General features: G+C 49.1%; 2 protein-coding genes across 6 annotated transcripts in view; both read right to left on the bottom strand.

Moving 5' to 3' along the window:
- Nucleotides 1-9,002, bottom strand: part of ZNF609 (zinc finger protein 609) — a 125,145-nt gene extending 116,143 nt beyond the window's left edge. For all 3 annotated transcript variants that reach the window (XM_034784046.1, XM_034784048.1, XM_034784049.1), the window contains exon 1: nt 8,832-9,002. The gene's annotated coding sequence lies outside the window, so the exon portion shown is untranslated. The remainder of the gene's footprint in view (nt 1-8,831) is intronic.
- Nucleotides 9,003-48,139: 39,137 nt separating this feature from the next.
- On the bottom strand, nt 48,140-96,898 carry TRIP4 (thyroid hormone receptor interactor 4). 3 transcript variants are annotated; one of them, XM_034783317.1, is made up of 13 exons: nt 96,742-96,898; nt 92,608-92,774; nt 92,232-92,368; nt 86,615-86,845; nt 84,629-84,707; nt 82,055-82,184; nt 78,912-79,127; nt 77,516-77,642; nt 76,241-76,428; nt 74,997-75,121; nt 73,416-73,507; nt 54,589-54,691; nt 48,140-48,402 (listed from the first exon to the last, which is right to left on the bottom strand). In XM_034783317.1, the coding sequence occupies exons 1-13, from the start codon at nt 96,825-96,827 to the stop codon at nt 48,335-48,337; spliced, it is 1,749 nt and encodes a 582-aa protein (XP_034639208.1). In that variant the 5' UTR covers nt 96,828-96,898; the 3' UTR covers nt 48,140-48,334. The 3 variants fall into 3 exon arrangements, with proteins under 3 accessions (XP_034639208.1, XP_034639211.1, XP_034639210.1); XM_034783320.1 differs by lacking the exon at nt 54,589-54,691; XM_034783319.1 differs by lacking the exons at nt 48,140-48,402; nt 54,589-54,691 and adding an exon at nt 71,470-71,924.
- Nucleotides 96,899-129,279: the final 32,381 nt, after the last annotated feature.

The raw sequence follows: 129,279 nt of genomic DNA, 5'->3' as shown, positions 1-129,279 counted from the left end.
GGGGGGGGAGGAGGAGGGGGCCGTAATGCACCAAGCTGGGGGAAGAAACGAGGGAGGGGGGAAGCTTGGCTGCCGCAGGACCAAGCTTCTGCCTCCTGCCCCTGCAGGGGAGAGCGGTGGGTGGGTGGGCTGAGTGGGGCGGGGGGCCGAGACCCCCACCACCACTCTCCCCTGCAGGGGCAGGAGGCAGAAGCTTGGTCCTGCGGCAGCCAAGCTTCCCTCCTCCCCCGCTTCTTCCCCCAGCTTGATGCATTCCGGCCCCTCCACCCCTCCTCCTTCTCCTCTCACCGGGCAGGCAGCGTGCCACTCAAAACTGGCTTGTGTACCGTAGGTTGCCGACCCCTGCTCTAGCACTTCCATTTCCAAAATGCTGTTCAAACACTAACTGCTTACTGCCCGCAGATCACCCCACACTGGTAAATACTGTCATCAGTTTACAGCTAGGAAGACACGCACGCACAGAGGTTAAGTGACATGCCCTATGTCACATTGCAAGCCAGCATCAAAACCAGAACAGAAGTCTCTGGTCTGCTGGGCCCACGCCTAACCCAACCCAGACTGCCTCCAAAGCAACCCCAAACTGCATGCAGCTCACTGGCCCTAGCGTCAGGGGAGACACAAGAGATGGTCCACCCTTCACCTGGTGCAATGCAGTGTGGGATTTTGGGGAACCTCATCCTGGATGCTGCTGCAATACTGACCCTCTCCACTAACGCTGGCTCACTAGTATCCATGGCAATATGACTGGTCCTTTCCTGTTGTGATGTGACCTGTGCTTCCCATGTGCAGATACCCCAAGCCAACAAACAAGACACCGAGTGTCAGCTTAGCATTAAACAAGAGGGCCAAGGGCATGCCTGCAACCAAGGTCAGTAGGTACTGTATTAATAGCTCCCTTTTGCAGTGGGAGAGCCACACAGGCTAACCAGCAGTGTGAGCTAGAGGTGGATCCAGCAGACCTAGTACACAGGAGAGCTGTGATTTAACCCCATTCGGACAGTCACTAGTCTGTCACCCTGGAAAAGTCACTTCCCTTTTCAGGCCTCAGTTTTCCTGCCTGTCAAACAGAGATGAGCAATAGCTCTCAACCTCAGAGGGAGCTGAGAGGATTACTGAGGCCAGTCAGGAGCAAGTGGTCATAGACTGCAGGTGACCATACCTCTAGACAACATGGCCTCTGGCAGGGTACTGCCTCCTCATCTGGGAGAAATTTTACACTGGCCCAAATGTCCTGCAGTGAATGTTGCCAAACTTTTAAAGTCCCTGACAGTTTAACATAGTAAAGCACTTAAAGAGCAGCCCCGAGGTTCAAAGCCCCAAAGCTGCAATTAAGCTAAAACACAAACTTCCCCTGCCCCCACAACCCCCTGCAATGCCTCTAGGCCTTAGCTCAAACAAAGAAACCCCACAGAGAAGCCCAATGACCATGGACGAAAAGGTTTTCAGGGTGCAGAACTACTGAGCCAGTTTCCTTCTCACAGGTCTTGGTTCTTAAATCCAACACCTAACCCACACTATGGCTGTACTCTAAATATTGTGTCTGCACACCTGATGGCTAACACCTTGTCAGTCGTCATGGCAGCCCTAGCCAGAGCCTTGGCTGTTACAAGTACTCTGTTTTACCATGTAGACCAGTGTCCTCTTACCATGCCTGTCCTCTGTACCTCATTTGGCTCCAGAGAAATAATAAAAGGCCACATGAAGCCAGTGGGCACAAATGACAGTGCTGAAGCTGGCAATGTACTGGGAGAAAGAGCCCTTCTGTTTTTCCCTGCTCATCTAATGCCATCAAAATATCTGGACAAACAAATACTATAATTTAAGGATTCACATACTTTACAGCTCAACTTTGCCCTGGCTGGTATTGGAGCAGGGAGGGGATGAACTGGGTGTAACTGAATAGGCTCTTCTCACCTTTAATTTATGGGATTCTTCAGGCAAATAGCAAAATTACCATGAAAAACCAGCCTTGTCAGCTCCAGTTGCCTTGGCAAGATCTAGGGCTTGCTTCAAGCTGGCTGTGCTCTGAGATTCCAGTTCAGCTCCTGCTGCCTGAGGGAGAGGAGGGGGAAGGAAGACAGAAGGGGTGGGAGAGGTAGATCTGGGCAGTGATTATAATAGCTGCAGTAATTAGAGTGTTTCCAAGTGGCTAGTGGAGTTGTTCCCCAAGCAGATGACTCCAGCGGGGGAAGGGAGGGCCAAGGATAAAGCAAGCATGCCTCAGTGAGCACCACATTCAGGGAGAAAGCAGCTTGGAGTCAGCACTGGCGCTCACACCACCAACTGGTGGGAAGGGAAACATGACAGGGGAAGTTTGTTTCTAACTTCAAAAGCTCATCACCAAATTCAGGGAAAATAACTGGACTGATCAAAATGAGTCATGTGACCGGCAAAGCAATGGCTTCCAGCCACGATTCTGCTTTGATCCCAACATCCTGGAGTCAAGTAGCACAGGCCAGGTACAGTGCAGCGCAAAGAGCCCCAGACTGCCCTGGGAGTGACCTCTCCACTGCCCTGATGGCCTGCCCCTCCCAATAAGTCACACGATTGCCTGTCTGCCTGTCTTGCTTGCAGGCCTTTCAATCTAGCAGACACGCAGAATTCTAGGCCTCCTTAGGGAGACCACAAATGCGCGGCACTGGCAGCCTCAAATGCTTTAGCAGAAGAGGAAAATGTCTCTGATTCCAAAAATGAAGGGGCTGCCACTTCATCTATTAATGCCCTTAATTCCCTTCATTCAATAACCAATTAGTGCACCTTGGCTAAAGCTAGCAAGGGCTTCATCTGCAGGAGTAGAATGTATATTACCTGCACTCACTATCTCTCTTGCTGTCAAGCGTCAGCCCAGGAGCAGTTTGGGAGAGGCCAATCAGACTGCAAAGCGAGGTCTACGGACATGCAGGAACAAATCCGAGTGCAGGGAATACTAGACAACAAAACCCCTTCAGTGATTTTTTTAGGGAGGGATAATAAATAGGTGTATTTTATAGATTAATAAAGCACATTTGAAAAGCCATGATATACATCAGACCCTGGCTAATTCACACTAATGACCCATTGAAAATTACACAATTTTGTGAATTAGCAAGTACATAAAGGAATACAATAAAAAGCAAGAATAATGCATTGAAATGTACTTTGCTCATTTATTTTGTTAGCTGTAGTTCCGTTTTAATTACTTGTGGTGATACTGCAAATGCTAGGAAAGGTTCTATGTTAGGTTTGGCAAAAATAATGAAATCTTGCTAACAAGAAATCTCACTACAGCATTTGCTACTAAATCTTTGGGGAGAGACCAACAATTCTTGTGCAGATTAGCGAAGTTCTACTCTACAGCAGTATTCACAGCAGCACTATGTAATGCCCCATTTTCATTCATTTGAAAGTTCGCAAAGGACTGTTCTTGTAAGATTAAAACTGCCTATTCTTTTTGTCTCATCACAGAAATAAGATTCTGAGGTAGTTTTGCATAAAATCCTTCCATAGTCCTAAATTAACCAAGCAGGATAATATCTCATTTTTATAAACAAAAAAGATAAAACACATTACACACACTCATGCGGCACAGGTGGTCAGTTTTCAGTAAGAACCACTTCGCTGTGTGCACACAAAGACAAAATAACTAAATTACAAAAGCACTGTATAAAATGTATTAAAGTTTCCAGCCACTTAACAGCACAGATGTATTGGCCCAGATAGAAGTAATGTACACCAGTGGTTGTATTTAACATCTGATGTTGCAAAATCATTCCACATCTCTACCGTGCTGAGGGCAGGGAAGGCACAAAGAGAGTCCTTTGCAGGTTTTTTTCCCCAAATAAAAGAAGGAAATAAAATGCAAAAAACTTACCAATTTAAGACACAAAAGTCAAGATTCTCAGGCATGAACTTTGACTCATCCACAAATACTATTTTCAACTATTGCTTAGACTTGGGTGCAGAACATAATATACAGTACATGCATGCAGCTGAGTTAACTTTGCTTTTGGCAACTGAACTTCCTGGCTCCTTTGTGTTCAGATCTGAAACCTTAACACTGCTTTAGGTTTTGCAATGTGTACTCCTTTCTAGACATGCAAGCAGCATGATACTTAGATATCTACATTAAATGTGCATAAACATATCAGTAAAACAGGAAGGCTATACACTACAATGATGGCCTAATGGTAAAGGCACAAGAGTGGGAGCCAGGGCTCCTGACCCTACATGCAACTGTGAGAATAAGGGGAGAGCAGTAGATGGGAACTTGGCTGCATTTGTAGGAACAAGCTCTTAGGAGCTCTAAACTTGGAAATGGAGGAATGGATCAAAGGTTAGGAAAACATCGGTCCATATCTTCCAGTGAATCTTCCAAAGAGATGCCTGAAATCTCCCCTTGACCTGGGAGTTCCCATGTAATCTACAAATTTATAAAGGAAACACTGATCAGCCAAACTAGGGACAACAGCCACACACAGATTTTCTGTGTAAGGATTTCAGCAGAATACACTCCACTGCAGCCAAGCATTCACCTTGCTTTGCCCCAGGCCTCTGGCACCACTGCTCTGCAGGTCAGCCAAAGCGGGTGTTCTGTGTGTACAAGCAACTGCTCCCTGCGAAACCCTCACCAGCAGGCCTCACCTCCCTTTGTCTGAATAGGCATGTGATCTGCGCAGTGTAAACATGTGCCCACAATTTTCTCTGGGCAGGGCTGTTTCTAATGCCAGATAATCCAACCACAATGAGGACGGGGGCATAAAAGCCTTAAAGGAAGCAACTGTGCACACACTCCACGTGTTGCATCCCAGAAACAGTGCACCTGGAACCATAAATACCATCCTATTTACATAATACTCAGTAGCAGAGGGACAAAGAGACTTAATACAGTGTATTTAATATTCCTATTACACTTGTGCCCAGAGGCTCCAATCAGCATCAGAGACCCATTGTGCTAGGCACTGTGCAAACACACAAAGAGACATAGTCCCTGCCCTGAAGAATTTACAGAAATCTTGGCTCAAGTCTGCCAAAGTGCAAGGTCAAAAGAGACATAAATTGGCTCAGCTCTGTCTGGTTCCCTGATGAACATTTGCTCAGAAGCACAGTGGGCAGCCCAAAGCCAATGAACGCTGGGTGTATCACAGTTACACACGCCAACTGAACCCAAAACACACAACTACAGCCTCAGATCACCCCAGGAGACCTGTCTCCACTTACACATCACACCTGTATCACTCACCAATGAGTAACACAACAAACGACTCCACACCAGCCCAACAACAGAGCTCAGTTATTGCAGGGTTGCCCATAAGTATGTACTGCCTTAGTGGTAGGTTTTCAGGAGGGTGGGGGTATTAAAAGGGAAAATAGCACTGCAGCATGTAGGGAATTTTGTCAAAAGCAATTTGGACACTGCAAGCAAAGCTTGGGCCAAGCTGGGCCAAATTAAATTTGACCTATCTCAACAGCGTCCAGTTAAAATTTCCAGTGTACTGGTTGGATCACATACTCCAATATGTTGCTATCACCCCTCACCCTGAAGAGAGATGCACAGAGAGAGAATAAATCAGATTCTTAATGAACACAGGCCCTTACCTCTCAAAGTTCATTTATTGCATTCACTTTGTTGCCTGTTTGGTGGCTCTCACGCAGTGGGATTTCTTAGGCTAGACTACTGGCTGTTTATACTTCACTACTAGCTATTTCTGCCTATTCTTTCATTTAAAAAAATGTATTTTTAGGTAGATTAATGATGGAAGAGCAATAAATACATCAAAGACAGAGTGGGTTTCTCCCAGGAGCCAGGAAGTATAGGAAAATGAGTGCATCACACACACATCCAATATTCAGGCTGGGGGAAGCCTGAGGGGACCTGCTACCCCGTGATCCCACTAGAGGAGGAGCGGTCCCTTTTGCTATATTCACAACTGCTACTGCCCTTGTCTGGGACATTAATCCAAACAGCAGCACAGGTCCCATCCCATGACACCACCTGCAAAGAACAGTGTTTATTTCCTAAACGAATGGAAGAGCAATACGAAGGTGCACATGTGTAATATAGACATGTCTATGCATGCTCATATATATAGCATGTAAGACTGAATAAGGAGCAGTTCAAATAGCAGTCACATAAAGATGTGTCTCCAAGATGCAAACAAACAACAGAAAGTATCCAGCTTGGGATACTCCCGATGTGTCCTGGCTAAACTCCAGTTCAGGTCATTACAGCCTGCCTGCTGACTTCCTCTGGTGGTTTTAACTGATGCGGCATTCTTGTCCTAAACTGTTGGAAAGCAATGTTGTGCAATCCTAAACAGCTGTCGTTTCCCACCCCAGAGGTGGCAGTATTTCAAGGGTGTACATGGGTCACTTCCCACATCTTATACCCAACCACAGAGATTTGGGAGGCAAATGAATGTCTGAGGATGGAAGGGGGGAGAAAATGTTGAAACATCACTTTTATGAAAATGCTCTCATTCCAAAGCAGGTAACATTTTGCTTGTAAATCACACTATAAGAAAGCTAATCAATAAATAAGCGGATTGGATTTTCCAAGCAATGTGAGCCAACAAAGAGAACATGCAGAATAACCCTGTGCCAGAGTCACTGCACAGAGCATGGAAACAGGTTTACGTAAATACATCCAGACAGGCAAGACTACGGAAGGGAATCTCCTGTTCCCCACAGTGCTCTGTTCCCATTGCAGGGCTGGCCACACAATGGCCGGCTGTGCAGAGCAGATGATTCAGCACAGACACTGGCATCCTTACTCTTCTGGGGGGACGGAGGGGGGAGGGAATGTGCCCATGAGATGTTCATTGTCCCTTGCAAAAAAAAAATCTGTGTACAACCTCTCAACCAGTGGCAATGGCCTGCCTGGTACAGGGACAAAATGGCCTGCTGGGAGGCTCCCCAGACAGAGCAGAGCTAAGTCTCACAGACAAGACTTGAACCCGTGACCTTCCCTGTGTATACAATGGGCAGGCAAGAGAGAGCGGCTTTATCCCCTCTGCTTCACTCAGATAAAATCAGACCAATTACTGTGGGCTCCCAGCACAGCTAGTTTGTTCCTCACCACAGCCCAAACTGGTGTCACCCAGAGATATTTGCCATTTCTCCTGCAATCAAGGAATGAAAATAACCCCCTCTTGGGGAGCCGGCCCCAGAGCAGCCGAGATAAACCTTGCACGGGTTACATTCCAATCCCAACTCTTCCTCCGGCCAGGAACCATGCTCCCTTCGGGGCCCTGCCCCATTCCAGAAAAAGAGAGAAGACAACTGAAGTCAAACAGATTCACCCTCTCAGTCCAATTCTAGGCACCTACCACTCACAGCATTCCCCTGCCCCCATCCACATGGAGGCCATGCAGGGCAAGCTGATCCTGTGGCCCAGCAGGAGGGGGCAGGCTTCAGAACAACAGCACCAGGGCTCCAAGGATAGATAGTAGCACTTCTCTGAACAGCCAAGCAGTGATAGCAGAGGATCAAAAAACACAATCAAACCCGCCTTTAATTAAGGTGATCTGAGGTGCCTTGCCTAGGATTGTGACCCACAGATGCCACTGCCTCTGGCACCCATGAGAAACAGTGTTCGGAGAGGCAAGATTTCTTCCCACATTGACTGTTTGCATTTCAGTGAAGAGTCTGTTGGAGGATTTAATTCTCTGTGATCTGTGCTGAGAAAATCCCCCAGAAGGGCTCTGTCCTTTTCCCCTCAGTGAACCCAACACTGGGGACGTGAAACTGCTGTGGGCTGCTGCCTGTCTCTTTCTCACACACCCCTACAACACACACACACGGGTCAGATGTTCTTCCTCCTCATCAGGCACAGGCCCAAGGGGAGAGAAGGAAATCAGTCATCAGAAAGCACAGTGATCGAACCCACATTACAAATAAAGGAAATGGAGAAAGCCGCAGTGCTAGCACAATGCCTGGAGGTTAGGAAGGAGCCTGCCAGGAGGCAGCCTGGCACAGGACACCACAAACCTCCCCAAGGGACACTTCACTTGTTTCCCCAAGTTCTTAATTCCTGGCAGCGTGAGGATTGGAGTGAAGGACAGGGGTGAAGAAGGGAACACTAACTCCGCTGAGGCTTGAGTGCTGGGATTTGAGATCACTCTCCCAACCAATCTGCCATTTGTGTCTACCCTTTGCCCTCATCCCTTCCCCCTACCCGGTTCCCTTAAACCACCTGCTCCAGCACCCTCTCCGGCCCAAGCAACCACATGCCTAACACTTGGTGCTTAACATCCTATGCCCCATATCCAGCCAGGACACAGCACCCAGCCTCTATCTAAAGATCTGTCCTTGTCCCACCTCCCTGTTTGTCCTGGTCCTGCCCCCCACACCCTTCCCCACCTTACTAACCTTGCCCCACATCACCCGCTCCTGTAACCCCTCAGACCCTAGCACCCCATTACACCCCCTGCCCAGCACACCCCTGTGATCCCGCAGGCCCTGGTGCCCCCAGCCCAGCCACCAACACACTGAGCCCTACAAGCAACAACAGGCACAAGGGAAGAGAGATCCTAAGCTCCCTCTTACCCCCCCCCTCCGCTTCCAAGAGGGCATATTCCAGGGTGAGAGGAAAAGTCTCCCTCCCATCGTCTCACCGGGGGGTCATACTCCCGGACCGCCCCCCCCCCGACTCACCGGGGAAGGGGGGGGGTCACATTCCCGGGCCGCCCCCCCGACTCACCGGGGGGCGGGGGATCACACTCCCGGGCCGCCGCCGCCCCCCGCGACTCACTGTGGGGAGAGGGTCACACTCCGGGAGCCCCTCAACGGGGGGTGGGGGTCACACTCCGGGAGCCCCTCCCCCCGCCAGGCCCTGCGGCTGATCCCGGACTCACCCGGCTCCGGTCCCGTCCCGGGCGCTCCACTAAGTCTCTTCCATAGAGCCGCCGGGCTCCCAGCGCCGCCGGCTACGGGCCCGGGACCGCCGCCGCCATCCCGCCGCGCCGCGCTCAGTGCAGGCCGCTCCGCGCCTCCGGCCGGGGGCTCTCAGCGGCCGCCGCGCTCCGGGCTCGGCTCAGCGCGCACGGGGCGGGGGACCCGGAGCGCGGAGCCCGGATCCGGAGCCGCCGTGACTCACTGAGCCGGGCGGAGAGAAAACCCGGCGCGCGGAACCGCCGCCACCAGGCAAGGAAAACCCGGAGCCGGGATGCCCGGTGCACACAGACCGCCGGAGGCGCGGGGTCCAGCCCTAGTGCCCAGGCGGGGAGCACGGAGATAGAACTAGGACGAGGAGACCCAGAGGGGCAAACCCAGAACACTGACCCAGACCGGGATCCCCCTCAGAGATCGGGATCCCACAGGACAGGGCAGGGAAACCCAGAGCACATGGAGCCAGACCCTCAGAGAAAGGCAGAGGGACAAACCCTCTGACAAGCATGAACCTCAGCAGGAAGGGCACCAGAGCGTCCACACAGACATAGGGTCACCACTGCTGAGCTGGAAAGGGAAATCCAGACCAGGGGCGTAGCCACCAGTGGGCTGGCCCATGCACTTAGCATCCAGGCCCACCCTGGAGTGTCACTTGGACATTCAAATCCAGGTGGGAGTTATGCACCCGCCCTTCAGAAAGCTACACTCTGGCAGCTCTGCCTTGCCATTTTCTGAGCCACCCTATGCGCATGCCCGACTTGGCAGGTGAAGCCCTATGTCTGGGGGCACCAGGGCCAGGAAGAGGGCGTGGCATCAGGTGAGCTAGCACAGTCTGGCATTGCCTGTCCATCCGAAAATCATGGCCCACCCAAATTTCCACTCCTAGCTACGCCACTGATTCAGACCAAGCCAAAAAAAAAACGATAACAGGATGGGAAGGCTGGTCTGGTGGGAAAGGCAAGCCAAGAGACCCGTATTCAAGTCCCAATTTAGCCTCACAGTTCTTGTGTGATCTGGAGAAAGTTACTTAGGGCAGGTCTACACTAGCTTTTACTTCCATATAACTTAAGTCAATCAGGAGTGTGGAAAAGCCCCACCCTGAGTTACATAAATTACACCAACGTAAGCGCCTGTGTGGACAGTGCTATAATGGCAGGAGAGCATCAGAGCTACTCGGGGAGGTGGAGCAATCATGCTGACAGGAGAGATCTCTCCTGTTGACATACAGTGTCTGTATTAGCACCACTACAGCAGCACAGCTACATCGGCACAGCCAGGGCCGGTTCCAGCATTTCTGCCGCCCAAAGCAAAAAAACAAAAAAAAATCCGCGATCGGCGGCAGCAGTTTGGTGGCAGGTCCTTCGCTCCTAGAGGGAGTGAGGGACCTGCCGCCCCTGAATTGCCGCAGGTGCTGCCTCTCTCACTTGGCCGCCCCAAGCACCTGCTTGTTAAGCTGGTGCCTGGAGCCGGCCCTGGGCACAGCAGCACCGCTGTAATGATTCTAGTATAGACCTGCCCATAATCTACACTGTGCCTGCGTTCCCCATCCATAAAACAGGGATAACACTTCCTCCCTCCCCCCAAGTGGAGTGTAAAGCTAACATCCATTAACACTTGTGAGGCACTCTGAGACTACTGTTAGGAGGGCTGTAGTAGATAAATAGGTAAAGTGTGAGATGGAAATGTTAAGAGCAGATAAGCTAAAGACATAAACAACAAGAAGCTCTCCGAAGGAAATCAGCATCTCCAGTCCATTAGAATTTGTTGAAAGACTCAACAAAGCAGAGGATGCAGAAGAGCTAGTGGATCTTATTTGGACTTTCAAAAAGCTTCTGATAGAGTTCCTCAGAAAAGCTATTAAGGAAATTAAGTAGTCCTGGGGGAAGTGGTATAGTTCTGTCACAGATTGTAAACTGATTACAAGAGAGAACAAAGAAGAACAAAGCCATCTTTATGCAGGTGATTCACAAATCACTACTCAGGACCTGCCTCCCTTCATCCAAACCAAAATCATGGTCTGTCTCCTTCTCATAGCACAAGAACTAGGGGTCACCAAATGAAATTAATAGGCAGCAGGAATAAAACAAACAAAAGGAAGTACTTCTTCACACAACACACAGTCAACCTGTGGAACTCTTTGCTAGAGGATGTTATAAAGGCCAAGACTATAACAGGGTTCAAAAAAGAACTAAATAAATTCATGGAAGATAGGTGTATCAATAGCTATTAACCAGGATGGGCAGGGATGGTGTCCCTACTCTCTGTTTGCCAGAAGCTGAGAATGGGCGACAGGGAACGGATCACTTGAAGATTACCTGTTCTGTTCATTTCTTCTGGGGCACCTGGCATTGGCCACTGTACTGAGCTCGATGGGGAGGGATAGCTCAGTGGTTTGAGCATTGGCCTGCTAAACCCAGGGTTGTGAATTCAACCCTTAAGGGGTCCATTTAGGGAACTGGGGTAAAAAAAAAAAATCTGTCTGGGGATTTGTCCCGCTTTGAGCAGGGGGTTGGACTAGATGATCTCCTGAGGTAAAAATTTTGTGGGGGAGGGATAGCTCAGTGGTTTGAGCATTGGCCTGCTAAACCCAGGGGTGTGAGTTTAATCCTTGAGGGGGCCACTTAGGGATCTGGGGCAAAATCAGTACTTGGTCCTGCTAGTGAAGGCAGGGGGCTGAACTCAATGACCTTTCAAGGTCCCTTCTAGTTCCAGGAGATGAGATATCTCCATTAATTTATTTATTTTTTATTTATTTATGGACCTTTGGTCTGACCCAGTATGGCCGCTCTTGTTCTTATGTCTTTTCCACATGAATATCCAGTCACCCACTGAAACTTAACATGGCCAGAACCAATCTCCTGATCTTCCTCTAAACCCACCCATCCTCTGTGTCATCCACCATCCTCCATGTCACTCAGGCCTGTAGTCTTGGCTTCATCTTTGACTCATCCATTTCTTTTGACTCACGCATCCAGCCCATGTTTAAACCATGCTGCTGCTTCCAACGTATTATCGCCAAGATCCAACCTTTCCTCTGTGCCCATTCTGCCAAAATCCTTGGCCAAGCTCTTATCATCTTGGTTATTGCAGCTCCTTGTTCTAGACTCATCTAAATACTCCCAGTTCGCCCCCCTAACGTTCATTCTAAATGCTACCACCAAGGTCATCTTTCTGGTCCATCGCCTTGACTGTGTCATGCACTCTTCATGTTGTCTTCCAGTTTGGCCCTTGCTTTTGAAGCCCTTCACAATTTATCCCCAAAAAATTCAAACTGGAAATACAATGCACATTTTTAGCAGTGAGAGTAATTAAGCATTTGAGCAGATTATACATTATCTAGGAATGTTGTGGTGATGTAGTAAATTCTAGGAATGTAATCAATTTTCCATCACTTGAAATCTTTATATCAAATAATATATAAGATTTTTCATCCATAGATCTCAAAGCGCATAACAAAGGAAGTCAGTATCATTTTACCGATGGGGAAACTGAGGCACGGAGCATTGAAGTGACTTGTCCAAAGTACCTCAACAGCAGATCCAGGAATAACACCCAGGTCTCCTATGTCCAACTTCAATTCTCTAGTTACTAGGCCACATTGTCTCCCACAAAATTGGGAGTCTTTCTGAAACACATGCTCTAGTGGTCAGCACAGGAGTCCAGAGCAGGGTTGGATGAGGCCTGAGTGAGAGCAAGGCTGGAGCAGGACTAGGACCAGGGCATGGGCACGGGCAAGACCAGAGCAGGCGCAGGCTTGGGCCTAGGCCATCTGTTGCCACTATCAGGCTGGATAGAGTTCCAAAAGTAGAATTACATCAAGCAGAGTGAGCTACTCCTGTGAGGCTTAAATACCTGCCCTGAAAATCACCCCACCAGCTCTTGGCTTGTGGATTGGCTGTAGCCTAACACAGGCGTGACTCATCACCTTATACTCTGGCTGCCTCATGCAAGATGCCAGATTAGATGGTTATAATGATCCCTTCTGGCCTTAAAACCAGTTAATGTAATTTGATAGCATGTACTCACTTTCACTAATTTTCAGTTCTGCTCAACCCATCTCAAAATTATAAATATGGCAGAAATGTAACACATTTGGGAGGAATAGCTCAGTGGTTTGAGCATTGTCTACTAAACCCAGAGTTAGGAGCTCAATTCTTGAGGGAACCATTTAGGGATCTGGGGTGAAAATCTGTCTGGGGATTGGCCCTGCTTTAAGCAAGGGGTTAGACTAGATGACCTCCTGAGGTCCCTTCTAACCCTGATATTCTATGATACTGATGACACATGAAAAGACTTCCCCTATGTGAAAAAAACAGAAATGTTAGGTCTATTTTGATGAGAGAAGATAAATAAGTGACATTATAATTGCCTATAAAATAATAACTAGAGAAGGTAAACGGGGCACTTCCATTTATCTTTTGTCATAATACCAGAACTAAGATAAATTCAATGAAGTGAAGAGGAAAAAATTTAAGACTGTTAAGGGGAAAGACACTTTTACACAACACAATTAACCTGTGGAACTCACTGCCACAGTAAGGCAAAGAGCTTGGCAAGATCAAAAACAGATTAGACACTTATATGGCTAGTGAGAACATTCAAAGTCAGTTTGGATTGGATCAAACATTATAAGGGATATAAACCTTCCTGTTTCAGGCCTAAGCCAACAAGAGGCTGAAGGGGTTAGTAGCTTTTTCTCTATGAGTGTATTACGCATTACAAGGATTCTGACACCTTTCCCAGGAGCAGCTGGTATTGGGGATGCTGTCAGAGACCAGAACACCAGACTCCATGGACCCTCATCTGAACTAGTATGGACATTCCTATTACTTTAGCCACATACATAGAGTGAAAACTCCAATCATGGAGCCAGCATGATCATCACACAGCACAAGGGTGTAGCCTGCCCATGGATTGGGAATCCTGGCACCAGGAGAGAGGAAGTTCCAGAGCACAAAGTCCAGTGGCAGGCTCCCAAGCCACCTGCTGCACAGGGATATCAGAGTATCTGTGAGGCCCTCCTCAGCAGCATACAGCTGCCTCACCCCAGTATTTGCTTCCTCATGGATTACTATGATGCCGTGTCCACCCCCACCCAAGGCAGAGCAGGTTAAAATCCATCAATTAATGGATTTTATGATGCACCTGGAGGAGAGCCAAGGATCAATACAGCCTCATGAAAGAAGTTCATCTGGGTAGAGCACGTTGGGCCTGTATAAAGGGATGAAGCTGAGACCAGAAGGGGGCTACCAAAAGCCTAAAGGTGTGTAAAAGACTTGGGTGGAAAGGAAGGCAGGCAGGCAGGCTGGGAAAAAATTAAAATTCTTAGTTATGGGAAATGAAACTCTATCTGGATGGTTGTCTCTCCAGTTGTGGATTTGGAATTATACAATAAAGCAAAGGGAAGAGTAGGACTATCAAACATGACAACTAAGATTTATGAGTTTATAAATGACAAATGGGGTCAGCATTGCCAAATCTCTACTGACAGCTCTAGCAAGGCAAACACAGGTAGAGGGGGACTGGCCTTTCATATCTCTCTATCTGGAATTAAGAGATCTATGAAACTGTCTGGTTTTGTGCCCATTATGACAGCTGACTTGATGGGTATATTGTTGGCATTGACCTGCATAAGGAATATATGCCCAACTATGACTGCCATCCATGACTCTTTATCAGGTATAATGAGGATTAGAAAGGGCACCTCAGAAAGCAGGAAGGATTTAGTCAATGAAATATAGTAGTTAACTGCAGAGATAGTACAATTAGGTATACATATAGTAATGGCGTGGATTCTAGTGCATGTTGGGATACTGGGCAATGAAATGGCAGAAAAATCAGCAAAAATAAAAAGCTTTAAAAAATGAGGCAGTTGCTATAAAGATCCCACCAAGTAAATAGGACTTCAAAAGCTTGGATAAGAGAGAACATAAGATGGAATGGCAAGAACTATGGACCAAAGAGAACAAAGGACAAAGAGTCTATGAAATGTCTTACCCTTGAGGATAGTGGCACACTTAATAGAAGAAGTGAAATAACTCTATTTAGAGAGTTAACAGGTCACTGTGACCTGAATGGTAACTAGTATTTACTAAACAAGCACAAATATGGGTTGTGATATACATGCAAATCCAAGAAGCAGTTGAGCATCTGCTGTTGCAATGCAGAGAGAATTACAACACAGAAAGAAGGACTCTTTATGAAGAACTGAGACTACTCAAGGTGAAAGGACAGCATCTGAAAGGGTTGGTGAGGGCACCGGGGAAGTGGGGTAGCATTAAGAAAGCATTAGTGCATTTTTTGAAGGATACATGGCTGGGTGAGAGAATACAGATTATTATTTTTTTTTTATGTGATAAGTGTGGCAAATGGTGGTCATAGCCTAACATGCTGAGGCTGCTGCGCCATAAAATGACTGGCAAAGAAAGGAAGGAGCTGCAGGGGAAGTATCCTGCAATCACTCTCTGGGAGGAGGGAGGTTTGCTGGGGGTTACAGCATTTGAAAGGAGTCAAAGAAGTAAGGTAGTCTACAGTTAATCCATGGGAGGAAGGCTTTGGGGCCAGTAAACCCAGGGTGCAGAAGATAGAGAAAGGAAATAGGAATGACAATGAGTCCAGGGAAATAGCAAAGGCTCTAGGCGCAAGCAGTCCACAGCTGCTGGACACAGGGTCCTAGGCTGGAACCCGCAGTAATGGGCAGGCCCAGGTTCCCTACCAGCCACTGGGAAAGTGGCACAGGACCTGGACTTGGCCCAGAAAACTGTCTGGAACAGCATGTGGACAATGGATCCAGTGGGGCTCTGATACCCCAGAGGAGGAGGATTGTAGAGCAACCTGACTGGAGCACTGAGGGTCCTGGAGAGTGAAGGGGGACAGCCCGAAGGGGGTGTCAGGCCTGAAAGGAGCTAATCCCAGATGTGGCCACTAGGAGGTGCCCTCACAGGGGGTGAAGCCCCTTATGGGAACCTGTCAGAGGAGGATCCCAGCAGCAGGGCTGGCAGTTCCACTAGGCAACCCTAGGCAGTCACCTAGGGCAGCAGGATTTGGGGAGGCATCATTTTGCTGCCCTCGGCGGAAATTCGGCGGTGGGGTTCCTTCCGCACCAGGTCTTTGGCGGAAATTCGGCGGCGGGTTGGGCTCCTCCCCTCACCACAGACTGGGGGCTGCTGGAGTCCAGCTTGCTTCCATGTGGAATATGCAGAGTGGGGGAAGGAGACTCCTGGGGGCTGATTGGCAGAAAGGCCTGAGGAAGGGAAGGGGCGAGCCCTGAGAGTCCTACCCAAGGGTCTGCCCCGTGAGTGCCCCGCTTTGGGCGCTGGTTCCACTGTGGCTGGTAAAGCTGTGCACCTGGCCTGGCTCCCCAGGTGCTGTACTTGCGTGATCTCGTGCCAGTGGAGAGCTGGTGCCAGGCTTTGCCAGGCCTGGGGGAGAAGGGAGCACTGCGCACAGCCCACTTGTGCACCCCGGAGCGTGAGCCACTCACGGCCCTGCACAAGGGTGAAAACCTGGAGAGCGAATCCCTCCTGAAGTCAGAAGGCCTTTGTCCCAGGAAGGGCCTTACTCTGACCAGGCTGAAGAGCTGTGTATGGAGAGAGAACTGCAGTGCCAGGGTCAGGACTCAGCCGCCCAGCCAGGGAGAATCCCTGCAGCTCAGCACACAGGGCAGGGCAGGCGGCCTTTGAAGGGCTGCGGTATTCAGAGCCTAGCGCAGTGCAATCTGTACAAGGAAAGAGCCAGACTTGGAGACTGGAGTTTTACTCTGGGGATCTGGAGCTGCCAGCCTGAAGACAGACAGACACAAAACATGGCGCTGGGGTGGTCATATTAGGGGATCATGCTCTTCCTAGCTTGTATCAGCATAGCTCATTGCACACCCCAGGGGCTCCTTGCAGCCCTCCATTCCCCACAGACTCTCTATAAGCCACACTACCAGCCTCCTCTATTTCAGGGACTCCCTGCAGCTCTCCCCAATATCCCCACTGCCACACAGTGGATAGGGATAGCTCAGTGGTTTGAGCATTGGCCTGCTAAACCCACGTTTGTGAGTTCAATCCTTGAGGGGGGCCACTTAGGGATCTAGGGCAAAATCAGTACTTGGTCCTGCTAGTGAAGGCAGGGGGCTGGACTTGATGACCTTTCAGGGTCCCTTCCAGCACTATGAGATAATATATGGAGATATACCTGTGTGCTGCCCCATTCTCCCCTCCCATACCAGGGTCCCCTGTTCTCCCCACATACCAGCATCTCTGTGTACACCCCCATTCTTATTTCCACAGTCCTCTCCATGCCCCTCCAGTATCTTCCATTCTGCCCCTCATGGCAGGAGCTCTTTGTGCTATTTACCCCCGGCAGAGGCTCTATGCAAATCCTCATTACTCCCTTCCCCCCAGGAAGGAGGCTCTGTGTGCCCACCTTTCCCCTTCCCCCCATACCAGAGTCCCTCAATCTCCTCCCTCCACCATACTGGGAGTTCTTTGTCTCCCCCTTCTCACATACCAGGGCCCTCCATTCTCCCCTCACATTCCAGGGGCTGTGGGCACTCCCCCATTCCCTTTTCTCTCTCCCTGCCATTGCTCTTCTGTCTGTCTGGGAGGAAAGTCAGTCAGGGTGTCAATACGTTAAGCTAGTGGGAGGACAAGCATAGATGAGCAAGGATATTATGGTGAAGGTGTTAATGGTTCTTTGAGCTATAGCTAATCTAACATCTGTGGTTGCGCAGGGTCTCCGTTCCGCCTCCATTTCCCCCCTTTTAGTTTTCCGCTTTCCCCCCCAAATCAACCAAGTTCTGACCATTGATGCCTCAAACATTTCCTGAAATTTTGGAATTGATTGGATGCAGTGTCCAAAAGTTATCTCAGCACAGAGAGAGAAATGCTGTCAGAGAAACTCGGCGAACTAGGATTAGAGTCGTCTCTGAAGGGGAAGGAGGGCAATAATGGGATCTCTGATGATTCAGAGATGAGCAAATCAGAGATGAGCAAAGCATGCTGAACCCCCAGTTAGCACAGCTCTGCCCACCAGCTGAGAAGGACACCCCAGCACCTAACCTAGAACCACTTGCCTGCAGAGAGAGACGGGCAAAGCCAGAAGCAGACAATAAACTGGGACCCATTCACCTGCACAGAGAGGCATGAATTCTAGAAATCCAAAGCCTGCATTAGGATCCAGCCAGCTGGACAGAGAAGGAAACCCTGGAGCGTGATACTGGAATTGGAGCCTCCTGCTTCCATTTAAGAAAAGACAAACCAAACCCAGTAGTCATAGCTCAGTGCCAGAATCAGTCTCTGCCAGCCAACGCCTGGGAGAAGGTGCTCAGATACCAGGGTGATGCGCTAATCCAGAGATGCGACACATACAGAGCATATCCTAACTCAGGACCTCTGTGCCCCTTGGTTACTGCTGAGACATTTTCCCTCCCCTGCGTGAGGAAATGAGGCTGTTGAGCGGGGCTCACAGTGCTCATCATAAACAACAAGGAGTCTGGTGGCACCTTAAAGACTAACAGATTTATTTGGGCATAAGCTTTCGTGAGTAAAAACCTCACTTCTTCGGATGCATAGAGTGAAAGTTACAGATGTAGGCATTATATACTGACACATGGAGAGCAGGGAGTTACTTCGCAAGTGGAGAACCAGTGTTGACAGGGCCAATTCAATCAGGATGGATGTAAAAAGCAACAGAGGGTCCTGTGGCACCTTTGAGACTAACAGAAGTACTGGGAGCATAAGCTTTTGTGAGTAAGAACCTCACTTCTTCAGATGCAAGAGGATGGATGTAGTCCACTCCCAATAATAGATGAGGAGGTGTCAATTCCAGGAGAGGAAAAGCTGCTTCTGTAATGAGCCAGCCACTCCCAGTCCCTATTCAAGCCCAGATTAATGGTGTTGAATTTGCAAATGAATTTTAGTTCTGCTGTTTCTCTTTGAAGTCTGTTTCTGAAGTTTTTTTGTTCAATGATAGTGACTTTTAAATCTGTAATAGAATGACCAGGGAGATTGAAGTGTTCACTTACTGGCTTATGTATGTTACCATTCCTGATGTCCAATTTGTGTCCATTTATTCTTTTGCGGAGGGACTGTCCGGTTTGGCCAATGTACATGGCAGAGGGGCATTGCTGGCACATGATGGCATATATAACATTAGTAAATGTGCAGGTGAATGAGCCCTTGATGGTGTGGCTGATGTGGTTGGGTCCTCTCATGGTGTCACCAGAGTAGATATGGGGACAGAGTAGGCAAGAGGTTTGCTACAGGGATTGGTTCCTGGGTTGGTGTTTCTGTGGTGTGGTGTGTAGTTGCTGGTGAGTATTTGCTTCAGGTTGGGGGGTTGTCTGTAAGCAAGGACTGGCCTGCCTCCCAAGGTCTGTGAGAGTGAGGGATCATTTTCCAGGATAGGTTGAGAACATAAGAGTTCACAAAGCTGAAGCGTATACTGACATCAACACCACTGCTGCACATCTTTGATCCACTGAAGTGATCAGATTCTCCACAGACACTTCTGAAAGAGAGCTGGGAGCTGCATTGCTACAGGGACGTGGGGCTGAATGGCTGCTTGGGTATGGATGCTGCAAGAGTCTGAGGCAGAGAAAAGAGGAGGCATATGCAAGTGAATGCGAGACAGTAGGGCCTTGCATATGGCTATATAGAGTTTCATGACTTTCTCTATGGTCTAGCTTCCGGGATTGAAACTGACCATAAGCCACTGATTGCAATCATATGAAAAGACTTGAGGAAACAACACTTAAAACTTCAATTACTCTGAAAGCATGATATGGCCCTGGAGTTCCAGCCAAGGCCTCGCCTAGTAATTGCAGACACACTATCAAGAGTGATGACACACAACCGGATCCTCTGGAACAGTAATTCTCAACATGGGGTACGTATACTCCTGGGGGTATGCAGAGGTCTTCCAGGGGGTACATCAACTCATCTAGAGATTTGCCTAGTTTTACAACAGGCTACATGAAAAGCACCAGTGAAGTCTGTACAAACTAAAATTTCATACAGCCAATGACTTGTTTATACTGCTCTAGATACTATACACTGAAATATAAGTACAGTATTTATATTCCAATTGATTTATTTTATAATTCTGTGGTAAAAATGTAAGCATTTTTCAGTACCAGTGTACTGTGACACTTATTTATTTTTATGTCTGATTTTCTAAACAAGTATTTTTTAAGTGAGGTGTAACTTGGGGGCATGCAAGACAAATCAGACTCGTGAAATGGGTGCAGTAGTCTGGAAAGGTTGACAGCCACTGCTCTGGAACAAGCTGGAGAGAGAGGTAGCTAAGGAGTAAACCTTCCAGCAGTAACACAAAATAATGGATGGAGAGAACTACTCCTTACCTGCACATTTCTGGTATTTGCCTCTAAGAGCCAGGCTCTCAGGCCAGACTACACTTCCCATGACACCCTCCTCCAAGAAGGGAGACTGTGGTGCATCATGGGAGATGTAGTCTGACCAGAGAGCCTGGCCCATAGCGGAGAATGGGAGCGTGAAGCACGCGGCAGGGTTTCCAAATCAGAACAAAGTGGGTGGGGTGGGGTGTGGGGTTGGCAGAAAGTTTTTGATATTTGAATTTTAACTGAAAATTTTTTTTTTCAGGGGAAAAACTGTGCCATTTTCTGACCAGTTCTAACACTTAGCTCTAGTCAGCTGCAGACCCACACCTTTGTATTTTCTCCCATGTGCTGCCCCTCAGCCAGAGCCTATAAACAATGACCACCTGCAAACCCACCTCATTGCTCTCCTTCAGTCTCTCCTTTGACAAAAGGCCAACAAAAACCCTGACAATCACTTGGGAGCCAGAGTGCTAAGATCACGGCCCAATGTTGTCTCATTTCCTGGGGCTCCCCTGTCTGCCTGTCTCTGCTGTTACCTCTGGTCTTCCACTTCATCCCTGCTTGAAGGGCTTACAATTTGTCTTTTTATTAGGTGTTCCTAGGTGCTGCTGCAACACAAATATCCATAAACAATAACATCCCACTGCAGTGTAGAAGAGTCTTTCTATGTAACAGCCACGTACCTATGGGATTATCAGCTATGGAAAATAACCAAAGCATGACAAATAACTGATCATGGCAAAAAGATCAAGCAGAAGACATTTCCCACAGTTAAAGTACAGGCTGTTAGAATATAACAAGTTGGTCTCTGGCCAGAACAAGCCACCGTGAATGGAAAAAAAAAAAAGTCACCTCATTGACATTCAGCTATCACACAAAGTGGAAACATTTTAGGTGAATTGTAAACCTGTTAAAAAGCACCTGAGAAAGGAAATGAGCAGCTAGGAGTGAAGTGAGAGCAGATACACTGAAAGAACAAAAAACTTCCTGGATTGACTTGGTTTCAGACTGGGTGAAAGAGACTGGGCTGTTAAAGGGGGTGGCCATGTCTAAAAGCACTTTGCAGAAGACTGCTGTGCATCCAAGAAAGCTGAGTCCTGAGGATACTGTGGTGATATGTTCAATTGCTGGGTTCAACCAGGGCATTTAGGGGAAAAAATTGCAAAGGCTACAAAGAGTTAAAGCTTCAGCAAGAAATTTAAATGCTCTGAGCCCCACAGCCTGCAGGCCCCACTTTGCACCCAGAAAGTGTCAAGAAGCAGTTGCAGGCAGGCAGAGAATACAGCAGCCAGGTTAGATCACAGCAGCACCGTATCCGAGGTAGAAACCAAACTTGAACACCTTAATGGGACTAAGTCAGGCGGACCGGATGATCTTCATCCGAGAATATTGAAGGAATTGGCGCGAGAAATAGCAGGCCCCTTAGCGATAATTTTTAATGAATCTGTAAACTCGGGGGTTGTTCCGTTGGACTGGAGAATAGCTAATGTGGTTCCTATTTTCAAGAGAGGGAAAAAAAGTGACCCAGGTAACTACAGGCCTGTCAGTTTAACATCTGTAGTGTGCAAGGTCCTGGAGAAAATTCTGAAGGAGAAAGTAGTTGAGGACCTTGAGGTCAATGGCAATTGTGACAAATTACAACATGGTTTTACCAAAGGCAGATCGTGCCAAACCAATCTGATCTCCTTCTTTGAGAAAGTAACGGACTTATTAGATAAGGGAAATGCGGTGGACCTAATATACCTTGATTTCAGTAAAGCGTTTGATACTGTACCGCACGAGGAATTATTGGTTAAACTGGAAAAGATGGGGATCGATATGAAAATCCTGAGGTGGATAAGGAACTGGTTAATGAGGAGACTGCAGCGGGTCGTATTGAAGGGTGAACTGTCAGGTTGGAGGGAGGTCACCAGTGGAGTTCCTCAAGGTTCGGTTTTGGGACCCATTTTATTTAATCTATTTATTACTGACCTCGGAACTGATTGTAGGAGTGGGCTGATAAAGTTTGCGGATGACACAAAGCTGGGAGGTATTGCCAATTTGGAGGAGATCGGGATATTCTGCAGGGAGACTTGAATGACCTTGTGAATTGGAGTAACAGAAATAGGATGAAATTTAATAGTGAAAAGTGTAAGGTGATGCATTTAGGGATGACTAACAACAATTTTAGTTACAAGCTAGGGACGCATTGGTTAGAAGTAACGGAGGAGGAGAAAGACCTCGGGGTCCTTGTAGACCGCAGGATGACTATGAGTCGACAATGTGACGTGGCGGTGAAAAAAGCCAATGCGGTCTTGGGATGCATTAGGCGAAGTATATCTAGTAGGGATAAGGAGGTGCTGCTTCCGTTGTACAAGGCACTGGTGAGACCTCATTTGGAGTACTGTCTGCAATTCTGGTCTCCCATGTTTAAAAAAGATGAACTCAAACTGGAACGGGTACAGAGAAGGGCCACTAGGATGATCAGAGGAATGGAAAACCTGTCGTATGAAAGGAGACTCGAGGAGCTCGGGTTGTTTAGCCTGACCAAACGAAGGCTGAGGGGGGATATGATTGCTCTCTTTAAATATATCAGAGGGATAAATACCAGGGAGGGAGAGGAATTATTCCAGCTCAGTACTAACGTGGACACGAGAATGAATGGATATAAACTGGCCGTGGGGAAGTTTAGGCTTGAAATTAGACGAAGGTTTCTGACCGTCAGAGGGGTGAAATATTGGAACAGCCTTCCGAGGGAAACGGTGGGGGCAAAGGACCTGTCTGGTTTTAAGATTAAGCTAGATAAGTTTATGGAGGGAATGGTTTAATGGGATAACATGATTTTAGTCAAAGGAACAGCGTGCCATGGCAGATAAATAGTATAATGGCTAATGAGGGTCAGGCTGGAGAATCTTGCCTACGTGCTCGGGGTTTTACTGATCGCCATATTTGGGGTCGGGAAGGAATTTTCCTCTAGGGTAGATTGGCAGAGGCCCTGGAGGTTTTTCGCCTTCCTCCGCAGCATGGGGCAGAGATCGCTAGCTGGAGGATTCTCTGCTAATTGAAGTCTCTAAACCACAGGATTTGGGGACTTCAACAGCAGAGTCAAGGGAAAGGGTAGGGACGGCTTTGTGGCCTGCATCATGCGGGAGGTCAGACCTGATGATCATAATGGTCCCTTCTGACCTTAAAGTCTATGAGTCTATGAGTCTATCACTGCGGTGGGTATTTTAAGCGATTTCTTGTTGCCAGTGAAATTAGCATGAAACCTAACTCAGCCATGGTGGAAATACTATACAAAGTAGGCTGAGGGGGAGCTAGGCTGGGAACCCCAGCCCTTCAGTGCCAACATCCCCAGGCCCCTACTACTTGAGCTACATAGTTGATAGCAGTAACAGCAGGTCCTTTATCCCCTGTGTGGATCCCTAGGATACAGAGCAGCCCACCCCCAGCTCAGAGGGGTGAGACCTAGGGTACATCTACACTACAGCGGGGAGTCGATTTAAGATACGCAAATTCAGCTATGTGAATAGCGTAGCTGAATTCGACGTATTACAGCCGACTTACCCCGTTGTGAGGACGGCGGCAAAATCGACTTCTGCCGCTTTTTGTCGGCGGCGCTTACTACCACCTCCGCTGGTGGAGTTAGAGCGCCGATTCGGGGATCGATTGTCGCGTCCCGACGGGACGCGATAAATCGATCCCCGAGAGGTCGATTTCTACCCGCCGATTCAGGCGGGTAGTATAGACCAGGCCCTAGAGAAAGGAACCTAGTATCTGGATCAGGGTCTGTGTCCATTTGCAGCAAAGTAAAACATGATGACAGGAGGCTGCCAGGCAACTCTCCAAGACCACATTCTACAGGCCACTATCCTCTGATCCCACTGAGGAATACCAAAAGAAACTACACCATCTGCTCAAGAAATTCCCAGCTACAGTACGGGAACAAATCTACATGGACACACCCCCAGAACCCCGACCAGGGGTATTCTATCTGCTACCCAAGATCCATAAACCCGGAAACTCTGGACGCCCCATCATCTCAGGCATTGGCACTCTTACAGCAGGATTATCTGGTTATTTGGAATCTCTCCTCAGACCCTACGCTACCAGCACTCCCAGCTATCTTCGAGACACCACCGACTTCCTGAGGAAACTACAATGCATTGATGTTCTTCCTGAAAACACCATCCTGGCCACCATGGATGTAGAAGCACTTTATACCAATATTCCACATGAGGATGGACTACAAGCTGTCAGGAACAGTATCCCTGATGAGGCCACAGCAAGCCTGGTGGTGACGTTGTGCAGTCGATATGGTTTTATAAAAATATGATAAGTGAATATAATGTAACTGGAATATGCTTCATGCAAAAGGTCTCTTGTTAGGTATCATTACAAAGTTTATAATCTACTGAGTGTGATCATGCTATTTGTATAAATGTACCACTCTTGTATCTAAAACTAGAAATATGAAATATAACTCTGAGGGCCTATTGTCATTATGTAAAGGGTGGGCCATTAATGATGGTTTGGAATCTTGATGACTCCCATTAACCAGGACCATTGTCTGCAGATAGCTGTATTTACCTGTGAGTCTTCCTGTATATGTGTGTGCTGGCAAGTGAGTAATGAAGTCTTGCAGTGACATGTGATCATGTCACCTGAACTGGAATCCATCTTTAACCTGGTGCTTTTCCAGTGGCGGGGCAGGGGGTGGAAACCCAGAGGGACAAAGGGTTCCCGCCTTATGCAAAAGATATATAAAGGGGTGGAAGAGAACACAAAGGAGAGAGGAGCCATCATGAAGAATCCCCTAGCTATCACCTGAGCTGCAACAAGCGCTGTACCAGGGGAAAGAATTGTGCCCAGGCCTGGAAGGTGTCCAGTCTGAGAAAAAACTTACCGAAGCATCTCTGAGGGTGAGATTATCTGTATTCAGTTTGATTAGGCATAGATTTGCGCATTTTATTTTATTTTGCTTGGTGACTTACTTTGTTCTGTCTGTTACTACTTGGAACCACTTAAATCCTACTGTCTGTATTTAATAAAATCACTTTTTATTTAGTAACTTACTCAGAGTATGTATTAATACCTGGGGGAGCAAACAACTGTGCATATCTCTCTATCAGTGTTATAGAGGGCGAACAATTTATGAGTTTGCTCTGCATAAGCTTTATGCGGGTAAAACGGATTTATTTGGGTTTAGACCCCATTGGGAGTTGGGCATCTGAGTGCTAAAGACAAGCACACTACTGTGAGCTGTTTTCAGGTAAACTTGCAGCTTTGGGACAAGTGTGGTTCAGACCCTGGGTCTGTGTTGGAGCAGACGGGAGCGTCTGGCTCAGCAAGACAGGGTGCTGGAGTCCTGAGCTGGCAGGGAAAACAGAAGCAGGGGTAGTCTTTGCACATCAGGTGGCAGCTCCCAGAGGGGTTTCTGTGATCCAACCCGTCACAACTGGCAAAACCGGACAGTCCCTCCGCAAAAGAATAAATGGACACAAATCGGATATCAGGAATGGTAACATACAAAAGCCAGTAAGTGAACACTTCAACCTCCCTGGTCATTCTATTACAGATTTAAAAGTCACTATCATTGAACAAAAAAACTTCAGAAACAGACTTCAAAGAGAAACAACAGAACTAAAATTCATTTGCAAATTTAACACCATTAATCTGGGCTTGAATAGGGACTGGGAGTGACTGGCTCATTACAGAAGCAGCTTTTCCTCTCCTGGAATTGACACCTCCTCATCTATTATTGGGAGTGGATTACATCCACCCTGATCGAATTGGCCCTGTCAACACTGGTTCTCCACTTGTGAAGAAACTCCCTGCTCTCCATGTGTCAGTATATAATGCCTGCATCTGTAACTTTCACTCTATGCATCTGAAGAAGTGAGGTTTTTACCCACGAAAGCTTATGCCCAAATAAATCTGTTAGTCTTTAAGGTGCCACCAGACTCCTTGTTGTTTTTATAGATACAGATTAACACTGCTACCCCCTGATACTCTATGCCCATTTTGGTTATTTGTGAAGGAGTTTTCTTAGAGTTGTTTGAGCAGTACAGGGAGTGGGAATTTACCGACAATTCAACATGCCTGCAGTCTTTGAGTTTCTTTATCTTTGTGGCTCTGCAATGTTTGCTATTGCTTGACCTGGAGCCCTGGTCAATGCTACAAACATATGTCGGTATAATTGCATCCACACTCCTGAGTAGTGACAGAGGGCTTCTCCCATCAACCTAGCTACTGCCTGTCAGGGAGGTAGAGTACCTACACCCACGGGAAAAAGAAGAACAGGAGTACTTGTGGCACCTTAGAGACTAGACGCTCTCCCATCAGTGTAGATAGTGTCTTCACTAAACACTACAGCTTCGCCACTGCAGCGCTGGATGTCTAGGCAAGCCCTTAGAATCATGAGGCCCTGTGAGATCAATTTCCCCCTAAGTAGGTGATTTCAGTTGTTTGAAATTGACAACTGACCTTGTTTAGTTTCTCCTTGATGTTCTCAGCCACTCCACAAATTTCCCTGGTACTCTGTAGCGATGCTGCTCCAGGCTACTATCAGCAATGCCCACCTTCACTCCTGTGAGATGTTCTGGCGGTTGGGCCCTTGTGGGTGGAGGTACTTCAGGAGCTGAATGTACTCTGAGAGGCATCTGACAGTGTACATCTGGGGTGTCTCTGTGTCTGAAGGAATCTGCCAAACCCTGCCCATGCATCTGACTTGAAGAACCTAGCTCCTGCCTTCTCAGCAAACACATGCTTCCCAGTGGAAATGTTCCCTGCCTATGTTCTTGTTCAACTCCTTGGTGCCAGTACAGAGTTCCCACTACAGTTCCTGAGGAATGGGAGACCCAACTGACAGGCTTCCTTCTCCACATGGTGCTGTCTGCAGTCACGCCCTGCAGCTCCCCTACTATGTTCAAGGCATATGGAACATTTCTGGTGAGGAAACAGGCTCCGTGACCCCATCACTGAATCTGGTATGACACCAGGGGCTGCCTTTCTCCTGGGAACCCTTCTTCATGGGATTTGAGTTTACTTCCAGCATTGTTATTCTGACAACCCCCTATGGCAAACATCCTCTTGACTAGACTGTGTTTAAACCAGAGGTCTCAAACACGCAGCCCGTGGGGCTATTTTCTGTGGCCCGCGAGCCCCTTGCAGCCCCTCTGCCCTCCCCCAGTGTTTACCTAGAGCGGCTCTGGCCGGACGTGCACCAGGGGCAGGGCATGCTCCCTGCCTGCCCTGTCCTGCTCCAGGAAGAGTCTGGAACGTGGGGAAGGGGGGGCGGAGGGGCTGTGTGTTGCTGTTGCTTCAGGCACCACCCCCAGCAGCTCCCATTGGCCGGGAACGGGGACCCACGGCCAATGGGAGCTGCTGGGGGCAGTGCCTGAAGCAACAGCAACACACAGCCCCTCCGCCCCCCCTTCCCCACGTTCCAGACTCTTCCTGGAGCAGGACAGGGCAGGCAGGGAGCATGCCCTGCCCCTGGTGCACGTCCGGCCAGAGCCGCTCTAGGTAAACACTGGGGGAGGGCAGAGGGGCTGCAAGGGGCTCGCGGGCCACAGAAAATAGCCCCACGGGCTGCGTGTTTGAGACCTCTGGTTTAAACACAGTCTAGTCAAGAGGATGTTTGCCATAGGGGGTTGTCAGAATAACAATGCTGGAAGTAAACTCAAATCCCATGAAGAAGGGTTCCCAGGAGAAAGGCAGCCCCTGGTGTCATACCAGATTCAGTGATGGGGTCACGGAGCCTGTTTCCTCACCAGAAATGTTCCATATGCCTTNTGGAGCTGCTGGGGGCGCTGCCTGAAGCAACAGCCACACACAGCCCCTCCGCCCCCCCTTCCCTACGTTCCAGCCTCTTCCCGGAGCAGCACGGGGGCAGGGCAGGGGGGCAGGCAGGGAGCCTGCCCTGCTCCCGGGACGCACTGGGCCAGATCCTGCCTCCCAAACCTCTCCTGCAGCCGAATCCCCTGCCCTCAGCCCCCTGCCGCACCCTGACCCCCTGCTGTACCCCTCACTTCTCCTGCACCCCACACCCCAACTCCCTGCCCCTGCCACACCCCACACCCCTTCTGCACCCCCTGGGGGCAGGGAGGGGGCAGAGTTGGGGTGGGGATTTCAGGGAAGGGGTTGGAATGGGGGCAGGGAAGGGGTGGGAAGAGGCGGGGCAGGGCCTCATGGAAGGGGTGGAGTGGGGGCGGGGCCGAGAGTAGCGGGAAGGAGGTGTCAGTAATGCAGCCCTCGGGCCAATGCAGCCCTCATGTGGCCCTCCTGGTCATTTGAGTTTGAGACCCCTGGTTTAAACCCAAGACTATCTGCTTTCCTCATGGTGCTACCTACTGCCAGCTCTTGCTTCACTGTTTGCGTCGGTGACAGTCTGCCCTTGCTCAGGAAGGACTGGAGTTTGTTATCCCCTGGAGGATTTCAGACATAGACTTTTCGAGCTCTTTGCAGTTTCAACAGTGCTCCTTGTTCTCTGTCACGCGGCAGCAACTGGCGCATATTGTTATTAGCCATTCTTTCGTGTTTGCAGCTGTGTTTCTGAATACATCTCTTGAGGAATCCCCCTCTTCCAGCCATATTTAACAGCCCCCTGCTTGGTCTTCACATTTTTGCAAGGTTTACACATTTGTGCACAAGCCAGATTCTTTCTATGCTTGTGCCCCAGCTCCACTGATGCCTGACTTTGCTTGTGCTAAACAATCTGTTCCACCTTGCATTTAGCTGTGATGCTTGGAGTACTTTTCCCAGACCCAAAGAAGAGCTCTGCGTGGCTTGAAAGCGTCTCTCTCTAACCAACAGAAGTTCGTTCAATAACAGATATTATCTCACCCACCTTGCCTCTAATATCCTGGGACTAACACGGCTACAACAAGACTGCACATATGGCATTGTCTATCATTCACCTTTTGATTTTCTGTAAACTGTCCCCTTTCTTGTTTAACTCTGGTGTTTACAGCTGTGCGCAGGGCCATCCCTAGACATTGTGGTGCCCTACGCAGCCCTCCACTGGCCTCTGTGGGGGGGAGAGGGCTGCTCCCAAGGTCTGTGGGAGGCAGGAGCAGGCTTGGGGGGCAAGGGGGAAACCACCCCCCAGCACGAGCCAGAAGAGCGGAGCGGGTTGGGGCCTGGTCGCTCCACTTCCTGCTGCCCAGTGATTGCAGGGCAAACCTGAACCTGCACTCACGGGGCGGCGGGAAGTGGAGTGACCAGCCCCAGCCCACTTTGCTCTGCTCTCCTGGCTCCCAGCCCTGGGACTTGACGGGAAAGGGGGGGGAACCACCCCCCAGCACTCACCGGCAGCGCGTCTGGGAGCCAGCTGGGGCGGGTCACTCCACTTCTCGCCGCCCAGTGAGTGCAGGGAGCGCCTGATCCCTGCTGCAGTCCCCCAGGACATAGCTCAGGGGAAGGGGTGGAGTGGGGACAGGGCTGGGGCACAGCAGGGGCAGGGGCAGCTTTCCTGGCTGGCTGCTGGAGGCTGAAGCAGCATGCAGCTGTGTAGGGCACCAGGAAAGTTGGGGCAATTTGGTGCCCCAAATTTCCTGGCGCCCTACGCAGCTGCGTAGTTTGTGTATGGGTAAGGACGGCCCTGGCTGTGTGCTCTGGGCCTCTCTCTAGGGCCTTTACGCGTGTTTCTGTGTCATTATTTTGCTTGCTAAATGCCTGGTGCCTTCTCTGGGTCCCTGCATAGCCTTTTATAGGCCTCTGTATTGCTTCAGCCCAGAGCTGTTTGGCTTTTAAGGAAGGAGTCATTTAATATTCCAGAGTCACAAGTTATTTTTGTTCCTCCCCCACCCCCTTCTTTCTGGGTCCTTCTCTATGAAATGTCTTTCACAGGTACCATTCCTTTCTAAGGGCACAGTGATCCTCCAACCGCTCCATTACTCCTCAGAACAGCCTGCATTTCATACACCCATTGCTAACAGCTTTTGCCACCAAGCAAGCCCACTCTTTGGCTTCCCTTCCATGCCCCAGCCCTTAGGGCTTTCCTATAGAATTAGAGCAGCTCCTCCCAGCAACAGAGAAACCAAGAGCCAGTTGGCCCTCAGCCCCTTTCCCTCCCAGCCTCTGCTCCCCAACTGCCAGGGCACCTTCCCCAGGCCACGTTCCATCCCCTTTCCTGTTGAAGGAGGAATGCCTTGTGTTCCACCCATCCCCTAACGTGTTCTCCTTACAGCCTGGGTAGCTGCAGCGAGGATCAGCCTACGCTCGCTGTGAATGCCATTCTACATGCGACGCTGCATGGCACGCAGCAAAGGCACAGCTCTATCACCACAACACCCTCCCCCGGAGGCAGCTGCCCCAGCCGTGGAACCAGCAAGCTGGATGCTTGGGACAGGGCAACTCTGCACAGCTGCATGCTGACCCCAGGCAAATGCTAACTGGGGCCAGTAATATAACTTCCCTGGGAAAGTGGGGATAAAACACAGGGGCTCTTGCTTCCAAAGCACCTCTCTACCAGCAGCCAAAGGAGGAGCTCCTTGAACCTTTACATACACTAGATTCAGGGCCACAAGGGACCATTGTGATCATCTAGTCTGACCTCCTGTTTAACATGGGGCCACTGAACTTCCCCCAGATAATTCCCAGAACAGATCTTTTAGACAAACATCCAAGCCTCATTTAAAAATTGTCAGTGATGGAGAATTCATCATAACCCTTGATAAGTTGTGCCAATGGTTAGTTACTCCCACTGTTAAGAATGTACGCGTTATTTCCAGTCGGAATTTGTCTAGCTTCAGCTTCCACCCATTGGACTGTGTGATACTAGGAGAAGTGGCTGAGTATAGATGAGACTTAGCTAGCAAGTCCCACTGAATCACGACTGCTTTTCCAAGTCGAGATGTAGGCTAACATACAATAGTTAGTTACATTTAGCAGGTGGAGCTAATGCCTGCACATAGTTGAGTTTAGTTCAGCCTTAACTAGCTTGTATTAACTAAGCCTGACCTTTTCCCTAATCTAGAAAAAGCCTTAAATGACAACAGTAGAGGGCCCGTAACACATACATATATAGTTCAGAGTCCATCCAAGAGACTGACTGGGACACAACAGTCCCACTAACCAGTTTAGCTCCACTATTTCCAGTAGTGAATTCCAGCAGCTGGTGATACACTGATACAGCATTATTTCCTCTTAGCCATCCGGGGTGTTTTGACGAGCGCTTCCTTCTTTCGCTATCACAGCTCAGGGCGGACAGAGGCTGCCCCAGGGTATGTCTCAACTAGGAAGGAGGGTATTTGATTTTTCTTGTTAATCAGGTTACAAGGGTAGGTTTCTCCCTACCTGCTGATGGAATTATGCTTAGCTAGTCTGAATGCAGTTTAACACTAGAATCAATCCCCACCAGCTAACAGGCTTGTAAAATTAGATTAGATTAGGCCTTTCCAAAACAAAAATCCAAAAAGTCCATACACACACTGCCATACACCCACCCCTCCCCAGGTTAGACACCCCTGCTGGCCAGCTCTGCCTGAGGCATTGGCCTATAGAAATCCACCCTCTCTTACTCTTCTTTCTTTCTGAATGGGCAGGACCCAGTCTCAAGACCCAAAGCACAGGGCATTTTACTCCTGTACAAAGCAGGAGCCAGGCTGGCAGCACTTCGCACTCCCTCTGTGTGGGTGGAATGACAAGGTGCAGTCCATGCCCTCTCTATCCTGCTCCCCTTTCCCAGGCCTTGAATCCCCCAGCCCACAGGCAGGATCTGGGCTTGGAGGTTCAGGCATGAGGGGGACACGTGGAGCTTGAAATTGTCATAACATCCACAAAGAGGAGCCGACGGCCAGCTGCTCCCCAGCCCCTGATCACATGCTCATGATCTCCTCTAGCTCTCTGGGACATCTAGACCCAGGCTGAGATGGGTCCCTCCCATCATGGTTCTTGTTCCCTTAGGTAATGTCATTTCATATCTGGGAGATCCCTTATGTAGGTGCAGCTTATCTGAGTCCTCGTGCGGATCCTCGCTGACTCTCCTGGCCTCACTGCCATCACCTCCTTACTCTGCTCTGCTCCTTTTTCCATCACTGAAATGGGGCTGCAGAATCCATTAGTCCCCATCTTATCCACCTTCCAGGGCCCAACACAGGCTTATTCCCACTATGGGTGCATCTGTACTGCAATTAGACCCATGTCAGCAGACTCAGGCTCTGGCTAAGGGGCTGTTTAATTGCCCTCTCCCTTGCGGCTCCAACTGCAGCCAGAGCTCTGGGACCCTCCCACCTCGCAAGGTCCTAGAGCCTGGATTCCAGTTTGTCTTTCCCCCAGCCCCTCAGGGTGCTCCCTACTCCTTTCCCAGCAACCACTCCAGGCCTGGAGTCACTGCTCCCAGGTCTCCTACACCTGTTTCTTTGCTCTCTACAGCCTTCTCCAGGTGCTGCTGTCTGTCACCCCCAGGGATCTCACTACCCAAGCCCTTCCCTGAGTTATATGACCCCTTTTCCCCACCTGGGGAGGCAAGTTAATTACATAACAGGTGGGGCTGAGACCCATCCCCCTTAAAGGGCCAGCCACCCTGTGGCATTCCTGAGGATTCAGGCTTTGCCCAGGCTGATGTTACAAGTCCAGGCTGATGACAGGGCTTGCCCAGTCTCTCAGGGCAGGCTTTGCCTAAAATGATGTACTGATTATCTAGAGGAATAGAGCACCACAGAGCTACAGCCATAAATATCCTCCGCAGTACAAGTGCAGCACTATTACCCGGGGCATGAGTCATTGCAGCGCTCACCCAAACAACAGGGAAGGAGGTACAACAACATTAATGCAGGGCAAGCCATGCGGGGTCTAATTTATGTAAGACTGATGAAGTTCTTGAAAGGCAATAAATCTCCCCTGGATATAAAGTTGTTCTAAAGATAACATGCTGCTGAGGGTTAGCACGTTCTCCTCTGGCTTAAGGAGCTTTATTTATTGTATAATTGGACAGAACAATCTAATCAGAAATCAGCCCTATAAATCCTCGCCCAGATGAGAAAGGGTTGGTCTCCTTGGCCAGGGACTGCTCTGGATTAATACAAGGAGAGGTTTGGGTCCTGGGAATTCAGAATCCCCCCCATCTGTGCCTGAAGAGGGGGAACATATGCATGTGCACATGCACACTTCAGTGTATTGTTAATGGTTATTTAACGTCTATATTACAGTGGCACCCAGAGAATGGGGACCCATGGTGCTAGCAAAGACAGAGTATCCCTGCCCCAAGGAGCTGACTCCTAAGGAGCTGACAGTCCAGACTAGGATACAAGGTTTTTAATAAAATTAGCTAACGCTTGTGAAGATTCTAGCATAGACGGGACAAGTTGTATTTGAAAGTGTGTTAACTGATCGAGGGGAGCCTAGGTTCCCACCTGGGGGTGGGGCTCCCTACGCTGAACTGAAGTAGTATGATTATTTGTATCATGGTATGGCCGAGAAGCCCTAATCATGAACCAGAACCCCATTGTGCTAGGGACTGTATAAACCCAGACCGAAGGGCTGGGCCTTGCCCCAAAAGTGTATTATTTAGGTACAAGGTGATAACCTGTGTCTTTACTAGGGAACAGGTCAAGGTGATTTAACATGTTTAAACTCACCCTCACCTACCGTTGGCCACTGTCCCTACTCTATACAAACCCCAAAGAACGGTGCTCCTAGATCCTGCATCTGCTTCACTCCAACCCGGCTTGTGTCCAGAACACTCTGCACATACCAGTCAAGTGAAGTCTGTGAAAATCACTGCTGTGAAATGCAGGCAGTACAGCTAATTCACCGGATGTGCAGTGGAGAGAGATTAGTATCAGCATAGAGTGTTAGTGAAAATATGATGGCACCGATAGTACATTTATGGCTGCAGTTACATTAGCTTCATAGTTGCATCATCCCCCGACTTGCACCTAACAAAGGGTTTAAGGAAGATACACAGTACCAGGGCGCTAGCAACATTATTAAAGTGCAAGGGGGGAGAGTCTGTGCTGCATTTCTAAGGCTAATTCCCCACCGTGCCCTCCCTGGGCTGCTCTGGGGAAAGGGAATGCCGCCCCCCCACCCCGCTGTATTTTAAGAAAATGTTTGGGGTTTGAAGGAGTTCGGGCAGCCTCCTGGGCTTCCCTATGGGCCCCAGGACTGCTTTGAGTCTGCATAGCCCTGCATGATGCAGTGCTACTCCCAACATGCTAGCGCTTGGGAAGGAGTCCCCTGTGATCCCCAGGGCCTGTACCATAGCAATCTTCCCTCTGCTAGAGCCAGGGCTTTTATTGGCCCTCTGTCCTGTTCGGTCCTCTGACCTAGTAAAGGCGCCAGAGCTGGGGTGATGAACCCACTCACATGGGAACTTAATGTGTAAAGCGCTAAAGGAATACAAAGAACTGAGAGCCACTGCAAGACAATGGGAACGACCCTGCCGGGAGTTACACACGTTTGGAATGGTGTGGAAAAGCTGGTGTAACTTCACATTGTATTATTTGGGAAACAGACCATGTAATTAGCCTGCAGTGTGATGCATACATATAAGGGACAGAGTTAAGGTTGAACGTGCAACCTTAACTTTGGCATTTCTGTAACCTGAGCAGCCTCATAACTTCCTGCTATTAAATCATACATTATAATATATTCCAGTTTTTTTTTTTAAATCCATGTTAACCGCTGTATTTAAGGTCACATAATAGTTTCCATTTAACCTCCAATTTCCACCACTCATAACTTTTTGAAAGTTTCCCCTTTTGGTGTTAGTCATCCTGGCTTGGTCTCTGCTCCAAGGGGAATACATTGTTCAAGCAAAATGGTTCTGCTATTAGTGAATGTGAAGCGAGTCGGGTGAAAAAATACCCTTGATACTTTCCCTATTATAAAAATAATTCTTGCAACCTTTTTAAAATCTGTCCTGTCGCTGAGCATGATTTGGTGCTTCCTTGCTACAGAGGAAACTGACTTGACTTTCACTGTGGTATAAGCCCTTAAAAATCACATGTTGCCAACTCTCATGAGTCTCCTAATATGTGTTGTGTTTCTGAAAGCCCCAGCTCTTGGAGTCATGGGATTCCATGAGAATCATAACTTGCATGGGAAGGAAAAAGTAACTTTCTGGCTTTCATGGTTGCAGAGAAAAGCTTCAGTGTGTGAACTCTAAAGACCAAGACCCCATCATGTCAACGAAAAGCACCACAAACGTTTTACTGTTTACAATCTCATGGTTTTTAAGCCAACCTCATGAGCTTTGGCTGCTGGGGATAGGTCACACCTACGGTTGCCAACCCTCCAGGATTGGCCTGGAGTCCCCCAGAATTGGCATCCATCTCCCAGTGATTACTGAAAGCAGTCCGGGAGATTTTAATAGGATATTTTAAGAAAATTACATTACATCATGTTGGGGGGAAAAAAAATCTCCCAGAATAGCTTCAGTCTGAGTTGGCAACCCTACATCCCATACTCAGCATGCACAATTGAGGTTTTCTCACCAAGTTTGCAAAGTGAAGGATGTCATCACTGTTACAAGTCAAGTACATAGCGAAAGGTCCAACCAGCTACATTGCTGGTCCTGAGTAAGGCTAGCAGGGCAAAAGGCTCCTGCAGATCTTGTGCAGTGCAAAGGGGCTGCCCTGATGTGTTTGTATATCAAAGGAAGCCCAGGCACACAGGCCTATACATATACACGTCTTCCCTTTACCACCCCAAGGGAACCTGATGGGGAACCAGCAGCAAACAAGTATCCCCAGTACTCCGACAAAACAGGTGTGGGTGTGGGGAGGTAGGGGGGTGAAAGCCCCAGATCTTTCTCTGGGGATTGTAAAGAGCCAGAGCTGTGCCCGATTCAGCTGCTAAGAGGTAACTCGCTGCTGCCACCTGGCTGGGGCGTGCGCCACCTGGATTAATTCCCTGTTTGAGTGAGTCTCATGCAGAGGGAGCATAAACCAGGATCTCTGGATTGGCAGATTAAACACCCTTGGGGACACTCGCTGGCAGATGGATCTTGGCCCAGAAGGGGGCAGGACAGACAGAAGGACTGCATTTTCGAAGCTGGCCCTGTCTGATAACTGAGAAGGGCGATATCACCCCAGCAAACAATTCTACCTGGATATGCATCCGAAGAAGTGGGCTGTAGTCCACGAAAGCTTATGCTCTAATAAATTTGTTAGTCTCTAAGGTGCCACAAGTACTCCTGTTCTTTTTGCGGATACAGACTAACACGGCTGCTACTCTGAATTCTACCTGGAGAATTCCATGAGAGGCAGTGATGGGTGGTGGTTAGAACAGGGAGTCAGGACAGCTGGGGTCTATTTACAGCTTTGCTAGTGACTTGCTGGGTGACCTTGGACAAGTCACTTCAGCTACCCGTGACTCAGTTTCCCCATATGTAACATGGGATGATACCACTCACTCATCCCCCTGTGGGGAGCTGTGACAGTTGGGTCAGTGCTTTTTGATCCATGTGCCAAAGGCACTAGAGGAGGGCAAAGGGGAGGTACATCACCAATGAGTGCTGGTTGCTTTTGTCCAGTGATGCTATGAAGCGTCAAGTTTGGATAGTGCTGCATCCCAGGAGTCCACATGGTGTGTCACGTACACACTCGTTGGAGGGTGTCCCAGGGTCCCACTCGCCACAAAGGCACCTCCTCCTGGTTGCTCCAGGGATCGACTCCACTCATGTCCAACATGCCCTGCTGCTGCTCATTTGCACTCCCTGCTGCCTCTTTCTCTGCCACTCAGGGTGCTCTCTGCAGCTTGGCCCTCCTGCCAGGTCACCCTCATCCTCCCCGTACAGGATTGCAAAGTCCCACTGGATGTTGTCCTAGGCAGTCTGCTGCTCCACTGCCTGGTCTGCACCACTTCTGCACTGATTGGTAGGGGAAGCTGGGCCCGGCCACTACTCCAGGTTCCAGCCTAGGGACCCTACAACCAGCAGCCATGGTCTGCACTTTTCCAAACCTGGCTGCTGTTCCCCTGGCTACTCCTACTTCTCTTCTATCATGTTCTTTCCCACTATACTCCTTTGGGTATGCCCTTCCACCAGGGCCACAAGTCATCTCTCCGCCTCTCCCTTTCTACAGCTAGAGACTGGCTGCAGGCCTCCATGCTGCAGCCCCTTCTGCTTCCCTCTCCCTGGCTTTATTGTCGCCCCGCCTACTTCTTCTTAGCTGGGCTCCATCCCCGGGCAGCAGTTGCTTATCCAGACTCATTCCCCTCTAGTGTGGCCTATTGAGTTAACTGGTCCCCTTCCCAAGGCTGGTGTGTGGTGAACAGAGGATAAGGGGGCAGCACGCGCAGGCTCTGTTACAGCTAGGCCTCTGTTACAGTTGTGCTGGGGAACTCCCCCCAGAACAACACCTTTCTGCTCTGGTTTCTGAAAAGGGGGATTGTCGTGGGCTGGGGGCTTGATTTTTCTTCTCCCCCCCCCAACTTTTAAATGAAAACGGCTGTTTTCTGGTGGAAGTGGTTGTTCAGTCAGCGAGGCGTTTTCCCTCCACAGTTGCTGGGACTGGCTTTACTCTCTGGGCGCTGGCAACTGCTCCCTGGAGAGGAGCTGGCTTTGGTGGGTTGCTCCACCTCCAAATGGTCAAGGCCCTCTTGGCCTTCTCTGTCCCCTGTGCAGGTGAAGCAGCCAGCTCCAGCTGGTGCACTGCCCTGGGGCTAGCTGTTTGCAACCGCCTGTGCTTGGCATTAGCTAGTGCAACAGCCCCACGCCCCGCTCAGCTCAGTGCCTAGGGGGAATCTGGCTGGGCAGCAGGGGCTGAGCTGCTCAGGTCCAATCAGAACCAAATTCTGCCCAGCTCCCCAGCCTTTCCCTAGCCCTTTCTCCAGGACGTCACTGGCCTCGTGCTCTCGTGCAGGGCTAGTTCCTCCTCCCCTACCCAGCCTGTCCTCCCAATGCACCCCTCCCCTGTGCTGGTTCTTGGCTCAAGGGGAGCAAGCCAGGGGAGGATGGGTCCTAGCAGGGCAGGACTCAGACCAGGCACTGCCTCTTGTAACCCCGGGGTGGGATGGGGTGGATGTTACTGCTAAAATGATTAGCAGTGAAATAATTGACAGTCCATTCAGTTGTCATCATTAGGCCTCAGAGTTAACAAAATCAGTGTCCCATTGAGATGATTGGGAGCCAGTCGCACCTCTCAGAGTTACTGGGACAAATCCATCCCTGGTGTAATGCCAGTGGGTGTCTCGGATGAGTCTGAGGGGTGGGCTGCGCTGACCTGTGTGCAGACTTGCAGAGGCAATGCCGCATTGGGCCATGCTCGAAAGGTGCCTGCGAGTCAAAGCTGGAATATAATTTTGTTTCTTTTAATGAAATCTTAATTTCAGTAGCCACTTCTGGGCTTCCCCAGTGCTACATGCCAGCCAGCGCTAGTCCAGCTGCCCCCCCTCAACGCAGACAGCCGCTGGGCCATGCTGCCTGCTAGGAGCTCCTCTGCCAGCCCCCAGGGCCTGATGACTATATCTCAGATTGCATCCATCTCAATGTGACCAGTGCCTATGAGGAGAGGTGGATGGCACCACTGTCCCAGCTTGAGTCCAGCCCAGGAAAATAGGGACTGAAAGTTGTTTTCCTATGAGGACTTTTTGGCAGTCGAGATGAGATGAGTTGTTAGGTCCCTGCCAGGCTGGGCCTGCTCTAGTATTGCTAACCCCAAGCATTCAAAAATCTTCAGCTGGGACTTAAAAACCAGGCGATTTGTTTTTTAACGAATCAGTGCTGGGTTCTCGTTCTTTGCTGTCTGGTTTCTGAGCCTTCAGGTTGCACTTGGGTCACATTTTCAGCCTCTTCTCCACTACCAGCAGGAGCAGAAACTTGAAAGATGAGTTTCTCATGGCCACATGTGACGGCAGAAGCTGGGCCCCACGCTCCTGAGCCCTATGGTAAAATCACAACTGAGAGCATGTGAATTCGAGAGTGAAGAGCTCCCTGCCCAGGGCTGTCAGTTTGACACTAACTTCATAGTGAAGTGAAAAGAGAGAAATCTATGCCTGAGGGCTGTCCCACTCCTGGGGGCCGCACATGGTCATGGCTAAAGCCCCTCAGCTCTCACTAAAACATTATGCTGTTAGCCCTCACAGTTGCAAAAAAACCACTGAAAATGTGAATGACATGTGACTGACACAGCGACGCCTGCCTGAGTCTGCAGAAAGCCTGAACCAGTGGCTCCTGAAGGTGTGAGCCACCCCGCCACACACATCTCAGGAGAGTGTTAGCTCAGAAACATAAAAGCCACTTCTTAAAAATCAGCACTGCCCATTTCAGGGCAGATCATGTTCATTAATGTGTTGAGCCCACCACCCCACCGGCCTCCCATGCGCTGGCTGGATGAAATGCAAAGCCGGCCATGGCAAGTGTCCTGAAGAGGTTCCCAGGACAACGGAACATCGCATACAGGAGTGGGTCTGTCCTAGCACAGCAGAGCTGCACGCGCACTTGGGGTCTGTCTACACGGCAACTGGCAGTAAGCCTCCCAGCCCAAGTAGCCAGACTCGCACTAGCAGGGCTCACACTAGAGCATTAACAGCAGCAGCTCAGGCAGAGGCTCAGGCTAGTCCCCTGAGCTTAAGCCCACCTATCCGCTGGCTCCGAGCTTGGGTGGCTTGCCTGAGCCACGGCTGCTGCCACTAAGTGCACAGAGCTATTCTGAGTGTGCTAGTATGAGCGCCGCTCCCCAAGACTCTCTACGCAGCCTGGGAGGCTCGCTGGGGGACAGTCACGTGGCAGGAGCATGGGGCTGAGATGCCAAGTGTTCCTTCCCCCCATCCTCGGGGCCACTGGCCCAGCCCCCAAGCCATGTTTTTAATGGTCTATTTGGTACAGAACACATGGGCTATAATAGGACTTTCTCCCTGGACCGCCTCCCACCCTCCCCAGACTAAGCCCTTGGCTGTGCCAGCCAGTGCCCTGCCCCAGTCCCGTGCCCATCGCTGGGGCAGGCAGAGATCAGTGGCGCGATGACACTTCTGGCAGGGTGAGCAGAGGGTGGGAAGGGTGGCTCGGTTCTCGCTGGCAGGAGCAGGGGGAGCTGCTGCTGGGAAGGGAGCAGCCTGGCGGGCTTCTGCTCAAACCCAGGCCACAGGGAAAGGCAGCGTAGTGCCGGGCTGAAAACAATCACTAGCTGTCAGAGTGCGCAGTGGAGTGAGGTGACCTAGCGGGAGGGAAGGGGGGATCTCAGCAGGGCCAGCGAGATCAGAGCTGCCGAGTAAGCACCTGCAGCCGTGCGCGCAGCAGGAGTAATTTATAGGCTGATCTGCAAACCTCCCCTGCTCAGCTTGTTTTCTCCCAGAATGTGGTGGCAGCGGGGCTTGCTCGTGCTCTCACAGCAGCACTAGCGATAAAGGGTCCCTGAAGAGGTGGAGGGGAAAGCGAGTGCTGGGCCAGCAGCAAGGCACGGGTCAGACACAGCTGGGGGGGCTGTGCACTCCCTCTGCAGGCTCCCAGGCCAGGCTGGTCACCCTCCTGCTCCGTCAGTGGCTCCAGCCGCAGCCCTAGAAAGGCCCAGGGACAGGTCCTCCATGGCCCTGCATGCAGTGCCCATCTTGGGGGCGAGCCAGTCACTCACCAGGCTGCGCTCCATGCACCAGCGCCCTGGGGCAAAACCGGTCATTCTGACCCACCTCAGCCAGAGACATGCAAAGACCAAGAAAGAGAGAGAGAGAGAGAGAGAGAGAGAGAGATGCACACACAGGCAGACAGAGGCAGACACACACTTTTGGGGGCAGGCATAGAGACACACACACAGGCAGACACACATGGGGTGCAGCACTTGGGCAACCCAGTCCTCCCAGAACAAGCTGTTTGACTCCATCCTAAGGAGCATATTCCCAGATTCCAAGGCTGGAAGGGACTATTGTGTTCCCCGGTATAAGAGAGGCCAGAGAACTGCCCCACACCAATTCCTGGAGCATGTGGCAGCAGGCTTTCCCATCCTCACTGAGTCACCATCTCTCCCCTCCAGGTGGGATGTACTGTAAGACGCCCTTTGTGCATCTACCACATGACCTGGCCAAACCACCAGAGCTGCCTCTGTCTTCCAGAGGCTACAGTGTGCTGAGCTGTGCAATGCAGCCCAGTCAGTGGCAGAGCCTTTCCCCAGGGACTCCACCTTGCCATGGGATGGCTTGTGTGCGCTGAGGATTCTATGCAACTGGAGATATAACTCCTGGTAGGACCACGCAGGCCAGACAGGGTGCAGAGCAGGAGCCAGGCTAACAGCTGCCCCCACCAGGCTCCTGGCACGGTACTGAGTCAGGCTAACAACCTGGCCACACAAAAATGAACCCACCCAGAAGCAAGCCGAGCCTGTCATAGATCTGCAGACACTTGTGCATTCGGGGAAAAGTGACACACACTTGCTTGCAGGCAGGTAGAGCCACGCAGCCAGACCCAGAGAGGACAGAGACATGCTGATAGGCAGACTCACACGGACACCCCATACACACCCGGCTCTGCTGCAGTAGGTATCAGGTGAGATGTGCAGCCTCGCTGCTCTTCCCCTGCAGCTGTGTTGTTCTGCTCTCATACAGTTGCCTCCCTCGGAGCCGCGCTGCAGGCTGGAGCCCGGGGGTGACAGGGATGCCAATGGGAGCAGACGGCGCTGCCCATTCTCGCCGAGCCCTGCATAATTCTCTGCACTTAGGGGCGCTCCATGAGCTGGCTTCATTCACCGCTGTGAAGTGGAATCATCATCCTTGGCCTCTCCTCGGATTCATCTGCTCTCCACAGAGACCCGCCGGCTCCAGCCGGGATGTGGGTGCTTTGACTCAGAGCAGGCAGGTGGCACTCAGAGCGCCCTCTCCCTGGCAGATGGGCTGGACTGACAGGCTGTGATGCCAATGGCTTCAGCCTATACACTGAGCTGGGGCAGCAGCCCTGTGGAGAGGGCACTCCAGTGCAAGGCCCCGTTGGGCCAGGCCCCCTCAGCTGGCCGACACATGGCCTACAGATGTGTGTGTGTATGTGGCAATGCCCCTTTTCTTCATGTATGTTTTGCTAAACAGTGGGTGCCCCAGGCAAAACTGAGAAATGGAACAATGGACACCGTGGTGACAGGGTGCAGCGGGTCCCAGCACCCAAGGGGTTAACTCCACTGTCCTGCATCTGCAAAGGGCCCACTCAGTGCCCCAGAAACGTCAAGGAGATGAGCGCAGGGAGATTTTAAACATGCAGGCCGGGTAAGGGGGAGCAATCTGGGGGTGACGTTTGTGGTGCCAAGGCTCCATTCAAAGGCCTGCTAGATCTACGGGGCCCTCTCCAATGCACTTTCAATGCTGGCAAAGTGCAGGATGGCTAGCTGGGGGGCGTGGGGAGCAGCCAGAGGAGTGATAGCTGTGCAGGTTGGTGGACTGTGTGTCTGGTTCAAACAGAAGGCCCCTTCTCTGCTCTAGGAGTACTGCACAGCCCATGTGTGCTGATGCCCCAGGGGTGCAACCCCTGGGGGCTCAGTGCCAGCCCAATGGGACCGGCCTGCTCTCCCTTGAGGAGGGGACTCAAACATGGCCAGTCACCCAAGGGCTCCACACACACCATCGCCGAGTTCTCCAATTGTGAGCCCCAGCCCACACTCGCCACAGGACCACTGGGGGACAGCTGGGAAGGAAACAATTTCCCATCCTCTTGGGGCTCCTGAACGACCTGGCTTCTCGCCAGCCTTCCCCAAGGGGAGGAGCCCAGGCACAAGAAATCAGTGGCTCCCTGGTTATGTGGGGGAGACAAGGTGATTGGGATGATGCTCATAGCACCCAAGGGTTGCTGTAACCTCAGCCAGAGGGTTACTCAGTCTCTTTGGACTTTTATCCCTGCTGACCCCTGAGGCGGAGCAGGGCCCCCAGGGCAGGTGAGCCCCTCAGGAAAGCTCAGCAGCCTGATACAAACAAGATGTCCTTAGGCATCACACTCTTCCTCCTCCCCCCGCTCCAGGCACACACTGTGCTCTGATTGCCAGTACTTCAGCTTGCCAAAGTTTTGGAGCATTGCCTTCCCTGCTGCAGCCCCTTCTCACACCAGGGAGCCCTTCTCCCTCAGTCCAGTCTGTCCCTGGGGCTGGCAGTGTATTTTGTGCTGGCCATCCGCGGAGCCTGTAAGCTTTGGGGGAAAGATTGGCTCCTCTTCTACATCTTATTTAGCACCATGGCACAAGGCAGCACTTCAGCAGTGACTGCTAGCAGCCATGAGGCAATTTTGTTGAGGAGACGATGTGGTTTAGTGAGTAGGGCCCTGGCCTGGGTTCAACTCCTGGCTGTTGCATTAGCGTGCTGGGTGAGCCTGGGCAAGCCACTTTCCTGCTCTGTGCTTCAGTTTCCCCATTTGTAAAGCAGTTTGAAATCAATAGATGGAAAGCGCTAGAAGAGGAAGTGGTAGTGGACTGTGCCTCCCACGGTCTCACTTGCTCCAGGGAGTCAGTCTAGTGCCTTGAGTTAATTTCACCTCACAGGGGCTCCTTGATCTTCTTGTCCCAGGGGTCTTTCTTACAGGGGCTGGTGCCAGGCCCACGGCTTAGCAGAACCTGATATCTGCTCTCTCTCACTTTGGCTTCGTCTTTCTTTGCCAACACACCCAAAGGCCTTTTACCCCCAATCCACTCTCTAAAGCACTGGCTTGTAATGTCGAAGGCCAATGGGGTGAGGGACTGTGGCAGCAGGAAATGGGTACGCGCCAGCTCAGAGGGGTTGCATTGATTGCAATAGCACAGTAGCTGGTCAATAAAATAAGAACGGGCAAGCAGCCTATGCGGTCTTAGAAGGCTACCACCCAGCCTGGAGCTTGTCCCTTTGGCTATGAGATAACAGTGGAGCCCAGAGGCCAGACAGATATCTGGGCACCACTGGAATCCCAATAAGGAGTTAGAGGCAGCATGGTCACTCTAGTGGATAGGTCAGTGGACTGGGAGTCATGTGACCTACAGCCTACTTGAGCTCTGCTACTGATCTCTTGTGTGATCTTAGACACGTCACCTCCCATTTCTGGGCATTTTCCTCTCACCCTGTCTCTTGAGACTGTAAGCGTTTGAGGCCAGGGAGGGTCTGGCACAAGGAGTCGCTGAGCACAGCTGGGGTTGTCTAAATGCTAGAGCACCACAACTCCCACAACACCACCAGTAACAAGGAAGGCAAAGGCACTTTATTCAGTATAGGGTCTTTCACACAAACTGGAGCCAAGCTGACTTCAGACAAGATCATGTGCGGTGTAAAACATGGGGAAATGAATGACATCATGAATAAATTAACTTGTGGGAGGGACTTTGTGAGGGAGCGAGCGCTGCCTTGCAAGGCAGATTTGAAACAAGGGGGAGAGCCGCTAAGGCTCTGCGCTCAAGGAGACTGCTCTGGAGAGCAGCAGAGGAGAAGGCTCTTGCATGGCTGAGATTGGAGAAGGGATGGGGGAGTGGGGAGATGGCAGCCGGGGGAGTGGGTGCAGGAGGGAGATAAGGATAATTCAGTCCTGAAGATGGAAAGACCCTGATCTCCCAGTTAGCCAAGCTCCCTGGGGCAGTGGAGGGCTGTGACTAAGGCAAACAAATCCAGGAAGAGATCCAAGGAACGCTCTGTGTCCTGCGCTCTGATTTGTTCCACTGCCTCTGCCAGCTCCAGGCTGGGGGCACTCAGTGGGACAGAGCAGAAGCTGGTCCCAAGAGGTGTCTCACCTGGATCTCCCACGGCCCCAGGGGAGCTGAGAGAGAACAGGCTGCTGGCGGCACATGGCTCTGTACGTATGGGGAGATGGGGGGCCAGCATCCAACACACACTGAGAGGGGCCTTGGGAAGGAGAAGGGCTGGGAATCTTAGCTCCATTCCCCGAGTACCGTTCAGCCTTTGCAGTCATAGTGCCCAGCTCTGTTCTAACTTCCTGCACTGGGGCTGGATGGGGTGGCCTGGCATGCACATTACACGCCTAGACAAGGCTCACTTCCTTCAACACCGAAATTCAGCCACCGCTCAGGAGTCAGAACCTGGGGGCACTGGATGGGAGCGAGAGCCTAGGCTGCTTGCACGGAAGCACCATGAGCAGCACCGCATCCCCAGGCAGCGCCCCCAAACCTTGTGCCAGTTTTGGCTCCCTTTCTGCCCTCACCAAGGAGCTGGGGATGGGCAGGCAGGCTGTGCTGTGGGGGAACTTGCTGGCTGCCAGGTAACACTCAGTCGGCCACAGGCATGGTGCTAGTAGAGATTGTGTGAGAGGCTGGTGAAGTACAGATGGGACCAGGTGCTCGCCCAGTCAGGGGTGGGGAAATCAGGGCAGAGCACTGCCTCTTGGAGGAGTTTGCACAGTCCTGTAGGGCAATAGCGGGGCAGGGGCAGATCAGATCCTTGCTATGGGATGGCTGGGGGTGTAACTGGGCACATTAGCCAAATCCGCAGATCCAGAGAGTGGGTGAGCAGGGACCAGGCCAAGCCCGACACCCAACACAGCTGCAGCATCAACCCATGCTGGACATGCCCAAGGGATGGTTAAAAGGCCAGCACAGACTGAGGCCCAAGGCAAGGGCCCCATGCCCACCCTGGGCACAAGCTAGCCCCTGTCAGTGCCTTGGGGAGCCCAGAGCTTCACGGGGTGCAAACCGGCCTGTCCACACTGCACCCCAGTTCTGCAGCCCATGCCCATCACTACTCTAGTGCAGCTGGGGCCGCAGGCTGGAGGGTGGGCAGGCTCCCCTTGGTTTGTGAGACCCCTCGCTAGCCCACTGAGCCTTCCCCCACCCGAATGGGGCACTAGCCCCACTTTACAAACAGGAAAGCAGAGGCACCCAGAGACCACATGACCTGCCCAAGCTAGAGCCAGGGATAGGGGCCAGAGCCCTGCACAGCCAGCGGGGAGGCTATTTGACACCTTTAACGCTAGACTCAAGGACGCATAAATGGCAAGCACAGTGGGCAGCAGCATAAGCCAGAGCAGCAGCGGGGCCTGCTCTGCTGCTCCCCATGGAGTAATCCTGCTGCCCCGAATAGTCTCCCAAACTGCTTCACCAACGCCTGAGCTGCCCAGCAGGTCCTCCACTGGGGGCTGGTCTAGGTCTGTTCTGGCAGCACCACACCACCTGGTGATAGCTTTAGTAACCACATACACCCACAGAGCCAGCGCAGGGGGCTGCAGGGCCCCAGATCTCCTGCATCTGCCCCCAGAGCAGTCTGAATCTCAGCCAGCATAGGTGAGTCTCTCCTCCTTTCACAGCCCCATCAGCTGTCTATCCCCAATCACTACGGAGCAACTGCCTCTCAACGCCTCTGATCCCCTGCTCCGCCTCCAGCTCAGGTATCTGCAGTCACTGGAGATGTTTGGCTTAATCTTAGAGCGCAGATACTTTGGGGCACTTAGCAGGTGAGGTTTGGGCAGCACCCAGCAGACCGGGGCCCTGATTGGAGTGGAGGCAATAGCTGCCACCGGAGGAGAAACAGTTACCAAAAAGCAGTTAGCATGAGGGTGCAGGGCTGCCAGGTCAGGGGGCAGGGCCTGCGGCCAAAGTCCAGCTGGAGGGAATTTTACCAATAGGTGAGCGAGGCCAGGATGGGAAGGGGGAATTTTACAGGCTGGGCAAGACCAGCTGAGGAAGGAAGGGATTAACCCCCCCTTGTTTCTCCCTGTCCTAGGGAATGGCAGCTTCTCTTCAGTAACCTCAGAGCCAGCACCACCCTGGCTGAGATCTACATGTACTTGAATCCATATCGACCAGAGACAGAAGCTCAGAGACAGAGTGACACGCACGACACAAACCCAGCAAAGGACAAGCCAGGAGATGGCACCGAGGCCGAGGATGGCATTTGCGTGTCGCCTGAGCTAATTTCCTTCTAGCTGAGAATGCCTATGGCTCTGGCTGCTCACCTCTGGAATACTGAAGTGATGCGCTGGGCCTTCTGCTGAGAATGCTCCAAGTCCTCCTGGCTCCCAGTGTGTTGTGGTAATAGACAAACAGGGCAGCAGGGTCAGGGCAACTTAACCATTATCTGCATAATGAACTGAGAGCATCTAACCTTGGGGCTGTGGCGTGCCTCTCTGGGGATTTGCCGCTCTGCCCAGCATGGTGGTGCCAAGTGACATCGCTCCGGGTTAGCGCTGTCGTCGTTGGAATGTGGGGGAGGGGGCGGGGTGGGTTCGGCTGGGAATCAGTAACGCTTAGGCCGTGTCGAACTGGTGCCTGAAGCGACGCAGCACAGCAGGCACACAGCCCAGTGAGCACCAACGCACAGGCATGTCACTGCACAGAGACGCTGAATATGAAGGATTAAAGACAGGGGAAATCAATCTGATTCCTAACACAGGGGGTGGTTTTTTCCAAGTCACGCGCACAGCTACTGGATGGGAGCCAGCTCTCACGGGCAGGCAGCTGGTTGGAATAAAAACGGAGCACAGACTGAAGGCTGCCCAGCTGCTGAAGACGCCAAGAGCTGCTACTAACCGCTCAGGGAAGCAGCTTCGCAAATAAAGCTCTGAGCAAGAGGGGGTAGAGCATTGAGTTCACCTTTCCCCTCCCACCCCTCCTCCTCTGGCCTGCACTCTGCAGAGGCAGGGATGGGGCTCGGGGAGGGCGCTCAGCTCAGCTTTATGACATTCAGCCCCATCCTGCTTCGCTCCTTTTTGACCAGTACATCTCCTGCTATAACAGAGCACATTGCTTGCCAAGGCGGCTCCAGCAGGAACTGCTGCCAAAGCATCTCTGTGAGCAGCTGCAGCACAACTCCCGCGAGCCTGGTGCTGTGATGTGCCTGACCCGCTCTGGCCAACGGACCTGGAGTCACAATCTCTCTTCCCCTAGCTGCCCGGGGAGAGGATACTGACACCACCAGGGCTGAGCCAGCTCGGACCTGCTGGGCGACAAGGAGCTGCTGGCTGATGTTGGCCTGTTTCCGAATCCTCTGACCCAGTCTGGGGCATGCTTTGAGTGCCGTGTCCCAGCAGACGGAGCCAGATGCCAGCACTCCATTGAGCTTGCCATCAGACCAGCCTCTGCAGCCAAAGCACCAGAGGTCTTTTAAGACACAGGAAACTCCAAGCTGCCAGACTGGCTGGGCTCTGCGCACGTAGAGAGCGAGGCACAAAGCTCTCCTCCTTTAATGGCCTCAGAATACAATAGTCAGATATTTTAACAATGCTCAGTCCCCCTGGAAGCACCTGCCTTTCAAACCTTCCACCTCCACTCTGTCCCAAAGGCCCCAGGAAGAGCAGCTGGGCTGGGCTCCTGGTGGGTGGGGAGCTCAAACAATCGCCTTCTGCTTCATTAACCCCTTCTTTGCTCCCTGATGAATCTTTGAATCCAGTTTCCCTGTAGAGGGGGGAGAAAGGGGGAAAAAAAACCAACAAAACATCTCATCACTTTATTTTTAAGTGTCATTTGCAATGCAAATCAGCTGGAGGCAGCGAGGTCTCCTAGTTAGTGTGTTCCTGTCACATTCAATTATCCTGCTTCAGGAGCCAGGCATTTCTAAACTCATCCGTTCGCTCTGCAGGCGTGACACAGAGAGCGGGGAGGCACTGTGCACCACGCAGAAAAGAAATCCTGGGGGGGCTTCAGCAAAGAGGAGAGGAAATTAACATCCATTGCTCCCGCCGCTGCTGGGAGGAAAGAGATCGTTCTGCTCACTGGTGTGACATGACATGTTTTAAGGAAACACTCGTACACAGGTACCTTCTCCAAACACTGTGCAGGAGAGACATCCCTGCGCTGGCCCAGCGATCAGAGCAGGGCCCCTGATGAATGAGGGCAGTGACCTGAAGAAGCGGAGCAGAGCAGGCTGGAGCCCTGCATGACTGCCCTATTGCCATGTGGGAGAGGTCAGAGTTTGAAGCCTGCAGGGCTCCCAAGTGTAAAGCCCAGCCAAGGGGCCTTTCTGGGCTGCAGCCGGAATAGACTAATGGGAAGCACATCTCTAGCATCCCCCGCCTCCCTCCTGGGAGCAGAGGGGGCCAGCAACTGTGAACAAGCAGGCTCACAGCCAGCTGCACTCTGCTGGCAGCAGCAGGACCCAGAGCCAACACTGCCTTCCTTGGGCTTTGCTAGCAGACGGGCTGCGGCCCTGACAGAGGCTCTACCAAGATTCCCAGCCTGCCAGGCACAGTGCTTCCAGCTTCCCTTCCCCAGCACGGAGGCAAGGGCAGGCCATCAACAAACCTGATCCTGTAACTGAAGCACAAACTCTGTTCAGGTCAAGGGTTCATGCAGAGGCACTGGGAGGGAGCGAGCTGGAGCCCAGAGTGCAGGGGCCAATGTTTGCCTCTCTGGGTCATGCCCAGTCCCCTCTTTCTCCTTACTTTCACTCCATGTCTTCCCTGAACTGCATCCACTCTCTCCAAAGCAATGCATGTGGCACCTATCCCAAGGGCTGGTTTCTCTCCCGCCCTGGAGGCCCTTGTTTGGAGGTGAGGGGAAGTTGCCCACTGCAAATTCACAGTGATACACAAATGGGTCGAGATGTCATCACACACCACTGATAGCCCCGCGCAGGGCAGTGCTCTGAGACCCTTCTACGAACTGGGGGACCACCACCAGTTAGGATAATCCCATATGGTCTCAATCTCTGCCCTAGCCTTCTGGGGGTGGCGCACTCAGCTCCGTCCCCCGCCCACCACGCACCAGCGTGAGAGAAGCAGGGACCCTCCCAAGCTGCCGTGCTCACTCCAGAGAGGGCCATGGGGTTGCTGGCTCTACACATGTTCTTTGATCCCTGTCAGATTGATGGAGGATGCACGACATCACCCCAGCCTGAATGGCAATTGCTCTCTCGCTCCCCAGCACTGGCTGGCTCCTCTGAATGAGCATTGCTTCCCCCTGCTGAACAGCCAGCTTCAGCGCTGAGCAACAACAGCTCCACCGAACAATGCCATGGTGTCTACCCCAGGCCCCCTCCTCCCTGGTCCCAGGACTGCACCACCTCTTGCACTAACATTCATCTCAACTTGTGAAGTCACAACCCCCCCCCGCAGGGTTCTGCATGGTGGCGGGTCCCACCCTTTGCAAATACAGAGCTTGTCTTTGGCTTTTATAGCTGCTGTACACATCCTCCACTGCCATTTATATTCCTTAATCAATGTGCTGCAGAGCCCCTGACCATTGCTCCACAGACAGAACCATTCGTCAGGAGGAAGCAGCCTGCACTGATCTCAGCTCTGTTACAGCACAAGCTGACTTTAAACACGCTCATCCATAACCAGCAGTAACTTATTAGCTCCATGTGTGGGGTCAGCTCCCTCTGCCCCCAGACACAAGCTGCTGTCCCGGCAGAGCTCTGGCTGGCAGAACTGAGCATGCCTGCTGTGGTTCAGAGGCACAGCACAAAGGCGCAGGTGCTTGCAGCTACCTGTGGAGGGAGCTCTAAGCAGCATGGAGATGTCAGGCAGTTCTATCAGCCTGTCTGCGCGCAGCTCAGGGCTTCTGGCTAGGACAGCTGCTATTGAAGACTGGTAGATAAAGGGCAGTTACCTGGTCAAATAGCAACTGCAGACGTGAGCGCCCTTCAGAGCAAAGAAACAAACCCTGCCCTGGAGTGCAAGGAACACAAGAGGCAGAACTGCACGGGGAGAGGGGTCGGGGAACAGGCCAAGGAGCCAGAGCCGGCATGCACTCCACTCTCCGGGTTACTCCATCTCCCTTCTTGGGCTTAATCAAGGTACCATCCCAGGACACGTATGATACTGTTCCAGGGAACGAGAGCATGTCCACTGGGAAATGGGACCATACACAGCCAGTGTGTCTCCTGCTGGAAGAGCTGTGCCACTGCAGCTGAGCTACACCTCAGCAGTGGGGGCTCTCTAGGGCCGGGGCAGCTGCATGCATTTCCATGTGTTTAGCGATTAACATTTCAGGGCTAGCTCCAAAACACAGCAAGGGGTTTGTGCTGGAGTGGCTGGGGAAGTGCCCCTCGCCCCAGAGACAAACCCTGGGCCTGCCCAAGGAACATGGTGTCTTGGGCTAACTGGCCTACTAATTCCAGCGCCAAAGCAGCGAGAACCTACGTGCACATCTACCATGAGAGGGTTCTTGTTCACACCAGGCAGCTTTGCTCAGAACCTCCCACAGATAATGGGAGGAATCAAATCCCAGAGGCTTCCTCCTCCTGCCTCTCTCTCTCTCAGGTCCCCCTAAATCTCCCTGAAGTTGGCCTTCCCTCCTTTAGCCTAGGTTCTGGGCTAAGTCTGGCTGTCTGGCCAGTCCTCTGCTACAGTCTACACTCCAGCAGAAGCCTTCCGGGAATAGGGATGCACAGACTTTTCTGCAAAAAGGGATTTGCAAAAAGGTGTGAGCAGCTGATTGCAATAAGCAGCATGCAGGTCTCTTCTGCCAGGGTTTGCAGCAATCATGGGAGCCAGAAGCAAGGTAAAACCATGCTTGGGAAATCAGAGTGGCCATGGCCCGGGAGGATCTACTGCTGCAGGGAATCTGCACTGCCCTCATTCTCCTTCTGGTGACAGGCCACATCTAATAGAGCTGTCGCAGCCCTAGAGTCCCCTCTGGCTGAAAGGAAAGCGTGATTAGCCACCACACGTCTCAGCAGTTGTGAGCTCACAGTGGCCAGACTGCCTAGTAGCCCCGCATGTCAGACCAGCATGTTACAGAATGAGGGTTCCTCACAGAGGAAGAACAGCAGTGGAGCTACAAACTTAGTTACACGTTTCCATCTCATATGGCCACAAGCTCTGCCAAGCCTGGAACATCTTGGCTTCACATTTGGCACCAACTTCATCTACTAGTCTCAAGTGCAACTGCTTCTCCTTATCCCCGAAACAAGGCTGATAAGAAAGCACCCAGCTCTATCAGCTAGTTAAAAAATTGTCAGCCAATGGGTAACCTGGAACGAGGACAGAGATAAGCACAAGACAAAGGTGAATATCGAAGAACAGGCACCAGGAGTCCGGTTCTCTCAAAACTTGATCAAGTCATTAAATGCCCTTCTATCTCACATTCCAGAGTCCACAGAATGCCCCACATGCAACCAAAGCATCCTGGACTGCTGCGTTCTACTGGAATGATGGAACTGTCCGACCAATGGGGGAAGCTTGTGAGTGCTGGCGGCAGGACTAGGCTGGGCCTAGACTGTGGAACTCACTGCCACAAGAGCTAAGGATGAGCACAGGGCTCCTACACTCAAAGCTAAGAGAAAATGTATTTCTCCAACTCGGCTTTCCCTCAGTGAGTTTTGCCCATGCTGCCTGCCCAAGCACACACAAGCAATGGAGCTATTTCCCCTCCAATCTGGGGATGAAGAAAGAGATTGTTATTGCTATTTGTATCACCCCGGGAGGCGCTTGGACACCACAGTGATCAGGATCAGATCTCTACACGGATTAGATGGAGCCTTTCCTGCACAAACCCCATTTCTGTTTGATCAAACTAGGGCCTTGTTTCCCAACAATGGGACAAACAGACATTTGGGTCCCTGGCTGAGTGAGGTTTACAGGAGACCCTGTAGCAAGTCAGTGTGCTCAGGTGGGGATGCTAAAGTGACCCGTCCTCAGGGCCTTGTTATAAGGCTCATGAGGCATTATGCTTTTGAGGTTGACTGTATCTGATCTGAAGCGTGCCCCTATTATGACAGTGCATTACTGTGGTGAAAGCTCAAAGGTTCTCTGCTCCTTCCCCCACTTGTCATCAATATCGTCTGCCTGGCCGGGAATGGCTGTCTCCCCGCTGAAGGGGAATGTGAACCACTGCTGCTGCTCTGCTTTACCCTGATGACAGATCCTGTGCAGGAGGAGTCAGGGAAGGCAAAGCCAGCAGTGGGAGTGGGACACTCAGACACCCTCGAGCCCAGCCAGCATCCTTCCAGTCTGTTAAGCTGCTCCCTCTTCAAGCAGGAAACTGTTGCAACACAAAGGATGCGATGTGGCAGCCAGCATTTGTACACAGAGATGCAGTCAGCCCCTGCCCACACCGCACAGAGCACATCAGCATTCCACTCAGCCACGGCACCCTGCAGCCTCCTTGCCAGAGGTGGCTTGATGGAGGGAGGTGCGGGGAGTGCAGGCAGAGCATGAATCAGAGAGGGGAAGGGTTGGGCAGGGTCGGGGTCAGGCAGCTGATGCCAAAATAAATCACACTTGTAAGGATGTTCCAGCAACACAAAAAGCCCCCATTCCAAACAGCTCCTTTCACTCCCACACACACCCACCAGAACCGGAGTCGCCATACTGCGGTGGGCCCCAGGAACAAGTTCCCCTGTGGGTTCTGCGGTAGCGCTGGCTAGCCGCTGCTCAAGGAGCTAGAGCACTCACCTTCCCCATGAGGATGCTGGTGCGCGTAAAAGGAAATAACCCAAACAAAGCCACCTTGCCCCCTAGGCTCTGGAAACATACGGTGGGGGAGAATGATCCGCATACAGCCAATGAAAGACAGACTAAATCCACAGGGAGAGGAACGTTCCTCTCAATCAGTGGAGAGAGAAAAGACTCCAGACTGTACTTCAGGAGGAGGTTAACTAGTCCCTAGAAACGCTGCCGCTTCCGTCCCACCAGAGTCTAACCACCACACCCAGTGAAACACACTGCAAATTCAAAAGTAGACCTAGTGATCAGCTCAGTGAAACAAAGAGCAGAGACTTGTTTTGCTTATACTGATTTAAGCCTGTCAAATTAATTTTTCACGTCCCCTGGAACCATGTGTGGTCCCTTCCCAAGGCTGGGAAGCGGGGATGCTGTTAATAAGACCAGAGCTGACTGCAGAATCCCCAGCTGCTGCGCCCCTTTTCCATTCTCTTTACAGGGATGGGCAGTAAAACCAGCAGCTGTGGATGGTTGGTTGCTCATAAAAGGGACTTACAGCACTGGCAAGCACAGTGTGGACAGATGCTCTGCAGCGTCCCCCCACAGCTCTGCCAAAGCAGTTCCGCCTAGACCTGCAGCCCTCTTGCTATTTCACTCCTGGGTCTCCCATACTGATAGCCAGTCAAGCCAAACTGGGTGGCAATTTTGTAATGCAGACAAGTGTCTACTAGGGACTAGCCCAAGACCCATCTAAGCCATGTTCTCTTTTGATGGCAAGTTGAGACTCGAATCCAGGTCTGTGAAGGTGGAAGAGGAGTGCTATTACCCCTGTACCAGTGAGACACCACTCAGTTCATGCACATGGCTTGCATAGTGGGATGTGTAGGTTTGCTACTTGCCCTATTTGAAGGGATGTTTTTGGCTACAAAGGTTTATCATCTAATCAAACAACCTGGCATCCTCAGCCATGCTCTATGTGCTCGTGCCAAAAACAGATCAACTGTGATGAGTCTTAAGACTCTAGGAACCTTAGCAAGGGAGAGGGAGAAGTCATGTGTTTTCAAGGAAGCAACATCTGGGGATAAAAGAACTAAAGAGGAAGCTCCTACAGATGTGTTTGCATTATTAAACAAACACCTGTGGATCAACGCCTGTGAACAGCTACACAGAACGCAATCTGAGCTGGAGGACAAAAACTGGCAACACCCTGCCAGAAAGGGAGAGAGGAGTGTGTCTGTGGGGTGCCATGACTTACAGATTTTGTGTTTTCCTTTGATGGGAAACTTCACAATCATCTCCTGGGGATTAGTGCAGACATAGACAAACGGAGACCCAGACTCCTGGCTCAACTCCGGATACTGAAAAGCACAAACACAAACTGCCTTAGACAAACCGCAGTGGGTGTGAAAGCAGCTCTACATTCAAAAAGAGCACAGCAGGCAAGAACATTTGTGCAGCATGAGAAGGTAATTCAGAATTTAAGGGCTTGTCCACACACATTGGTTGCACCGACTTAAATAGATTTAAAAACCACACTAGGGGCAAACCCTGGGTGGCTCTGATATCAGCTGGGCTTGCATCTGATAATCACCAGCTTTAGCAGATAAGAGTTGAATCCATACACAAAGTTTAACCTGTTTAACTCAATTGCTTTTATCACAACTATTCAATCAGACCTGTTCTTGCTGTAGAATGGACCTATTTTGAGAACCTTCTGCTTCTGAGGGGTTGTTGAACCCATCAAATGACAAGACCCCTCTTCCAAGGAGTTTATTCTAACTCGGGGTATGTTTACATGGCAATACGAGGTGAGACTGCAGCATGTGTAGACATACATGAGTCAGCTTTGATCTAGATAGCCACGGTAGCATGGCTTAGCTGCTTCAGTCTATACCCACAGTCCATGCAGCCCACGTTGCTGCAGCTTCACTGCTACTGTTATTGGAGCCAGATAGATCAAAGCTAGCTTGGGTATGTCTACACATACTGCAGTCACCCCTCTGACTGCAGTGTATACATACCCTCAGACTAACATGACACTAGGAGTCAGTCTGCAGTTTAAAGAGGAGCCAGCACCCAAATGCAGTTGGGGAGGAGAACTGTTTTCTCCTTTTGAAATCCAGGCCATCTTCTGGAAGGAACTTGTGTAAAGCAACTTCAGTGCAATGAAAACATCTGGGGAATTTGTACAGGAAAAACAGTCAACAGAGCCCTTCTCTCGCTAATCAAAAAGGAAGGCTTCACCAAGAAAGGGAATCCACTGAAGCTCTGTCTGGACGCAGTCCAGTTGCACTGATGTTTAGAAGGTGAACTGCAAAGCTCTTGTAAAAAAAAAAAAAAAAAAAAAATTAGACTCTGTTTAAGATCCTAGATGAGTAAGAGAACATATACCAAACACACACACTGAGACATCTGCAGTTTCAAGTTGGTAGGATACAGTCTCAAGGGTTACCAATCCCCAGGCTTCAGGATTGAAAAGACTGAAAAGCCCATTACCAAGTATTTGTTTCATGTAGGTACTTACAGAGTGTGATAAAGTCACTCCTTAACTTTGTGTTTGTTAAACTAAATAGATTGAGCTCCTTGAATCCATCACTATAAGGCAGGTTTTCTAATCTTTTAATCATTTTCATGGCTCTTCTCTGAACCCCTTTCCAGTTTATCCACATCCTTCTTGAATTGTGGGCACCAGATCTGGACACAGGATTCCAGCAGCAGGCACATCAGTGCCAAATACAGGGATAAAATAACCTCTCTAATGCTAGACTGCTAGAGAAAGTATAGTCTGATAATGACACACACCTGGGCTTCCATAACTGGACATGTATGTGTGCACACACAGCATTCTAACAGTAATCAACACCCATCCTTAAACCTCACCTTGTGCGCTCTTCCCACTTCCCCCAGTAGGGCAGTGGGCTGTTATGGCAGCATGGAGGTTACAAAAGTCAAAGGCATGAGCCTACATACTTGACAATTCACTGGCTCAAGAGCTTTGGTTTTCCTTGCACTGACTCTGAAAAGGGCAGTGTTTTGCTGAAGAACTTTTTGCCAGCAGGAATTTTTGCAGGCATGAGAACTTAGGCAAAGCTTCCTTCTCATCTGATTGGTTCTTCCCCCCCCAGTGAGATTTCCCCCTGTGGAAATTCGGAGGTCTGCTTGCCTGTTCAGAAGCAGTTGTATCTGCCTTGTTCATTGTGCCGCCCTGTTCTCGGCCATGCTGATGTCCCATTAGTTGCACACTGTCAAGCTGGGCTATTAGTGTGCGTTCTGGATGGAAGAAGAGGTGCTCAGGCCACACCAGCGGGCGGCATGGTGTGAAGCAGCATATAGGAATGGTGTACAAGGCTTCCCGAGGCTGAATGCCATTCGGGAGAGTTGTGGATGAGGCATCAACAGAGCTTTATCAATCTGTGTACTGGGCTCAATTACTCCTTTGATTTATACCAACACAGTGTACAGACCTGAGGCTCTGAGAAAAGTGCCAATGCAGCCCCCAAGCTGTGCAAAGGTTGGGGGCACCCCACTGTGCACCAATTACATTTGTGATAGAACTAGTAAAGCTAATAAGTTACCTAAGTGAACTCTGATTCTTACTGGATGTTTTAGATTGCAACCAAATTAATGAGACCAGTCAGACTGGAGAAAGAGACACTAATGACTGAAATGTCAATTTAGAAATGCACTTGAGCATAATGGAGGAGGCTATTTGCTAAATCTGGTGGACCAAGGCATGCATGATCACCTACTCTACTGGATCACCAGCCCTAGGGACGTAAAAATCTTTGGAGCAGTTAACATTGACTAGCTGAAGCCCCCCCATTATTGCTATTTGAGCAAGCATGTTTTCCTCTCTCAATCTCTTGGGCTATCAGTAGCCTGACCTGGGGGCATGCAGTATAACTGATATATGTCTGTATTCTTCTGACTCGGCATTTGTACCAATTGGGTCATGACGTATGATGCTCTCTAGTCAGAACTTCTATCTCACCAGATACTATGGAATCTTGTGGGGGCAGCAGCACTCCCTCACTTCTATGACTTCATCTGACCTTCCTGAATAATTCAGATCCCAGTACTAGAGAATCCCTGATATTTATCCTCCCATGCTTCTGTCTCTTCTACCGCCAGGAATTCTAGCTCCCCTACTTTTTGCTTTTCAGCTTGTGCAGTCTGACAGAGATGCTGGCAGTAGAACACAAAGGCACAGTTTTCAGAAGTGCCTAAGTGAATTAGGAGCAAAAGTCTCATTTTTTTCGGAAGTGACTTAGGCACTTAGGAACTTAACTCCCTGACTTTCAATGGGACTGAGGTTTCTAAGTGCTAGTTACCCCTTTGCTTAGTTTTATGTAATTCCTTTATCTGACCCCTCCTGCTGCTTCACCTGGAATGTCTCTCCTCTCCACTACAAGTGGACTCAGACAAAGCTAATTGCAAACCCCAAACATGATCTAGAACTAGATGAGCACAGCGACTCGTACAGAAGCCAGGAATTCCTGGCTCATTCCACCCACACCAGAAAGATGCAAACCCCAGTCTAAACAAGAGCACTGGGGGGACCAGAGTTTGTTACTAGCAAGTGTGTAACTAGGAGGAATTAAGGAGATCCTTTTCTCCTGCTAAAGAAGCAGACAGAGCTTGAGGCTAAATGCAGCATCTCAGTACCAGCTGGAAGTCAGCTATCTAGTCAGCTCCACAGAAGGCGGGCTGCCTACAGCTCCCACACTCCCTACAGATTCAGAAGTTCTAACACACAGCAGGTGGCTATCAGCCACTCCACACAGCCAAAACAATCAGGATGCAGGATGGAATCCACCATACTGAATGTTTCCACCACTTTGCTATTGACCTCTCCCCAGCATGCTGAGTCCAGCAATGCTAAGAGGCCTGGGCAGACTTCCCAGCTCAGCCAGCCCACGGTAAAAGGAGTAGAGGGGCAGACAGGTCATCTGAGTTAGCAGGGAGACAAACCCACTACCTCTGACACTTAGGGCCCTGTTCCACGAGGGGTGTGGGGGGGCATTTTCATCCAGTCAAACTTAGCTAAGCGACAATTTTCTGCACTTTGTCTTAATTCAGGGGAGCAGTGGAAACCCTGAAAAAGGCCAGGAAGGGGAGGAACTGAGAGCAATAGCTGTAGCTAGGGGGATGCAGACTATCCCAGAGACGCTTGAACATAACACATTTGGCAGCAAACACTAGGTCAGATACTCTTGGCCTACTCTGCTCGCTCGTGCAGTTTAGCAGCATAAAGGAAGCAAAGACTGACTGCACCACTCAAGCTGGGATTCCCCTGGCACGAGAATCGCCAGCAGGCATAGATTGATGCCATTGACTCCTATGCCACTCTTCCTGTAGCCCACCTGAGGAGGCACAACTGGAGCACACTGCACTCCAGTTATTTTCAGCTGGAGGATGATCCCCAAGGGACTACTACTAACTGAGAGCCTTCAGAGTAGCCCCTCACAGCTCCCTCTCTTTGCTGCATCCAGCACAAACTGGACACAACAGACAACCTGACCCATTCAGATTTTTTCCCCATCTCCTTCTCATACTAGAATATTTGAATTTTCATATTATTTTACAGAGGGTATTACTGCTCCCTCATCCCATTTCTCCTTGTATTCCCCCACCCTCACTTCCCCACCTCTGGCTGATTACCCTTCCGGCTAAGGAGGGCTGGACACAGTTTCCTTGGAAGCCTGTAAATCGTTACCATGTCGTCAGCCTGAATGAGGCTCTCCCCACCCCCATCTCCAAGTCCCTGGCTCTAGAGTGCTGAGTTTGCCCATCTAAAAGGTGTCACAAACCAAGGAGGGCGGAACTGAAACAATCAAGGAAAGAAAAGTGCTAGGAGAACACAAATCACCAAGGCTGTGTCTACACTGCCACTTTCAGCGCTAAAATTTTAGTCGTTCCGGGGTGTGAAAAAACACACCCCTGAGCGACAAAAGTTTTAGTGCTGAAAAGTGCCAGTATAGACAGCGCCCCGTTCGGGGTGGTTATTTTTTTTTTAATCCCGTCCGCACTGCAACGTGAGACCTGAGAGAGACCTGGTATGGTCGAATCCTATCAGAAAACAAAGGCACAACCCATGATGAAGCAGCGGTTCTAGAGAACAAAGCAGGAAGCAAAACCTTTCCCAGGCAGTTTTACTAGTGACCTTTCAGGCTATTCTTTTGGTGTGACTAAGGTCTCCAGACAGGAAAGCAGAAGGAAATAAACAAATGCCCCAGAAAAGACCAAGGTATAAAATAATGTGTTAATAAGCCCAGTTCCTTTCCTGTCTTTGCCTCAAAAAAAGGCTGGCCTACAGAGCTCTGCAGTGCAGCCTGCCATCTTTAATATGGAGCTGTACAGGTCCCATGCCAATTGAATCAAGATGGAGAAAACTGCACGCTGGGACCTGTAGTCTCTGAGAGCAGCTGCCATCTGTTCTATCCCATGGATGTTAGGGGTGGTCCTCAGGCTCCTGGCAAGATGCCAAAGCAGTCAGTTTGAGTGCCCTGGTGTACCAGAGAAAGGTGGGCATGCAGAGGGTATAGGGGCTAATGATGGAAACAGCTGAATGGCATTGACAGCTTTCCTCATCAGGGCCCAGAATGGGAAACAAACCTAAACTTTGTCACCCACTGCTGATCCAGGCGGCCATCTTGATGTCTGGGCTTTATCTCCCCTCAGTGCTTCAAAATAAAAGAGGCTGTGCTGGAAAGCAAGGCTGTCTGGAAGGAATAAAGGCTAGCAGAGCCCATGTGCTGACATCAGAGCTGGGTTATTTCTCACCATGAAATCCAGTTCAAAAACATCTTGGCAGCGATTCAGCCCCTCGGAAAGAGCACAGGGCTGCTGTGGCAGGGCCTGTGTGTCAATAAATCAGCCATCTGTGGCAGGCAGAAACACCCCATACTCTGTGCTGCCTGCTCCAAGAGTTACAAGAAGCCACTTGGCTGTCCCCAAGTCAGGAGGCTGGGAAGCAAAGCATTCCCTGCAAGAGGAATGTAAGGGCTGAATGATGTGCTTGTGACAGAGGACAGCCGGGGGAAGTTTGGGAGCGTGCTTGGCCACCGGGCAACTTACTTCACCCAGTTTTCAGTGTGATTTGTGGGAAAGGCGGATCCACTCTTCTTTCATGCCTCATAAGCTTCATCGCTGTCAGACTAACATAACAGGTAATTAACTATACTAAACAGCCATTTTCTCCTCCTCTCCTGAGGGAAATTGCTCACCATCCAGCTAGAAAATGTTGCTGTAGCGGTTTCCAAAACAGAAAAAAAATAGTCAGCAGTTTCTGGCAAGCAGCATGGGAGCCGCAGCCAAACAGCGGCATTTATGCCAGCACTTGTAACCTGCTCTCCAACCCAGCACAAATGTGACCAACGGCTGAGAGGCAGCCCAGGGAACTAGAGACCAGTAAAATTACACCAATGCTTATCTAGACCCCTGGCTTTTTTGTACTCCAGAAGGCCAGGACTGGGGCAAAAACACACAGGCAGCAAGCAACAACTTCAGTACAGTCTAGTGCAGGGGTGGCCAACCTGTGGTTCCGGAGCCACATGCGGCTCTTCAGAAGTTAATATGCGTCTCCTTGTATAGGCACCGACTGCAGGGCTGGAGCTACAGGTGCCAACTTTCCAATGTACCAGGGGGGCTCACTGCTCAACCCCTAGCTCTGGCACAGGCCCTGTCCCAAGCCTGCTATGCCCTCGCTCCCCCCCACTCCCACCCAGAGCCTCCTGCACGCCATGAAACAGCTGATCGGGAGGGAGGGGGAGGCGCTGACCGGCAAGGCTAGGGGGAGCTGACGAGGAGCTGCTGATGTATTACTGTGGCTCTTTGGCAATGTACATTGGTAAATTCTGGCTCCTTCTCAGGCTCAGGTTGGCCACCCCTGCTCTAGTGGTTAGCATGGGAGATCCCAGATCTATTCCTAGCTGTGTCACTGTGCGACCTTCCCCACCTGTGAAACCCAGAGCCATTCGTCAGTGTTCATAAGCCACTTTGAGAGCATCTGATGAAAAACAGAGAAAGGCAAAAAGAAGAACAGGAGTACTTGTGGCACCTTAGAGACTAACAAATTTATTAGAGCATAAGCTTTCGTGGACTACAGCCCACTTCTTCGGATGCATATAGAATGGAACATATAATGAGGAGATATATATACACACATACAGAGAGCATAAACAGGTGGGAGTTGTCTTACCAACTCTGAGAGGCCAATTAATTAAGAGAAAAAAAACTTTTGAAGTGAGGATCAGCTTGGCTTCTGGGGGCCATTCCACGGAAGGGATCTGGACTTGGAAATGCCCAGTTTTAAAAGAGAAATGTTATCTGTGTGGGCAGTGTTCATCTGGTGTTGACTGTTACTTTTCAGGGCCTGGTTTCCACCATGCAACATAATGGTGCTATAACAACAACAGGGCAAACAGGAAACAAATGTTCCAATGATCTTCCATTTTTTGTGTGTCAATGTCCTTTTGTCAGATCAAGCTTCAACTTTAAAGCACCATTTTCAGAATAATCCTCTCTAACTCTGTTAGCTGCAGGGCCTGGAAGCAGGAGAAATGGCGCCAGATGCTTCTTATCCTAAACAACCCCTACATAGAATGTTAGAATTTTCAGATTATTCCTTGGGCAAATCATGCAGTCTAGCCAGGTTCCTGTTCCACGCACTGCATAGGAGTGTAACATCCTGTTCCTGGCCAGTCACAGTCTCCGTTACTTTTCTCTGGGATCTTGAAAATCCCCCGTCCTTGATTCTGTCTTCAGGAGGCTCGAGGGACGCTCTAGTCTGAAAAGCAAAGCTAAGAATGGCCTCCTGGGGTTCCGTTCTCATCTCAGTGGCTTCACGGAGGAAACATGCTGGAATTTACCAGTCAGAAGGCGTGTTTCTCTGACTGCAAGTGCTGCGAAGTCCGCCTGGCCTCAGAGAAATGCTGGAATTATTCTGGCTCATACCTAAGCACCAGTAATCAAGATTCTGTTGGCCAGACTGTCCCCTCAGCCACACCAAGATCTTCCACAGGGTTGCCCAGGTGTAACTGAAGGCAGAATTGGACCCAGCAGCTGGAACTCAATGAACCGTTCTGTTCATGGTGCCTGGGCCAGACATGGCACTGCGGGGCTTCTTCGGCTCAGAAAGTCAGCAGCCCTGGTGCTGAATACACATGGAGAGCAGGTCTGTCGGTGAGGATGGTGCCACTTTTAGTCACTTTCCATGACACCTTGGGCAAGATACTTTACCTCTCCTTGCCTCGATTTCCCACCAATAAAGTACTGGATTGAAGGAGCTAGGTGAGTGCAAACTGTTACACCTGAGATATTGGTTTCTCTCACAACACATTGGGGGATACTGGAACTTTGCATTTTCAGAGATGTTCTCTGCTCTGATTGCCATTTCATCTGTCACTATCTTCTCTAATTTCTCACTTCCCCAGAAAGTCTATTGATTGCGATGTGCAAAGAGCTTCCCTGATGGGTGGGCGGGGAGGCCAAACTTCAATGCCAAGTTTACTAGTCCAAAAACAAAGTATCCAGTATTCTTGCCAGAGATCTGGACTCTCATTGCTGATGCCCCATTTACCACCTTCTTGGGATCAAGAACCCAGATAACTGTCCAAAGCCACTGCATTAGCCCTATGGCTGAGAGGAAGGGAAGTGCTTCGGTGCAGTGCTGGGGCAGGCTGGGCTAGGAACAGCTAATCAGTGATATTCCACTCAGTTTGACAGGACTGGCAGAAGGAAAAGGAAGATTACAAAATAACAACAAAAGCTGCCAGCCAAACTTTAGTTTGAAAGCCTGTTCGGTCTAGACTGCAACGAGTGAGGAAGGAACAGCTCAGAACCACAGCTGCTAATGGTTATGGATTTGGCAATCATAATGTCTTTGTTAAAAAAAGTTAACTGCCTTACCACTGAGGTTACAAACCACAGCCTTGATGCATTGTTGCAGTCAACATTCTCCCTGCTGTTTTTGAGAGCTTACATCTGCTGCTGGTGGATCATGCACTGGCAAGCGGCACAGGCTCCTTTCATGGGGCTACACAAGGAACTTTGCTAGGCTGCCTTCATTCCCCCTTCTTCCCACAACTATGCCCCTCAGGTGTCGCTTTTTCCTCTGCCTGCTTGTGCAGTATTCCACTATTCCGGAGCACAATCAGATCCACAAGCAGGAGGGAGGATAGGCATGGGGTACTGCTGGATTCTCTCCAGGACGCCCTTTTCAAGTCAAGCACCACTACTTTCCTGAGGTGCTTTCTGCATCAGAGTTCCCAGCCCAGATCTGCATCACAGGCTGTAGCTTGGTTGTGCAAGGTGCAGGGGGAAGTAATTATGATTTAATAGGAATGGGGCTTCAAAAGGTAGATGAACATTTAAACTAGTTGAACGGCATTTGATTTTAAAATGCTGAACAGACCCACAGTGCTCTGTTCTCAGAAGGCTTGGAGGATTCAAGAGCACCAGACAACCTGGACTGTGAGCCGTCCTCTGCTTTCCCAACGCCCAGGCTCACCACTGCCAAGTGACTGAGTGCCACTGAAGCCTTCAGCAATTCTATTCCCTACCTGGAAAAATACCTGCCCGTGGTGAGCCAAGCAAGCTACATTTGGTTGGGTTCGACACATTTATTGGATGACTGATGACGAACAGGAGAAACTGGGTGGAATTGGAAAAACATTCACCAGTATAAAGGACGAAAGGCACATTTCACACATTTTCTTGTTCCATGCCATCCTCTCTTATGGCCAAACAAAAGGCGGGAGCAGGAAGAAAACAGAGGACTGGAATGGTGGGGAAAGAGTGCTTCCTTCAGCCTTAGCAACTCATGGCAGCATTGTGGGAGTGCTTCTGTCAGCAGAATAAAGTCCTTTATAAATGATTACTGAGGAATTAATTATTCAAATACCAAGAACCGCGTTAGCAAAGGGTTAAGGAAAAAAGTGATACAGCAGAGTCTAGCTAATGCCATAAACAATCCCACAAAGACCCTTGGCTAGAAATTAACAATTAATGTATCCACCCAACTCCGTGCTCTGGTAAACTTCATCACTCATTATCACTTTACCTACCCAGCCTTGGCTTTGCCCCCTAGCATTGCTCTGTAATGAAAGCAAATTGTTGGATGCATGCTCTTTGTTTTAGATATTGTTGATTAAATTATATCAGAGTTCCACCAATTCTCACAGTGGGATGTATATTGGTGGAATCCAGATATTTTTATAAATGGATTTGGAAAGATTGACCTGTTTGGGGGTATGAAATGTATTAATTACATGGTGATGAAGGCTTATGTAAGTATGTGCAGTCCTTGCCCATTTGTATTTGAACTATATTAACTGTGCTGAGTAACAGCTAAAATATTCTTCTCTCTCTCACACACACAATAATTTTTCACTTGTGGGTAATTCCCTAGCCTTTTAAATCTATGTCACTGAGCAGAGTTTACTTTTTGGATCCAGCCTTTAGCAGGACCTTGTAGCAAGCCAGCAGTGTTTGCCTGAAACAATCCAACTTCTCACCTGCTGCTCCAGCTGTGGAATGCTAAGAGGGCTCTAATCATAGAAGTGTAGGACTGGAAGGGACCTTGAGAGGTTATCTATGTGACAGTGTACCCCATAAGGCTTTATGGGGGGGTGCTTATAAATGTATGTATGACATAACTGGAATATGTTTTGTGCTGCCTGTGCCATGTAATATATCTCCGTAAAGGTTATGGTCTACTATATCTATTCATCCTATTTGTACATGTATATCATTTTCTACTTGAGGTTAAGAATATGGGCTGTATGCTGGCTTGGTTTCTAAGTAAGCTTTGTGAGGCATTTAGTCAGCTTCTTTAGGAAGGAATTCGCCAGGTTAAGTACCTGATCAGGAAACACTTGGGGACAATGCATCTTGGAATGCTCCAATCCACATAATAAGTCTTCCTGGAGACATGCAAGATACCATGTGAACAATGGCTTCGGCCTGTAAAGGCTGAGTCATGCAGGGACACGTGACTTGCCCAGGTGACTCCAGAACTCCATCTTGGAGCTGGACTTTGCATAGGAGGGAGGAGGGGGGTCTCCACCCACAAGAGAGAGTCTATTTAAACCTGTGGGAGACCCCTCCATTTTGTCTTCAGCTGGCTAAAGAAGGAACCTCTCCACCCCCCCAGGATACTTGAAGGAAACTGAAACAGAGGACAGTAACTACAGGGGTTGTGAGTGATTGCTGGACCCAGGCTAAAAGGAGATCAGCCTGTAAAAGGGAGCATTCTGGAACTGGTGAGGAACTTACCTGTATCTAGTTTGATTGGACATAGATTTGCGCATTTTATTTTGTTTTGCTTGGTGACTTACTTTGTTCTGTCTGTTACTACTTGGAACCACTTAAATCCTATTTTCTGTATTTAATAAAATCACTTTTTATTTAGTAACTTACTCAGAGTATGTATTAATACCTGGGGGAGCAAACAACTGTGCATCTCTCTCTATCAGTGTTATAGAGGGTGAACAATTTTTGAGTTTGCCCTGCATAAGCTTTATGCAGGGTAAAACGGATTTATTTGGGTTTAGACCCCATTGGGAGTTGGGCATCTGAGTGCTAAAGACAAGCACACTTCTGGGAGCTGTTTTCAGGTAAACTTGCAGCTTTGGGGCAAGTGATTCAGACCCTGGGTCCAGATGGGACTGTCTGGCTCAGCAAGACAGGGTGCTGGAGTCCTGAGCTGGCAGGGAAAACAGGAGCAGACGTAGTCTTGGCACATCAGGTGGCAGCTCCCAAGGGGGTTTCTGTGATCCAACCCGTCACAATCTACTCCAGTCCCCTGAACTCAAGGCAGGACTATGTTGTAAGTAGACCATTCCTGACAGGTGTTTATCTAACCTGTTCTTAAAAACCTCTGATGATGGAGATTCCACAACCTCCCTAGGCAATTTGTTCCAGTGCTTAACCACCCTGACAGTTAGGAAGTTTTTCCTAATGTGCAACCTAAACCTCCTTCATGGCAGCTTCTTGTCCTATCCTCAGAGGTTAAGGAGAACAATTTTTCTCCCTCCTCCTTGTAACAACCTTTTATGTACTTGAAAACTTTATCATGTCCTCCTTTGGTCTTCTCTTCTCCAAACTAAACAAATCCAATTTTTTCAATCTTCCCTCATAGGTCATGTTTTCTAGACCTTTAATCATTTTTGTTGCTCTTCTCTGGACTTTCTCCAATTTGTCCACACCTTTCCTGAAATGTGGCGCCCAGAACTGGACACAATACTCCAGTGGAGGCCGTATCAGCGCGGAGTAGAGCGAAAGAATTACTTCTTGTGTCTTGCTTACAACACTCCTGTTAATATATCCCAGAATGATGTCCGCTTCCCCCCCCCCCCAGTGTTACATTGTTCACCCATATTTAGCTTGCGACCCACTATAACTCCCAGATCCCTTTCCACAGTACTCATTCCTAGGGATTCATTTCCCATTTTGTATGTGTGCAACTGATTGTTTCTTCCTAAGTGGAGTACTCCACATTTGTCCTTATTGAATTTCATCCTATTTACTTCACATCATTTTTCCAGATCATTTTGAATTTTAATCCTATCCTCCAAAGCACTTGCAAACCCTCCCAGCTTGGTATCATCCGCAAACTTTAAAAGTTTAATGATTTACTAGAGCTGATGGTTCATTACCCCACCCTGGAATAAGGGAGCTTGGACTTGTTCTCTAGAAATTGAAGATCTAGGGTGAGGGCTGAGCAGTCTGGAGGGAGGAACTCTAGAAGCACCGAAGTCTAGGAAGGTTTGAATTGAATTTTGTTACCTTATCTTTACTGTCAGTATTAGTAAAATCAAATACCAAGAAGGAGGTGAGTTTTGACTCTCCGTAGAGTGTGGACTGTGTTTGAGAGCAATGTTAAGTCCCAAACCACTGACTAGCTTGCTAAAATAGTAGCAAAGGCTAAATCTACAATCACCATTAATTAAGTCATATGCTTCGGCTTTAGCCTCAGTTCTTCCCCAGGGTCTCTGAAACCAGAGTAGAGGGCATGCTAGCCTCTATCAAATGCTGTAAAACCAACATTCAGTTCTTTTTGGCATGCTAATGTGTTCCTAAATTAATCATCAACTGGCAATTTCTCCTGCATCTTAACAGATTTGAGCAGTAAATTTTTTATATCTGATGTCTTATGCTGGGAAGCTAGAGTATCAGAACAAGCTCTTCTGAAAACTAGAGAGCTTTGGATAAGGAAAAATTCTAAAGGCCCGGGAGGACTAAAACCCAAATTAACCGTATCCCTAATTTGCTCTGCTTTGTCACAGATAAGCAAGACCCTGGAGGAGGACTCTCTTGCCTGGAAAAGTATACTGAGAAATCTCAAACAGGAGGGTTGGTATACACATGCTCTTTGCACCATCTGTAGGTCTCTGCAAGCCAGAATTAGACCTAATACAACCTGATCTGGAATTAGATTACATGTGATCAATGCAGGTTCAGACACTGCTAATTTTGTGGGCCCCTGAGTTAGAAGGACATGGATGCTAGCTACAATTGTTAACTGTGGCATAGATACACTACTTTCTGCACCAGGCTAGTCAAGTTCTAAACAAATCTCAAATCCTCATGGAGACCTTTTTAATGGTAGACATGGAATACTTAGCAGACTCTCATCAGGAATTAGAAGGTGTTAACTGCCACAGTGAGAAACAATGTTATTACTCAATCTTCAAAACACAGATCACCCGAGATCTGAAATGGAATTCCTACCCCCCACAGAAAGTACACGCACCCCAACAGACCGGTGTTCTCATGTGTGTGTTGCCACTGCCTCTCACACATAACCTTCTTGTTTGAACCCTGTGTCAAGAAACTTTTACAGTCAGAAACTGAAACGTGAGAGGGTCTTTGCAGATCCCCCAGGATAATTCCTCTGAAATGTTGCCAACTCTCACAATTTTATCATGAGGCTCACAATATTTGGTGTTCTCAAAGTCCCAGCCCTTGGGGTCAGATAACTGAATAAGAATCTCAGTTTTCTTTAAAAAAAAAAAAAAAAGGGGGGGGGGGGGGGGGGGGGGGGAGAATGACATTCATGGTTACAGAGAAAAGTTTGAAACATGACTGGAGCGTACCCTAAAGGCTCAAAACCCAGAGGACAAATAAAAATTCTAAATTTACTGGTGGTTTTTTGTTTTAAATCTGATGATTTCAGAACACTTGGAATTGGCAATACTGCATCAGTGTGACTTTTCTTTTGGACTTTTAGAATAAAATACTTAGGACTTGCACTCATTTTACATTCACATGTTCCAGAGATGGTTTGTACAGTACATTATTTACATCTTTATATATCTATATAGTTTCACTATTTTATGTTGTATAATTCAGTTACTGTGTTCCTGAGATGTGTTTTTCTCTCTTTGATTTCTTGTTCAGGGGCTGAGTACTAGCGTGTATTGGGACTGGTCTACATTACCGATTAAATCAACCTAACTTACGTCGCTCAAGGGTGTGAAAAAGACACCCCCGTGAGCGACACAAGTTACAGTGACCTAAGCACTGTCCACACTGGCGCTATGTCAGTGGATATAGCCGATATAGTTTCCACCTCTTGCAGAGCTGGAGTAATTATGCTGACAAGAGAACGCTCTACCATCAGCATAGCATGTCTTCACCAGATGTGCTACAGCGGCATAGCTGCATCGGTGCAGCTGTGCAGATGTAGCGCTATAGTGTAGACTTGCCCTTAGTCTCTCATCTGTAAACATTCCTAAGAATGTTATCTTCTGGATCCTAAGTAGAGCAAGACTTATTTATTGTATTCCTGCATGGGATATGAATTGTTTCTTGTATTCCTGGCACCCTAGTATTTTTGGAGCACTAGGTTCAAACTCAGCGGAGTGGGAAAAGTGAAGCCTACTGAAAAGGCACACTTGCCCTTCAGGCACAAAAATTTAGCAAAGCCCCCTTACACAGATTTAAAGTGGCAGGTGATTTTTCACTCACATGTGAAATGTAAATTCCTAATTTCTTTCCAGCATTATTATCTGGTATTTAATACCAAGGTTTGATCTACCTGTAGTTACAGCTATACCTACCCACTTTCAAAACCATTTAGAAATACCTAAATAGCTGATATGAAAATACCTAAATAGCTGATATGAAAATGCTTTTTGGTAATTAAAATAAAAGCTGGTTTAGATCTCAGATCATCAACAGAATATGAATAGATCTCAGTGCATTAATTGTAAATCATCTGGTTCTTTATTTCCCTGCCAAGGCCTGCCTGTAGCATTCTGTGTTTCCCCAGTTACAACTGATGAGCTCACTAACACCTAATACAGGAAAAGGAAGGCAGCTCTCTGCTCTGCTTGAGGTGTTGGTGAGGTCAGCCTGGAGCAGGGAAAAGCAGCCTTTTAACTCTTGGCAGGTCACCATTAGCACAGCTAAGCGCAACAAAGGGACCATTTGGAGTTGAATTTCCATTTTTTGAGGCTCCCATTAATGAAAGCAAGTGAACCCAGAACACACTCCAAGAAGATGGGAGATCTGTCAGCACAGCCCAGACATTCAGAGTTAAGCCTGCCACATCTTGGGCTGTCTGAGCAGCAGAGCAGACCAGTAACCAGGCTGAGTGACGGGAGCAGTTATAGCTTCACTCTACTGTTGCCAGTGTAATTCAAACCATGTCAGGTGGATGTTGTATCTGATGATAAGCTTTGTACCCTATCCAAGGTTCACAAGGAATGACATCAGCCTCACACCACTTCTGCCAGGGAAGCAGTATTCCATCTTACAGATAGAGAAACAGGCACAGAGAGGTTAAGTGACTTGCCCATGTTCACACAGCAAATCAGTAGCATAGCTGGGCTTAGCGCCCATGTCACCTGATTGCAGGTCTGTGGTGATTTTAGCCTTAAGACCATCTTTCTTCCCCACCCCATCCAACCCCTAAGCTCCTGGGCACGCCATTAACACAGGACCCAATACTGCAACTCTTCCTCATACAGTTAGTCCTTAATCATGCAAATTGCTGCACTGAAATCAATACGACCAGTCATGCAAAAACTACACCTTAGTAAGGGCTGAAGGATTGGGCCCACAGCAGTGAGCTGAACATACTGTATATATACTGTGAACTTGTAAGTACTCAAATTAACAACTAATAAAGAATACACCAATTAGACTGTGAGGTCTCTGAGGTAGGGACCATCTCTACCCGTCTGTTTGCTCAGCACAACAGGGCCTCATTCTGACTTAGCCTTCTGAGCAAATCTGTAATGTAAATATGAAAGGATGAGGCGGAGTGAAAAACAGCAGCAGGGTGTCCTGGAAATTAAGAGCTGGGTTTTACTAAACTTCATTAATAACCTGACAGGAAGCAAACAGCGAGGAAAGAGAATCACCTTTACCTACAGAAAAGATTAGACAAGTAAAATCAAACTTGTCGATCTTGAAAAAAAGTGGCCTCCATCACCAGGCAATGTGCATATTGGGCAATTATTTAATTTTCAAACCATCATCCACTGATGTGGTTACATGGGATCTGTGTAATTACTCCATTTCCTGGAAATGTGAAAGAAGTATCAAATGGGAGCTGAGGGGATGGGGGGCAGATAATCAAAGGAGAATGTTGGCGAAGAAGTCTAGCATGTCTTGCTCTCATGGAGGGATCTCTGCTGCCAGGTTTGCACTGTTTATCTTACTGTATTGTAGGTTTTTAAAATATTTTCTCCTATGATACAGATACAAGTGTGCAGAAAACTAGATGCTCCACCCCGCTTACCCTGAAGCCAATAGGGATTTGTCTGCACTAGGAAAGGGACCCATTGCAACAGCCAGCTTCTGTATCAGGTGCTGCTAAAACTGTTGAAAATAGATGAGAGTAGACAGAACCACATCACATGCAGCAGTGCTGAATGTGGGTTGGTCCTGTCTACATACTAGGGATGTAAAATGTTAACCTGCCTTAACCGTTAACCCCCGGGCCGGCCCGCCAATCCCAGTGACCCCACATTAGCCAGCCCGCCAACCCCAGTGGCCCAGCGCACCAGCCAGAGCGGTCCCAGCCCCAGCCCCACCAACCGGCCCTTTAATCACTGAACCGTTTAAATGAAATATTTTGTAAGCAATTAAATGGTTAACTTTTTAAACAATATTTACATCCCTTCTACATACACTCAGAATTAAACTGTTTTCACTGATTCAGCTACACTTATTATTGACAAGAGGCAACAACTAAATGTAGACATCCTCATCAGTGATTTCAGTGGGAGCCACACTCAGGTCTTCATATTAAATTCAAGCCAATACATATGGGGAAAAATACCAAACCCACAAATAGTGACTCGTGGATAGCATTAATTCTGAAAGAAATAGCAAATTAGAGACTATATACATTTACAATGCAGTATGGTAACAGCAAAAAGCCAGTGTGACTTTGGGCTGGACATGTCAAGGCAACATAGCACTGAAAGGAGAGGAAAGGAAATTATACAGCTCTGCAAGACTGCTCCTGGAATAACGTGTTCAATTCTGGTGCCTCAACAAAACAGAAAGATGACAGCAAACTGGAAGGAATTGTGAGACAGCAACAGAGCTGACGAAGTGTCTGGAGGGCTTGATCTATGAGGAGAGATTAAAGGCTAATTACATACAGCTTGTGTTAACAAAAACTAGGGAAGCGCCATGACAACTGTCTACATGTACCTACAGGGAATAACCACCAAGAAAGAAGAGGAATTTTCCAGGGCGTTTCCATGGGGTGGAATTAGGAGTGATGGGATTCAATTAAAAAAAGAAAAAATATAGGCTGGAGATCATATCTCCTATCAGTGCACCTGATTAGACTGGGGAAAGTTTCCCGACAGCAGCTGGGAAAGGAAAAAGGCCCTCATTTGAACTGCACAGGGCATTGGCTAACATAGTGTATGGAACAATCATGCTCTGGCCCCAGGGGATGGAGGTGATGATCTAATTCATCTACTCCCTTCTTCACTTCCTAGGATTCTGTCACTCTAGGCAGGCTGCATGGTCATGACATTTAAGTGGCCTTTCTGATACCTCAGTCCCAAGGCGCCCTCTGCTGTTCAAGTTCTAACACTCCTCTCCCAATTCTAAAAGCCAAACAGATGACAGGGAAAAGAAAAATCCCATCCAGTTCAGCATGGCGCCTTTATCTCTAGTCCCCAACCACCACTCTTCCTGCTTCTGCTTGGCATAAACTCACAGGGCTTGGGGGGGGGGGGGGGAAGAGAAAGAGGGAGGAGCAGAGCTCTCCCTCATGTGAAATGATGTCACACTGATCAGCTGCTTCTCCACAGCCCAAAGGAAACTCACTGCTACGGTACATTCTGCTTTAACCAGAGCATTCTTCTCCCGGACAGCCACTTTATCAGCTTCTTTCTCAAAGAATCCACTTAACCTATGGATAGGGACTGGCAGTGACTGCTGCTTAACTGGGATAGCATTCACATACATTCTGCTTAATAGGGACCAGTCAAGGAAATAAATGGTGTTTAATCAGATGTCACACTGGTGTGAAGTTTAAGCTCCTAACTCTTAATACAGCTGGTGCCAAACGAAGCTGAAATGCAGTGAGGATAGTTTTAATCCAGGACAGCAGTGCTTCTCCTACAGCGGTCTGCAGAGTGCCATAAGTGTGCAGGTGAGCCACGTCTGTCACAACAGCCTTGTTGGCACCAGGAAAGCCAAGAACACCTTTCAGCATTGGTTCCCCTGAACCAGTGTTGACTGGATTAAACAGAGACAATAAAAATAATGTAGTTTTGACAAAACTACTTCCAAAGCCATACCAGAGACTGGCTTCCACCAGCATTTCATCATGCTCCCAGCAGCATCAAACACGGTTTTGTCTAGTCTGTACCAGCACTCAGACCACTTTCCACACTGGTCCAGGAGAAACTCTTGCTGAAATGTGTTCTCTTCCCAGTGCACACAAGAGCAGCGGTTCTCCTCATCTTAACTGAAATCCTTTCTTCAGTATTCTCCTTACTTTCCCATGGATCAATGTACAGATATGAGTCAGGGTAGTCTGAAGATCAGTATGCAGACAGTTAAAAAGTCAGCTCAGATAGGCTGGTTTTCCTTACTCACCTGCTCCTTGAATTGTTCTTGTGATAGACAATCAGTCAAGTCCACGCAACCCAGGAGGCATCCAGAAGGATAATCTCTGGGAAATTCCACATCTGCGTCAAGAGAAAGAAAAGGATTGAACACACACACACACACACTCTGTGATCGTCCCATTTCTCAGTAAGCTCTTAACTGAAAACACACGCTCATCAGCACATCTCTTCCGCTCAAACTTCTTGAGGCACAAGAAAATTTGAATCATAGAATATCAGGGTTGAAAGGGACCTCAGGAGGTCATTGAGTCCAACCGCTGCTCAAAGCAGAACCAATCCCCAACTAAATCAGTGTTTATTTAGTGTTTATTTTCTGTAATTCCTTTCATATTTTGGGACATATGGTGCATTGCTTAGGAAACATGGTCTTGGAGAACTGGCTTAAGCCAGACAGATGATGGTAAAGACAAAGACCGTGCATGGCTCTGCCAACACATCTCCATCCTGCCCTGCTACAACTCTGCTGTAATGTACTGGGGCTCCCAAAACACTCAGTCCATGCACCTCAATCCTGATATCCACCACTCCCATTATTCCAATCCTGAGCCAGCCCTTTAGCAGAAACTGCCAATGAGCACAATACAGCATTTTAGATCATGCGGTGCTTTGGAGATGGAGGCAACTGTCAACTGCCAGCTGAGCCAAAGTGACCTTAATAAAAATAGACTCTAGCTCTTGTAAAGCACCTTCCATTTGTAGATCTCAAAGCACTTTACAAAGGAGGTCAGTATCATTAGCCCCATTTTACAGATGGGAAAACTGAGGCACAAAGCAGGTAAGTAACTTACCCAAGATTACCCAACAGGCCAGAGCCAAGAATAGAACCCAGGTCTCCTGAATCCCAGTCCAGTGCTCCAGCCACTGGGCCATGCTGCTTTAAAAGCAAACGCACAAAAAGCCAAGATGGCCTGAGATTTGGGGCTCTCACTCCTGGCGAGGGATGTTAGCATCATGCTTTTGTGCATCTCTCCCCTGTTGTGTCTTTTCAGGCAGTAGTATGGCCGATGCACAGTGAATGCACAGTTCCTTGCTCTGATGAGGCAGCTGGGCTGACTAATATCCAGAGGTGCTGCACCAAGAGGCGACATCTCCCTGGCTATGCAGCCTGGACCAGGTTGATGCCTCAGGCTCACCTAGCCTCACAAGAGCAAGAGATCTGCATGCTAACCTGCAGCGTTTTATTCCTGGCCTCCAGGAGGCCAGAACATATGACAGCATTTGAACTTCTGCGCACCAGCTCCTTCGTCCATTCACAAGCAATGACCTATTGCCTGAACCAAGAACTAAGAGGCATTGCTGCCAGGAGGTATTGTCAAAGTAAGATGCAATTCACTAATGCTCACAGCTTCTGACTAGCCAAGAGGGCAGGGTTGATCTGCTTCGTGACACCCTTCTGGCTGAAAAAATGCAGAAAGGAAGAGGGGAACTGAAAGGAGAAAGGAATGTTAATGAGAGAAGCAGCGATAACTGCCCAAGAGCGCCTGCTTCCTGCCTCTGCTCATTACACGGCTCAAGATACCAAAATCAGAGACTCAATAGTGAGGTTCACCTTCATGGAGCAGCATTCTGTATGTGGCCTCTAGCTCAGAGATTTCTTGAGGGGATGGTCTTTTAGCAGTAGCTGCTATCCACAGCCGTCCTCTGTGGGATGTGTACCAGGTCCTGCCCTCCACCCTAGAGTGAACAGAAGAGAATGCAGAACTGACATACCAGCTGAGATCCCACATGGTCCAGTCGTCAATGGAACGTTTCACCCTGTGACTCCTGTTACCAAGCTTTGCCCTGGAAAAGGGCGTTTTCCTCTTCAGTGAGGAGGGCTGTTAGTGAGAAGACTTCTGGAGTCAGTGAATCTCATCAAGCGACTTATTTAGGTGGTTTAGTCACTCTACTCTGACTTTGCAGTACCCAGAAATCAAGTCTCTGTATTCCTAGAAGCTAGGCAGTGGTCAGTATGCAATCTAATGGGCAACGTGGCCCACACACTTAGACAAAGCAGTCAGCAACTTCCCTTTTCTTTAGGTGCAGCTCCCAGAGACTATGGGGACAGCATGAAAGGCTCCAACTTTATCAGAGTGGCTGGCTTGCAGCATTCCCAGGCTGCTTAGATCCAGGAGCACAGTAAGGTGGGATCTGAAGTCTCTACAGCCTGAGGAACTGATAAGTCTGCTTTTCAGAATTAAAAGTCATCTCCTCAGAAACTTCAGAAAAAAAAATCTACGGACATTCAGGGATTTCCCAAGACACCCCAATTACACTGGAACAGGGAAACAGCAGCTGATTTGTCTGGAAACTGCCTTGTAAAGTGGAAGCTTGTCTAGTAACACCTCCTCCCTCAGGAACCCAGGTTCTAGGCATGGAGCACCATGATGCTGCAGGTTATCTACCAAGGAATTTGTACAAAAATAGCAAAATATTGGAGTATTTTCAGGCCTTCGTTAATTATCATCATAAAGAAGCTGGCTCTTTCCAGCCTGCTCAGCTCTGAACCCAACAGCATGCTTGGATGAAGAAGTGCAGCTCCCTGTTCGTACATTTCCTGCACAAACATTTCCCCCAGGGAAGCGGGCTGTGTGTGCGATTAGAGAGCTAGATGGAAAGTGCCAGTGGGACTGTACTGGGCAATAGCTTAGGGCCACCGAGTCCTCAGCATGTATCAGAACATCAGTATGGTATGAGTTTTGGGAACTGTTCTCATTGCAGGCACTATGTTGGGGGGGGGGGGGGAATTACAAAGCTGTTGGCATAACTGCATATTGTTCAGAACATATCACAGTTCCATGCCTTTTCTTTTACCTTTTGATTCCTTTTACCAGCAAGGAAGCCCAAGGTTGGTGCATGCTGAGACACCAGCCATCATCCGAGATCTCCTGTAATTCTCGATCCTGAATCCGTAACCTGTTCCTTTCGGAGGCAGACTCATGCCCAGTTTCTGCAGAATGGGCAGTTTTTCTGTGCAGGAGCAATCCAGTCTGGTCTACCCACTTCAGCATGTTCAAAACAAACACATAACAGAAGGTTTAACTCTTAGTCCAAATCACTTTAAGTTTTTCCTTTACTTAAGAACAACAGTGCAGAAGGCACCATGGCCTAGCCCCCCTGCTGGATTAGATCTGTCTATTCTTTGGCCCACTGGATCAGAACCCTGCTCTTATCATTCTCTGGATACTGCTGTGTAAGCCAGACTTGAACCCAAAGGGGAGGGAGTGGGGAGAGAATCTAACCTGGGATGGTGCAAGTGACACTCAGGGCAAAATGTGGGCCAGGTGGCCACCTTTGTCATGCCCCCCATAGAGACCACAAGCCAAGCATACAAAGGAGTGGTCCTCCCCCTCACTGTGGATTGTCATATGGGATATTGGCATTCAGAGCCAGCCTTCTGGTGCAGCCACAGACCCCTTCTGGGTGCACAAGCAGTACTCATGGCCACTTATCACATGCCTTTTCCTCTTGAGAGGGCAGGAGAAAAACCAACCAACTATAGCCCAAGAGCTCCCACAACTCTCAAAAAATACCTGGATGAAGAAAAAAGGTTAAGTGGAGGCAGGAGAGGCACAAAGCCTGGTATGAAGACAGGGATGGGTTTAACTTGCATTATCTGGCATGGCCTGTCACAGACTAAGAACAAGTGTATATTAATGCTTGGAAGTATCTGAGCAAAAATGGTGCACAGGAACCAAGGACAGACTAGAAGGGACACTTGCAAGTGGAGACAGTGACCGAGGGGGCACAACTGAAATCTGCCTGGTGGATTCTTATAAATGAAATGTTAAAAGGGAAACTCCTTTAGACTGAATGTCCGGAAACCTTCCCAAGAGCAAGATGCATCAGGCTGAGGAAGGGGCAGGAAACCCACAATACGCCACTGGCAAAAATCCTGCCCAGGCCGGGAGTTTGGGATGACTAAGCCACCTAGCTGGCCATGTCCATCTCTAGCTCAGATGATCCTAATCCCACAGAGGAGGCTGGGGGACAGGGAAGAGATGCCGTAACTTCCCATGCACTGATAATACTTGGGCCCATGTCTCTTGGCAGTCACTGCTCGGGAAGGAATCAGAAATTGGCACTGACCAAGGGGGCAGGCTGAAGAAGGTGGGGATTCACCAGAAGCCCAGAGCTCTCTTCAAACTTCCCCTCGGGGCTCCTCGATGGCTTGCTTAATGTGCCACAGTTAATGGCATTGATCGTTTCATCCAACCTGCAAGGAGAGACAAACCATGTTAATACCTCCCGGCATCCCCGACCCAGAAGCCCTTCCTGCCATCTCTCCCAGCCAGGCTGCTCCACTGCTGCCTCCCTCACTCTGATACTCAGGCTCCCGCAGACACTCAAGGCATGTCTGCTGTATATATACAGCTGCTCTGCCCTGCGTTCTCCCAGGGAGCTACCGGCCTGGAACGCTGACCAACGTGCCAGCTTAGGACAGTTCTGCCTATAAGTCAGACAAAGTGCAATTCAGCAGGAACAGTCAGTACTGAGAGCATGGCCCTGCACAGCACAGGGTAGCCCTGTAAAATTGACATCCAGATCACCCCTGGTCAGTAATGATCCCAGGACACTGGTCACAGAGCAAGACTCTATCTAAAGTGGTTATCTGGCACCCCATAGTATCTGAGCCTCACAGTCTTCAACAGCCCTGTGAGATGGGGATGATGGCACATCCCAATTTTACAGGTGGGACCCTGAGGCACGGACACTCTAAGTGACTTGCCCAAGGTCACATAAGAAGTCTGTGGCGGAGCAAAGACTTAAACAATCCCAGGCTTGTGTCCAAGCCACTAGACGTGCCTTCTGAGAGCCACAGTGGCCTGGCCAAACCCTAATGTGGGAAACTCCATTTGGGATGTGGTATTCTTCAGTCTACCTCCTAAAAGCTGGGGGGCAGTACTGTACACATAGACTGGCTGCCATGTTCCACCCCAGAGGATGCTGAATTTCATTTGTGGGGGAAGTGATCCTGTTACAGGGAGTCTGGAAGATGCCCAGGGATGCAAAGCTCTACAGAACATCAAGTTATTATATCATTGCTTCCTTTTTGCCTCTTCTTTATCACTAGGCATATTTGCACACAAACAGATTTTTGCTCCTTAGGAGCATCATCTATCTGCTCCTGAAGCACAAACCCCTAAACTCTCTGTTTGTGCTGTCATGACTACGGCAGATGTCTGCAATACCACAGACAGAGGGATGAGATTGCAACGGGGAAATAAGCAGCAGGAGCAAACCGGTTGCTAAGAGCTCAGGATCCTGTTTGTCCCAAACAATGAGATACAGGGAGAAGCACAGAACATTCTAACTGAGTGGCAGGGCTGCCTCTCAAGAGAATGGGCTCCGCAGTTTGTCGTCTGTTGCTGTTGACGGTAGCTCAGCTGCCTCGCTAACAATCACAGATAGTGTTTCTCCTCTCTCTGCTCTCTGGAGCGTACTCTGCTCCCTGCCAGCTCGGTGCCTGGTGCCACCTACTCACTTGCTGTGATATTCAGCCATGCTGTCCTGCTCCTCCAGGATCTGCCTGCCAGCAAAGTCAATGGTGATTTTTCTGGCAAGTCGAGAAGCATGGCGCAGCTCTCGCAGCTCCTCCTCTCTCTTCTGCAGCGCCTCGCGCTCTTGTTTGGACAGCCACTGGTTGGAGTCTGTAGCAAAGTAATCCGACTCGTCATCGATGACTTGGGTACGGCGCACACTGGTGAGAGACAGCCAGAGAGAGAAAGCGGAGTGGTACCAGGTACGACAGCAAACGGCCCCAGACATACCTGGGAACATCGCTTCAGTCACACAGCCACCCCTCTCTGTGCTCCCACAACTCCCTTGTGGTCTCTGGAGAACATGGCTTGTCAGTAATACTAAGCCAGAGGCATGAAATTTTGCCCTTCTGGGGGTCATGCTGGCAACCTGTCAGGAACTCAAGGAAATAAAATGGAAAGAGATCACAACTACTCCCATCTTAAATACGGAGGAGAACCTGGGAGACTCACACAACAGCAAGTTCTGGACGCAGCTCTCATGGATTGAGACAGGGCATCACATGCTAGAACCTGTATCCTCTGCAGGCTCTATAACGAACAGGTCAGGCATGGGGCTGCATTCAGCCCATGGTGTGCACACTATTGTAGTGGCATGGACGTAGTAGAGTGTGATTTGTTCCCTACAGAGGCTGCCTCAGTATCCTTTACAGATCCCCAAGATCTGCCCCCACTCATGCCCTTCCTAGGTTAAGGCCCCCTTTCCCTTGTAAGCCCCATTCTTCTGGTTGAAGGGGACTGAACAATCCTAGCACGGGATGAGAGACCAGACAGGGAATTAAGCCCAAGGCTCCTGCAGAGCCCTGTCAACAGATCACCGGGCTGGCCCCTGGCCTCAACACAGTGCTTGGAAAATTAACTCGTTATGAAACTTCTTCCACCAGGCGATTGTGAACACGTCTCGAAGGGCAATGATAGTGAGGAGTTTATCTACTGCACAACGCAGCCTGTCAACCCAAAACTACCTGCGAATTTCACACAGGCCACTGGGCTATGGGAGATTCTGGGGCTGGGCTCTCCCAATCTCTCCCACTGAAGCTGTTCCACTTTTTCAATAAAAGACGCTGGGGGGTGGGGGCTGAAGCCAGTGTCTGCCCCCCCCCCCAAAAGCCGGAGCAGCGTGGGGATGAAGCCAGCCCTGCCTCCCCACCCCGTCTGAAGCCAGGAGTGACCGTGAGGCTGAAGCCAGCACCCCATTCCCCCCAAACCCAGGAGCAGGTGCGGGGCTGAAGCTGGGTACCCCAGCGGCCCCTCATGCCCCCTCCGCTCAAGCTGGGAGCAGCGCGGGACTAAAGCCCCAGTCCTGGTGCTCCCCGTAGGCAGAAGCCCTGAGCCCATGGGCAGAGTTGGGGGGGCATAAGGGTATTGCCCCCCTCCCCAACTGCAGTGACTTACCCAGAGTGGGGCAATCCAGGGGCAACTCCACCCCCCCTCCCCAACCCAGAAAGGCTGTGTGTCCTGCTGAGGTGAGTCACGGGGTGGATGTGGCACTCTCTCCCTGGACCGCGCTATGCGGAGCTGGCCCGAGCCCTGCCATCCCTTGCCCACGCCAAATAGAAGTCAAACTATGCCTATGCCCAAGGGTCCGTCTCCACCCCCCCTTGGCCCAGAGCCCTGAATCCCCCCTCCCACCCGCATTGGGCCCTGGAGTTTTTATAGCATGTTGATGTGGGCTCAGAAAGAAAAAGATTGAGAACCCCTGGTTTAGAGTCCCTAGCATGAAGTTCCCACAGCTGCTGCAAGGCGAGTGCTGTCAGAACAGACTCAAACATCAGCTGTAGCTGAAAGGGCATTTAAGGTGTGTGGTTATGGAGCAAGATGGCCATCTCAGCAGGGGAATTTTCACACCATTGTCTTGTGCAAAGGTCCCCACCCCCCTTTTCCTTTAAAGGGGAACTGGGGGGGGGGGAGAGAGAGAATGGGCTTGAATCTTTCCACACCTCCCCCCACCCAACAACAGCAGCAAAAGGTTGTTCTGCTAGTTTTTATATTAGAAAATTCAAGTCTTCTCTGCCCTGGAACACCCTGTGGTGACTGGGAGAACTAATGAAATGAGATCACAAGATAGTGAAAGCAGCAGCAATTGAGAGGGGAAAGGAATTTTACTCTGGCTGTTTAAAACTCTATTGAACTCCAATGGCTACAGATCATGAGGAAGAATGTGTGTCTGTTAAAGATTCAACAACACTGATCTACAGTTAACTTGTAAGAGCTAACAATACACATCCTCAGAGACCCCCAAGAAAGCAGTACAAGAGAAGACCAGACTTGAAATTCCTGATCATTGCAAGGTAGTAGAAAAAAATACTTAAAAACAACCACCACGCACCATTTCTGGCCTTCTTAACACATCAGCAGAAAAAAGAGGAAAATACCAATTTTTTTTTAATGTCTTTTGCTGGTCATCTTTAAAGGACATTCTCCACCTAGAGAGACAATCTGTTCAGAGGGAAAAAAACATCAGAGGGAAAGAGGAAGATGGACAAGCAGAAAATGCAGCACTACAAAAAAGATTGTAGCTCAAAACAAGAACCATCAGTGCGCCAAAGAGAAATTCCTGTGAGAGCCAGGGAATCTGGGCACATTTCATGTGACTGAGCCAGCCAGCTGATGTACCGCTTCCCTACCAATCTCAAGTCCAACAGCCAAACAGGAACCATGTTTTCCAGCAGAAATACTGTTCTCAGTAGTATACAATACTGGCGTGACCACCTGCCGGCTGGTCAGTGGCCAATATGAAATGTACAGATGCTATCAGTGCAATTCCTAGTGGACAAAACTACTACAATGGGTGCACTTGCTGGAAGTCTCACCTGAGAGGTTAGTACTGGATGAGTCACAGAGACTAGACTCCCCTTCCCCACTACAGGGCCTCCATCTGGGGCATGAGGCACCAGCTTGCGATACTACTGCCTGGACCATTCCCATCTTGTGATATTTTCTCCATGATTCTGATCCCATCTATAAATTCAGGTTTAGTAGATTTGCAGCCAAGGCAGTTTTGGAAGGGATGGAATGCTGATACTATTTAGATCAAAAGTGACTCTGGCCTGCAGGATGGTTTGTGCTATTTCAGCAAGCACCGTACCTCGTTTTGTCAAATTCCAGCAACTTGTCTTTGTGTTTCACGGCCAACTCCAGACCTGTCTTCAGCCGAGCTTCCTGACGAGGCAGCAGGTCCTTGCTGAGGATCTCCATCTGCCCAGAACTCTCAGTACCTGGGATACACAGACACAGCAATGGGCACAGAGATACTCCCAAGAACATGTGACATTATAGGAAACGGAAGAAGTCACTTGTCCAAAAGTCTGGCACTTTTGAAATTGTCCTAACCCCCACCTCCCTGCTTCCCCCCCACTCCACGTCCTCCTCTCATTCTCCTTTCTCCAGCAACAAATTAAGTGCTCAGATACCATGGTGGTGGGCATGGGATAAAAATCTAGACAGAAACCATTTACCCTCGCTGCTCCAGTCACCTTCCCCAGTAACTTAGTTGTTTAGTTTCTGTGGGAAGTAATTCTGCCTGTGTTCCCCCACTTACCCTTATTTCCCTCCATTTTATATTATGTCTCCTAATTCAAGCCCTTCTCTGGAAGCCCTGATTGTTCTCCTATCCTGTTCCTACTGAAAAGGGATTTCCAAAACCCTGACTGTTGGAATTCTTTGCCACAATATGCTGCTTGATATTTTATTTTCTGATCCTCCGATTTCTCTTTTCTCCTACTCCCCACACCTTTCAACATGCAACCCCCCATCCTCCTCTTCCGCCCCCATCTAGCTGGCACTGTTTGATTGCCTTCCCCCTACCCCCCCAGTGTCTTACAGTGACTGTCCTCTGTCCCCATGCTCAGCCACACACATGTCTGTCCCTCATTAGCTATTTTGATTGGACTGCCCCACCTGAATCTTCCACTTCCCAGTGGGACTGAAATCCAAAAGGCCTGTCAGCGTGACATGCGTTTCCAAAGTGGGTGATGTGAGAGGTGTGTGACATCTATGGGTCAAGCCAGCCTTATGGGCTGAACAAACTCAACCTTAACAGGACAAAAAAGCAGGGAGGAGATGGCGGCAGCAGCCAGCCGGGGGAAGCAAGCACAGTTCCCGAGCCAGCCAGTGGGATTTTCCTCTCCGTTTCCTCTTCAGGAATATCTCTCTTCTATTAGGGCCTACTCCAAAGCCTGGTAAGTCAATGGAAAGATTCCCATTGGCTTCAATAGGCTTTGCATCAGGCCCTTAGCAGATCCAGAAGCTTTGACTCATTTCTCCCCTATGGCTGGACACTGGGAGCAGGTTTCATATTGATGGATATTTTACTCCTGGGCGTGTGGCTCTCTGCAACAGTCAGACACAAATCTAAAGAACTGTGAGTCCGTGACAGCCAGATCGTGCCTCACTTCGTCACACTAGCTCAAGCACTTTAAATGCTTAGGAGTTTAGAGTCTTTCCTGCTCTCAGGATGCCAGTGAAAGCCTTGGTCCAGTGACAAGGAAAGCCACACTCCAAGCAGGGTCTAGTGGCACTTGCGGGGAGAGGGGCAGAGCTGAGCCCTAAAGATCTCAAGTCAAGAGGCTAGTTCCATTGACATTTGTAAAGGAAACTAGGCTAGAGCTCCCCCAGATGAAATGGAGTTTGGCTCCTGTCCCCCTTCACCCACACCAACACCAGCAGCACTGTCTGAAATCAAATGCGCAGCAATAAAGACAGGGAGATACTGAAAACATCTTTTCAGCAAATTGGGATGCTGCCACTTAGCGCCAGCTCCTGCACCTCAGTCACTAGGAAGAGAAGCCTACATTGACGCCATAGAAGACTAGATTCTAGGCTCTAATCAGAGGACCTGGAAATCCAGATATTTCAGCAAAATTAATGCAGACAGCCCCAGAATCCATAGGATTTCACCAGGGAGGTAAGTGTTGTTAGTTCTGCTTCTCCTCTTGGTCCTGTTCCTACATTTACCACCTGAGAAAAGTGTAAGACACAAAATTGTTCCAAAATATTAATATCAGCTGCTTCCACAGAAACCTCCCAAGTCCCACAGCTGTAATCCCAGGCCCCTGCAGCAGACACTCTACATGGGACTTTTATTCTAATTTTTAAGAACTGCTGCAACTGCCTCATTTCCACAAATAATTCCAGGCAGTCTAATGGCCAGCCTTGGTGCATTGTGGTCAGTGCATCATGCATTGCCACTCAAGAAACTCGGGCACTACACCCAGACCTGGTCTCCCCCAGCTAGTGCCTGGGAACTATGCAGAAGGGGAAGCACAACATGCTGGGCAAGAAACAGGACTGATGAGCTCCGATGAGATTCTCATCCAACCCTTCAAGGCCAAAGAATGCTGCCACAGGGCTGCAGTGGCTTGGAAACATTTTGGAGAGCTTTGGTCATCTTCTCCAAGGAGTTAAAATTCTGTAGAAGGCGTCCAGAGGGAGTCCCTGAATCTTTGGGAAATTCCCCCCCACAGTTTTCTAGAGCCCCTCCCTATAACCAGAAGGAATAGCGCTATATTGCTAAGAGCCGAAAAAGATTTAGGCCCTGTATACTACATAAGACTGATGAAAACATAGGCATGGGCTCTAGTCTAATGTAATAATAGTAGAGCAGAGCTGAAACTGTGTATAACTTACTGGATTAACTGCATTACACATGATTGCTACCAACCTGCCATGAGCTTCTTCAGCAGCTTCTGGCTCTTGTTTGAGTCACGCTGCAGAATGTCCTGCTCTTCCTTCGTGCACACCTAGAAGACAACAGGAAGATCAAGGCTAAGAGTGATACTTAGCACCAGACAGCCTCAAAGCCACTGACAAGAGTTAAGGGTGAGCTGCAAAGGATAATGAAGAGCAGGTCCACAGGATTGCACCAGGGTCCAAAGGCCGTGGACCTTTCTGCATCTTCGCTGTATACGGAAAGAAGACCTGGTTCTCTGCTCACTTTTTTTATCTTAGACATCTCAGCAACACCAAGACTGGTTTTCCCTGTTTTTTTTGCTGGAGGATTTCAGGGATGTGTGGTTCTCTCACAACTTCATTAAAGAGGTGGGTGGCATTTAACAAAAGTATCCTCTCAGGTGGTCACTAGGCACTGGAGTTAAACAGACATTTAAAACAGTTTAAAGTAATCTGATTAAAACTTCTCTCTCCTCTCAGCTATACAGCTTTCACTCTCTCATGAAGTCAATTGTACTGGCTTTCCAGTCACTACACTGTCTGAGGGAGACAAAAAGTTCAAGGGTTTTTGTTGTTTTTTTAAACAAAATCCATCATAATGTTGTGGGGGGGAAAGGTCAGAAGCCGATTTTTCCCTCCTCAGGCTACCTTGAAAATGCCTTCATTTTGGTTGTTTTAAATAACATATTTAACTCCATTTTGTAGAGAACTCTCAGGAGAAAGGAACTCTATGTAAAAGATCTAACCCCTCCCCCGCATTTTTCCTTCAAATAAGCAGACAGAACGCTGTGAGACTCCCAAGAATTCTTTCCTGCAAAACAAAGGTAGGCCCAATTTGACATTTTTCATATTCCTAAGGTAAAAATAAATATAAAAATCCTTCTAAAAAAATGGCACGTATGTTCAGCCTGCCATAACCACCTTTCAGGTCTTTATCCCATCACAAAACAGCAAAAAAGGGTCCAATTTTTATTTTACTTTTCTTTATAGAGCTCTTTTAACTAATTAATTCTCACCCACCCTAAGGAATCAGAGAGTATTAGTCCATTTTATAAATGGGGAAACTGAGGGCCAAGAAAATGAAAACGCAACTTGTGTCCTCCTGTGGAAGAACACACGTGAGCTTGAATGGCAAAGAAAATCTGATCACATAAAATCCTATTTGGGAGGCATCTTCTGATCTGACCCTGTATTGCCTCCCAGCCCTTCCTGAATGTAAAGATCATTAAAAAAATTCTAAATATAGGAATGAAATGCTAATTTCTGCTCCAGCCTCTTTATACTGGGTTAAAGGGCCAAAGCAGCATAAATACCCTGGTTCCAGCTAGAGAAGACTTTCGCCAGTGCAGGCACTGTGGAGGACCCCTTTGCAAGCCCTGGCAGGCAGTGCTGTGGCCCATAGGGAAGCCCCAGGAGGCTGCCATAATTTAGGCAGGCCCCCAGAGCTATGTAAATTACGTCAGCAGCCTCTCCAGCCCCAAAATCAGAAGGGCTTAAAACTACCTTACTCCCCCCTGCGCCGCAAGCTGGGTGCAGCACAGACTCTCACCCTACAGCCTTAGTGAGGACCCAGGTTCTAAAGCAGTGGTTCTCAAACTTTTGTACTGGTGACCTCCTTTCACATAGCAAGCCTCTGAGTGCGACCCCGCCCCCCTTATAAATTAAAAACACTTAAATATATTTAACACCATTATAAATGCTGGAGGCAAAGTGGGATTTGGGGTGGAGGCTGACAGCTCGCGACCCTCCATGTAATAACTTTGCGGCCCCCTGAGGGGTCCCAACCCCCAGTTTGAGAACCCCTGTTCTTAAGGGACTTTGATCTGAACAAACCAATTTGGAAGGGGAAAAACTTTGCTAATTTACAGGAAAGATAAGAAACTAGTGGGGCTAATCCAGCCACATGCCATCTCCAAGACCCAAGCACTATAGACTGCAGTTAAGTATGGCAGATAGAAAAAAGAAGGGGGTTACATACCAATGTACTACAAAATAAGCAGGGGCCGGAGCCCTCCTGTTCGCAGACAATACGACCACAGGTCAAACAGTTATTGATGAGTTTGTGCTTCTGGCCCAGGCACTCACAGGAGTGGCGTCCGGGGATCAGGACTGCCAGTTTGTCTTGACCCTCCTTGGTGTACAGGTTGACGAATTTGGCCTTTTTCTTGGAGGTACTGCTGCCACTGCCACCACTGCCCATCTCTTGTGCCTAATTTAGAAAGAGAAAACAGTGAATTTAATCTGCATTCTCACTGCAACACAAACACCAGAGAGAAACAGGGGCCCTTTAAACAAAGAGTGGGGATAAACAGCCAGCCAGCCACTTGGCCAGCTTGAGTGAAAGTGGGACCAGACTCCAAATTCAAACCAGGACGATATCACTGAACAGAAGCAAGCCTCAGAAAAGGTCAGCACCATTTACATGAAAGGAGGACTGAAGGACTGCTCAGCTTTGTGTCCTCTCTTTGCAAACTGGAATTGCCTGGATTCTATGCACCAGAGAGAAAGTTTTTGGATTCTGCAACCAGGAACCTAGATTAGGTTTTGTTAAATCAAACAAAAACTATAGAAAATCAGACCAGCAATCAAAAGCCCAGCCAACACATTGCTGCAAGACACAGTGCTAGTGCTGAACAAGGTGGGCAAATGTCATAGCACGGTAAATCCACATTCCTGACACATCTATAAAGTAACCTATGCACCTAAATGCAGATAGAAATCACAAATATCTGAGAGAGTAGAGACCTTTTAGCTCACATATATAGCACAATCTATAGATTACGTATTAATTATATTGATCAGGTATGAATTCCCAGTAATCACTCTGAGATTTGACAGGTTCTTGTCCCAAGATCAGGCCAAGTATTATTACAATTACTGTTCAGTTAGGAATCCTGATGTGCACAGTAGCAACACTCACACTTTAGGAACCCTCCTGTATTTACAAATAGTTTATTAATAGATTTAGCAAAGTCACAAACACTCTAACCCAGCAAGGTGGATAGATATGATACAGAATGTACATCTGAACATCAATATACTCACACTATCCCTTACAGAACAACCTGAAATGTTAGCCAACATCTTCCTCAACACCAATAGCCATCATTCTGGCACCTCCCAACGGCTACCTCTCTCTCTCCTCCTGTCCACAGGCTGGATACAACTTTTATATGTTACGCTGATACCACTATGTCTAATGCCTGTTCAGTAGGGGTTTCTCCCCTCTTTCTTATTTATATTTCCTCACACTACTAAAGTTGAGGTGTCCTTCTCCTGTAGGTTAGTATATTAATGATCTCAACTTATCATGTACATCAATTCATTGCCATGGCACTCTTGTGGTCAGGCCGCTGCGGATGTTCTATCCAAAAGCGGGCATTCGCTCATGTTCCTGTGGTTGGCTGGTGTCATTATGGACAAAATTCCCCTCTACACACTCTATTTCCAATTCCCCAGAACTTAGGGTGATCGTTAGACCACACTGGTCTACAATTTTTGAGAAGTCGTCTGCTTCAGAGATAAAATATGCTATTTATTATGTATTTTGATGTGCTGAATTCAAATACGACAATTAAAACAACCGATTGGCTACTGTTTCTAAGATATTTAAGTTTTTACATTTTATGCCTATGTATATTGTGTAGATAGTAGAGTTTTAATCATAAATTGTAAACCTAGTCTTTTCATGTGTTTATGGTTGCTTTACATGATAATATTTCACCTGTCCTGTTTATGTAACACTTTAAAAATCAGCAAAAGGGTTATATAAATAAAATTTATTATGAAACAAAAGGCAAAAAACGATTATAGTCCTATTCAGTGTCTACTCGGCGCTTCTTGGCTTGTCTCTTGTATTCCTTAAATGGAGCATCTCTTGTCACTGTCCAGCAATAGTCTGCAAACATTGATGGGCTCCATTTGCCCTGATAGCGTTTCTCCATTGTTGCAATGTCCTGATGAAATCGCTCGCCATGCTCATCGCTCACTGCTCCGCAGTTCGGTGGAAAAAAATCTAGATGAGAGTGCAAAAAATGTATCTTTAGTGACATGTTGCAACCAAGGCTTTTGTATGCCTTGAGGAGGTTTTCCACCAACAACCTGTAGTTGTCTGCCTTGTTGTTTCCGAGAAAATTTATTGCCACTAACTGGAAGGCTTTCCATGCCGTCTTTTCCTTGCCACGCAGTGCATGGTCAAATGCATCATCTCGAAGAAGTTCACGAATCTGAGGACCAACAAAGACACCTTCCTTTATCTTAGCTTCCCTTAACCTTGGAAATTTTCCACGGAGGTACTTGAAAGCTGCTTGTGTTTTGTCAATGGCCTTGACAAAGTTCTTCATCAGACCCAGCTTGATGTGTAAGGGTGGTAACAAAATCTTCCTTGATTCAACAAGTGGTGGATGCTGAACACTTTTCCTCCCAGGCTCCAATGACTGTTGGAGTGGCCAATCTTTCTTGATGTAGTGGGAATCTCTTGCACGACTATCCCATTCGCAGAGAAAACAGCAGTACTTTGTGTATCCAGTCTGCAGACCAAGCAAGAGAGCAACAACCTTCAAATCGCCACAAAGCTGCCACTAATGTTGGTCATAGTTTATGCACCTCAAAAGTTGTTTCACGTTGTCATAGGTTTCCTTCAATATGGACTGCATGACCAACTGGAATTGATGGCAAAACATTGCCATTATGCAGTAAAACAGCTTTAAGACTCGTCTTCGATGAATCAATGAACAGTCTCCACTCATTTGGATCGTGAACAATGTTGAGGGCTGCCATCACACCATCGATGTTGTTGCAGGTTACAAGATCACCTTCCATGAAGAAGAATGGGACAAGATCCTTTTGACGGTCACGGAACATGGAAACCTGCCAGGAGATTCCACTGCTGTAGTCTGGAGCCCAACAGCTCTGCCTTACTCTTGGGTAATTCCAAATCCCTGACAAGGTTATTCAGCTCACCTTGTGTTATGAGGAGGAGGATGGGAGAAAATGTGGGTCCTGTGACATTGATGGTTCAGGACCAGAAGTTTCATCCTCTTCCTCGTCTGACTCAAGTGAGAATGATGCTGGTGCATCAGGAACTGGCAGTCCTTCTCCGTGGGGTACTGGGCGTATAGCTGATGGAATGTTTGGATAATGCACAGTCCACTTTTTCTTCTTTGACATACCTTTCCCAACTGGAGGCACCATGCAGAAGTAACAATTGCTGGTATGATCTGTTGGCTCTCTCCAAATCATTGGCACTGCAAAAGGCATAGATTTCCTTTTCCTGTTCAACCACTGGCGAAGATTTGTTGCACAAGTGTTGCAGCATATGTGTGGGGCCCACCTCTTGTCCTGATCTCCAATTTTGCAGCCAAAAGAAAGGTGGTAGGCTTTCTTAACCATAGTGGTTATACTGCGCTTTTGTGATGCAAAAGTCACTTCACCACAAACATAGCAGAAGTTATCTGCACTGTTCACACAAGTACGAGGCATCTCTGCTCACTTTGGCTAAACAGAAATGTGTCCCTTTGCAAAATCAAACACTGACAAATAAGAGAGCATGACACTGTATGATTCCTAGAGCTGATATAGGGCAATTTGTTCAGCAGAGTGATGTAAGCTTTGTTATGATTGCATCATCCATGACTTCTACGAATAACATGATGCAATTCATATAATGTATTACGCAATGCCAGCTTCAGATTGCATCATTCATTGTTTTGCCTAAAAAGCAAGTACTGTCCAAACCCAGTCATAGATTTATTCATAGATCCAGTCAAAGATGTATTTTAGTCATTTCTGGTTTAAATTGAGATTTATAACTCAATTATCCTCCGCCATTCCCAAGTCAAGGGTCGTATATACTGACCCAACAGCATATCTTGAAAACTAGAGCCAATCAACAATTTTAAGCGTCATTTTCGTTCTCAGTGACCCAGAATTAGTAAAGTTTGACTACATTTATTTCAGAAGCATTTTGGCTGTAGAGCAGTGTTTATCTGTGCCAAAGTTCATAGGCCTCAAGCCCTATGCTACATGCTGAAACCAATGTCTTATAGGACACAGGCCTGTAGGTTCCTTACTGCTGAACAAATCAATGCTAAAGCTAGCTCTATAGACTGCACACCTAATCCACAACCCACCTCTCCCACCCTCCACTACCACCTGAGTAGGATTTCTCCAGGCAGTGTATATTATTTGGCAGTTTGACATAATGTAATTTACTATTGCTAATATTATGCCTCAGATGAGAACAAGACTGGCAGGTTACTTCTGATGTTCGTCTCTCTCAGGTTTATACTTTGTCTTATGCCGAGGTGACTTTGATCATAGATGGGACAGGATACCATGGGTGATGGCTGCATGAGTGGCTGGTCAGTGGAATTCTCAATCTTTTCCCTCAAGTCCTCTTTCATCTTGAGCACTGAAATGAGTTCTCGCTTCCTTAAGGTCTCTAGCAGGCATTGTATAGGTAATGTTTCTGATAAAGTTTGCTTCCCACAACTCTTAGCGGCAGAAAAGGAAGAGATGCTCTGTGGGACAGCTGCCCAGAGTGCACCGCTCCGAATAGTGCTGCAAGTGCCACAAGTGTGAACATGCTATTGCGCAGGCAGCTGACAGTGTGAACACACAACAGCCGTTTCCCTTCAGCGCCCTCTGAGCGGTGCTGTAACTTCCGGAGCTGTAACTCTGCCAGTGTAGACATACCCTTAGACATGAGCCAAAATCTAAGACACACGCTACTTTTTCCATTTCAATGTTAGCTTTGTATGCATTAACACTGCCAGGCATAATCATTTATGTTGCTTCTGGGGATTGGTATCTTCAATGTCTATTACATGTACTAATCCAAGCTTTCATTTTTTTAAAAAATTATGTCTCTTGTCCCCATGGTTGTGCAGAGAACCTTGAAAATATAAACCTTGAAAATATAAACAATGCAGTACTGTGAGCATGAGTCTGCGGAGAGCCTGAAACAACAGTCCTAAAATGTGTGAACTGCCCCATTCATTCCAGTGGCACTATTTACTCTAAGAGCTAGTTTACACTGGCAACATTAAAGTGCTGCCGCGACAGCGCTTTAATGTGGCTTGTGTAATCGTGGCAGCACTCTAAAAACAGTCCCAGTGCTCTAAAAAAACCACCTCCACGAGGGGCATAGTTCCCAGCGCTGGTGCACTGTCTACACTGGTGCTTTACAGCGCTGAAACTTGCAGCGCTCGGGGGCTGTTTTTTCACACCCCTGAGCGAGAACGTTGCAGTGCTGTAAAGTGCCAGTGTAGACAAGCCCTAAAACTTACTGGAGGTTTCTGCTAAAGTGATCAGCCCTGAAGGTCTGCTTTCTGCAGTCTGTTAGATCTGCTATCCTAGTCCAAAGTGGTATTGCTCCAGGTCATGTTACATGCAGTCGTTTAGTAAAGAATGTCCCATGCTACCAGTGCTAATGAGTCCCCAAAATAGTTACATCTGTTCACACAGTTAGCTCCTATTGCTGGAAGTCAGTTGCGGCTTGCGCAAAGCCATCTGTTTCCTCCTGCTCCTCTGTGAGACCAATTTGCTCTGCATTCCACAGTTGCCACTCTGCCCTGGCTGCCAGACACACTCACCTTGGCCAGATCAAGGGGTGTTTTTACTTCCTCTGCAGGGAGGTTGGGCTCAGCATACAGAGATGTTTCTTGCTTGTTCCTTCCTTTGCGTCTCCCCCTCTTGCCTTGGTCTCCAGCCCGATGCACATCAGAAATCTCTAAAGGATTATGCAAAGAGAGAGGAAGGTGTGTTAGCTAGCAGCAGTGAATATTGATGACCTCTTGGGGAGAGTGATCACTTGGTTTTAAACCTTCAAAATGGGCAGAAAGGGAGATCCAGGACCAGCTGCAGAAGATGCTTTGCGACCCTACTAGCATCTGCTGATCAAGTAATCAAGACAAGTTTTGGTTACTTTTGATACTTTCATCCTACCACCCACCCTCTACTTTGACCCACCATCTCTTTTTCTATATACTGGCAAAGGGTCAGAAGCCGGATGAGAGGACTTTCTCCATCGGGTTACCAGCTCTTCTATAAACTGACTCTTCTTCCCATCTGTCCCCTGGATGAGGTCAATTACATACTCTCGGATCTCCTCCTCATTTTCAATTGACAAGATGTACCTGGAAGGGGACAAAAAGAAGAAAACTGATAACATGAGTATATTTTCCAAGAGACAGGCAACACCAAAGCTAACCTCAACTTCCCCTCCACACTCTTTGAATCAAGTTACTGCAGCGAGCATGGGAGAGAAGACGTTACAAAAAAGGCCCAAGAGGAAGACACATATCTGAGGAAGATATGTTTGGAGAAATCCCTTGTTATTTCTGGACCAGTGAAAAAAGGGGAGGGTCAGATACCTTTCCACCTTCCCCACGAACACAAAGACAACTGCACTCTCCCTACTATCAAAGGAAATTAAAACCACACTGGGATTCCTGCTCACTCCATACTACCTAATATCTAACCACAAATGAAGTCCAAGACAATCTCATCGGTTTAAATAATATTGAAACAAATATTTCCTCCTTCTACTTGTCTACAAACATCAGAATCTTATTTCAGAGTATTAGCCGTGTTAGTTTTTATCAACCAAAAGAATGAGGAGTACTTGTGGCACCTTAGAGACTAACAAATTTATTTGGGCATAAGCTTTCGTGGGCTAAAACCCACTTCTGAAGTGGGTTTTAGCCCGCAAAAGCTGGGTTTTAGCCAGCAAAAGCTTATGTCCAAATAAATTGGTTAGTCTCTAAGATGCCACAAGTAGTCCTCATTCTTTTTATCAAAATCTTTTGTCCTTCTCTTTCACCTTCGAATGGAAGAATATCAAAGTACTTTACAAACAAACACCCCCTTCCCACATACATGATGAAGGATGTTAATCCTGACCTATTTCACAGAGAGGTTACATGATATGCCCAAGATGATGCAGGAAATCTGTGTCAGAGCCAGGAATAAAAAAACCCAGAGCTAACAAATCACAGCCCCGACCTAAACTGCTTCATAACCTATACACACAACACATCAAAATGAGAATGCCCACATAGAACAGACTGGACCTTCACTTTAAAAGTGACTGATGAAAGTGGAGGAGAAAAAAGGTTGTACCCATGTTTGTTTCTTTATGATGTACAACAAAGGCCTAAAACATTTTACATGTACTGGAGAATTTCCTGAGGGTCCCAAAGAGGTAGACTGAGAGCGTCCCAATCCTTAAGGTGCCGGAGTACTGATTTTCTTCCAACTGTTTGTACCATAGTGTTTGAGTTAAACAGGTGCTGAACAATAAGCAAAATTTTAAACAATGTGAATAATCTGTCCTTTGCAAATCAAGTTGCACTTGCTTGGTATCTGCAGTGCCATAAGCCCATTAATTCTCTAATCATTCATAGTGTCTTCCAGGAAAAACAAGAATTCTGAATGTAAAAGAGAACAGCTGGAGCGGAGGGAGATTAAAACAACAAACAAACCACTGTTCAGATTATCTTTATCCATCAAAAAGAAGGGCACAAACCCAGTTTTTCCTTTGCACGTAACCTTCCAGGGCTCATCCAAAGATGCACAAACAGTAAACTGCACGGGAGCTGACACATCTACCTTTGAAGGCTGAAGGGCTAAATGAGCTCTGCTAGGAATCAGATACAACCAAGCCATTCCCTGTCCTGAGACACCCAGTGTCGCATTTAGAGGCCCCCCCCTATAGGTTACAAAGTTACCTCTGAATTTGGACAGGGACTTCAGGTGAGGAAATACCAGCATGATTAAAATTCCCTCTCCCTTGGAAAGAGATACAAATCCACTTCATAATGTCTATATGAGAAAGACTGCAGGTGTGATGGGAGAGAAGAACTGGCACAGTGATACCATAGGGAGAGAGACTATGGATGGGTCTTCACAGCACAATTAGCTCGCCATACTCAAGTTTACTGCACTGGAGTACCTGTAGGGGAACCACAATTCAGTGGCTGCTTGGTGTGGTGCTCTGTCTCCCTTTGGTAGCACTAGACCATCTACAGATTGATGAGTCTCATACAGCAGTGGTTCTCAACCCGGGGTACGCATACCTCTGGCGATATGCAGAGGTCTTCCAGGGGGTACATCAACTCATCTAGATATTTGCCTAGTTTTAGAACAGGCTACATGAAAAGCACTAGCGAAATCCGTACAAACTAAAATTTCATACAGCCAATGACTTGTTTATATTGCTTTCTATACTATACCAGTGTTTCTCAACCCGGGGTTGTGATTTATTTATAATTATATGGTAAAAATGAAAAAGTGAGCAATTTTTTAGCAATAGTGTACCATGACACTTTTCTAATTTTATGTGATTTTGTTAGCAAGTAGTTTTTAAGTGAGGTGAAACTTGGGGGTATGCAAGACAAATCAGCCTCCTGAGAGGGGTACAGTAGTCTGGAAAGATTGAGAACTACTGTGTACAGCATTTGCTCATACATAAAGCTTATGAGGTCTCAGATTCGATCCTGCCCATCAATGACTGGGGTCCAGGGCCGATGAGAGGGGGAGGAAGCAGGGGCTGGTGGTCCGGAAGGGGGCCCGGGTCCCAGCTTCCCCCCACTCTCGTTGGCCCTGTTTAGCCGGTCCGCCCTTGCTGGGGGGGCCCGAAAAAAATTTTTCACTGGGGCCCGAACCTGCTCTCGGCGGCCCTGCCGGGGTCTGTCACCGTTACAAAAAACACTCAAATGACAGAATGAATTGATTAGCTGCTGTCAGGTGTAACTTGAGCAGTAGCATCCCCACTGCATTACTAGCTCAAACTTTCCTACAGAGGCTACCTAGCTGGAACTTAAGGGGCTGTCTATACTAAAAAAAAAAAAGTGGCAGTCTCAGAGCCGGAGTCAACTGACTTTGCTTCGCTGGGCTTGTGCTACCAGTGTAGACATTCCCGCTTGGGCTAGAGCCTGGAATCTGAGACCCACTCCCATTGCTGGGTTTCAGAGCCCCATTTTTAGTGCTGCAGCACAAGCCCGAGTCTGTTGACCTAGGCTCCGAGACTCACTGCTGCGGGGGTTGTTTTGCAATGTAGATGTACCCTACAGCAGCACTTAACTCAAGGTGGAGAGTTTTGTGCTTGAACAGGATTTGAGCTAGTGGTAATATCTGAGTTATAACTTGAACTAACTGGTGTGAAGACACACACTATGTCTGTATGTAAACAAGTAAGATAGAAAAAAAATATACGCAGCAAGTGATGTTGCACTTAAAAAAACCTCATCTTTGTTCCATGACTGTTAGCAGCAGATGTTTAAACAGGATGGTCCTGGAAAGGCTTTCGCGCATGCTTAACTTGATGTACTGTATGCGAATAGAACCATTGACATCAGTGGGACCACCCATATGTATAACGTTAAGCATCTGTGTAAGTCTTTGGAGGATGGAGGCCTGAATGGAACAATCCCCTCTCCTCCTCTCCATGGGAACTGTATCTACCTTTGGTTTAGCGAAAGGATGGGCAAAACTGTAATAAAAATACCAGTGTTAAACACAGGCCACTCAGCTGTAACATGCATTAACCCCCACACATGTGTGCCAATCAGTGCGATGCATAATACTTTTATTCAGCAGGGACACCAACAACTACACTTTGATTAAACAAAAACCTGAGCCAATAAAAGAAAAAATGGAAAAGAGCAAAGACTCCTTTTTGCAAGAAAAGCTCCCTCTCTTCAACATCCAATGTGTTGTAGGGAGCTTTAGGCCCATGAACAGTGCAAAACAGATGTATGTAGTAGAGTAGCTCCTGGCTCCTGGAGCTCCCAGGGACCAGAGAGACAGAAAGACCCACCAGGGACCATCCAGGCCACCCCAATCCAAACTGCGTGGGGGCCCAAGTGGGGTCAACTGAGCCCTACAGCAGGATCTGTAGAGCTGCAACCTGACCAGTCCAATTTGAATCTGTTCTTCTCGCTTACCCCTCCCACCATCTACCCAACCCTCTCTCCCTTCCCCCACCCCCGTTTACCCGACCCTCTCCCCTCCCCCACCTTCTCTCATACCCTTCCCCTTCCTCCATCTACCCGACCCTCTCCCCTCCCCCCCCGGTCTCTCCCGCCCCGGCCCGCCGCGCACCCCACGATCTCCTCGCTGACATCCAGCCCGAAGTCGCCGCGCAGCTGCTGGATGCACCAGGCCAGGAGCGCCCCGGCAGCGGCCATCTATGCCCGGGGAAGGGAGATCTGGGCGCACCGCCGGCCCCAGCAGCAGCTCGGTGCAGCACTTCCGGCCCGCAGGGCAACACCTGCCGCGGCGTTGGGTTCCGCCGTCCCCTCGGCACCGATTCCGCCGTCCTGGCGCCACCCCCGGCCTGATCCAGGCCGCGGCAGCCGCGGAGGGGCAGGGCCTGAGGCGGCCCGGCGGGGGGAGCGGGGAGCCCCCCTGGACCCGGACGGGAGCACTGGCACCAGCACGGCCTGGGCCGAGTCCTTCACACAAATGCCTGGAGTGAGGCATGGGCGCGCCGGGCCGCTTAGCCCCGTGGGGGAGCCCTGGGCCAGTCCTCAACTGAGCCAGGTCGGGGCCTACACAGCGAATATGCTTCAGAGGGCCATGCCCAGCTGGCACTCCGCCTGGGAGCTGCGATGGCCTGCACTGGGAGGGGGAGGTGCCAGGCGGGGCCTACATTCGCTGGGGTCTGCACTGGCCATGGGGGGAAGGAGGTGTGGGTCTGCACTGGCTGGGGGTGGGAGGAAGGTGATGGACTGCATTGGCTGGGGTGGGGGCCAGTACTGGCTAAGGGTGGGGGAGGTGGTGACGGAGGAGGGTGATATCAAAAGCAGGATAGCTTAGTAAAATAGCCTCGTGTGGCATCGACATTGGGCTTTATTTCATAGATTTCATAGATTCTAGGACTGGAAGGGACCTTGAGAGGTCATCGAGTCCAGTCCCCTGCCCGCATGGAAGGACCAAATACTGTCTAGAGCATCCCTGATAGACATTTATCTAACCTACTCTTAAATATCTCCAGAGATGGAGATTCCACAACCTCCCAAGGCAATTTATTCCACTGTTTAACCACCCTGACAGTTAGGAACTTTTTCCTAATGTCCAACCTAGACCTCCCTTGCTGCAGTTTAAACCCATTGCTTCTGGTTCTATCCTTAGAGGCTAAGGTGAACAAGTTTTCTCCCTCCTCCTTATGACACCCTTTTAAATACCTGAAAACTGCTATCATGTCCCCTCTCAGTCTTCTCTTTTCCAAACTAAACAAACCCAATTCTTTCAGCCTTCCTTCATAGGTCATGTTCTCAAGACCTTTAATCATTCTTGTTGCTNCAAATTCTATGATTTCATGATCACTTTCACCCAAGCTGCCTTCTACTTTCAAATTCTCAGCGAGTTCCTCCCTATTTTTTAAAATCAAGTCTAGAACAGCTTCCCCCAGTAGCTTTTTCAACCTTCTGAAATAAAAAGTTGTCTGCAATGCAGTCCAAGAATTTATTGGATAGTCTGTGCCCCTATGTGTTATTTTCGCAACATATATTTGGATAGTTGAAGTCCCCCATCACCACCAAATCTTGGGCTTTGGATGATTTTGTTAGTTGTTTAAAAAAAGCTTCATCCACCTCTTCCACCTGGTTAGGTGGCCTGTAGTAGACTCCTAGCATGACATCATCCTTGTTTTTTACCCCTTTTAGCCTAACCCAGAGACTCTCAACACTTCCGTCTCCTATGTCCATCTCTACCTCAGTCCAAGTGTGTACATTTTTAATATATAAGGCAACACCTCCTCCCTTTTTCCCCTGTCTATCCTTCCTGAGCAAGCTGTACCCATCCACACCAACATTCCAATCGTGTATTATCCCACCAAGTTTCAGTGATGCCAACAATGTCATAGTTGCATTTATTTATTAGCACTTCCAGTTCTTCCTGCTTATTACCCATACTTCTCGCATTTGTATATAGGCATCTAAGATACTGGTTTGATCTTGCCTCCCAGTTTTGCCCTGACCCTCCTTTCTCTTTGCCATTATAGCCCACGTACCCTCTTGTTTCCGACCCATCTCCCAGGTCTCCATGTTCCCCACTTACCTGTGGGCTTTGCTCACCTGTCCCCGTCGAACCTAGTTTAAAGCCCTCCTCACTAGGTTAGCCAGTCTGTGTCCAAATAGGGTCTTTCCCCTCCTCGAAAGGTGAATGCCATCTCTTCCTCGAATAGCATCCCATGGTCGAGGAAGCCAAAGCCCTCCTGGCGACACCATCTTCGCAGCAAGGCATTCACCTCCATGATGCATCTGTCTCTGCCCGGGCCCCTACCTTTGACAGGAAGAATTGAAGAGAATACCATCTGCACTCCAAACTCCTTCACCCGTACTCCCAGAGCCCTGTAGTCACGCTTGATCCGCTCAGTGTCACACCTCACAGTATCATTTGTGCCCACATGGATGAGTAGCATGGGGTAGTAGTCAGAGGGCTGGATAATCCTCGACAATGCGTCCGTAACATTTCGGATACGGGCCACCGGCAGGCAGCATACCTCCCAAGATGAAATGTCAGGGCGACAGATGGGCGCCTCCGTCCCCCTCAGCAGAGAGTCTCCGACCACCACTACCCTACGTTTGCTATTCGCAGTGGTGGCAGCAGATCTCCCAGCCTTAGGGGTACAAGGCTTCTCCTCTACTGTAGGGGGTGATTCCTTCTCTCCTGTATCAAGAAGAGCATAATGGTTACCTATTACCAAGAAATATGCTCACCAAGGATTCTTGAGAGCCTAAGAAGGGTAGGAACTAAAGGCTAGTTTCCCTCTCTGTGTGACAGAACTCATAGGCTCAGTGACAAACAGTAACAATCATAAATGTACAGCAAGCACCACAAAATTAATAGGTGCATTGACAGTGTTATATTCATTGTTATACACCAACTACCACACAATTCCTAACAGGCACCAAAACTGCAGGATCGGGTTGAGCACAGTACACCATAATGCATTACTGTGGCTCACTGTTAACGTGCTCTTTCAAGGCTTCCCTCAGCCATATAGTTCTGCATTGAGGTCTTCAAACACCCATTCTGTCTGGCTGTTCAAACACAACAGACAGCCCCTTCAACCAGGCAGGAATTTTTCCCCCTTTGCCTCACAGACACTATGCAGAACATAGCTGGAAGCTATAACCACTGGAAATTTTTTCCCACAGAGATCCAGTCTTGTGAGTAAACAATGCCATCCTCCCTTCAGTCTACCAAAAAAGCACATTCAACTGTCATTCAGTACCTGCTGAGCCTGTAGTTGAATCTTTCCTGGATGCTCTTGAGGTGGCTGGTTTATGGCTTTGTGAGGTAGGGGTAAGCCTAGTCCCCCAGGATCACTTCTGGCATTTCTACATCACCAATGGTAAGCCATCTGTCAGGAAAAAAAGTCCCTGCTTACTTTCTAAATAATACAGTGTTCTTAGAGATTCAAGTGTGATGTTGGCAGACCAGGTGCCAATTCATATCAAAGCCCCTAGGCCTCAGCCGAACACTGACAAATACATAGGGCATGTCTACACTGGCAAAGTTACAGCGCCGCTCAGAGAGCGCTGAAGGAAAACCGCTGTTGTGTGTTCACACTGATAGCTGAGTGTGCAATAGTGTATTCACACTTGCGGCACTTGCAGCGCTATTTGGAGTGGTGCACACTGGGCATCTATTGCACAGAGCATCTCTTTCTCTTTTGTTGCTAAGACTTGTGGGAAGGCGGAGGGGGTTGTGGGGCATCCTGGGTCTAGTCCCAATGCCACGTGATGCATTGCTTCACATCCCAGCAATCCCTGTGCTTCCGTTCACATTAGGCGCCATCTTTCAACGGTTTGTGTACTGTGGGCCCTTTCAGGCTGCAGGAATGGATCCCGAACTGCTGACTGGTATGCTGCTCGCTCTGTCCAACACGTCATGAGTGGCAGTGGAGTTATTACTTAAACTACAAAGGCAAGAGGAGCGCGACATTGAGCTCACCATGTGAAGTAGCTACAACATGAGATTGCTTATGGCATTCACGGAGGTGCCGACCACAGTGGAACGCTGCTTTTGGGCTCGGGAAACAAGCACTGAGTGGTGGGATCACATCGTGATGTACGTCTGGGATGATGAGCAGTGGCTGCAGAACTTTTGGATGAGGAAAGCCACTTTCATGGGTCTGTGTGATGAGCTTGCCCCAGCCCTGCGGCACAAGGACACAAGAATGAGAACTGCCCTGTCACTGGAGTAATGCATGGTGATTGCACAGTGGAAGCTGACTATTCCAGACTGCTATCGATCGGTCGCTAACCAGTTTGGAGTGGGAAAGTCGACCATTGGACTCATGTTGAGGGAAGTGTGCAGGGCCATTAATCGCATCCTGCTCTGAAAGACGATGACTGTGGGCAACATGCGTGACATTGTGGATGGCTTTCAACAAATGGGCTTCCTTAACTACGAAGGGGCGATAGATGGCACACACATTCCAATTCTGGCACCAGACCACCTAGCAACCGAGTACATTAATTGCAAGGGGTATTTCTCAATGGTTCTCCAGGCGCTTGTGGATCACCGTGGGCCTTTCACAGACATTAACACAGGCTGGTCCAGAAAGGTGCATGACACATGCATCTTTCGGAACACTGGCCTGTTCAAGAAGCTGCAAGCAGGGACTTTCTTCTCAGACCAGAAGATCACCGTAGGGGATGTCGAAATGCCCATTGTGATCCTGGGAGACCCCGCCTACCCTTTAATGCCATGGCTTCTAAAGCCATACACCAGGCAACTTGACAACAGCGTGGAGCAGCTCAACAACAGGCTGAGCAAATACAGAATGACTGTTGAGTGTGCATTTGGCCGTTTAAAAGCCCGCTGGCGATGCCTGTATGGGATGCTGGACCTGGCTGATGACAATACTCCTATGCTTATAGCCACATGCTGTACGCTCCATAATATTTGGGAAGGGAAGGGTGAAAGCTTCACTCAGGGCTGGACCGCAGAGGCTCAGCACCTGGAGGCTGAGTTTGAACAGCCAGAGACCAGGGCTATTAGGGGGGGCACAGCATGGGGCCATAAGGATCAGGGATTCCTCGAGACAGCAATTTGAAGCTGAAAGCCACTAATATTTCCTGCAATGCTCGGGATTGCAGTGTTTGTAATGTTAGGAAGTGACTGGTGCACATGATGCAATAAGGGGGTTTAACATAATTGCATGTTGTTTTGCAGTGCTCTTTTTGCTTTCACTTAACAGAATAAAGATTGCTTTCAAACCAACACAGTTCTTTTATTAAAATACAACAACCGGAGGAGAGAGTCAAAAGACAAAAATACATCAGCAGGGAGGGGGATGGGGGAAGGGAAGGTCTCTGGGGGAGGAGGGGTCCTGGGACGGCTACAGATTTGTGTATGGCAAGGGACCATACCCAACCTTCTCCTTTGGAGTACAATGCAGGAGGTGCTGTACTTCTGCAGGGCCAAACTGCAGAGGGTTGGGTATTGAGTGCAGTGGGTAGTGGGAGTCTACAGTACTGGACTGTGACGAGGGAGGAATGGAATGCTGCCAGTCAAGAGTGGAGCCAGAAGGTTGATAACAGTGTGTTGGTGATGGGGGTGGTGGTGCATGGGAAAGAGTTTTGTGACAGCAGTTGCAGGGGAGGGTGATCATGGAGCTGCTTGGTTTGAAGAGCTAGGATCACCTGCAGCGTGTCCTCTTGGTGTTCCATAACATTTAAGAGTGGCTCCGTGGCTTCTTTCTAGTGTGCCGCATTCTCCTTTCGGTCTCTCTTCTCGCTGTCCCGCCACTCCTTCAATTCCTGTTTCTTAGCGGCGGAGTGCATCATAACATCACGCAGAAAGTCCTGCTTAGTTTTTCGTGGCCACTTTCAAATTCTGTGCAGCTGTTCTGCCACCAATAAGGGAGGCTGGGCTCCCAAGGTCATCTCTGAAGTTTAAATGCAACATTTTACAGAACCGGTATTTTTTGAAACACAGACAACACTGATTCAGTGCTTTAAAACACAGCCAGTACTCACACACCTGTCACTAACTGGCTGACCCCAGTCAAGCACACATGAGCCACAAGACCCCCAAAATGGTGAGTAGCCGCAGGGGCAGGGTAAATCACTCTTCTCGGCCCCTGCTGTACACTGCGCACGTGGCTCTTGGGGAGAGCCAGCACTATGGGGGGGCTTGATAATCATTCCTCTCCCCACATTTTCCACAGGATGTGATCATTATGGAAGATATCTCGCTGCTGAGGGTGAGCAGGGAATCAAGAGAGCGTCTTTTCCAAGCCTGTGGCTTCCACCCTGGCCCATATGGGGCTCGCCTGTATGCAGCAATGGTCCCTCTTCTGTCCCCCCCGTGATGGCACAGCGGTGCAGGAAAATTACTATTAATGGGGCAAGAAACAAAGCAGCTCTGCCGAGGAACCTGCTGCAGCAGATTGCCCAGTATCTCCAAGAGAGCTTCCTGGAGATCTCTGAGGCAGATTCCTGTGAAGTGAGGGAGTCAATCAACAGCCTGTTCCACTGCTCAGAATAGGCATGCGGTGGGAGACCAGCCTGCTTTCTGCAACCCTCCTGCCCCCAATAACTTGCTTCAGCGATTCCCAAAATCAGTTATACTTACCAGGGGCCTCCTCTCCTGTTTGCACTTCGCCAAGATCTGACTGCTGTGACTGGCTAGCCTACTCCGGGGTAGAAAAGAGCTCCTGACTGCATGCATCTCTGGCCTCCAAGCCATCCTCTGCCTCTGGGTCCCCCTCCACATCCTCGTCCAAGATTTTCTCCTCCTGGCTCGGTCCACTCTCAACTGGCATGCGAGCCAACAAAGTATCCACAGGGCCTTTGCAGTGTAGGTGGGGTCACCACTGTGAATCGTGTCCAGCTCTTTGTAGAACTGGCAACTCATGGGCGCAGCACCGGAGCAGCGGTTTGCCTCCCGTGCCTTGTGGTAGGCGTTCTGCAGCTCCTTCATTTTTACCCTCCTCTTCAATGTATCCCGGTCATGGCCCCTTTCTATCATGCATTGTGTCCTATGGCTCGAGCGCAGCTGGGACTTCACAACCTCCTCTCCCCAAATGCTGATGAGGTCCAGCAGCTCGGCATTGCTTCAAGTGGGGGATCGCCTGGTGCGTGGTGCATGGCCACCTGGAAAGATGCGCTGAGACCACTGCACACATCACTGAGCAAGCAGGAAGGGGACTTTCAAATTTGCAAAGGAATGTACAGGGTGGGGCTGACAGTTGGTCACTTGAGGGCAGGGCAGTAGAGTTCAAACCCATGACCAGAGGGGTGAGAACAGGCATTGTGGGACACCTCCCGGAGGCCAATCGTAGCACTGTAATCGCCACAGTGTCTACGCTGGCACCGCAGCCCTGTAGCTCCGGCGCAGAAAACTGTATGCCTCTCGTTGGGGTGGTTTTTTTAGAGTGCTACAACTGTGCATTTTCTGCGCACTTAGGGGCTTGGCAGTGTGTACACCTCTGGAGTTACAGCGCTCAAAGCTGCTTTACTGCGCACAAACTTGCCAGTGTAGACGGTGCCATAGCTGAATTAGTTTGCCTCACTTGTGTGTCAACATTGTTAAAATAGATGTTAAGTTTGTAAGAATGTGTTTAGACTTTATGAAATGCTTGTAGGATGCTGCATGTATTAAGCACATTTATAACATCTGTATCCCATACGAGATATTGTGATTCTCTGTAATTGTGTAACTCAAACAGGAAAGGAGCATTAATTGATGTAAAATGCTGGCTTCCTACAGAAGGTGTTAGGTCCTATCCACCAAGAAGGCCGATCGAAACCAAATGGCCCATTGTCAAACATCAAAGAACAAAGACTTTGTTAACTGCATTCCTTCCCCACATCCCCATGAAGAGGAGACATGCCTGTGAACTCATGCCATCAGCTTGAACTCTGGGGAGAAGGGAATAAAAATCCCTAACAAGAAGGACTTGTCTTGACGTACAGCACTACAGCAGCGCATCTGCACCAGTGGAGCTGCATTGCTGTAGCACTTTAGTGAAGACACTACTACACCAATGGGAGAACTTCTCCCGTCGGCGTAGTTAATCCACCTTCCTGAGAGGTGGTAGCTGAGTCAGCGGGAGAAGCTCTTCTGTTGCCATACCACTGTCTACACAAGGTGTTAGGTCAATATAGCTACATTGCACAGGGGTGCAGATTTTTCACACCCCTGAGCACCATAGTTATATCGATATAGATCTGTAGTGGAGACCTGGCCAAAAAAATTGCATCTCTATGTTGCATAGACTTTGGGAGGGCAAGATTTCTAAGCAAAAGCAAAGGATCCCCAGTTGCTTAGCCTAGGTTAGCCCTAAAGGATGTATAGAGCTTGCATGTTACAGCAGCTTCTATCACCACACCTTCTGGAACCTAAGACTGTAATTCATGTGTGTGTGTATGTTTACCTGCTTTGACCTTGTAAGTAACTCTCTTCTTAGCTTTAAAAAAAAAAATCTTTAGGTCGTGTATTATAGACTTGGCTACAAGCGTTGTCTTTGTTGGAAGATCTAAAGTGCAGTTGACCTGGGATAAGTGACTGGTCCTTTGGGACTGGGAGTAACCAAAATATTGTGATTTTTAGTTTAAGGAGCCATGTGTCACAAAAGCAAACTTGCCTAGGTGGCGAGATAGATCAGAGTATCTAAGGAGACTGTCTATGACTCCATGATAAAGCTGTTACAGTGCTTGAGAAGTTCACACTTGGTTATTGGTGAAATCTAAGTATAGAACCCACAACCAGTTTGGGGTTTGTGTCCTGCTTCTTAACAGTCTGCCCTGAGGTTGGTACTCATGCTGTTGAGCCAGTGCACAACACCTTGAAAACAAGCATCATGCGCCCTCCCTGACTAGCCAACAGTGATTCTCATAGACTCATAGACTTTAAGGTCAGAAGGGACCATTATGATCATCTGGTCTGACCCCCTGCATGCTGCAGGCCATAAAACCGTCCCTACCCCTTCCCTGGACTCTGCTGTTGAAGTCCCCAATCCTGTTTTAGGTGACTTCAATTGGCAGAAACCCTCCTGCTAGAGATCCCTGCCCCATGCTGCGGAGGAAGGCGAAAAACCTCCAGAGGCTCAGCCAATCTGCCCTGGAGGAAAATTCCTTCCCGACCCCAAATATGGCGATCAGTAAGACCCCGAGCATATAGGCAAGAGTCTCCAGCCTGACCCCTGTCAGCCATTATACAATTTACCTACCATTTCTTGGTTTTCCTCGACTACTATGTTTTACCATTAAACCATTCCCTCCATAAATTTATCTAACTTAATCTTAAAACCAGACAGGTCCGTCGCCCCCACCGTTTCCCTCGGAAGGCCGTTCCAATATTTCACCCCTCTGACGGTCAGAAACCTTCGTCTAATTTCAAGCCTGAACCTCCCCACGGCCAGTTTATATCCATTCGTTCTCGTATCCACATTAGTACTAAGCTGGAATAATTCTTCTCCCTCCCTCGTATTAATCCCTCTAATATAGTTAAAGATAGCAATCATATCCCCCCTCAGCCTTCGCTTTGTCAGACTAAACAACCCAAGCTCCTCTAGTCTCTTTTCATACGACAGGTTTTCCATTCCTCTGATCATCCTAGTGGCCCTTCTCTGCACCCGTTCCAGTTTAAGTTCATCTTTTTTAAACATGGGAGACCAGAACTGCACACAGTACTCCAAATGAGGTCTCACCAGCGCCTTGTACAACGGAAGCAGGACCTCCTTATCCCTACTAGATATACCTCGCCTAATGCATCCCAAGACAGCATTGGCTTTTTTCACCGCCACGTCGCATTGTCGACTCATAGTCATCCTGCGGTCTACCAGGACCCCTAGGTCCTTCTCCTCTTCCGTTACTTCTAACCAATGCGTCCCCATCTTGTAACTAAAATTTTTATTAGTCATCCCCAAATGCATCACCTTACACTTTTTACTATTAAATTTCATCCTATTCCTGATACTCCAATTCACAAGCTCATTCAAGTCTCCCTGCAGGATATCCCTATCCTCCTCCGAATTTACAACGCCTCCCACCTTCGTATCATCCGCAAACTTTATCAGCCCACTCCTGCAATCGGTCCCGAGGTCAGTTATAAATAAATTAAATAAAATGGGTCCCAAAACCGAACCTTGAGGCACTCCACTAGTAACCTCCCTCCAACCCGACAGTTCACCCTTTAATACGACCCGCTGCATTCTCCCCATTAACCAATTCCTTATCCACCTCTGGATTTTCATATCGATCCTCATGTTTTTCAGTTTAACCAATAATTCCTCATGGGGTACAGTATCAAACGCTTTACTGAAATCCAGGTATATTAGGTCCACCGCATTTCCCTTATCTAATAAATCCGTTACTTTCTCAAAGAAGGAGATCAGATTCGTTTGGCACGATCTGCCCTTCGTAAAACCATGTTGTAATTTATCGCAATTGCCACTAACCTCCAGGTCCTCAACTAGTTTCTCTTTCAGAATTTTCTCTAACACCTTGCACACTACAGATGTTAAACTAACAGGCCTGTAGTTACCCGGATCACTTTTTTTCCCTTTCTTGAAAATAGGAACCACATTAGCTATTCTCCAGTCTAACGGGACCACCCCCGAGTTTACAGATTCATTAAATATTATCGCTAACGGGCCTGCTATTTCCCGTGCCAATTCCTTCAATATTCTCGGATGAAAATCGTCCGGTCCTCCCGACTTAGCCCCATTAAGGCATTCAAGTTTTGTTTCTACCTCGGATACGGTAATCCCCCATCCTGAATGCCCCTCTGTAGTGGTGCTAGTATCCCTAATACCTTCATTGGCCTCATTAAACACCGATGCAAAATATTCATTGAGATATTGCGCCATGCCTAGATTGTCTTTAATCTCCTCTCCGGCAATAGTCTTCAGCGGTCCCACTTCTTCTTTCTTTGCTTTCTTCCTATTTATGTGGCTGTAAAACCTCTTACTATTGCTTTTAATTCCCCTCGCTAGGTCCAACTCTACACGGCCTTTGGCCTTTCTCACTCTATTTCTACATTCTCTGACTTCGCTAAGGTAAGTTTCTTTACTAATCCCTCCCCTCTTCCACTCTTTGTACGCTTTCTGTTTCTTCCTAATCGCCTCTTTGAGTCGGTCGCTCATCCAGCTCGGTCTAAATCTCCTGCTTTGTAATCTTTTTCCCTTTTTTGGAATGCAGGCCTCCGACAGCTCATGCATCTTTAACTTGAAGTAATCCCAGGCTTCTTCTGCCTTTAGATCCATTAATACGTTTGCCCAATCCACTTCCCTTACCAGTCCCCTTAATTTGTTAAAATTGGCCTTTTTAAAATTATAAACCCTAGTCTTTGACTTAATTCTGTTACTCCTCCCATGTATTTTAAACCGAATTAGCTCATGATCACTGGAGCCCAAATTGTCCCCCACTACCACTTCCTCAACGAGGTCCTCACTACTTACCAGAATCAAATCTAAAATGGCCTCCCCCCTCGTCGGTTCAGCTACCACTTGATGAAGGAATTGATCAGCAAGCACATCTAGGAACATCTGAGCCCTATTATTACTACTAGCGTTTGTGCCCCAATCTATATCTGGGAAGTTAAAGTCCCCCATAATTACACAGTTTCTATTAGTAATTACTTCTCTAAACACATTAAATAGTTCCTTATCCATATCTTGGGTCGATCCCGGCGGTCTATAGCACACTCCAAGCACTATCCCCGGAGAGGCTCTAGTAGTCCTATTACCCAGTGTGAGTATTGCCCAGACGGACTCTGTGTTATCTAATCCATCAACTATTATTTCTTTACAGCTTATTTCACTATTGACATACAATGCCACCCCCCCACCTTTACCTTTATTCCGGTCTTTCCTAAACAGCGCATACCCCTCCATACCTGCGTTCCAGTCATGACTGCCATTCCACCACGTTTCTGTTATTCCTACGATATCTGGTTTCAGCTCTTGGACCAAGAGCTCCAATTCCGCCATTTTATTACCTAGGCTTCTGGCATTGGTGTATAAACACCCTAATGTATGTCGTTTAGCCTGTCTCCCATTAGTAGCACTATAAGTTGCGGGCCTCCTTGCGTCCGTCCCCCCTGTCCTTCCTATGTCCAATCTCATCTCCCCGGCTATGTCTCCTCTCATTTTACTCACCTTTTCCATACTGTCGGTGAAGCATCCTTGATTATCCACCAATACTTGCATAACCATGGAAAGTAGCCCTTTTTCTTGATAGAATCTGGTGCAATGTGGGCTAATGCCAAAATAGGGATATGCATGCCATCTGTTGCTCCACTGCAGTTAATGGCCCTGCACATTTACATGACAACAGCCCCCACAGTGGATTTTCAACTCCAAAATTATTTTCCACTGACCAGTAGCAATCAAGTTTTGCAAGTTTCCACAGCGTGAGCACCATTTGCTTCTTCACTGTCAGTGCAGCTCTCATTCTGGTGTCCCTGCGCTGGAGGGCTGGGGTGAACTTGGCACACAGATCCAGGAATGTGGCCTTGTGCATCCAAAAGATCTGCAGACCCTTTTCATTGTCCCAAACCTGCAAATTGGACTGAAAATCAACCGCAATAAGACAGATATCATAACCTTTAATATTGCCTCACCATCACCAGTACAGATAGAGGATTATGTTCTCACCAGTGTAGAAACATTCACATACTTGGGCAGCACCATCAGCCAGGACAGTGGAACAAGCCAGGACATCCGGACAGGGCTGGATTAACTTTTTGTGGGCCCGGTGCCAAACATATTTTTGGGCCCCCATTGGGGAAATAGGGCATGTGATGGGGGGCAGTCCGCAGAACGAGAGACCAGTTGGGGGCAATGAGGCGCAGCGCAGCGGGAGTAGCCCCACTCAGCCCAGCACAAGGGCACTGTTTACAATCCCACAGCTGCTAGACACACACTGGCCTGCCCAACCCTGCACTGCCAGCGTGCCACTTCCATACTGCCCCCCCTGCCCTTATGCCCAGTGCTCCCTCGCCCAGAGACGTCCCCCACAGATCCCTATGCCCAATGCCTCCAGACCCGCTATGCCCAGCACCCCCTGCCCAGAGACCCCTCCCGCTGACCTCCCACCACAACTGCACAGCACCCTGCACACAATACCCCCTGCCCAGCTCCCTCACCCACAGATCCCCTACTGCCCAGAACCCCCTTCACAGTCCCACCATCACAGCTGTACAGCACCCCATATTCCTGAGGGAATTCTGCATCAAATTCTGTGCATAATATTTTAAAATTTTGCTTTTTTTTTTTTACAATAAATAAATGTGGAAGCTCCACCATGGCAGTGGGGAGCACAGGCCACTGGCTGCATGGAGGTGGGAGAATACCCTGCAGCCTCCCCCGCCCACCTGGGACAGGGACTTGGCAGTGAGGCTGAACCTGACCCTGACCCAGCACAAGGGCCATGCCTGCCACAGAAACACCCTGGGGCCCTGCCCCTTTTGTGCCAGGCACACCAGATGTGGGCAGGGAGGCTCAGTTGGCAGCAGGATCCAAGTGCAGAGGGACTTAGTGTGGGGGGATCCAGATGGGGATAAGAGGGTTCTGTGGGGGGGAAGTCTGGGTGCAGGCAGCTCAGTGGGGGATCTGGATGCACAGGGAGGTTCCAAGTGCAAGGGTAATGGGGGTCGGCGGGGGGGGCCAAGGGAAAGGGGTGGGGGGGGGGGGGGGGGGGGGTCTAGGTGCAGGGGGGGGGGGGTTCATTTGGGTGGGGATCTAGGTGTAGGTGGTTGTGCCTCAGTGGGGAGGGTGTCTAGGGATGCTCATCGGGGTGGTACAGATGCAGGGGAGGTGGGGCTTGTCAGGGTGAGGGTTTGATGGGCCTGCTAACAGGGGAGCTCCAGCTGCTGCCAAGGGGATCTGCATGCTGGGCCCCTGCTTCGCCTATCCCCTTCTCTTCCCCATCCTATGCCCCTTCCCCCAGTGCTCCATCTCCTCCCCAGGCTTGGGGGACAGGGGGGAAACCACTCCCCAGCACAAGACAGCAAAGTGGGCTGGGGCCAGGTTGTTCCACTTCCTGCTGCCTGGTGGTTGCAGGGCGGGCCCGACCCTGCACTCACAGGGTGGTGGGAAGTGGAGTGACCCAGACCCAGCCCGCTCCGCTCTGCTCCCATGGCTCCGAACCTTGGGACTTGGGGGCAGTGGGGAACTGCCCCCCAGCACGCACCGGTGGCACAACTGGGGCTGTGTCGCTCCACTTCCTGCCGCCGGTGAGTGCAGGGCACACCCAACCCCTGCTGCAGTCCCCCAGGACATTGTTTAGGGGAAGAGGTGGAGTGGGACGGGGTGGGGTTGGGGCGGAGCAGGGGTGGAAAGAGGCAGCATGGGGGTGGAGCAGGGACAGCTTTCCTGCCCGTCTCAGCCGGCGGGGGATCAGGTTGGCTGGGGCCCTTTCTGACTCTGGGCCCGGCATCATGGTGACCTGGTATTTCATCCAGAACAAAATAAAAAAAGCCAGGTACATGTTCAGGAGCTTAAATACAGTCTGGAAATCAAAATACAACACCAAAACTAAACTCAAGATTTATCAGAGCTGGGTACTTTCAACACTACTTTATAGTGCACAATTCTGGGGAATGAGAAAGTATGACACGTCCAAACTGTCTTCATTCCATACAACCTGCCTCTGAAAAAACCTCCGTATCTTTTGGCCCAGAACAATCTCAAACCAAGATCTATTGACACAGTGCAGCCAAGAGGATCTGAGCACCATCATTGCCAGGCAATACCGGATTTATAATGGCACCACTGGCGCCATGGCACTGGGCCCACGGTCGAAAGGTGCCCTGGCATGCTCTTCTCCGCCCCCCCGCTCTCTCCTGTGTGGGGTCAGAGCTTGACGCTGCGGGCTGCTGCGGCTCCGTGGCAGCCTCTGCCTGCAGCCTGGCTTCTGCCCTGTCCCTTTCCCCAGCGTGCTACGTTCTCCCCCCCCCCCCCCCGCGCGCCGATCAGCCTTGCTGGCAGGAGGGAGCAAGGGGAGGAGGGAGCCGCAGCATGCCGCTCCGGGGAGGAGGAGAAGAGGTGGGGGTGAGGTGTTGGGGAAGGGGCTGCAATTGGGGCATACCCCCTTCAACCTCCTGCATCAGCACCCCCATGATCCCAGCCCACACCTCCAGCCCCCTGCCCTCCCTAACCCCTGCACTCCCCATTTTTTTACAATATTTGGAAAGATCATTAAGTGGTCCATCGAGACCCTCCGTGATTTTCAAGTGGTCTGTAGAAAAATAAGTTAGACTACAAGAACAATCAAGGTACCTCACTTTATTTTCATTTACTTGCTATTACTTATGGGAGGAGGATGAAGAAAAAAAGAATGAAAAACGGGGGCAGGGGGAGATAAGAGAGAATGTTCTTTTTCTTGACTGGGTCCCAAGGAGGAGCCCCAAAAATGAAGCTGAGCACAGGGCGGGGGGCCCCACTAACTCTAAATCCACCACTGGCTGTCACGTCACCTGGGCTGGGGATACTGTCAAGGCCGGTGTAACCACCAGGCGAACTAGGCCACCGCCTAGGGTGCCAAGATTTGGGGGTGCCAAAAAGCGGTGCCCAAAACCCTTTTTTTACACTACAGTGGAGACACATCTTACACGGAGATTAGGTTCTAAAGTCACTGCGTAAGAGGAAAATCGCGTATAGTGAAAATTACCATAAAGTACAGTATACACTAGAACAGGGGTCCTCAACCTACGGCACGCATGCCAAAGGTGGCACGCAAGCTGATTTTTTTTTTAATGGCAGGCTGCGGGTCCCGGCTGCCGCTGAGCCTGCTGCCGACCTGGGGTTCTGTTCACTCAGCTGGCAGCGGGCTGAGCAGGGCCAGCAGTGGGCCGGCTCCTGCCAGCCGGGGTCCCAGCTGCCAGTCCCGCTCAACCTGCTGGGGTCGCAGCCAGCTCCGCTCAGCCTCCTGCTGGCCTGGGTGAACGGTCTGGGGTTCCATTCACCCAGGGTTCCGTCCGCCGGCCTGGGGTTCTGTTCATCAGGCCGGCAGGAGGCTGAGCGGAGCCGGCGGCTGGGATGGCAGCGGGCTGAGATCCCAGCCACCAGCCACACTCAGCCCACTGCCGGTCTGGGGTTCTGGCTGCCAGCCCCTTGCCAGTCGGGGTCCTGGCCACCAGCCCCGCTCAGCTTCCTGCCGCCTGGGTGAACGGCAGGAGGCTGAGTGGAGTCGCCGCCTGGGATCCCGGCTGGCAGCTGAGGGAACGGAACCCCACGCCGGCAGTGGGCTCAGTGGTGGCCGGGATCCGCAGCCTGCCATTAAAAAAAAATAAATCAGCTCGTGTGCCACCTTTGGCATGCGTGCCGTAGGTTGAGGACCCCTGTTCTAGTGTAGACAGTGTATACTATGTATACTGCGTGTACTGTTGTTTATGGTAATTTTCACTATACGCAATTTTCCTCTTACGCACTGACCTTAGAACCTAACCCCCGCATAAGATGTGACTCCACTGTATTCATTTTTGAAAATTTATAATAAGAGCTGCTCCGGAGGGGAGGGGAAGGGTGCAAGGTGGAAGTTTCGCTTAGGGTGCAAAATATCCTTGGACCAGCCCTGGATACTGGGTCAGCTGATCCCCACAGTCTCCAACTTACCTGGGCAGTACAGCAGACATGGCCCTGCCCACTAGCTCCTCTCCACTCTCTAGACCACCCACCACTTGCACCCCCTCCTTAAGGCTTAGCACTCTTACTTTTAAAAATGATTGCTTGCCCCTCTCCTCCCCTCAGGCTTTTCTGGCAGCCCTGTTGCCAGATATCCAGTTTTAGACTGGAAACGCCAGTAGAAAATGGGACCTGAGTGTCCGGTTAGCAGTGCTGACTGGAAACTAAATGTCCGGTTATAGGAGTAACCACATTAGCCTCCGCTCCTCCCACTGCCAACACCCACCCCAGAGGGCTGGAAGAGAACCTGTCCTGCTGCTGTGGGAGGAGGGGCAGCTCAGTGCAGAGAGAGACAAAGAGAATGGGCTAGAACCAGGTAGGTACCCGCTCCATGTGGGCAGGGGCGGGAAGGATCCTGTTTACCCCCTCCCCAGCCCTGCTGCACTTGCAGTTTACCCCTGACCCCTCCCTAGCTCCTGCCCCACTGTCCTTTTACCCCCAGCCCCTTTTACAATTATTCCCCAGGGGGGCCCCACAAATATTTTTGGCGCCAAGCCCACAAAAAGTTAATCCGGCCCTGTTGCCAGGAGGCGTTGGAGATGGATCAGTCGTGCTTCGGATGGAAACTGATTCCATCACCAGAGTATCAATAAGATGGACACCTGAAGGCAAGGGAAAATGTAGCCTCCCGAAAACAACATGGTGAAGAGCTGTGGAAGCCGACCTGAGAAACCTGGGGAACCATTGAAAGACTTGCCAGAAACAGACAGGAGTGGAGGAGCTTCATCACTGCCCTAAACACCAGAGGTGTAGTAGGAACATGGTGATGATGAAACCTGCATTACGATGCAATCCCACCAGTCAGTGCTCATTTCTTGGGCCCCGAAGCTGTGCTCCACCATCTGCAGCTGCTCCATGAACACCACCAGCAACCTTGGATTGGTTTTCCCTCTGCCCCACAGCAATCTGTCCTCCATGAAACCATCATGTTCCCCACTGATGTGGTTCTTGCAGCTTTACAAATACTGAAGGATTGTGCTTTCTCTGCTTACAAGAGTCATGACAATAGGGCAGAGTTGTGCAGGCACCATGCTTCTGTCAGAGATGGCAAACAGTGAGGAGGACTGCATTGGTTCATGGGATTTTTAAAGAAGGTGCAAAAATTATGCAATATGGATGATGTTATGGGATGGAGAAAGTTGCATGCTGATAACTTGACCCCTTTTTCCCAGCCACCCCTGCACAACTCATTTCTGCACTACAATGCATTGCCAAGACTTCCCAAAAGACAGTGTACGGATGGTGGTGAGTTGCACATTGGAATACCTATCCATGGTGCACTGCGCATTGAGACAAGCATTCCTGGTGAATACATGCAGCGCTGACACAAGGAGCCAAGTACGCACACACATGAGCAATATACTAACTGTAGCAGCTTTATGCCAACATAACTTGCATTGGCCATAGTTTGTAGTGTCGATATGGCCTGAGAGAGGGAGGTTTAAACCCATTTATACTATTACTTTGGAGCCCACCTGGTCAACAGCCAGTTATTCACTAGAATGACTGCATAATCTTCCCACCTGATGTCATGGTGAGTGAACAAAAGAGTTCTGCACCCCCGTGTAGGGTCCTGAAACTTGATACCCTGTTACAGGCTTTCCTCTTCTTGACAAGACTGGGCTGATTTCTAAGCCAGGTCAGGTGCGCCAGAGGACTTAACTCCTAGAGGTCCCTATGCAGGGACAAATGGAAGAAAAAGTGTTGGAACTCTACTTGAGTCCCAGTTCTCATGCACTCCTTCCTTTGTCTCTTCCTTCCCTCCAGAGAATACACTATAGGACACATTCCCATGGTAACTACAGCATGAGAATGTTTAACAGTTCACTCACCCTGATGTATCACCTCCACTGGTGCTAGCAATGGGGGATTTCCACCAGTGTGTTGTCTAACACTGCTCAGAGCTAGATGATACCATACCTGTATCTGATCTACACTAGCACTTCCATCAGTGAAGATATATCATTGCTAGATCAAAGTGGGAGAAATTATATAAATTCTCAGGAGAGACAAGGCTAAAGAAAATAGAGATCCCCTCATCTAAGGCCTGATCTACACTTAAAAATTCGATTGACCTAGCTACATCACTCAGCGGTATGAAAAATTCATACCTCTGAGTCCCGTAGTTAAGATGACCCTAACCCCCGGTGTAGACATGTGTCATAAATATAGAGAAAAGGGTAGCATAAAATCCCTCCTTGGCAGCTGTACTGAATTGCCTTATCTGTAAGGAGTTAAGTAGTTCAAATAACCTAGTTGGCACCTGACCAGAAGGACCAATGAGGAAAGAAGATACTTTCAAATCTGGTGGAGAAGGTTTTGTTTGTGTTCTCTTTTGTTGTTCCCTCTCTGAATGGCGGGAGAGACCAACCAGGTACAACATCTCCTGAAAATATACCTGGAATAATAGATCTGAAACCACAGAAATTGTAAGTAGGGCAAGGAAATGTGTTAGCTTATCTTTTGTTTTGGCTTGTGAGTTTGTCTATGCTACAGAGGTAGTTTTATTCCTGTTTTTGTACTGTAAAGCTGAGCCCAGGGGGGAATCCTCTGTGTTATAAATCTTTTTATTACCCTGTAAAGTTACCGTCCATCCTGATTTTGCAGGTGTGATTCTTTAATTTTTTTCTTTTTAAATAAAGTTATTCTTTTAAGAACCTGATTGATTTCAGTGTCCTGAAGACAAAGGGTCTGGTCTGTGCTTACATTGCTAAGGCAATTGGTTGGTATATTATTCTCAAGCCTCCCCAGGAAAGGGGGTGAAGAGGCTTGGGGGGATATTTTGGGGGGTGACAGGGATTCCAAGTGACCCTTCCCTGAATTTTTGTGTAAATCACTTGGTGGTGGCAGCAATACTGTCCAAGGACAAGGAAAGGAATTTGTGCCCTGGGGAAGTTTTAACCTAAACTGGTAGAATATGAGCTTAGGGCGTCTTTCATGTGGGTCCACACATCTGTACCCCAGAGTTAAGAGTGCGCGGAGGAACCCTGACAACATGGCTAAGTTGATAGAAGTCTGTTGACCTAGCTGCTGCTGCTCTAAGAGGTGGGTTAACTACAGCGATGAAAAAAATCCTTCTGTTGTTGTAGGAAGCATCTATACTACAGCAGCACAGCTGCAGCACCGTAGCTGTGCTGTGATAGCACCTATAGTATAGACAAGCCCTAAGATATCTGTGTCTATCTCACACTTCTGTAAAATTCCATCACGTTTTGTGGTTCAACCCAGACAAGTGAGAGGTTGTGTCATCACTTGTCCTGTAACCCTCGGCACTTTACAATGCTCTCCTGATGTAGCTCCCTGTATGGATGCTCCCATCCAGCATACAACCATCCACTCAATGTTTGCGTGTTTACTGCCCTGGCTCACCAATTCTGACTATAGCAGCCTGCTTGTTACATGACTGCCACACTCCAACAGTGTTGGTGGCTACTAGCCCAGTGACCCCAACACACCCCCAGTTCCAAATTCCAACAAAACAGTCTGTCCTGAAATGTCCAAACCTCTCCTAGAACATTCAGAGGGGTAATGAGGTCCATTGCTCCTTTAAAGAGACAAAAACACAGCAGCTTGTGGCTTTAACTGGAGTTAACAATCACTTCAAGCACAGTACTGGGGTGGTTTAGATTAAAAGTAGAACAACCATTTAATCAAAAAGGGAGGTTGCAAGTGAGTTCAAGGATAAGGTATAAAGACAAAAAGGTTACAAGTAAATAAAAGTAAAATATGCTTTCTAGTTGTTAAGACTTAACAAGCTACAGCACTGATCCAAGGCAGATATCTCCCCAGTCTTTCTTCTTTCCAGTCATGGACTTTCTCTCAATCAGAAGCTCAGGGGTGGATTTATCGTGAAACACACAGTGCCCTGGCATGGGCCCCCCCAAGAACAGGGGGCCCCCAATGGCGGGCACTTAGGCAGCTCAGTACCAGTGCACTCCCTGCGGGGCGGGGGAGGGCTGCTCCACATGAAGGGGCCTGCGGGGGTAGAAGGTGTGGGGGGCAGGAGAGCAGGAAGGGAGGCTCACCCGCAGCCTCAGCAGAGCAGGTGGGAGGTGCGGGTGGCGGGAGCGCTGCGAACGCAGGCCGGAGGACTCAGGAGGAGCACAGGGCAGCCGCGCAGCCGGATGGAGAGAAGTGGCGCTTTGAAGGAGAAACCGCTGCTTCTCTCCAGCTGCATGGCTGCCCCGTGTAGTAGTAGGATTTTATGTTTGGATTTTATATAATTTAGAATGAAGGATAAAGAATAATAATGTAGCATGTATTAAATGTATTGATTATGACTTGACCATATCCTGCCAGCCACCCGTTTTCAATAGCAAAAAGGAATGGCCTAATGGGCCATTTGGTAAAGATGCATCAGCCGGATTCTGTGTCTGCGCTGATTTCAAGGCAGTAACAGATCTTTTTTTCAGGTCACCAATTTGTTGTAGGTTTGGCATTTTAAAATAAATAAAAGAATGCCATGATTGTTTTTCTTTTGCATTGTAATTTGATGTTCCTGTTCAAACTGTTCTGTGTAAATTAATTCTGTTTTGTGTGTGAATGAGGAATGGGTATGTTAAGAAATAAGTGTGAAGGCCGTCACTGAACCAGATGTACTAGGGAGAAACCGGAGGCAGACACAAGGGCGCCAGGAGGCTGCAACACACCCCTGTTGAAATGTCAGAGGAGGGCAGATTGATGACTCTAAAGATGAGACAGGCAATGGGGAAAAGATAGATGTGATCAAAACCAGCATGGGATAACTCCCTGAGGAACTTGATATAAAGAATGAGAAGGACAATTTAAGAAAACAAGCACTTGTCAAACAATTGATTACAGCATGATGGTGCAAAACTCATTGGTCCCAATGAAGGAAAATCACTATATAAACAGAGTGCCTTGCCGTGAAACTTTGGATTCGTCCTGCTAAGACTTCGCCGGAGTATCATGTTGTGACCGACAGAACCCAGCTCCTCACTACTGGTGATCAACCTAGCTGGCCACTAGGTTGATCTGGACTCTGGACTGGTAACTATAACATATAACTGGCAGGACAGTGTGTGTGTGTGTGTGATTGAATGCATATGCTAATTGTTGTATCTTCAATAAACGTGGCGCATTGCCTTTTTCCCTGAAAAAGATCCCATGTGCTTCTGTCAAGGCTGTATCCCCACTTTGAACTTTAGGGTACAATGTGGGGGCCCGCATGAAAACTTCTAAGCTTAACTACCAGCTTAGCTCTGGTCTGCTGCCACCATCTCAAGGCTAATTCCCTTCCCTGGGAAGCCTTGAGAAACCTTTCACCAATTCCCTGGTGAATACAGATCCAAACCCCTTGGATCTTAAAACAAGGAAAAATCAATCAGGTTCTTAAAAAGAAGGCTTTTAATTAAAGAAAAAGGTAAAAATCATCTCTGTAAAATCAGTATGGAAAATAACTTTACAGGGTAATAAAACTTAAAGAGCTCAGAGGACTCCCCTCTAGTCTTAGGTTCAAAGTACAGCAAACAAAGATAAACACTCTAGTAAAAGGTACATTTACAAGTTGAGAAAACAAAGTAAAACTAAGACGCCTTGCCTGGCTTTTTACTTACAAATTTGAAATAGGAGAGATTTGTTTAGAAAGATGTGGAGAACCTGGATTGATGTCTGGTCCCTCTCAGTCCCAAGAGCGAACAAACTCCCAAACAAAGAGCACAAACAAAAGCCTTCCCCCCCCAAGATTTGAAAGTATCTTGTCCCCTTATTGGTCCTTTGGGTCAGATGCCAGCCAGGTTACCTGAGCTTCTTAACCCTTTACAGGGAAAAGGATTTTGGAGTCTCTGGCCAGGAGGGATTTTATAGTACTGTACACAGGACAGCTGTTACCCTTCCCTTTATAGTTATGACGCCCCCCAAATCACAGATAGTGTTGGACATTCAGTTCTACACTGGCTGTGATTTCTTCCTGGAGTTCTAGGAGAAAACAGAGTTAATAAGACACATGTACCTTTAGACATACTACTGATTATATAAAAACTAACAATATGTTTCATTCCAAGAACAATCGTTAACCAGTTAACTCTGGGAAACTTTCCCGGGAGAGTGCATTAGCCACTTTGTTAGATGCTCCTGAAATGTGTTGTATTTCAAAATCAAAATCTTGGAGAGCTAAACTCCACTGAAGAAGTTTTTTGTTATTTCCCTTGGCGGTATGAAGCCACTGTAGCGCAGCATGGTCTGTTTGTAGTTGGAAACGCCGTCCCCAAACATGTGGGCGTAGCTTTTCCAGTGCGTACACAATGGCGTAGCATTCCTTTTCGCTGATTGACCACTGGCTTTCCCTCTCAGACAGTTTCTTGCTGAGAAACACGACAGGATGGAATTCTTGATCCGGTCCTTCCTGCATTAAAACTGCTCCCACGCCTCGCTCAGACGCATCTGTGGTTACTAGGAACTGTTTGTCAAAGTCTGGGGCCCTTAGCACAGGGTCAGACATGAGTGTTGCCTTAAGCTGGTTAAAGGCCTTTTGACACTCATCAGTCCACCGAACTGCATTTGGCTGTTTCTTTCTGGTTAGGTCTGTCAGCAGGGCGGTGATTTGGCTGTAGTGGGGTACAAATCGCCTATAATATCCAGCCAAGCCTAAGAAGGATTGGACCTGTTTCTTAGACTTTGGAACCGGCCATTTTTGGGTAGCATCCACTTTGGCCTGTAGGGGATTTATAGTTCCTCGACCCACCTGGTGCCCCAGGTAAGTCACTCTGTTTTGGCCTATTTGACACTTTTTAGCCTTAACAGTTAGTCCTGCCTGCCGAATGCGCTTGAAGACTTTTTCCAGGTGCTCTGTCCATGAATCAGAAAAAATGGCCACATCATCGAGGTAGGCAACTGCAGATTCTCCCCATCCCCCTAGGAGACCATCTACAAGTCTTTGGAAGGTGGCGGGTGCATTTCGCAACCCGAAAGGGAGTACATTGAATTCATACACCCCTGCCTGGGTGACGAAGGCTGACCTTTCCTTAGCGGGTTCATCTAGTGGTACTTGCCAGTACCCCTTGGTTAAGTCTAAAGTAGAGATGAATTGGGCATGTCCCAATTTCTCCAATAGCTCATCTGTGCGTGGCATTGGATAGTTGTCAGGACAAGTTACAGCATTTAGCTTATGGTAGTCCACGCAAAAGCGTATTTCCCCATCTGGTTTGGGAACTAGAACCACTGGAGATGCCCATGCACTATTAGAGGGGCGGATTATACCCATCTGTAGCATGTCCTGGATCTCCCTTTGTATAGCAGTTTGGGCATGAGGTGACTCCTGGTAGGGTGGGGTTCTAATTGGGTGAGCATTACCTGTGTCAATGGAGTGGTATGCCCGTTTGGTCCGTCCTGGAGTGGCTGAGAAAATTGGTGCAAAGCCTGTGCATAGCTCCTTGATCTGCTGTCGCTGCAGACGTCCAAGGGTCGTGGAGAGGTTCACCTCTTCCACGCCACCGTTCCTTTTTCCTTCGTAGTAGACACCCTCAGGCCACTCCGCGTCATCTGTTTCCTGGGCTGTAAACTGGCAAACGTTTAATTCTCTGGAATAAAAGGGCTTAAGAGAATTAACATGGTATACCTTAGGCTTTATGTTGGAGGTGGGGGAGGCTATGAGATAGTTAACAGCTCCTAGGCGCTCCTGGACTGTGAATGGTCCTTCCCACGACGCTTCCATTTTATGGGCCTGGAGCGCCTTTAAGACCATGACTCGGTCTCCTACTTTGAAGGACCGTTCTCTGGAATGTTTATCATACCAGGCCTTTTGCTCTTCCTGAGCATCCTTTAGGTTTTCTTTAGCAAGGGCTAAAGAGTGTCGGAGGGTGCTTTGTAGGTTGCTTACAAAGTCTAGAATGTTAGTTCCTGGAGAAGGCGTAAACCCCTCCCATTGCTGCTTCACCAACTGTAATGGCCCCTTAACCTCGTGGCCATACACAAGTTCAAATGGTGAAAACCCTAAACTGGGATGTGGTACAGCCCTGTAGGCGAAAAGCAACTGCTGCAACACTAGGTCCCAAACATTGGAGTGTTCATTTACGAATTTACGTATCATGGCCCCCAAAGTTCCATTAAACCTCTCCATCAGTCCATTGGTTTCATGGTGGTAAGGGGTGGCAACCAAGTGATTCACCCCATGAGCTTCCCACAGGTTTTTCATGGTCCCTGCCAGAAATTAGTTTCCGAATCTGTAAGGATGTCGGAGGGCCAACCTACCCTGGCAAAAATGTCTGTTAATGCTTTTAGCCCTGGTGTTGCTTAAGGGTACTGCTTCCAGCCATCGGGTAGCAAAATCCATGAAAGTCAGTACGTACTGCTTTCCTCTGGGTGTTTTCTTTGGGAAAGGACCCAGAATATCCACAGCTACTCGCTGAAATGGGACCTCAATTATGGGTAGAGGCTGGAGAGGGGCTTTAACCTGGTCTTGGGGCTTTCCCACTCTTTGGCACACCTCACAAGACCGGACATAATTAGCAACGTCCTTGCCCATTCCCTCCCAGTGGAAGGACTTCCCCAACCGGTCTTTGGTTCTGTTCACCCCAGAATGGCCACTGGGATGATCATGGGCTAAGCTCAAGAGCTTTACCCAATACTTAGTGGGAACTACCAACTGTCTTTGAGGATGCCAGTCTTCCTGGTGTCCACCCGAAAGAGTCTCCTTGTATAAAAGTCCTTGTTCTACAACAAACCGGGATTGGTTAGAAGAGCTGAGAGGCGGTGGGGTGCTCCGTGCCGCCGCCCAAGCTTTCTGAAGGCCGTCATCTGCTTCCTGCTAGGCCTGGAACTGTTCCCTTGATGCTGGAGACATCAGTTCCTCCTTGGACTGTGGACTGGGGCTTGGCCCCTCTGGAAGCGATGCAGGTGCTGGGGCTGTTTCCATTGACTGTGAACCGCTGTCCACTGGTGCACTATGTGGTATGTCAGGCTCTGGCTGAGCCTCTTGGGTAGGGTTATCTGCTGCTTCTGCCAGGTCAGGCTCGCTAGTGCCCTCTGGCATTGGAGTTGGAGACGGGTTTGCAAGCGCTGGACTCAGTGCTGGCAATGGTTCTGGTGCTGGTTGCGTTGCCAGTTCCGGTTCTGGGACTGGCTTTGGCTGGGTCTCTGGGGTTGGATCCACTACGGCTGTTGCAGTCGCTGTCAGGGGATCCGGTTCCACCACCTTTGTTTGGGTCTCTGGTAACACAGACGGGGCCCTGGTGGACGGCTCAGGAACAGGGATGGGGGTGCAAGCTTGCTTAGCCTGGCTGCAGGTGACTATTCCCACCCTCTTGGCTAGCTTCACATGGTTGGCCAAGTCTTCCCCCAGCAGCATGGGAATGGGATAATTGTCATAGACTGCAAAAGTCCACATTCCTGACCAGCCTTTGTACTGGACATGCAACTTGGCTGTAGGCAAGGTTACAGACTGTGACACGAAGGATTGAATTGTCACTGGAGCCACCGGGTTGATGAGTTTGGGGTCCACTAGGGATTGGTGGATAGTTGACACTTGTGCCCCAGTGTCCCTCCAAGCGATAACCTTCTTTCCGCCCACTCTCAAGGTTTCCCTTCACTCCAAGGGTATGAGAGAGGCATCTGGGTCTGGGGATCTTTGGTGTGATTGTGGTGTAATGAACTGTAATTGGTTGGGGTTCTTGGGGCAGTGAGACTTTATATGTCCCAGTTCATTACATTTAAAACATCGCCCTGCTAAGGTATCACCAGGGCGATGTTGGTTGGTGGAGACTGGTGTGGTGGGGTGAGAAGGCGTCTGGGGTTTCCCTTGGGATGTGGGTGGGGCCTTGGGTTGTCCCCGGTGGTAAGGTTTTGTTTCGGCTTGTCCCTTCTGGTATTTGCTCCAACTGCTACTAGTTTTTTCTTTTCTGCCACCTCCACCCATTTGGCTCCAATCTCCCCCGCCTCAGTTACAGTTTTGGGCTTCCTATCTAGGATGCACCTTTCTATTTCCTCAGGAACACCCTCTAAAAACTGCTCCATTTTTACTAGGGAAACCAGATCTTCCAGAGATTTAACATTTTCTCCTGATACCCAGGCATCACAATTTTTGTCAATGTGGTAGGCATGCCGGGTAAATGACACGTCTGGTTTCCACCTTAGGGCTCTGAACCACCGACGGGCATGCTCGGGTGTTAGCCCCATTCTGAGTCTGGCCTTGTTTTTAAAAAGTTCATAACTGTTCGTGTGTTCCTTAGGCATTTCAGCCGCCACCTCTGCTAAGGGTCCACTGAGCTGCGGCCTCAGCTCTACCATGTACTGGTCTATAGGGATGCTGTATCCAAGGCAGGCCCTTTCAAAATTTTCTAAGAAGGCCTCAGTATCATCGCCTGCCTTGTAGGTGGGGAATTTTCTGGGATGGGAAGTGGTACCTGGAGAGGAGTTGCTAGGATGGGCTGGTGCATCCTGCCTAGCCCTTGCTACTTCCAGTTCATGCTTCCTTTCTTTTTCTCTCTCCTCCATCTCTTTTTCTCTCGCCTCCTCTTTGGCTTTTTCCAGCTCCATCTCTCTCTTGTGGGCCTCCTCTTTGGCTTTCTCTTCTCTTTCATGGGCCTCCTCTTTGGCTTTCTCTTCTCTTTCTCTCTGCTCTGCCTCGAGTTTTTTTAATTGAAGCAGTCTCTGATGTTTTCTTTCATTTTCTTCTGCTTCTAGTTTGGCCAGTTCTATTTTGTTAGCTACTTCTTTGGTAGTCATTTTCCTGTTTTCTTGTGCTGGGTCACCCCCTCTGCAATTGACTGAAACTGGGATGTGCTCAGCTCTGGCTGCTGCTGAGTTAACAGAGACTTTCTAACTAGCTACTCCCGAGGATGTAAAAAGAAAAAAACAAAACGATTCAGCTTGTAAATTCCTTTTACCAGTTGTTTGCTCATTAATTGAACCCTTCTCTTAACAAAGGCTCTTGTTAAAAAAACTTAACACCTCTGCCTTCAGGCAAGGAGAGATAAGATATGCATCTACCTTCAGCTCTGCTTTCCAAGCAGCCAGAAGGAAAAAAAAATCTTACTGGCTTTTGGGTTTAAAATGAATCCCACCGCTATGCCACCATGTCAAGGCTGTATCCCCACTTTGAACTTTAGGGTACAATGTGGGGGCCTGCATGAAGACTTCTAAGCTTAACTACCAGCTTAGCTCTGGTCCGCTGCCACCATCTCAAGGCTAATTCCCTTCCCTGGGAAGCCTTGAGAAACCTTTCACCAATTCCCTGGTGAATACAGATCCAAACCCCTTGGATCTTAAAACAAGGAGAAATTAACCATTCCCCTCCTTCCTCCCACCAACTCCTGGTGAATACAGATCCAACCCCCTTGGATCTAAAAACAAGGAAAAATCAATCAGGTTCTTAAAAAGAAGGCTTCTAATTAAAGAAAAAGGTAAAAATCATCTCTGTAAAATCAGTATGGAAAATAACTTTACAGGGTAATCAAACTTAAAGAGCTCAGAGGACTCCCCTCTAGTCTTAGGTTCAAAGTACAGCAAACAAAGATAAACACTCTAGTAAAAGGTACATTTACAAGTTGAGAAAACAAAGAAAAACTAAGACGCCTTGCCTGGCTTTTTACTTACAAGTTTGAAATAGGAGAGACTTGTTTAGAAAGATGTGGAGAACCTGGATTGATGTCTGGTCCCTCTCAGTCCCAAGAGCGAACGAACTCCCAAACAAAGAGCACAAACAAAAGCCTCCCTCTCCCCCCAAGATTTGAAAGTATCTTGTCCCCTTATTGGTCCTTTGGGTCAGATGCCAGCCAGGTTACCTGAGCTTCTTAACCCTTTACAGGGAAAAGGATTTTGGAGTCTCTGGCCAGGAGGGATTTTATAGTACTGTACACAGGACAGCTGTTACCCTTCCCTTTATAGTTATGACAGCTTCTTATAAGCATAACACCTGCTCCTCCTGAGTCTTCCAGCCCATGCTCTCAGGGCCAGATTCGGAAAGGTGTTGGGGCTTTAGGGGCTGCAGCCCAGGGCTCCGGGGCCCACTTAGCCCTTGGCTGCAGCCCCTAAAGCCCATGCATTCTGGCCCTGTCTGGTGGGGGGGGACAGGGGGCCAGTGGTGTAGCCAGCTTCTAAAAGGAGGGGGAGCAAATATAAAAAAGGCGCCCCCCTTAGCTCCTCCTCCGGCCACGCCCCCTTGGCTCCTCCTCCGGCCGCACCGCCCCTCCCCCCATGGCTCCTCCGGCCCTGCCGTGCCACCCCCGTGGCCCCCCCTCGCTCCTCCAGCCGCAGTTGCCGGCCGCCATGCTGCGCCCCCCCCTCAGTCCTCTGGCCGCGGCTGGCAGGGTGCGCTGCGGCCCGCATGCCGTCCCCCCCCCCCCGCACCTCCGGCCGCTTTCGGAAAGGCGGGGGAAGCTTCCCCTGCATCCCGCTAGCTACGCTACTGGAGGCACTCAGAGAATCGCGGCCAATGGGAGTTGCGGGGGGCGATGCCTGCAGGACAAGTATAGGGCTGCGCGGAGCCACCTGAACTCCCCACACCTGCACCCCCCACATGAAATGGGAGCTGCCTCAGATAAGTGCTCCATACTCCAACCCCTTGCCGCAGCCCTGAGCCCCCTCCTGCACCCTAACTCCTGGCCAGCCCCTCCATCCCCAGCCTGTTCCTGCACCCTAACTCCCTTCCAGGCCCCGCACCCTAACTCTCTCCCAGACCCTGTACTCCCACCCCCAGCCCACTCCCACACCCTAACTCCATCCCAGAACCTGCACCCCCACCCCAGCCTGCTCCCACACCCTAACTCTCTCCCAGACCCTGTACCCCCACCCCAGCCCGCTCCCACACCCTAACTCCCTCCCAGACCCTGCACCCCACCCCCAGCCCACTCCCACACCCTAACTTCCTCCCAGACCCTGCACCCTCACCCCACTCCCACACCCTTACTCTTACCCAGACCCTGCACCCCCAGCCCTGAATCCCAGGAGGAGAATGCAAAAAAAAAAAAAAAAAAAAAAAAGAAAACACGGGGGTGGGGGGAAAGATAAGAAAGAATGCTCCCCCCATGGGAGGGGGCAAAAATGAAGCTGAACACAGGGCCTCACTAACTCTAAATCCGCCATTGCAAGAGCTTACACAGAGTTTAAACGAGGGGGTTTCCTTGTCTTTCTAGGTGATAGATCTTTGCCTAAGCAGGTTTCTCACCTATATTCAATTCCCAGAAACTTCAACTCTCTTGGTTGAAGGACCCATTTGTCTCAGCTTGCAAGTCCTCTGGCCCCTCATGTCTATCCAGTGATAGATCCCAAGATGGCTTCTTCTCTCTCTTTGTTTCTTTCTAAGATCACTGTTTTGTCCCCAAACTCAGGATGACCGTATGGTGTTCTTTCCATCCCCCGATGATTAATATGTAACTAGGTCTTGTGATGGGGTGTCCACCCTACACAAGACAGAACACGTTGAGGTATGTAATTTAACCTGATACCCTGCATCTGGAGGAGATCCAGGGCTCAATAATACCTAATGGAAGATAAAGTTCAGCTGAGAAGAAGCGGTTGTGCCTGTATAAAGGGATGAAGCTGAGACCAGAAGGGGCCTGTAGGGGTAGTAGTCTGTAGTCACTTTTTGGGAGCAGGGAAGTTTGTATGGGTAAGTAATCAGAGAGGAGAGGTAGTTTATAGTTAATCCCTGGGATGCCGGAGTTTGGGCTGGTAAATTTAAGGAGGCAAGGTGATAGAGAAGGAAAGTAGGAAGGAGTCTAGGGAATAGTGACAGGGTCTTGGAGCAAACAGATTGTAGTTTCTAGGCATAGGGTCCCTAGGCAGGAACCCAGAGTGGTGAGCAGACCCAGGTTCCCCTACCAGCTACTGAGAAAGTGGCACAGGGCCTGACCTTAAACCAGAAGACTGACTGACTGTCTAGAATGGCATGTGGACAGTAGATCCTTTGGGATTTTGGTACCCCAAAAAAGGAGGACTATACAGTGACCTGGCTGGAGGGCTGAGCCATGAAATGGCGCACTCTGATCCTGAAGAGCAAGGGGGAATACAGTACAGTAACTTCTCACTTAAAGTCATCCCAGTTAACATTATTTTGTTGTTACATTGCTGATCAATTAGAGAACATGCTTGTTTAAAGTGGCACAATGCTCCCTTATAAAGTTGTTTGGCAGCCACCTGCTTTGTCCACTGCTTGGAGGAAGAGCAGCCCGTTGGAGCTAGTGGTAGGGGCTTGGAACCAGGGTGGACCGGCAGCCCCCCTATCAGCTCCCTGCTCCCCTAAGTTCCCTGTGTGGCAGCCGCCCAGCAGGCTATCAACTGCCGGGTAGTTCAGCTCTCCCTCCCCCAACTGCCACGTGCTGCCCTCTGCCTGGGAGTGGCTCCCGGGAGCCACACGCTTGCTGTGCGGGGAAGGGAGAGGGGTGCTAATGTCAGGGTGTCCCCTTCCTCCCCCCCGCTCCTGCCCCCCTCTACTTTACCCCATTTCCACAGAGCTGGGATGGACGGACACGACAGGTCTTTTATCTGGTGAAAAATTTCCCTGGAACCCCCCTATTTACATTAATTCTTATGGGGAAATTGGATTCGCTTAACATCGTTTTGCTTAAAGTGGCATTTTTCAGGAACATAACTACAATGTTAAGTGAGGAGTTACTGTATCAGTATCCATTGAAAGGGAGGGGGGTGTCAGACCTGAAAGGAGCTAATCCGTAACCATGATCACAAGGGGATGCCCCAGTGGTGAGTGAACCATGTTACAGGGCTTCTATTGGGGTTTTTTTTGGTCAGACCTTACTTAATTTCATTAGAGACATGTAAGGGACTGCCTTCCATCCTGTCTGGGAGAAAACCTGTTTCCCCCTCTGTTTGGTTACAGACTTTAAAGTATAATATACTGAGTATCCATAATTCCTCACGTAGTGTTACTGCATACATTTTACAATGCTATTAATCACCAGTGTGTCATTCTTTCATAACAAACCTTACTTGATACCCTTTTTATTAATAATCAGTTGATTCAGTTACTTATCTCTGAGGTTCAGACCCCCTGTTTTTTATAGCTAAGATGCTAATCCCCCAACTCGCTATGTTGATGGCTTTGTTTACTTTTTATGTTCTCTTTGTTACTGCCTCATGACCAGGGCCGGCTCTAGGATTTTTGCCGCCACAAGCAAAAAAAATTTGGCCGCTCCCCTTTTTTTTCGTGCCCCCCGGCCCCGCCCCAACTCCACCCCTTCCAAACCCCTTCCCCAAATCCCCAACCCTGCCTCCTCCTTTGGCGTGCCACATTTCCCCCCCCATTGCTTCCTGCCAGCCCCCTGCAACCTCCCGCCCTAGCTCACCTCCACTCCGCCTGCTCCCCCAGGCATGCTGCCACTCCACTTCTCCCCCCTCCTTCTCAGGCGAGGGAGGGCAGAGAAGCAGAGCAGCGGTGCGTTCAGGGGAGCAGACAGAGCGGAGGTGAGCTGGTGGGGGCGCAGGCAGTAATGGGGGGGTAGAGGAACCACTCCTCACTCCAGCTCACTTCCGCTCCACCACCACTGCCTCCCCTGAGCACCCGCCACTCAGCTTCCCCTCCCTCCCAGCCTTGCTGCGCGAAATAGTGGTTTCGCGCGTGGCAAGCCTGGGAGGGAGGGGGGAGCAGGCTTGGGGAGCAAGGAGGAAACCGCCCCCCAGCAGGAGCTGGCAAAGCGCATCCTTGCTACCAAGGCTAGCATTGACACACAGAGCAATGCACTGCGGGCAGCCATTCCACAGTTCCTGCTGCTAATTGGAATTCTGGGTTAGGCTCCCAATGCCTGATAAGACAAAAACATTTTCGCAAGTTGTTTTGGGTACATATCGTCAGCCTCCCATGATACACTTGCCGCCGCCCTCCCTCCCTCCTGAAAGCAATGGCAAATGGGGGGTGGGATAGCTTAGGGTTACCATATTTCAGCAAGCAAAAAAGAGGACGGGAGGAGCCCCGCCCTAGCCCCTGCCCCTGCCCCTCCCACTTCCCGCCCCCCTCAGAACCCCCAACCCTCCCCCCGTTCCTTGTCCCCTGACTGCCCCCTCCTGGGACCCCTGCCCCT

This window comes from Trachemys scripta, chromosome 10 (genome assembly GCF_013100865.1).
Source record: "Trachemys scripta elegans isolate TJP31775 chromosome 10, CAS_Tse_1.0, whole genome shotgun sequence".
NCBI lineage: Eukaryota > Metazoa > Chordata > Testudines > Emydidae > Trachemys > Trachemys scripta.
This window is presented reverse-complemented; position numbering and strand designations above follow the sequence as displayed.

What these genes read in the sequence shown, in the direction of transcription:
- TRIP4 (XM_034783317.1), bottom strand. Translation starts at nt 96,827, where the DNA reads ATGGCCGCTGCCGGGGCGCTCCTGGCCTGGTGCATCCAGCAGCTGCGC. An exon ending in TTCTTCAGCCTGCCCCCTTG is followed by an intron (nt 76,429 to 77,515) that starts GTCAGTGCCAAT and finishes AACATGCTGAAG; the next exon opens with TGGGTAGACCAGACTGGATT. An exon ending in CTGGTAAAAGGAATCAAAAG is followed by an intron (nt 75,122 to 76,240) that starts GTAAAAGAAAAG and finishes TGTTCACTCTAG; the next exon opens with GGTGGAGGGCAGGACCTGGT.